This window comes from Dasypus novemcinctus, chromosome 4 (assembly GCF_030445035.2).
Source record: "Dasypus novemcinctus isolate mDasNov1 chromosome 4, mDasNov1.1.hap2, whole genome shotgun sequence".
Lineage (NCBI taxonomy): Eukaryota > Metazoa > Chordata > Mammalia > Cingulata > Dasypodidae > Dasypus > Dasypus novemcinctus.
Window position 1 is genome coordinate 130,875,717 of NC_080676.1, and position 144,179 is coordinate 131,019,895.

The 144,179-nt window shown below is 36.3% G+C and overlaps 2 protein-coding genes and 1 non-coding gene across 8 annotated transcripts; 2 read left to right on the forward strand and 1 right to left on the reverse strand.

Moving 5' to 3' along the window:
• The first annotated feature begins 13,236 nt into the window (after window positions 1–13,236).
• Window positions 13,237–115,134, forward strand: LOC101417154 (multidrug resistance-associated protein 1-like). 6 transcript variants are annotated; one of them, XM_012526817.2, is made up of 28 exons: window positions 13,237–13,519; window positions 18,284–18,345; window positions 24,814–24,961; window positions 25,606–25,748; window positions 48,775–48,952; window positions 57,619–57,873; window positions 60,695–60,760; window positions 63,004–63,141; window positions 64,566–64,712; window positions 66,133–66,217; window positions 66,311–66,377; window positions 66,711–66,837; window positions 69,537–69,713; window positions 73,099–73,266; window positions 75,111–75,273; window positions 80,792–80,867; window positions 89,018–89,078; window positions 89,636–89,855; window positions 98,916–99,070; window positions 101,075–101,230; window positions 104,177–104,376; window positions 105,148–105,274; window positions 106,710–106,811; window positions 109,007–109,150; window positions 110,789–110,947; window positions 112,320–112,486; window positions 113,487–113,681; window positions 114,042–115,134. In XM_012526817.2, the coding sequence occupies exons 1-28, from the start codon at window positions 13,448–13,450 to the stop codon at window positions 114,166–114,168; spliced, it is 3,885 nt and encodes a 1,294-aa protein (XP_012382271.2). In that variant the 5' UTR covers window positions 13,237–13,447; the 3' UTR covers window positions 114,169–115,134. The 6 variants fall into 6 exon arrangements, with proteins under 6 accessions (XP_012382271.2, XP_004462705.3, XP_012382272.2 ...); XM_012526818.3 differs by lacking the exon at window positions 63,004–63,141 and having other exon boundaries at window positions 13,275–13,519; XM_004462648.3 differs by lacking the exons at window positions 24,814–24,961; window positions 25,606–25,748 and having other exon boundaries at window positions 13,251–13,519.
• Window positions 69,260–69,388, forward strand: LOC111765174 (U8 small nucleolar RNA). The gene has a single exon (XR_002797578.1). It is a non-coding gene; the product is annotated as a U8 small nucleolar RNA (small nucleolar RNA).
• Window positions 115,135–130,818: 15,684 nt separating the features above from the next.
• On the reverse strand, window positions 130,819–144,116 carry HSPA13 (heat shock protein family A (Hsp70) member 13). The gene is made up of 5 exons (XM_004462646.4): window positions 144,002–144,116; window positions 142,099–142,439; window positions 138,480–138,693; window positions 136,286–136,453; window positions 130,819–133,902 (listed from the first exon to the last, which is right to left on the reverse strand). Exons 1-5 carry the CDS (start codon window positions 144,024–144,026, stop codon window positions 133,235–133,237), a joined length of 1,416 nt encoding a protein of 471 aa, XP_004462703.2. The 5' UTR covers window positions 144,027–144,116; the 3' UTR covers window positions 130,819–133,234.
• Between the last annotated feature and the right edge of the window lie 63 nt (window positions 144,117–144,179).

A 144,179-nucleotide genomic window follows, 5' to 3' on the forward strand; every position in this document is an offset into this window, starting at 1 on the left:
GTGTCCACTCCACATCTATATCAAGAGGGGGCTAAGATTCCACATGGATGCTGGATACAATCCTCCTGCTTTCAGTTGTAGGCACTCTTGGATCCATGGAGTAGTGGTTGTCCTTCTTCAACTCCATGTTAGCTAAGTGGGGTAAGTCCAACAAACCAGAGTGTATTCTTTTTGTTGCATCATCTTATTGTGTCAGCTCTCCATGTGTGCGGCACCATTCCTGGGCAGCCTTCACTTTCTTTCACACTGGGCGGCTCTCCTTACAGAGCACACCCCTATGCAGGGAACACCCCTATGTGGCACAGCACTCCTTGCGTGCATCAGCACTGTGCATGGGTCAGCTCCACACGGGTCAAGGAGGCCCGGGTTTGAACTGCAGACCTCCCATGTGGTAGACGGACGCCCTAAGCACTGGGCCAAGTGTGCCACCCTTTGGATTCTAATTTACCTACTCTAGGCAAGAACCCAGAGGGACCCCACGGCCTTCGAGGAGATCACTGCCCATTGGATTCTTCAACCCCTGGGGTTGGACATCCACTCTTCCAGTTCAGCAGCCACCAGAGTCCTGTTATCCGTGAGTACTGGGGAGTGGGAGGCCTCAAACTCTGAGCATCAAAGCTCCTGAAAGTAGCAGGTCATATGAGAAACCAGTGTTCCTGGAGCCTTCAGTGACCTTAGTGTGTATATAGTGGAACTGGTCTTGCTCATCTGAGATCATCAAAATGGGAAATAAACAAAAAAGAATATAAACTAAGAAGATTGTATTTTAAAGCACTGGAAACAATTTGATTATAAGCCATTAACTTAAAAAAACAAAATTTGGGGGTAAAACTACATGATCACAGTGCAGATTAGAATAATCAGAAATAGCCTTTAAAAAGATCTTTTGAATATAATGTTATTTTACAGGAAAAAAATTGTAAAAGAATAAAAATTCTTGAAGGAGCTCTTTTCAATCTGTGAAAAATTAAATAAGTGCTTATATATGTAAATAAATATTCTTGGAGTCCAAATTAGAGAAGCTATGCAGGATGGGAAAGTTATATAGAAATATGACTATAGAAACTATTCGGAGGGAAGTGGAAGTGGATTGGACTCCCATCCACTATTCGGAGTCCAGGGCTCAATTCCCAGGGCCTCCTGGCAAAGGCAAGGTGGCCCTTGTGGCAAATGGATGGAAGAGGAGTGCTGGCCCTTGCAGTGAGCTGGCCCAAGAGGAGTGCTGGCCCACACAAGAGTGCTGGCCCTTGTGGCAAGCTGGCCCAAGCAGAAAGCTGGCACAGCAAGATGACACAACAAAAAGAGACTCAGAGGAGAGACAATGACAGGTGCAGCAGACCAGGAAGCTGAGGTGATGTAAGAGATTGAGCACATCTCTCCAACTCCGGAAATTTCTAGGATCGGTTCCCAGTGCCGCCTAAAGAGCAGACAAACAGACACAGAAGAATGCACAGCAAATGGACACAGAGAGCAGACAATGAGAATAGAGGGAATAAATAAATAAATACATAGATAGATAGATAGATAAATAAACAAACAAATAATTTTTTTAAAAACTATTGGGAGAGAAAAAAATGTTTTTTCGAAGCTCCTTCACCTAGCTGACCCCCACCCCCTGTGCCCTCTCTTTGAGAGGGATATGTGGGAAGGGCTGGGTGTGATAAAATAGGGAAACATAAGTTGAAGTTAAAACTCTGTTTACTAAGCCAGGGAATTAAGAATCATAGTTTGTCCTGTAATTCCCCAATTTAAAACTTTTAACAGCCTTAAAATGAGAGTAACTAATAATCCAATTGTCAAATTTCAGTAAATAAAGAGAAAGTCCTTGAATGCTACAGAAAGATTATTCTAAAATATAATTAAAACAAATTAAACAATTATAATATATTCCAGTAGTGTGCTTTTAAGGTTATTTACAATTTTAGGATATTGTTAATAAAAGGGTGGGGGGATTGGCCTCCTGTGGAGGAATTTAAAAAAAGAACATTTCTTGAATTAACTTTAATTATTTCAATTTTATTTTGCTTAGATGTAATCTCTCTAGGTTTATAAGATGCCAATAAAGTAAATTAGTATTATATCCTTTAAGTATTTAAAATGATGAAACTGTAAGTTTGTGTTTTATGATTTTATGAAATTGAGACCTGTCCTAAGGTGAAATAATTAGTTTCCACAGAACTTACCTTAAGTAAGGTGAAACTTAAGCAGATAAAAGTAAATTTCATTGGCTTCTAACTGTAATTTAATAAGCTTACTAAAGTCTATGTGGTTATGGTTGGTTATAGCAAGTTTGTAAAAGCATTTTCTAAACTGAAGTATTAAAATAACTAATTTTAAAAAGCCATTTTTAAATAGAAACCTAAATTGATATTGATAACAAAAAGTAACTTCATAACAGAAACCTGTTAGAGGCCACCTCAATCTGCATGGTAAGGTAGTGTTAGAGGTAAGATAATCTTGATTCCATTGTTTATTAGTCAGCCAAACGGGACCTGATGCAAAGTACCAGAAATCTGTTGAGTTTTATAAAGGGTATTTATTTGGGGCAGAAGACTACAGTCACAAGGGCCTAAAGAGTCCAACTCAAGGTACTATAAGAGGTACTTTCTCACCCAGAGTCTGTTGCCACATTGGACACATAATGGCAGGCATGTCTGCAATGGTTCAGTCTTCCTCCTCCTCCCAAGGCTCCAAGGTCCCAGCTTCTTCCAATCTCAGCCACAGGCTGGGGCAATTCTTGTCTCTGTCACAAGGGCTCATTTCTTCTGGGCTAGGCTGCTCTCCTATCTCCACAAGGCCAGCTGTAAACTGTCAGGTGAATGGGTTGTCTCTCTTCCCAAGGCCTCTGCCATGTCTAATGGAGTCTTCTTTCTTGCCTCATGTATCTGTATCTCCATGTGTTTTCTTCCCAGATTCCAGGATTAAAAAACTCCAGCATCAAAAACTCCAACTAACTCCTCTGCCACGTAGTTTTCTCTGTGAATCCCCACCTACCAAAGCGGGGTGAGGGACACAAGGTCCTACTGATACGGCCCAATCAAAGCCTTAATCATTATTTAATCAAGTAAAAGTGAAACCTTTGAAGTTAATACAATCTAATACACCCAGAGGAACAGATCTGTTTACAAACATAATCCAAAATCTATTTTTGGAATTCATAAATAATATCAAACTGCTACATACTGGAAATCTTAAATTTTTATAAAATAATGGAGAAAGTAGCTTTTTTTCCCATCCTGATAAAAGTAAAATACCCATTAATTAACATAATCATGGTAAAGATGTAAAAGTAAAAAGTAAAGTACTGAAAGTAGTTGTTTATTTACTATGTTATAAACTGCATTGGAATATTTAGAAAGTGTATAAAAATTAAAAGGGATAGACTTCAGTATTGTCAAACTCTTTTGTGCAGTCAAACCATGCTAGTACCCTGCATACTGCCTCTCATTTTGAATTATTGACTAGAACTGTCACCATGACCTCTAAAACATTAAAAGTATCTACCACATCTCCTGGCTATGCTCCTGAAGTAAATGGAAATACATTTCTGTTTAGGACTCCTGAGGCAGCTGGTGATGACTTGATATCACCAGATTTACAATGGACAATGCCTCAAGACTGGCTTTTTCACAATCCTGAAGGGCATTATGTACCAGCCCTGTGAAACACTTGGAGCTTCTTCCCAGTGGTGCAGTCCAGTGGTGCTGCAGCATGCTAGCTGAGTGAAGGACATACCAAGAGGAGCAATAATTACCAAAGTAGAGTAGTACCTAAGTGAGTAGAACCTCAACAGACACTACTGGCATCATGGCCTGCTCCCAGGGAGAGATAACATGTATGGTATTGCAAATATATTTAAATATTTATATGCACATAGATATATTAACTGTAGCTCAAAGTAGAATGTGTGCATTGATTAGTGTTATATACTGTAGGTATACACCTGATGAATGTGATAATTTCTATTCTAGATCATATATGGGGGGATATTGAACATGTTAAAAGTCTTAGCAAGGGGAGTGGATGTGGTTCAACTGGTTGAGTACCTGCTTCCAATATGGGGTGTCCTGGGTTCAGTTCCTGATGCCTCCTAAGGATGAAAAAATAAACAACAAGCGAACAGGCAAACAGGCAGGAGAGCCAACTCAGCGGCACAGTGATTTGGCTCAGTGGTTGAACACCACTTCCTGCTTATATGGTCCCAGGTTCAATCCCCAGCCCCAGTACCAAAAAAAAAAAAAAAAAAAAGTCTTAGCAAACTTGATTCTACGTTTTCTCAGTAACTAATGAGCATGCCTATAAAATAAAAGAATGGCTCTCTTGAGTACTGCCTTTATTTTGCTTGTCATATGCTTGTCTTGTTGCTTGTATTGTCTTTGTGAGTTTATATCTAGGGCATCCTCCAAAATGATATAAAGATTTTCCTCACCACTAACTATCAGGAAGTAATTTCAAAAGATGAAACCTTCACTTGCTCTCATATTTGCTGCTACTTTTTTTAATATACTTTAAAATTTTTTTAAGATACTTACATTATATAAATGTTACATAAAAAATAGAGGGGATTCCCATTGGCCCTGCTCAATAGCCCTCCCACATTTTTCCAATTAACAATACCCTTCATTAATGTGGCACATTTGTTACAATTGATTGACACATTTTGGAGCATTGCCACTAAGTGTGGATTTTAGTTTACATTGTAGTTTACACTCTTCTGCACATTTTTTATGTTTTGAAAAGATATATAGTGACCTGTATCTGTCATTGCAATGTCATTCAGGACAATTCCCTGGTCCCAAAAATGTTGCCAAGTTACACTTATTTTTCCCTCTCCCTTCCTCAGAACACCCAGTGGCCACTGTCTCCACATCAATGATAAAAATTCTTCCATTGCTAGAATCACAATAAGTCTAGAGCAGAATAGCAGTAAGTCTACTCCATCATTCATTCCCCAATCCTGAGGATTCTGGGATGGTGATGTCCACTCTACCTCTAATAGAGAGGGGGCTTAGATCCCATGGGGCAGATGGATAGTGCAGGTGTTTCTGCTACTTTAAACTATCAAAATGAAATTTTCTTTCTTTTCAGAAACAAGGCTTACCTCTCCTGACCTCACCTCGGACAGGCTTATGATCACTAGTGTATGTCATCCCTTACATATCTTATAGACCTACATATCTTGTCCTCTGTGTTGCTAACCTTTTCTGACTCATACTGCTTTTAGATCCACTCTCAACCTTTCTCTTTATACTCTTAATAGGCCCTTGGGTTTTATAAAGCCCTAACCAGGTTTATCTATTCCAAGTTGGATGCTTTACAAAGCAAATTAATAGTTATGCAGGGATTTCATCCAGTTCCAACCCTTATGCTGGACCTGCCTTCAATAAAATAACCAGAGTTGCACACCCAGCAGGCAGGGACTACTGCCCCTAACTAGTAGGAAGCAGCTACAGAATAATGACCATCATTATATCAGCTCCTCCTTAAGAATAGTGTGTAAAGTCTCTGAGGGGACAGTTGAGACAGATTACTATAGGAAACAAAGTTAGACAGCTGATCAGAACAAAGCAGTGGCCATCATAGCTGAGACCCTGCCAAGAACATGGTCAAAAACCCAACCTAGAAACACCCTAAGCAAAGGCAGAAAACAAAGTCATAACCATTACAGCCAAAAAGCCCCACCAAACAGCTGGTCACAAGGTCCCACTTGAAACACCCAGGTTCAAAAGATGCCACAGATAACTCCAAAGAGAAAGGCCTCCCCATTGGTTCTCTGAAAGCTAACAGGTGCAACCTGAGTAGCCCATAGTATAAACCAATAGGAAGGCAGAAAGACAACCAATAGCTCAGATCCCTCCTCAACATGGGGAATGGGCAGCAGGAAAGAATGGTCTTTAAAAAAAAGCCTAACCCAGAGCCCCAGTCCACACTTCTCCCTTGAGCACACCCACACCCATGTCTTGTATATGTACTTTTGTTTCCCTTTCTCTTGTTTCTCAATAAACTCTTTACTTGCTTACCAACTCTATGACATGTCCTTAATTTCCTTTAAGCAACATAGCCAAGAACCTAGAAGCCACACTTGGGTTTGTAGAAAGTTCTGGAAGGAAGTGAGACAAATTTCTAATGCCTGAGTCCCAATTTCTCACAGATTCATTCCTTTTAAAGTTGATACTGAGCAAAAGTGGGTTCTTTTCTCCTGAGGCACCTTTAAAGCCAATTCCTCAGAAACCAAGGTTTCAAAGAGAGAAAGAGTTTTATGGGTTGCCCAAGCAGTGGAGTACATGTGGCCTCCTGGCCCCAAACTACCTCCCTGATCTGCAGAAATTCTATATTTTATAACACTGCAGTGCTAATGAATAATTGGAGTGGAGCTGGACAGAGGTTCCTTTATTAATAAACTTTAAAGTTCTGGACTGGAAGGATGCAGCAGGTAGAATAGGAAACTATGGCCAGTCACATGGATTTGGGATAGGGGTATGCAGAACAAAGGTCAATACAAGGTCTTTCTATGGGTATTAAACAGAGGTGGGTAATTCTAGATTAGCATCACAATAGTAAGCATACCCAAGAGTAAGCTCAGTCTACAAACAAGAGTAAAGTCAATCTAGAGTTACTATCACAAAGATAAGCATACACAAGGGTGAAGTTAAATGTAGAGTAATCATATACAGACGTGGGACCACTCTAACCAGCTAAGGTAATTTCAGATAGTAACCTTTTAGTAATATTAGTAGTAATATAAAGGCATCTATGTAATGATTTAGTAATCATAATTATTTGTTAATTCTTAACCTCAGTTACAAAGTTAAATCTATGATTTCATCTCTTTAAAGAGCCAACAAGAATATGGTCATAAAGATAGGAAGACAAATAAGTGATGTTTTAAACGTTCCTCAGGAATTTAATTCCATGCATTCTTGGCTCTCTAATTCTAATGAAGTTGTCTGGTTTGTCACAGTCTGACACATTTTTTGGCCAGACCCAAACTTTTACAGGTATTCTCATTATTCAGAATGCCTAAACTCACTCCTTTTGTTGCTTTAGTTCTAAATGAAACAAAGTGCTTCATCAGACCCATGGCACATGTTATGTGTCACCTGATTTGCATCAAATTAATGGGTTATGTTACTGGATTTTACCTAGGTTCTTTGATATGGTGTAGAAATGAATCTCAAGAACACACCGGATGAATTAGGCCAGTAATTTATTCAGGTAGGAGGGGAAGGGAAATAGGAGAAAATAACAGAGCAGGGGTCCCAGGTAGAGAGAAAGCGGGTGAAAAGGGATAAAGAGGGCTGATTTACAAGCTACAGTTCCCCATTATAGATTATAAATCCCCAGGTTTACTTATGTGGCCATGGGGCAGAGGAAAAATGGAGAGAGCAGCACACAGAGGGCAGGAAACAGGTCCAGAGGTAAGAGCAGAATGAGAGCATGCTCAGGCCTGTGCGTGGCTTTTGTTTTTGTTTGTTTGTTTATTTTAATTTATTGAAATATATAACTCATACATAAATATACATAAACAATAAGTATATAATTGTTGTAAACTTACAAAACAAACATATATAACATCAAACAAACATATATAACATCTCACCCTACCACCAATAACTTGCTTTGTTTTTATTTTTTATTTTTTATTCATTGTTTTAGCAATATTATTGAGATATATTCATATATCATACTATCCATCAAAAGTGTACATTCCATAGGTTTTGGTATAATCACAGAGTTGTGCATTCATCACTATGATCAATATTAGAGCATTTTCATTACACCAAGAAGAACTCCCCCACCCCATGCCCACCCCCACCCCACCGCAGTTACCCCCCAGTCCCTCTATCCATCCCCGCTAAACCACTTTTTTGTGTGTGCATTTTTTTCTTCTTTATTTTCTTTCAAATTTTACATTAAAAAAATATGAGGTCCCCATATACTCCCATCCCCCCAATCCACTCCTCTCACATCAACAACCTCTTCCATCATTGTGGTACATTCACTGCACCTGGTGAATACATTCTGGAGCACTGCTGCACCACATGGACAGTGGTCTACATTGTAGTCTACACTCTCCCCCAGTCCACCCAGTGGGCCATGGCAGGATACACAGTGTCCAGCATCCATCCCTGTAGCACCACTCAGGACAACTCCAAATCCTGAAAATGCGCCCACATCATATCTCTTCTTCCCTCTCCCTACCATCAGCAGCTACCGTGGCCACTTTCTCCATATCAATATTACAATTTCTTCCCTTACTAATCACAATAGTTCCCCAGCAGAACATTTTTAAACCTTTTTAACTTATAATTAAAGAGGATTGTCAAAATATTACTACTAAACAAAGTATTTTTCCCTAACCAATCCTATTATTATCTTTATATCATTTACATATGAACATACATAAACAATTAAGTGCATAGTAAAAGTTGTGAACTTACAAAGCAAACACGCATAACATCATACAGGGGTCCCATACATCAACCCTCCACCAACATCTTGCATTGTCATGAGACATTTGTTACAAACTATGAAAGAATATTGTCAAAATCTTACTACTAACCATAGTCCTTATTCTACATTTGGTGTGTTTTTCCCCAAACCCATCCTATTATTTTTTTTTAAATATATTTTTTAATGACAGAAGTTGTAAACTTATAAAACAATAATGCACATGTGCAGAATTTCCAAACAACACCCCCCCATCAACACACCACAATGTGGTGTGTCATTTGCTACAGATAAAATAATATCTGATTGCTACCATGTCCATAGTGTATATTTGGCTCACATTTTTCTTACTGCCTCAGTATCAACACAGTACATCTTTTGCATAGATGCAAGAATATAATATTATTACTACTAACCACAATCCATATGTCACTCCAGCTGTATTTTTCCCATGCTTCTCCACATTCCCAACACCATGCAGTACTGATATACATTTGTTCTAGCTAACAAAGGACACTCTTGCATCTGTACCATCAACCACAATTCTCATCTACCTCTTGGTTTACTGTGCTATCCAGTTCCTAGATTATTCTCTAGCATTCTGTCAATTGGCATTTATATAACTAGACTACCATTTTCAGTCATATCACCATTTATAAACTATCTGTTACTCACTGTGTGTTACCATCCACTCTATACATTTCCACACTTTTACAGTAAAGCTAATTAAAACTTCTACATATATTAAACATTCAGTCCTCTTATCTCCTTTAAGAACCCACAACCTACCACCAGGACTTGAAGATATTTTCTTACAATTTCTTCTAGAAGTTTTATGGTTCTTGCTTTTATTTTTAGTTGTTTTTTTTTTTTAATCCATTTTGAGTTAATTTTTGGATAAGGTATGAGATAGGGGTCCTCTTTCCTTCTTTTGGCTATGGCTATCCAATCTTTCAGCACCATTTGTTGAATGGATCGTTCTGCCCAAGCTATGTGAATTTGACAGACTAGTCAAAAATCACTTGACCCTCATGGGGGGAGGAGTGGGGTGAGGGAATTGGGAGGTATATGGGGACCTCATATTTTTTTTAATGTAATATTAAAAAAATGAATAAAGACAAAAAAAAATCACTTGACCATAGCTGTGAGGGTCTGTTTCTGAACTATAAATTTGGTTCCATTGGTCTATTGTATCTGTCTTTAGGCCAGTATCACGCTGTTTTTACCACTATAAGTAGGTATTAATGATTTAAAGTCTGTAGAAGAGGGTTCACTTTTCCTTTATATGATGTTTCTGGCTAGGCTATTCAGGATGCCTTACCCTTCCAAGTAAATTTAATGATCGTGTTTTCAATTTTTTCTTTATGCTGGTGGAATTTTTATCAGGACTGCAGTAAATCTGTATACCAATTTGAGTAGAAATGACATCTTGATGATATTTAGTCTTCCAATCCATGAGCATGGAATGTTCTTCCAATTATTTAGGACTTTTTAAATTTGTTTTAACACTGAGTTGCAGTTTTCTGAATACAAGTGCTTTACATCATTGGTTAATGATGTAAAGAAAATTCCTGACTATTTGAGTTTTATCAGTCATATTTTATTTTCACCACTCTTTTGACACTTTTAGTTTTATTGATATAATCTTCATTTCTAGACTCTCTTCCAGGCCCCTCTCTTCTGTCTTTTCAGGCTCTAGCACACCCTTTAGTATATCCTGAAAATCTCGTCTCTTGCTTAGAAATTCTCTCACTTTCTGTTTGTCTGTGAATATTCTAATCTCACCCTCATTTTTGAAAGACAGTCTTGCTGGATATAAGATTCTTGGCTGGAAGTTTTTCTCTTGTAGTATCTTAAATATATCATACCACTGTCTTCTTGCCTTCATGGTTTCTGGTGAGAAATCAGCACTTAATCTTATTGGATATCCTTTATATGTCATGCATTGCTTTTCTCTTGCTGCTCTCAGAATTCTCTCTTTGTCTTTGGCCTTTGACATTCTGATGAGTATGTTTTGGAGTTGGTCTATTTGGATTTTTTTGGATGGGAGTATGTTGTGCTTCTTGGACAGGGATATCTATGTCCTTCAAAAGGGTTGGGAAATTTTCTACTGTTATTTCTTCAGATATTCCTTCTGCCCCTTTTCCTTTCTCTTCTCCTTCTGGGACACCCATGACATGTATATTTGCATGCCTTTTGCTGTCATTTAGTTCCCTGAGACCTTGTTCAATTTTTTCCATTCTTTTCGTCATCTGTTCTTTTGTATATTCACTTTCAGAGACCATTTCTTCAAGTTCACCAATCTTTTCTTCTGCCTCCTCAAATCTGCTATTATATGATTCCAATTTTTTAAAAAAATTTCATTGATTGCACCTTTCATTCCCATAAGATCTGCTTTTTTCTATGTATGCTTTCAAATTCTTCTTTGTGCTCATCCAGTGTCTTCTTAATATCCTTAATCTCTTTAGCCATCTCATTGAATTTATTAAAGAGATTTATTTGAACATCTATAATTAGTTGTCTTAACTCCTTTATGTCATTTGGAGGCTTATCTTGTTCCTCTAACTGGGCTATAGCTTCCTGTTTCTTACTGTGGATTGTAATTTTTTGTTGATATCTTCACATCTGGCTTACTAGAGTATTTATTTTGAGTGCAGTTTTTCTTTTTAGTTCAGGTTTTCCTATCTTTTCTCCCTTGCTGGTTGTGCAGTAGGAGCCAAGAATGCAGTTGGTGCTGTAAGCTGTGGAGGCTCAAGTTGCCCTTATTGCACCAGGGACCAATGAAACTTCTTCCAACTTTCTCCTTTGCCAGGAGTAGGGACAGAGTCACAGTATGTGGAATAATCCAAGTGCAGGCCTAGAATGTAGTGGCCCAGAGAGACTGATGAAGCTTCACATTCATTTCTCTCCTGCCTGGGGCAAGGATGGAGCTGCAGGTGTGGGCAGCAATCTATGCAGTGAGGGTTCAAGATGACCACAGTTGCCCTGGTAGACTTCTGATTTTCAGTCTATGCCAGCCAAAGTTCCCTGCAGTTACCTGTATAGGCTGGTGCAGGTCTCCTCAGCCTCCTCTCCACGAGAGGCAGGGCTAAAGGCTAGGTTAGGGCTGCAGGCTGATCTGAGTGAAAGAAAGACACTGAGAGTTTCAGTGAGGCTTCCCTTCAGGCTGGGGGTGGAGTCTGAATGGCAGATACTGGCCTCTTGCTGACTTGGGCTGGTTCACACCTCAACTGTTCCCAGGGTTACCTCTTAGCCCAGTCTACCAATCAGTAACCAAAATCAGCAGCCAACTGTCTCCTCCTCCCCTGTTTCTGGGAAATGGAGCTTCCAATTCCAGCCACAGAATAGCTCCTGGGGTGGCTCGTGCCACAAGAGTAGGATAGTCACTGGCCTCTGCAGCTTGGCCGGTAATTTTCCAGAGAGGCTGGCACAGGTCCCTGCAGCTTCCTCCCTGTTGGAGGTGGCACTGGGGCCTAGGCTAGAACTGCAATATGATCTGAACGGAAATAAGCTGGTCCCCACCAGCACTAGGATTTTCAGTCTGCCCCACTTCCTCTCGTGCCAGGCGCGGAGTTAAGATGGCGTCTCCCAGCCTCTTTCTGACTTGGACAGACTCAAACTTTAGGTGTTCTCAGGATTATACTGTAGCCCATTGAATTTACTCATCAGTAGCTGAAATTGTTGCCCAACCGTCTCTTCCTTCCCCATTTTGGGGAAGTGGAGCTTTCAATTCCAGCCATGGAACAACTCCAGAGGCAGCTTGTGCCTCCAGTGGAGGATAGACACCAGCCTCCATGGTGTGGAGCGCTCTACTTATGTGTCTTCTCTGCAGATGGGCAGCCTCCTCCTTCCACTCCTTCAAGGACATGAGAGGATGCTATTCTGGTCTCCTGGAGCCCCCAACCAGGTGCTTCAGCTAGCTCCAGAGAGTTCTGGGTGTTTGCTAACTACCCTGTAGCAGGAGCTGACTCTAGAAGTTCCTTACTCTGCTGCCATCTTGCTGGTTGTCTGTGCCAGGCTTTTAAACTGTTAATTATTCCACCCCTTTGATAATGGCAGGGGAGGGGTTCCAACTATTTGCTGTTTTGATTGATTACCCCACCCATCAACCTCTTAGTAAGGACCCAATAACAAAGTCCCTAGGGAACATCTGGGGCTTTTCTTTGCATCCAGAAGTCTTTGTTCTGGACAGCAGCCTCCTGGGGGTGGGGGTCTTCCAGCAGCCATCTTGGGGGTTACTGATGTCCACACGGACTCTCTGCCAGGTTCCAGATCTATTAACTCCCTATCTTACTAGCCTACTTCAGTTGGATACACCTGTGCTTCATTACACAAGGCACATAATTTCTTAATTAAAAAAAAAGTCAAACCAGCATCCCTCAATTACATCCTCTTTACTATATGTCACGTTTAGTTCTTTGCTAATCAAACGAGAATAATTTGATTAATTTTTAATTTTAAAGCCATTTACAGTAAAATTTGCTTTGCAAAATTCTGAAATTTATGGTCCTTAATGCTTTTCTGAAAAGGACAGAAGTAACATTCTTTTTGCAAACGTTTGTCTCCCCAAGGCACAGCGAATTTTGTGCTTCAGGCATAGAGGAGTACAGGTTTTCTAACTGAACAGCCTGGAAATTTCGAAAGTAGATAACCACTGAGCTAAGGAGCAAACTCCTCACAAGTCGTGTCTCTGACTCCTGCCCTCTCCCGGTCCTGGGTCCTGCTTTCCCCTTCCCTTTCCTCCGCCTCCTCCCTCTTCCCCCTCGCTCCTCCCCTCTCCTCCTTGCCCCTCCTCTTCCCTCTCTCCTCCTTCCCCCTCCTACAGCCCGAGCCCTGGGTTGGGAGGGCTTGCTGCGAGCAGGACGGCGGCTGGACAACGGGGACTGAGCGCGCATCCTTCCGCCCCCCAGGCGCTGTTCTGACAGTCCCCTTCCGCGGGGCGTGAAGGCCGGCGCCTCTCTGCGCCTGTGGTCGCTGGGCTCAGGACCGACCGACCATGTTTTCCAGCCTGCGGAAGTGGAGCGGAAGGGACTCCTATGCGCGGGTCCCCGAGGCCCTTGAGGCGCAGGTAAAACTCTTTGGTCCCTGGCGGGAGAGGCGGGCAGATCTTCTACTCCTTTGAAGAAGGGGCAGCTCTGGGCCGCAGACCCTGAAGTGTGAGTGGCTGTCTTAGATACCTGTTGTGAGAGTCATCCCACACAGACGCACATTCAGATACACGCTCCCCACCTCTCCCCTTTTCCCCCTCTTTCCCTGTCCCATTCTTGAGAGCTGAGATCTGGACCCGCGATGGTTTGAAACCTGAGCTGTCACGATCACGGGTGGTGGCCAAAGGAGAGAAAGAGGCATATTTTTCTGAAGGGATAACCTCTTGTAAACAGGAAGCGTGCTTTTGAGAGGAGAGTGAATGACCTGGCGTCGCTAAAGGGGCAGAAATGCAGGTGGAATTCCACTACCTGTGGATGAGCTCATTAACATCGCGGGTGCGATTCTCTGTAAATAATACTCTGGGTATTAGTTGACTTGGCTATTGGGACACAGATCTGGGACTAATCCAGAAACTGCAGACACTTAACACGTGCTTCTTCCACAATAGGAGTCACATGCTAGGGGAAGTGTTCTTGTAATTATTAGGAATAATTTTCCTAACCACAGTTTGATTTGTTTCACTTGCCACTATACAGAACATGGACTTAGAAATAATCCTTAACACAAGTAGTTCTGTAATTTTAACAACAAAAAATCAGATTCAAGGGATCTTGTTCTCATCCTCACTTTTATTTAGTTAGTAACCCAAAGTGTTGAATATGATAGCTCTTCACCTGATCACATATAAAATGAAACTATAAATTTCTCTGAAAAGGCTATTTAAATATAGGAGCTGAATACCTTGAAAATGTGAAAGAACTCCATCCACAAGGACAATGTGCCTGTTTTACTTTACAATAGAGACTACAAATATAATGCAAGCAAACTGATTTAACATTATTTATTGAATTGAAGGTCAAATTAAAGTCAATTATAAGCTAAAATGTAGTCTTAGTGTATTTACACTGATAGCCCTGTAGAGAATGACCTTGATAGAGTCAGGGTCCAGAGATCCATTTAGAGAGGATTGAAAATATTCAGTTGAATTGCAGTCTCTATTTGTTACTTCTATGATGCCAATTAAAAATATATATATTAAGGGTTTCAAAGCATATTGAAAACCTTGAATGATTACATTTGATGGCTGAGACTTTCTATTTTTGATAGAATAGATTTCAAGTGAAAATTCCGAAACCATAAGCTAAGACATGACTTTCAGATTGAGTTTCAATGGCTAGTATAGTGACCTATGAAAGGATAGTTCTAAATATATTTTGTTAGTGGTGATAAGCATGCATTCATTCATTGATTCATTAAATGATTGATTACTTTGATTCACCCATACAGAACATGTGAGCTAGATCCTGGGCTAAAACTGGAGAAACAAAGATAAATCAAATATAGTTCCTGTCCTCCAGAGGCACTGAGTCTAGCAGGAGAGAAGAACCTGGTGGCAAATGATTAGATACCTGGGTAGGAGTGAGTATAACTTCGGTGAGTGCAGATCTGAAGGAGCCCTTAAGTCTCCTGAGGAGAGAGCATTGAGATTTTTCAGTAACACAGACCAGGTATCTAGCCTTGGGAGCTGGGATACCGAGAAAGGAATGAGCTGAATGGCACTGAAACAGGAGTTTACCAGTAGTAAGTGAGCAGAGGCGAAGTCTCTGTAAGTAGCAGAAAACAGCATATAACAGGTACAGTGTGGATTTATGACTGGAAGATGAGAACTAATTGCTCTGTAAGTAGCAGAAAACAGCATATAACAGGTACAGTGTGGATTTATGACTGGAAGATGAGAACTAATTGATTAGAATCCAGTCTCTTATACTTCTTTGTTGGAAGATCTTGGGCAAGTTTTTAAGTCCCTGGGCCTTAGTTTCCTCACCTGTAAAATGGGGATGATAAAAATGGTTCCACCACAAAGGTATGTTATATTTAGTAAGATAAATATACTTAGCACAGAATCTGGCATAGAGTAATTGATTGAGCAACATAAGCCTATTTTGATTTCTGGGTGTTTCCCTTCTCCATGGGCCAGTGTTTCTCCTTTCCCATAATTTCCTCCACTCTTCTCAGAACTCTTAGTACTCACCGAGGAAGTTCCTGAAGATAGGAGATGTGAGATATTGTTAAATGTAGCAATCAGTCACACAAACCCTAGCCCATGAGGCCACATCTTAGGTTTGACCCCAGGAGAGATGGAAAGCAGTGCACTTCACTAAGTCCTGGGCCTTGGCTTTATTGGTCTGGTGCCCTATGTACTTCAATTTATCTGCCATAATCTAAATATTAAAAGATCTCCATTCAAGGGAAAATTGCCCTTAAGTCTATAATGTGTAGCTTAGTTTATGGAATGCCTATTATATGCACAACTGTAGATGAGTATAATTGATGATGAGGCTTAGAAAACATAAGTCTGAGTTCTTTTTTGAGTGAGTTTAGGGAGACAGGAAATGAGGAATTTATTTGGGGTTAATTAGGTCTACAGCCTAGAAATGCTGTCAGAGTGACAACAGAATGAGTTAAAAGGATTGGGGAATGTTTAATAGAGAAGATGAGACTGAAGTAGAACAGTGAAAGATGCTTCCAGAATTGTCACATTCTACTTTTCTACACAGATGTTGCTATGTAGTAATATAAAAATAATAAGTTCAGTGAGACTCATGAATTCGGTGATTATCTATTTATTGAGAAGACCTTTATACATTCTTGATACTTAGTAAGGATTAATTAACTTTGGCAGATGTTTTTACCTGCCTTCTTTTCCTCCTGTGAGGTAAACTATAATTGGACTTTACTGTGATAGATTTAGTACAAGATGCCTGGCCTGCATCTAAGAAAGCTATTTACCTAAGGACTCAAAGAGTATCATATAAGATGCTTTCATCTGGAAAATGGATCTAGAGGGGATGTTAAATACTGAATTCTTAGTCTGCTAAAGTAACCGTACCTAGTTACCAATCACTCCAAAATTTAGGTGCTTTAAACAACAATCACTTTATTTAAATCATGATTCTCTGGATCACTTGGGTGGTCGTCCAATTTGGATCAGCTTGGCTGATTCCTGCCGGCCTCCACACACGGTGGGTGGGTTAATTGGTAGCTGGATAATCTAGGACCACCTCAGTAATAGATTAAGCTGTTGACTAGGGCAACAGGCTGTCAGGTGGTGAACCTCTGCTCCTCCACCTTTTGGCTTCTCATCTTCCAGCTGGCTAGTTCAGGCATGTTCACCTAGTATATGAGTTCCAAGCACAGCAGGACTGGAGCAGCATTTAGTACTGGAGCTCGCACAGTGTCGCTCCTGCTGCATTTTCATGATCAAAGAAAGACACAAGGCCAGTCCATATTCAAGGGGAGGAAAATAGATTCTTTGCCTCTTAATGGGAAGAGCTACAAAGACTCAGTGGCCATTTGAAGTCTACCACAGGAAAAGATGTGTGTTTTGGACTTAAGATCATTTCATTGGTGGCAAATTAAAATCTAGTACAGTATCAAATTGGCAACTCCCTCTGTACTTTGAATTGATGATATAAAATATGCCCTCCTGGTTAGAGAATCTGTAGAACATTTCCCCTGAAATTTGTGAACTTATTTTCCAGATAATGTATTTGGCAATAATAATGATGGTGGTAGTATAGCTAGCAGATATGAGTGCTTGTTTTCTGCCAATGGTGTAATAAATGTTTTGCATTCATGGTGGTTTTTTGTTCTCAACAATAATCCTATGAGGATAATACTCTTGCTAAATTATGTATACCTCATGTGACATAGAATATATTATTTGTTATAACCACAGAATAGTTTTAGGATTTTTATCGTGGTTTTTCCTCCACATTCAGAGCATTTTGCTGATAGGATAGAATTTTTTTTCACTTATTCCTTCTAGGTTCAGAATAAAAATTGTGTTAAACACTTTGAGTATGGAATCAGAACTGGGTTTGAGAGGATCATTGCAAAAAATTGTTAAATGTGGGACAATGTATAAGAATCAAATTTAACTTGGTTCTCAGTTTTACTTTTTAAAGTACAAAAGGATTGATGCTGACTCTAAAAATGTACAATGAGCACTTATTGAGACCTTCCATTTTTAAATTCAATGGAAAGGACTTTATGGAACTGTTACAACCCCCAGAAAACAAAATATAATTATGACAAATATATAATTGTGTATGGAATTATACACTTATATAAAAATGTATAATTAAATACTTACCCAGAAATAAATTATAAATTATATTAACTTCTCAATTTTTCAGGAAAAAGACTAAATGTCTTTAGCTTAGCAATTGAAAATGCTTTAATTTGTGTACATATATAAATTATAAGCTAAGTTGTATGTCATATATATTGTCATAATTTTATTAATTTAGTAACAAAATTATATTGTCATAATTTTGTTAATTTAGTAATTAACATTTTTAGCTAATAAGTTTAAGGAAATATACTATGATATATAGGCTTTTATAGAGTAATAGTAATTCTAAAAGTGATTTTCTTTCCCAATGTGATTTAATGCTATGTATATAGAGTCATAATGTTCAAAGACATTTTAAAATTCATCTGGTCCAACCACCACCCAGGGATTTCTCCCCTTGCCTGTATTTCTTAAGGAATATGATAGCAATATTACTATACCTGTAAAATTCTTTTATATTTACTTTTCTACCTACTGATAATAATATTTCAAATGTAAGTGAAAGGAGTTTACTTCATACATGAATTGTTATATTTTTCTTTTTAGAAATGCAGTCCAGAGAAAAGTGCTTCATTCTTCAGTAAGGTGACATATTCCTGGTTTAGCAGGTAGGAATTTTATTAATTTGTTTGTAGCATACCGTGTTGAGGTAGATTATAAGGCAAGCAACACCTAAATGTTATTCCTTTAGTCTAAGAATGACTATTTTACAAAATGACTTTGTGAAGATTTTTTTGTCATTATTTATTACAAAAAAATCACAGACAATAACATACTAAATGGTTTCATAGAGAGGAGAACACCAATATACTTATTATTCGGCAGTCTGTTTATTGGGTTTGTACTCCCATTAGCATTAGGTAGGGACAGGAAAATCAACTTTTTTTTCCAATATGTGTGCTGCCTATATATATATATATATATATATAATATAATTCTCTCAAACCCTATGAGATAGATATTATTATCCCCATTTACAGGTGAGAAAAGTGAGGCTCAGAGTGAGGAATGAATTTGTTCATTAATACCTTGTAAGGAACATACTGAGTTGGTGTTAGAAGCCAGTTCCTTTTGGAATCCATGATTCATGCTTTTTTTCCTATGTTATTCTACCTTTTACTAGGAATGCTCTCATATGTACTGATAAAAGCTACTATTTTTTTAAAAAAAGCATAAGTAGAATACTATTATCACAATTGATGATTTTGTAAGACTTATATTCTGGATTATCCTGCAGAATAAGTATTCATCCATAATGTATGATGAGGCTCACAGATTCATTAAGAAATATATAGTGTAAGCATTGGTTTTATCATAGGAATTAAATCATATTAAACAAGCAGAGTTGATTTTTTTTTTCTAATTTTATAAAGTCAGAAGCTTTCTTTAGATACGTATTTCTTTTTTCCCCCATAACAGGAAGTTTTTGATATATAAAACCAATTTATCTTTTTAGCTTTATACCTCTTATTCTATACTTTGTAGAAACTAAATTGCCCAATTTGATCCACAGATATCTTCTCAAGAGTAGATGAATCCTTAAAATGAAAAAAAAAAAAAAGGTTGATTTTGTATGAGATGCCCTGCACTGTGCTGACCATTAAAAATGCAGAGATAAATTACCTCATCCTTGCATGCCAGCAATTCATAATAGAACTAGAAGGTTAAAAAGCAGACCATCAATTACCAAAAAAGGCAAAAAGTGACATAAGCATGGTAGACATTTAATCAGGAATTTTCAGGAGTGTCATCTAACAAACTTTGTTCAATTAGGGAACATTTCACTAGGGATTCATGCTTTAACATAGCATTTAAAGATGTGTAGGAGTGACTCTGGGCATTCCAAGCAAAACAAACATCATTCCTGAAAAGAGTTAAGAGACAGTTGACCCCTGGCATGCTGAGGAGTATTGGGATTGCAGAAAATTTAGCCAGATAGAGTAATCATGAAGACTCCTTTAGGATATCCTCAAGGCAGGAGACGCCAGTGAAGAATTTTAAACAGATGAGGTTGTATTTCAGAAAGTCACCTTTACAGTCTTGTGGATGTGGTATGTAGAAGGGGAAATGGACGCAGGGAGAGTGTTAGGAGATTCTCCTCGCATTCTGGGAGAGATAATCACAGCCTGAATAATGGTAAGCATAAAGAAGATGACAAGGAAGTTGCAGAATCAAAAGCTATTTAGGGGAAGCGGTCTTGGCCCAGTGGATAGGGTGTCCATCTACTACATGGGAGGTCTGCGGTTCAAACCCCGGGCCTCCTTGACCCATGTGGAGCTGGCGCATGCACAGTGCTGATGCGCACAAAGAGTGCCCTGCCCCGCAGAGGTGTCCCCCGCGTAGGGGAGTCCCACATACAAGGAGTGTGCCCTGTAAGGAGAGCTGCCCAGCATGAAAAGAAGTGCAGCCTGCCCAAGAATGATGCTGAATACACGGAGAGCTGATGTAGCAAGATGATGCAACAAAAAGAGACACAGATTCCTGTGCCGCTGACAACAACAGAAGCAGACAACTGACAACAAGAGAACAGGCAACTGGGGTGGGGGGCGGGGGCGGGGATGGGGAGAGAAAAAATAAGTAAATCTTTAAAAAAAAAGAGCTATTTAGGAGATAAAGTTGGTTGGATGAGGAACTTGAGGGACTGAGAAAAGTCTAACTCAGTTTCTAGTTCAGATAATTGTAAGGATAAGTTTGGTGAAAGATTATGAGTTCATTTTGGGCTTGATGGAGTCTATTGAACATTAATAAGTGTGCATAGCTATCTCATCCAAGTGATGTGGAGAGAGGAGCAAAACAGTGGCTGTTGCTGGTGAAGCATCCACAGGAACAATATCTAACAGGTGTTTGGATATGTGAGTCTCAGGATTAGGATTAAATCTGTGTCTATGGAAATGGACTGGGGAGACAGTGAATATAGGTCAGTAATTAAAGTCGTAGTCTAAATGAAATGACCCAGAAATAGGGTGGACAAATGGAAGAACTTTGGGACAATCCAGTATTTAAAGGGCAAGAGGAGGAGAAATCAACAAGAGAAGCTAAGAAAAGGCATCCAGAATTTAAGTGGGAGACCAAGGAAATAGTGGGGTTGAAAGTTAAAGGAAAGAGGCACTTTCAAAAGGGAGAAAAATAAAATGGGCAATAGGGCTAAACACTGAACAGGGGTAAATTAAAACAAGAGCTGAATATAAAGTACTTCAATTTGACAATTAGAAAGAAATGGTGTAAATTGGACTATTTGCAGATAATTTTTTTGACTTTTTAAATTCCAATGTATATGTATGCATTCTTTTCAAAACCTGGATTCTATTTCATCCGTTAGTTGAAGAGTCATGCTAAATTAAAAAAAAATTTGTGTCAATTTTAAGCCACAGGATATCATGCAATATAAATAAAGTTAATTTTAAATAAATGCAATTTTAAAATTTTTATCTATAAAAACTATATATGCATATTATATATGCAGTATATGCAGTATTAAACATTGCAGGCACCATTTTATAACACCTAAAGTAAGAAGGTGAAATTGAATTATATAAGAGAATAAGCATAGAAAATTTTTAAATATGGGAATTTAATATTTTGAAGTCCATATCATAAAACAGTCAAACCAATAGACCATAATTGTTGAATATCATGTGCATTTTCTCTTTTAAGTTAACATCTCAGAAGTAGATAGAAAACATTTTCACAGCATGCTGTTAGTTGGAATTGTCCTTGGCATGGATATAATTTGATTTCTCCTCTGGTGATTAAACAATTGCAGTTGAAACACAACAATTGTTTGAGAAAATGTGTCTCCTTGAAGACAATAGTTAATTGTGCTCTCAAATGTGTTCTTCTAGTTATAAAATAAAGTAATAAATTATTTCCTAGGCCACATTCAATTGTCCATAATTATATGAATAATTCAACTAAAATGTCAAATGATACAAATAATTAGCTAAATATATGCTTATGAGCCTTAATTCCTAAGCAATAGCTATCTAGATCATTTTGATGATCAGTTACCAAGCCTTTATCAGCAATTATAATCTGTCATCAGTGTACAATAATTATAATCATAGAATAATCCCCTTGATAAGCATGGAAAAGTCTAGTTAAATTTTTTGTAGGTCACAGTTGAGTCATTGTTTTAAAACCAGGGATACACTATTTAATATGTCTTAACTTTTTCTCACCCATTAATAAAACTCTTATACTAACTGACTTTGTCCCATCCTTGGATTTTTGGATAGACCTACTTCATTACTTTTCCCATACTACAATCATCCCTTCCAGAAATGTTTAAAAAGGTGATTAATAATAACAAAGTTGATAATGCTAGTATATATCCATAGTTGTAAGTAATCAAATATTACTCATTTACAAAATTTATATTTGATCTCTACTATTTGTGTTGGTTTTTCCAAAGTCATCACCTTATCCTCCTAGACAACTGCCACTGTTTTGTTTCTCTTTCTACATCATTTGGATGAGATAGCTATGAACACTTATTAATATTAAATAGACTCAGAATAGAAATAGTATGTCTGCCTTTGGTCAAGTTAGCACTGGTTTATGTCACATTTACGAAAATATGACCAGTCTCTGGAGTCACTGGTATTTAATGACCTGGTAACATAGGAAATTAATATCTGCACTGCCGACCTTGTAGAGTTACGAGGACCAAAATAGTTTAATAATTTAATATAAGTAAATGCCTTTTGTAGAGAAATACCATCTAAATTATATAAGATGCATGTAGGAATCTTATTATTGCTCTAGGAATAAGGTCCACAAAATTATGGGACCTGTTACATGTTATATTTCACTCACTCGGAGGGTTAACTGTCAGTCCAAGTTGCTTCCCCAAAAGCTGCCTCAACATATGATTTAAAGAGAAATACCATTCCTCTTTTTCCAGATGCTCATTTGGGAAGGTAAGACTAGTCAGAGTGATGGGAGTTTTTACATGTCCCAGAAGAGAACAAAAGATAAGGAGGGAGCACACAGCTTGGAAAAGGGAAGTCGCAGTTGTTAAAACAACCCAGCCATGAGAATCACAATGAATTCAGCTTGTGTCACTTTTAGAAGCTGCATTATTTGGAGACTCGGCATGAAAGCCAAGGGTCACTTATCCCTGAGAACCAAAACTGCTGAGTTTTGCACAGTTCCAACTCAAAATGCTGAGGCAGTAAATGTTATTAAAAATGCTTTTGTGAAAATCAATGCAATCTTATGTTGAAAATGAATATTTATTTTATGGAATGGAATAGAAGAGTGTTATGACAGAAAAGTAGTTTACTGCTTAATATGTTTTTAAAAGTACATTGCAAGAAAATGTCAACATGTTTGAGCCAACAGGAACATGATTACTAAAAGTCCTTTCTCATTACACTTAAGTCTTTTTATTAAATATGAATTGTGTCATGGCATTATGTATTATAATAAAAGTAATGTTGAATCCTGTGGAGACTCTGGTTGCCATAGGGTTTAAATATCTTCCAGGCTTTATCAGTAGAGATTATTCAGGACCATTGACAACAAAACCAGTCCCAATTTGGAGTGGTATAATGCTTTTATATGGTCTCTTGGGCTGATGATGTTCTTTGTAATCGAAAGAGCTGAGACTACAGAGTCATAAGGCCTGTGTTTAAATATGGATTTAATTTTGTACTGAACAAGCCACGTATCCAAGTTCATAAACTGAATATATCTGAACTATATCACTGAGGATTGTTTTTGGCTTCAAGTAACAGAACAGCCAGATAATAATATCATGAACAAATAGATATTTATTTTCTTATATTATAGGTAAGAAGGCTGGAAACAGGCTGGTTAATGGCTTCAAAAATTTTTATAAAGAACCCAGTTTTGTTTTGTTTCTTGTCTTTTCATCTCCCCATTTTTATTATTTGGGTTCTTGCCATTGGTGATAAAGATGACTTCTTTATATCAGAGTACCGTGTCTTCAGTCTACTTAGAATGAAGGAAAAAGGGGAAGGAAGAGGCAGACAAAATTTTTTCTCCTCTGGAAGAGTTCTGCCCATTCATTTGTAAAATTTTCCCCAGCACCTTCATTTGTAAAATTCTCCCCAGCACATTTATATTTAGTTATTAGCCAGAACTAAGTTATATTATATTATTGTTATATATTATTATTATCCAAAGCAAAAGATTAGTAATAGTCTTTCATTATGACGATACGAATTATGACTGGCTCAGGACAGTCATAATTCATATCTCCGTAGCTTGGGTAACCTCAAGAGATTTTCAACTGAATAAATATTAGATTTTTGTCAGCTGGAAGATGGGGCAGAGAGATGGCTGTGGGGTAAGCACAATCCATTGCCTGCCACAACGACTTACCTGGTATAACTAGGATACCATGCATCTCAGTTTGTTTGGGACCGTTCCAGTTTATACCCATTGTTCTTGTGTAATTATTAAGAATGTGCTCTAAAACAGATTCTTTGAATCGAGGAGAGTGGAAGCTCTGAGAGGCTGGTAGAAATTTGCCATGCTTCTTAAGACATCAGGATGGAAATGTCACTATCACATTTGCTCATATTCTTTTGGTCAAAGTCAATTGAATGGCCAAGGTCAGAGTTTATGAGGCAGAGACAAGTTCTCCACATCCAGTAGGAGGTTCTATAAAGTCAAATGGCAAAGCATATATAAAAGGGAAAGCTGCAGATGCAGAGATAAACCCATTAGCCTCTCATATAAGCCTAAAAGCAAATATGGGTTCTTGAGTGATTAGATGAATACCTTAACGTGGACATTAGCTATTTAAATTTCAGTGAGGAAGGTAAGGAAGGTGGGTGGTACCTGCCCCAAATATAAGGTGAGTAAATGAAGTTAGTAGTTCACTGAATGATTGGATTTCTAAAGAGCCGTTCTAAGAACTAAAAATGATTTTTGCCTATTATCAAACTCCAGGGTAAAGTTGTATCATTTTTCAAATACAGAATATAATTGTGCCTAAAGCAGGAAAGTAAATTATAAATCAAGGAATAAAATAAATGCATGCAAACATTATTTGTTACCTGATTGTTGACTTTACTAAATTATTTATCTTACTCTTTCATTTTCAGAGTAATTATTTTAGGGTATAAGAAGCCTTTAGAAAGAGAGGATCTTTTTGAGCTAAATGAAAGTGATTCCTCCTACATCGTATGTCCCATTTTTGAAAAGCAATGGAGGAAGGAAGTTTTAAGGAATCAAATGAGGCAAAAAGTAAAGGTAATTCATTACTAAAACCTAAACAGTTAATTACTACCTAAAACTAGATAAAGGTTTTTCCAAATATGAGATATTATTATTAACAGGTGATAGAAAAATAATAGGGATATAGAAATTTCCTAAAATATGTGAAATAGCAAGTCATTTCCATAAATACAAGTGGTTGTTATTGCGGCTAAGTTCTGTTACTGAATTATCCAGCATCTTTTCCCTTAATATTCAGGAACAAATGTATTGACATTACATATATATAAGTATATATGGATATATGAATCTATATATATTCTTTAGACTTCCCAAAAAGAAAATATAATTTGAAAATAGAAACTGTCTATTCTTTATTTTTTATATTAAAGAAACAGTTTCAAAACTAACAGAAGTGATAAAATACAAATATATCTTATCTCTTGACCCATTTATGCCATGTGGTATCAATAACACCATGTTGCTGGGAGACACACTGTACCAATGACGAGTATCATAGTTTCAAGTTTAACTGATTTTATTCCTTTCTTGTTCCCGTATTGTCTTTAGCATACATTACTAATGTTATAGTTCATGTGTGTGTGTGTATATATATATGCTTTTCAGTTTTACTCTTCTAAGTCCAACTTTATCTGTTTTCATTTTCTTTTATTATGTAGGCTTCCTTTGGTAAAGAGACAAATAGCAGAAAACCATCTCTACTTTATGCCTTGTGGAACACCTTTAAATTTGTCCTTATTCAAGTTGCTTTATTCAAAGTGTTTGCTGATATTTTATCCTTTACTAGCCCATTCATAATGAAGTAAGTCAAAGTCTTATTTTCTTTCTTCCTGCAGGTAAATGATAAGCAAGTATATCACTATAAAACCTCTACTCTAAAAGAGTAGGTGAGATCCTTATTGCAAATTTCATCTAGGATATGGGTGTTCTATCATCAGATTCGCCTGCAATGCAAATGCAAATTATGATAAATACTATTATTATTTACTCAAGCTGACCATGACTGTTCTAAAATCTTTATACTATTATCTCTATATTAATTATGTGTGTGTATATATATATTAGGTATAATAATTACATTAATTTATCTGTATATTATCATATTTAATATTTACAACAATCCTAATAAACCCATTATTATAATGCAGAAACACAGAAAGGTTAAGTGATTTGCCCAATTCCATACAGTTAGAAAATGGTGAATTTATAATTCAAGTCCAGGCAATCTGCCTTGAATATATATTTAAAATATTAAATGATAGTTGCTCTTTTTCTTAGCTGTGGTGTTTTGGGAATTGAATTTTATCTACCAAGAAAAAAAAAAAAAAAATATATATATATATATATATACATATATATATGAAAGATTGGGAACATTTTTTTGATATCTATCTGCAAGAATTTATGGCCAGACAATGAAATTGAGCCCATGTACCATCTTTTTCACAGAGATATTACCTTTCCTTTGTTATATGAAGGAAACTTTTTTTTAAATTAATCTGTGACTGTGATTTCAGAATTAAATATGTTTCCAAGTTAGAATTTTCAAAAATGATTTAATTATTTAAAATAATTAATCCTAAGTTACCTGAACCCAAGATAAGATCCAGGAATGTATTCGTTTTTTAGTTCCTACTGCATTGTCAAATACTGTTCTAGGGGGATTATGGGAGGTAGGGCAGTAGAGGTAGAGTGGACATCACCATCCCAGGGTCCAGAGGATGGAGGAGTAAAGTAGAGATGAGAGTGAATTTACTGGTATTCTCCTATAGAACTATTGTGACTAGTAATGGAAGAAACTGTAGCATTGATCTGGAGAAAGTGGCCCTAGTAGTTGCTGAGAGAGGGAAGAAGAGATACGATGTGGGGGCACTTTCAGGACTTGGAGTTGTCCTAAATGATATTGCAGGGACTGATGCTGGACAATATATATCCAGCCATAACCCACAGAATGGACTGTGGAAGAGTGTAAACTACAATGTAAACTATTTTCTATGCTGTGCTGCAGTGCTCCAAAATGTATTCACCAAATGTAATGAATGTGCCACGATGATGAAAGAGGTTGTTGATGTGAGAGGAGTGGGGAGTGGGGGGTGGGGTATGTGGGAATCTCTTATATTTTTTAATGTAACATTTTTTGTGATCTATGCACCTTTAAAAAAAGACAATAAAAAATAATAATTTTTAAAAATCAAAGCAAAGTCCCTGCTCTGGTGGTACTTCACAGGGAGAGAGAAATAAATGTATAAATATAGACAATATCAAGAGGCAATCAGTGCTAAGGGAAAAAGTGAGTCAAGGTCAGAGAGATAGGGAATTCTAATGTGGGGGAAGAGGAGTTGCTATTTTTATAAGGTGATTAGGAAGAGCATTGGCTGTAAGGTGGCATTTGAGCTAAGTCCTGAGGGAAGCTAGAGAAGAAGGGGAACAAAGAAGAAGGGAAAAGGCCATGAGGCAGGAGTGTGCTTGCTATTTTCAGAGAACCTCAAGGAGGCAAGTGAGGCTGGAGGAGAGAGACAGAGGGTGAGTGTGATGGAGATCAGAAAGGTGCAGTGTGAAACAGATCTTGATGGGCCTTTTAAGATATGCTGAAGACATTGGCTTTTATTCTGTTTTAGAAGGGAAGCTTGGGAGAATTTTGACCAGAGAATGCTTTGATCCCTCTGACTGTTGTGTGGAGAATAAAGTAAAGAGAAGCAAGAGAGAAAGAAGGAACACCTGTTAGATGTCCATTGCATTAATCCAGGCAAAAGTCATCGATAGCTTCAACTAGGGTGTAGCAATGAAAGTGGTATGTGGTCAGATTCTGATCTATTTTTTAAAGTAGAATCTACAGGAAATACTGATGGACTGACCACAGTTGAGAGCAGAAGAGTTAAAGATGCCTTCAGAGATTTTTTTCTTCAGTAACAAGGCAAATGAGTTACCATTTCCTGAGATAGAGAAGGCTTAGGAAAGAATTGAGTAGGGAGTGGAATTTGCTTTTGGGCTTGCTAAATTTGAATGATCTATTAGTCATTATACAGGAAAGAGTTAAAATAGCAGGCCTGACTGCTATCCTGTGAAAAGCAGTCTTAAAAGGCTGGCCATTGGCTATCATCTGGGAACTTGGATTTTGGGAGTGTGCCATCATTACCTAACTAATAACAATGCTTTACTATGCCTAAGCAGTTTGTACAAACAATCTGATGTATGTAGCCCCAAGTAATAGCAATTCAGTGTCTCTCTGTTCTCCTAAAATTTGCAATCTCTGGAGTACCAGAAAATTGCCAAGTCCTTATGCTAAGGGATAGAAAATAGTCTCCCCAGTTTTGTGGCACATTTTGCCACACACTAGTTTGACCATGTCTGCAGAGCCGTAATTTCCATATTGCAGTGAAATGAGTTTGTTGACTTGTCTTTTTCCTAACTAGGTTATGAGCGCCTCCAGGTAAAGGGTCCTAGGTTATTCATTTTTGTTCCCTTAGCTTCTAGCACAAAGCCTGACACACCGAACTCAAATACATTTCCTCAGCGTAATACAGAATAAATGGGTTTATGCAAATTTTCACTTTGCCAAGAGAGTCTCTTTGCAGAGTAGCTGAATAACCTTAAAATTTCCACATTGTGCAACCCCATCTGCTCTATGACCCTCGAGACTTGGAAGAGCCAGAGGCATTGCTGACCATCCCTGGCCCCACGGCCAGCCATGTCCAATTTGTGTTGTGTGTATGGTACTAGTGATGCTGAGCAAAACTGGTTTCTTTTCTCCTGTGTCTTTAAAGCCAATTCCTGAGACCCCAGAGTTTCAAAGAGAAAAAGTTTATTTTGTGGTGCAAGCAAAGGAACATGGTAGGCCTCATGGTGGACCAAAATTACCTCCCCAATTTGTAGAAATTCTAGTATTTTATAACATCAGGATGCTATTTAGTAATTGGGGTGGAGTTTGCACAAGTTCTTTCATTAATACGCATTAAGGGGCTGAAACAGGATGGGAGTGGGTACCCATGGGGGTGAGACAGAGCAGGGAGGTAGTTACAAAGTTACAACTATTATCAGAGTTCAGGCATCCAGGAGATAGGATACCAAAAACAAGACGTCAGCTACAAGATCTTCCATGTGGATATCAAACAGAGGAAGGTGGAGTAGTCACCCATTCATAGAAATATTCATATGCAAGTTAAGCGCTATCTGGAGTAATCATTACAATGGTAGGTCCTTAGCTAGAAATGGCCACACACAAAGGGTGAAGTCAGTCTAGCCAGTTGCAGTAATTTCAGATATTAACGCTCTTGGTTAATTTAAAAAACATGGTCAATTTAAAAAGCATCTGAACAATATTCCTTAACTTTCGGTTACACTAGTGCACCATTGCGTGTCCCTAGAAAGCTGTTGCTGGAGGAGACCTGGATAAAGACAGGCAGCTAACACGCCACCCTCCCTGAGTTTCTGTAAATTTAAAATATTTGCAAATTCTAAGAGATGCCTTCCAGATGAACTAAGGCAGAGCAGCTCCTAGAGGGCAGGAGCTCCCTGGGTTGTCTTTCTCTTCTCCAGACATCATGAAGCACACCTGTGTAAGGGCAGAGTTTCCCACGGGGCTCCATTGGAGCTTTGAGAGCCAGGAGCCCAGCACAGTGTCAGAAGAGGCCGTGGGGGTCCTGCCCTCTTTCTTTGAGGTGGGGATATCTATGTGTGAGTGAGCTCAAAAGGTAGAAGACATGGTCACACACAGATTTGAGTAAACCCATAATCTACTTTTAGTCACTCAGTGTAATCGGTAGATCTCCAAGGAATCATTGTGCAGACCAAAAGAATATTAAGTTATTTTGAATAGGGTATGTAAATAAAATAGTCATTTAATAATTTTAAAAATTTCCACATTGTGGAATAATTGAGCCATCAGAATTTCATTAATTTGTATGATCATAATTTAAACATGGGGGAGCTAATTTTATAAGCTGATTTGTAGACATATTTTCCTTTGAGTAAATTACTAGAGAGGACCAGCTCTAAGGATAGGAACACCTTGTTATAGTGTTAATACTTATGTCAATTGTATAAAGATAACACTTCCATTAAATTTACTAGTGGAAGAGAATAAAGACTACCTGATATATTGCTGTTCCTAGTTGTGCTTACTCTTTTCTGTCTGTCCCCTTTATGGTTTCATTGTAATATCAGTGAAAAACAAAAATATAAGTGTTCATATCTGATAACATGGTCTTTAGCATGCCTTTGATACTGAGCAAAAGGGACTCTTTTCTCCCCATGTATGTTTAAAGCCAATTCTTGAGCCATCAGGGTATCAAAGAGAGAAAGAGTTTCATTGGCTGTGCAAGCAATGGAGCACAGTGGCCTTCTGGCCCAAAACTGCCTCCTGGATCTGCAGAAATTCTAGTATTTTATAACATCAGGATGCTTATGTGTAATTGAGATGGTGTTTGCACAGGTTTTTTCATTAATAAACATTAAGGGGCTGAACCAGGATGGGAGCAGATACTGACCAAGGGTGAGTTAAAAAATTAAAACCATTATCAAAGATCTAGGCCTCTGGAGAGAGGGATACCAAAAACAAAGGTCAGCTGCAAGGTTTTTCATATGGATGTCAAACAGAAGAAGGTGAAGTGGTCACCCTTTCAATAGAAATGTTCATATACAAAGCTATGATCTATCTGGAGTAATCATTACAATGGCAGGTCTTTAGTTTGAAATGGCCGCATACAAAGGGTGAAGTCAGTCTGGCCATTTTGAGTAATTTCAGATATTAACCCTTTTGGCTAATTTTTAAAGCCTCTGCATAATGTTTCAGTAATCAAAATTATTTGTTAATTCTTAACCTCAGGTTACACCTCCTCCCTCTCAGTTTTATAAAATTCCCTGTCTTGAGAATATTCTGGAGTTCTGATCTTTCTACCTATTTCATGCTGAATAGGGGCATTGACATTATGGGGTAGAGGCATGAAGCTGGTTGTCATTTTGCCCTCTGGATTTCACAGCTTTTCTGGCACAGGAATAATTCAGAGACTTTCTGAAAAATAAACTTACTATATAAGTTGAGAATTATAAGTTTATATAACTACCTGGCTCAAAACTGCTTAAGAGGAACCTCGAGAATGATCGCTTGACTCTATTCGAAAAATCTTAGCCATTAAAAGTTTATTCTGTTCTATTTCTTTTCCCCTTTTTGGTCTAATCTCACATTGTCAGGGAGGCCCATCCCTGGAAGTTGTCAAGTCCTGCCAGGAAAAACTCTGGAAGTAAGCTTCCTCATTTCCAGGGAAGAACATCTTAACTTAGAAATAACAATTAGAAATCAGAACTCGGGTATAAATATAACTTCTGCAAGAACTTACAATCTAGGCCTTAATTTCCTTGAGTATTTTGAATAAAGCTGTGTCTAGAGACCATTAACTACAGTCCACAGAACTCTTTTACCAAGATTATGTTAATTAAGAGGCAAAATATAGCTTAATCAAGAGAAAAAATAACATCTCTTACCTTGCTTTTCCTTTAAAGTCCCTTTTTGTTGATAATAGGTGACTACATTCTTTTCAAGAGAAGCATCAGAGGAAAACAGTGTAACTGATAAGAGATTTTGGTTATTAACATCACATTTTTTAAGAATAACTAAAAACAACCAATGATATAATCATGCAAATCAGCATTAGGATAGAATAGACAGAACGTTAAAAGTGTTTAAGAATTTTTATACAGCCCTAAATATTTAAGTAAATTGCACATTTAATTTCTCCATGTTTTCTTTTTTAAAAGGATACTGTTTATCACAAACTTAAGCAGTAGAAGAAAACAATTTTTCTAGTAAGTTTACAAAAACTTAAGATTCCCAAAGGAATCAAGATTATCTTCTTCCTATCAACAACTTAATATAATTACATGCTTACTGGAACATTAATATCCCTACCCTAAGAATATATGACTTTTAACAAAATGAAGGTGATTCTTTAAAACTTCGGGGTGGTAAATGTAATACAGATCTTTATAAGTATTAACTGTCTGAAATAGGCAGTTAATACTTGATTTGATAATATTTTATAAATATTATTTCCTTTACAGTAAACACAAATCTATACATTCACAATAGTTTTAGGAAATATTAATAGTAATAAATACTGTGATTATGCACAGTAATTTATGACAAATCAGGTTTTTTTTTAAGTTTAACACCTTGGTAAAAATTCTGATAAGAATGAAATATGACTAAAACCTAAGAGTCAAAATAACATCCAGTTTAAACTTTTCCATAGTTTACACAAGTATTGAGTTTCTAGTTTTAGAATATAATTTTCCATTGTGAATTAAATTGCAAATATAGGGAAGTGGATGTGGCTCTAGTGACTGAGTTCCTGCCTACCACATGGGAGGTCCCTGGTTCAGTTCCCAGTGCCTCCTAAAGAAGACAGTAAGCTGGCACAACTGGCAGGCGTGGCAAGCTGACATCGCAAGATCATGTAACGAGAGACACAAGAAGAAAAACGTAAGGAGAGACACAACAAAGCTGGGAGTAGAGGTTCCTGATGCCTCCTAAAGAGGATGAGCAAGACAGTGAGCTAATGCAATGGGCAGGCATGGCAAGCTGACCAACAAGATGGCACAACAAGAAACACAAGAAGAAAAACACAATGAGAGATAGAACATAGCAAGGAACGAAGGTGGCTTAAGCAATTAGGTGCCTCCCTCCCCTATCTGAAGGTCCCGGGGTTGGTTCCCAGTGCCTCCTAAAGAAATGAGGAAGATGAATGGACACAGCAAGTGCAAACAATGAGGGGTTGGAGAGAAATAAATAAATAAAAATAAATCTTTAAAAACAAACATATTGACACTGTTGATTTTCATAAATGTGTTTATTTTAGCACCTTAACTTTTTACAACGGTGAAAGAATTCTTTTTTTTAAAGAACGTACTGGGATTTGAACCCAGGACCTCATACATGGGAAGCAAGCCCTCAGTCACTGAGCTATATCTGCTCCCCAGTGAGACTTGTTTTTTTCATTTGTTTGTTTTTAGGAGGCACCAGGGATTGAACCTTGGACCTTGTACATGGGAAGGAGGCCCTAAACTACTTGTGCTATATTTGCTCCCCTAAATTCTTTGGTAATAGTTTGCAAGTAAAGATATCTTTAAGGATTTCATTAGAATACTAAAAGTTACCAGGTCTAAACATTTTATTTATTTATTTTTTTAGGAGTTATTGGGAATTGAACCTAGGGCCTTATACATGGGAAGCAAGCACTCAACCATTTGAGCTACATCTGCTCCCTGAACATTATATTTAAATAGGCCTCTATTTATCACAATGACAAAGAAATTAGTAAAATAGTTTGGGAAAGACTTCACTCCCAAATCAGGAGCGGCTCTTTATTTTTTTTAAAACATTGAGGATATGATGAGGCCATTCTGATAAGGCACAGATTCTTTGTTCTTTATATATATTGATTATTCCAAAAGGACTTTTATATTTTACCTCTCAAAACTGACAAACCATTTGAGAAAACTGGGTTACTTTAACAGAGAAAGTCAAATTTTAGTTTTGCATCAGTACACCATTCGGTAAACAAATCTCAGAATAGATTATAACATATTGAGGTGGCATCCCACAAGTTTTTCTGCTGTAAAGTTACTTATTGTTTATCAATATCATTTTATAGATTTTTACTTAATAATGGCTTCCCAGAATCAGCTACTTATAATGAAATCTCTTTTAAGAAAATGCTTTAACAGACTTCTTATAACCTAGAATTTCTTATAATCTTTTATAACTATTTATAACCTGTAGACTAGTAACCTTAAGAGAAGTTTCACTTTTAAATAAGCTTATTGAATTATAGTCCCTTAACCCTTCTACAACTTTCCACATCCATTCAAGTCTTGTCCTATATATTTCCACCATAATTTATGAAAATCAGCCATCTTATCTTAGGGCAGAACACACTGCCTTAAACAAGCTTTCACAAACCTTCTACTTTTCATATCCATGTGAGTCTTGCCCTATAGCCCTCATTCTGGTCTCTGAAAAATTAATCATTTCACTTTAGGCAAAACAATTTTTTTAAAAAGGTTTGTAATAATTTCATTAGTTAAAAACTTACAATTTTATCATCTTAAAGATTCAACAGACATATGTTAACTTATTAATATCCGTATAAACCCTGGGAGATTACACTCAAGTACAGTAAAATTAAAATAATGACATTTATGTAAGAAATGTTTTTTTTTTTCCTTTTCCACCAGAGGTGATTAAAACTGCTTTGTTTTGATAATACCTTAAAATTATAAGTAACTTTAAAAGGAGATTGACTACCAGGCTTTATAAAATATATTATACAATAATTGTTTTATTTGTTTTAAGTTACAATTTAGATAAACCTTTTCATAGCTTTCATGAATCTTTTTCTTATTGAAATTTGGCAATCATATTGTTAATCACTCTTATTCCAAGGTTGTTAAAAAAGTTTAAATTAGGGAATTACAGGACAAACTATGCAAACCAAGGTTTATTCTGTATCATTTCTTCTGTCCCTATCATTCTATTCTTTTATGTTTTTTTAATTTTTTAAAAGATACTTAGATTACATAAATGATACATAAAAAATGTAGGGGATTCCCGTATTTCCCACTCCCTACCGTTCCCACATTTTCCCACAGTAACAACATCCTTCATTAATGTGCTACATTTATTACAATTAATGAACACATTTTGGAGCCTTGCCACTAGGTGTGGATTATAGTTTAAACTCTCGTACAATTTTGTAAATTATGACAAGCTATAAAAGCCTTTGCCTGTATCTGTCATTACAACGTCATTCAGGACAATTCCACCGTCCTGAAAATGCCCCCATATTACCCCCTCTCCCTACCCTCAGAACTTCCTGTGCTGGCCACTGCCTCCACATCAATGATAAAAGTACTTTGATTGCTAGAATAACAAGTTTATAGTAGAATAACAGTAAGACTGTTGTAGAATTTGAGAGAAGTTCAATTATTTGAGTATAGAGAGGTCAGGACTCAGGAATGATTTTGAGAGGGAAAAATGGTTTATTGACAGCCAGACAGACTCGGGAGCTTTCTGTTTGAATCCTGAGCCCTGAACAAGATTTTCAAACGTCTTTTATACAGAGAGGAAAGGCCAAATGATCTCTTTGTTTCAGTTCTCAGTAGGCTTCAATTAGCATATATATCTTCCACATCTTAGGTAAGCTTTTAGCATGGACTCCAGGTATTCTAGATAAGCTTTTAGCATATTTACTTTCTACATTTCCCCTAAATACTTAAAGTTTATAGCCCTTGCATGGTTAAACTGTTTCCTGGGACTGGAGCCTGTTGCCATTGTCCCTAAGGACAGGACTGCAGCCTCTCACCGTTCCACACTCACAGCCTTTAGCTTAGGTTATCTCTGAAGAGACAGCCTTCCACCCATAGCCCACATCATTCCCCCCTTTTGCCAAAGTTTAACTTGCTAAGCTTTGGCATAATTATTGTTGGAGCTATGAGGTGGATGGCTGTTTGTTGTTTTGATTGATTATTTATCAGTTTTTAGTACAGCATCCAGGACTGTTTTTAAAAGTTTAGAACTTTTCATTCTGGACAGCAGAATCTTGGGCAGGGGCCTCCTGCAGTTATTCTGCCACTGGCACTCACGTGGATTTCCAGTTAGGTTCCAGATCCATCTATTACTTTTATTTTACTCTTAAAGAGTTTACACCTTTAATTTAAAAGGGGTGCTGAAGGGAGATGATCTCTTTTCTGTAACTGCTTCCTGCTGGCCATGGGCTGTAGTCATTGCCTAATAAGGTGTAAAACTCTTATTAATTTATTTTAACTGGAGGAAGATGGATCTGGCATTCTGTACAAAGTTGGATGAAGTTTTCATATGGTTAATAAGATGTTCACTCTGAAAGAAACAAACTTAATTAAAAATTTGGAATACCCGTTTTTAAAAGAGGACATTGGATTACAGAGGTAGACAAGGTTAGGTGCCTATAAAGATGGCACTCCTTCTTAAAAGCTGGTGGGAATAGCATATATATTCTTTTTTTTTTTTTTAAGTTATCTTTAGAGAAAAATTGCAACAGACACTTAGCTTTGTCTGAAGACACATTCCAAGCTGTTCAATGATTGGCACTCATTCACTTTGTCAGATGCTCCTGGTCAACTGGCACTCCTTGGGCAACTGGCTTCACTCAGGATTAGAACACTAAGTTGGAAATTCTCTTGGTTTTCACCTGTGGAGTGATTAGAACTACAGAATAAAGGTTTTTTTTTTTTATACCTTCGTTTTAATTGTACAATTTCTAGCAATTTTGACTTGTTCAATAGGTGACTCAACATCAGCAAGCAAGCCTCACCTTTGCTACACAGCAGAGTACAGTAGAATATAGAAGTTGACTGAGACTGGCTGAGACTGCCACCTTATTCTATAGACATGTTATTAACTGTTTAGAAAATGATTTTACCAGGAATTTAACATGTCTAATATACTTCTGCACTTGATCCAAAATAGAAAAGATAACATTACAATTATTAGGCATATATTTAGTACAGAATAAAAGTACAGCACTTAATATTAACTAATGTATTACTTAATGCATAAGGATTCAGAGTTGCAATTATTAGTTTTGAGTTTTAGGTTTGTAATACCTTACATGTTATCTCTCCATGAGAGCAGGCCATAATGCCAATTGTGTTTAAGTTTCACTTACAGTATCCTGGTATCATGGCTCCACTTAGCATGTTCTTCAACGCAGTGAGCAAGTTGCAGCATCCTTCATCTTAGAGAGATTTTCCAGTATTCCACTAGCCTGGTGCATAGTGCTCTCTGGCACTATGGAACAGTGCCAGTCTGGAGGCGATATCCATTGTACACTTGGCTGTACCGAGTTATTATTGGCTGCTGCAGGAGCTTGAAACTGCAATATAGTTTCCATCAGGAGCAGAACCAGAGACTGATATAGCACATATTTTAATTGAGGGGTCAGTGACCAGCCTAGCCAATAACTCACATGGAGAGGCTACCTGTAATGTATTCAAGGCCTGGTTTGAATGCACAAGAGTTTGACAATGTTAAAGTTTATTCCTTGTTTTTATATATATTTTAAACAACTTAACGCAACACATATATTAAATGACTGTTTACTTACACAATTTTACTATGAAGATAACAGTAGGTACTTTAGTAATAGAGAAAAAAATATTTTTCATTGTTAAAATGAAAACAGAAGACTTCCAATATAATCAAGATAACTTTTTATTACCATTTATTTAAATATGTACTTTGCGGTGGCCTTCAGACAGGTTTTATTATCATTAAGTTATTTCTGCTACCAATACCAATCTAAGTTTTAGTTAACAATGACTTCTCTAGAACTAGAACTATTTAAACATTTTCAGTTTGGCAGATGTTTTACAAACTACTTATAATTGACTATAACCACGTTGACTAGACACCTCATGTTTAAATAAACTTATTAAATTACAATTACTAAAGAAATTTACTCTTTATTTAAGAGAGCATATCTACAATCTTTTTCCTTTAGCCTAATTTCACCAATGTGAACTTACAATTTTCATTATTCTAAAGATTTCGTACATAATGTTAATTTAGTTTATAAATTAACTATGGGAGATTACACTCAAGTTAAATAAAATTGAAATCATAATAGTTTATGCAAGGAATGTTCTCTTTTTCCCTTACAGGAAGCTAAAAACTTCTTTTCTTTAAGTTATGAAAATTATTAATTAAAAAGCATACTGACTACCACGTTTTAAAACACATGCATACTGACTACCAGGTTTTAAAACACATTACACAATTACTTAATTTTTTAAAATCATAACCCAGGAAAGATTTCTCCATAGTTTTTATGGACTTTACTTACTGAAATTTGTTAATAGAGCCACTAATTACTTTTATTTTGTTGGAAAGAAATCTTCTGAAAGAAAATAAGGCTCACCAGATTGTGGAGAAGAATTTATTCTCAATCTTGCAAGAAGGTGCGCAGAGCCAGACATGGCTGGTGCCCCGAACAAAGAAAAATGACACAATTTATACCCCTAAGCCTAGCATGCAAGTTCTTCCTCTGTTTTTCCATAGATTGGATACTTCAGAAGTTACAGCTTATCTGAGATCTAACCTTCCCATGCAAAAGTTTGTGATTTAGCTGCTTCTTTTATCACATTCCAACCATTTTAGTTTTTACCTGCTCCCCTTTGTTAAATAAGGAATAGAATTTAGTGCTGAAATGGCATCGACTTAGTCCTTTTTGGGCATCCTTCCACTGCTCATAGGACTGGCCTAAACTGGTCTCCTCCACTGCTGTTCAACCCAGGAGTGGGAGACTGAGGCAGCAGGCCGCCAGGTTACACTAATTAACAATTTTTTCCTTACGTGAAAATTAACCTAATCTTTGTTTTTTTTTTTTTTTTTTTTTTATTTTCTGGCTGACAAAAGGTTTAAACTGGGAAATTACAGGGCAAACTGATTCTTAATTCCCTAGCCTAGTAGATAGGTTTAATCTGCCACACCTAGTCTTGCCTTTAAAGCTCTTGCAAAGAGGAGGCCCTTTCCCAATTGTTTCTATAATCAGATTTCTATGACTTTTTCATCCTGCTTAGTTTAATTTGGGCTTTAAGAATATTTACAAATATAACTGCATATTTAATTTTTAACAATTTGAATAGACCTTTAAGAATTTTCATTTGTTAATTTGATATTATTATCCTGATGTATGAAGACATACACTGAGCAAATGGGCAGACACAAAGAGTTAGACACAGAAACAAAACTCATTGATATTATTTATAATTTGCATTATTTTATATACTGTTTAGCTTAATTTGGGGTCCCGAAATATATTACTGATAACTGCATATTTAACGGCAACAATTTGAGCAAATAGGCAGACATGAATAGTTTGACACAACAACATGACTTTAGTTACTTTAAACTTCTAATTCTTACAAAACAAGTGTGACTGCAAAACATTTCAAAGACTCCTGAAACTTTCCTTAATTTGCACTATGACTATGCAGTTTACCACAAGAATTTTCCTTTTTACTTAATGGATTGTAATAACCAAAATGTTCTCAATGGCTTAGCACCATTTTGTTTTAGAACTTTATATTTTACTTTGAAATTAGCAGAATTTTGGATAAGCAACAAGATTAATTTTATATATATTTACTGAGGCTATTTGAAGCCTCAGGGAGACAGACTGCTTTCTCTCATGAATTGCCACTCTTAGGAACACTGACCGTCAAGGCAGGAGACTTTTCCCCCTTCACCCCCCTTTTTGATTTTGGAGATAATAAAACTCCAGTGGTCATTTAACCTTATTCCATCAGGCAGCAATTTATTTAGTTTACACTTGAATTCATGAGAGAAAGGGTTACTAATACCAGGAGAGGAGACAGTGATGTCCCAGCTCTTCTCAATTATGAAATAACCATAGGCAAAGGCAAAGGGTGAGGTTAGGCTTGAAGTAACCATAAACAAAGGAAAGGTTAGTTTAGAATTTACACTTAAATAATAGTTTCAGGCTAAATTCAGCCAGCTATAATTTCAGTTATTGTCTTTCCACTGTTTTATAATATAAATGCATTTATAAATGATTTTAACTCTTAGTTACAGTTTTTATTAATTTTTTTAAAAAACCTATTAATTTTATAACACCTTTAAATACCTTTCATTCGACATAACATATTAAATGAACTTAACCATTACTTTAATTTTTCCTTTAAAGTAAAAGAATAAATTTCTTGCAGTTAGTTTGAAATAAAAAGCTACTTTTCAGGATTTGATTTCTAGAACATAAATGTTCTTTTAAAAGAGGTAAGACTCTTCTTCAAACACTGAGGAAATGATGAGGTTAAAGCACAAGAAGCTATTGATAAAAGGTTTTCTTTGTATATTGATCTTACTCAATTTTAATCATAAAAATTTTCCTTCCACAAACCTTCTACACTTTCAGTATTCATTCAGGTTTTTTTTCCACACTCTACTCTTTCCAATAATCAATCATTTTATCTTAGGACAAAATCATCTTCTGTTTCCCTAACAATAAAAACACACTCCATATATCCCACATACTAAGTTACCAGGCAAACTTCTTACAACATATAATTGCCATTAATACTAAACAAGCTTGTTAAAATAATGAACTTTTCTTTACTTTAAATACTTAGTAGCATGTAATACTAGAAACAGTTTCTTTGGAAGCAAGTTGGCAGGGGAGGCTGGCTGCCAAATAAATTTGTTATAAAATTACTTTTTATTATTATTATCAATTCAGTTTTTGTTTAATAATGACTTTCTGAAATTTTCCATTTAAATACCTTAATTTAAACAATGGTTTGTAAAACCTTTATAATTATTTATACCTTTAAGACAAATTTTACCTTCACAGAACACATTCTCTTACTTAAAGTTACTACAATACCTTCTAAGAACCTGGGCAGAATGCAAACGTATTTTGGCTTTGACACCCTAAGGAGGGAACTTTACTGCATTTATTCTGATTCTGCTTTTCACCCCCTTCACTTCCCCCCCTTCCAGGCAGTCAGGTGCACAACAAACAGGAATGCGGCTTATGAATAGAAGGGTGGACTCATTGGAAAGGGGCAAGCCACTCCCCCCTTTCCAGCTTTCAGCCAAAATGGGCAGACAGAACCTACTCAAATTTGGCAACTCTCCCAGGAACACAGCCACCCTGACTGGGACATTCTCAACAAACTTGGGTGCTTGGCACGGACACAGATGGCCTCCAAGCCCCAGCAAAGGGCCAGACCAGAGACAAGACAGCAGAGCATGACAACCATCTAGACTCCGCAAACATCCAAACTCCTCAGCTTTTGCCCCAGAATCACTTTACCCCTTTGCCAATGGCAAGGGAGGGCTCCAGCTCAGCTGTAATTCTACTTTACATAAGGACACAACTCCAACACTAGCATTGAGCTGACACAGACAGAAGCACAAAGGTCACTAATCTGACCCACAAGTTTATATATTTATTTTCACCATGGCTGCCATCACAAACCTCAGAACACTTAACATTTGGTATAAAGTGAATTCATTCACAAATTAGCACCATAACAAAAGATTTCAGCTAGACTTTTTCCACTGTTTAAACTTTACACCCAGACCAAGCTCCACCAGAAAAGCCGATCCATTTTCCTGTAACCAAGTTTTGTTTTCCTTAATCTAGACCAATTTCCAGGACATTAGGACTTGAACCTATAAATAGCCCTTCCTATTAAAATCGAGACTCCACTCCTTTAGTGGATATAAGACCAGTACCAGATTCTAACATGCAGTTAGACAAACCCAAAACACCAGGGCTTTTCCCCGGTTTTTCTCCTTTTCCCAAACCTAGAGAGAACGGCTTCCCCCCAACCTTCTGGGGCTACTAGGGTTCTCTCGGGAGGTGATCAGCCTCCCCTTCCTAGCAGTTAAAGTTAGGGTCTTCCAGACTGTGCTCACCCGGGGAGTCTTACCTTCTTCCATGTTCGGAGTTCTTTTTCATTCCCAAAATCTTTCTCTTCAGACCTTACATTGCCACTCGATTTTTGTCGGGAAGATTCTGGTGGAGCCCACATCTTTTCTGGATTAAATTTAATCCAGGGGCGCCCAGATTTGGGGTTCACCCGAGTCCTCCCGGCTTCCTCGGGGATTTGGAAGGGGCAGCAAAATGCTACTGTCTCTGGCCTCCATTTGTTGTCCCATCTGGGTCGCCAAAAATGTTGTAGAATTTGAGAGAAGTTCAATTATTTGAGTATAGAGAGGCCAGGACTCAGGAATGATTTTGAGAAGGAAAAATGGTTTATTGACAGCCAGCCAGACTCGGGAGCTTTCTGTTTGAATCCCGAGCCCTGAACAAGATTTTCAAACGTCTTTTATACAGAGAGGAAAGGCCAAATGGTCTCTTTGTTTCAGTTCTCAGTAGGCTTCAATTAGCATATATATCTTCCACATCTTAGGTAAGCTTTTAGCATGGACTCCAGATATTCTAGATAAGCTTTTAGCATATTTACTTTCTGCATTTCCCCTAAATACTTAAAGTTTATAGCCCTTGCATGGTTAAACTGTTTCCTGGGACTGGAACCTGTTGCCACTGTCCCTAAGGGCAGGACTGCAGCCTCTCACCGTTCCACACTCACAGCCGTTAGCTTAGGTTATCTCTGGAGAGACAAAGAGCCTTCCACCCATAGCCCACATCAAGACTACTTAGTCCATCATTTATTCCCCAATCCTGAGATTCTGGGATGGTGATGCCCACTCCACCTCTAATTGAGAGGGGACTTAGAACCCATGGGGCAGATGGATGGGACTATTTTGCTTCCCAGTGTGTGGTTTCCCTACACATAGCTCTTCTGCCCTTTATATTTAACCTATAGTTAGTACTAGAGTTGATAGTTTTATGTCCAAGAGACTTAAATCTTTGGGCTTTCCTTGTGCCAGTATGGCCCCAAATGTCAGCGGATTTGCAATGCTTACTCTCCAGTTCATTGGACTCACCCAGGACAACTAACAAGGAGATGATGATGGACAACGACCATCTCAAGGAATAGAGAGAATCTGCAACTCCAGGCAAGATAGTCCCATCCAGCTGCCCATATCATTCTTAATTTCCAGTCCTAGCAGACAGTTCTGAGCTAAATTCACATCTCATTTTAGCACACCTAGCCGGCACCCCCCAATAGTTCTTGCTAGGAGAAGGCCCTGGGGGCGGGGTAGGTCAAGGAGCTTAGAGGGGAAAAAAAACTTTTTTCATTCTTCCAATAGTTTCCATATACAGTTTCTATATGACATTTTTCATCCTGGTTGGCTTTATAAACTACGCGTTCCTGGAGTACCCATTTACATATATTTATATAAGCATTTATTTAATTTTTAGCAATTTGAATACAGTCTCAGGAATTTCTCATTTGTTAATATGTTATTATCATCTGGAGGTATGAAAATATACACCGAACAAAAGACAGACACAAATAGACACAAACAGAAACGTACTCACTAGTTTAGCTTATAAATCTCTGGTATGGTTGTCTTTGGGTTTTCCATCATTCCATACCTTTGGGGGTTTGTTTTTTGTTTTACCACCTTTAAGATCTCTGGGATCATCGTTGCCTGTAATATGCAAGCTTGTTCTTGGGAACACTTAGATACATCAAAATTGGAGAAAAAAGTTATCTGGGTTGTATTAGTCTGCCAAAGGGGTGCTGATGCAAAGTACCAGAAATTGTTGGCTTTTTTTGGGGTAAAAGCTTGCAGTTACAAATCCCCAGAGAGTCCAATTCAAGGTTGCTTTTTCACCAAAGTCATTGCCATGCCTTGAAGCAAGATGGTCTCTGATCTCTGCCTGGTCTTTCTTTTCCCTCTGGGCTTCTAGTCCTCTCTCTCCTGGTTAGGGCTCGTCCCTTAGGGCTTCCTATCCCTTAGGCCTTCCTATATCAGTCTCTAGCACAGGGCTCATTTCTTTCTGGGCCTTCTTAAGCTGCTCTGTTCTCTTCAGCTGCAAACTATCAGGCAAATGGCTGATTTCCATGGGGCCCCAGAATCAAACATGACAGAGCTTTTTCTCTCTCTTCCCATGTGTCTTCTTAAGTGAGTGTCTCTTTATATCAGCCCAGCAAAGGGGGAGACTCAACTTGAGATCCGCCTTACATCAGCCCAGCAAGGGGGGAGACTCAACTTGAGTCATGCCTTACTGATATTGTCAAATCAAGCCCTAATCTTAGCAGGTAATTTATTCAAGGATCCTCAACTGAACCCAATATAATCAAAGGGTGTCACACCTGGAAGAATAGATTAGTTTACAAACATAATTTTTCTCTTTTGGTGATTCACAAAAATAATGTCAAACTGTCACATGGGTGTTATTTGATTAACAGGATTTTAGCAAGGAAGGTGTATTTAGGAAGCCATGCTTTCAATATTTGGTTTCAATTCAGTAGTAAGGCTCCCTCCTGGGTCCTTCATTCCAGGTGTTGGTTACAGCCCAGCTATCCTTTCTGATTTCTTAAGATTGTCTTCTATTCCTTGAGGGATGGGTGAAGGAGCTTTGTATTTTTTTCTAACCCTGCTCTAATTGACTTCATCCACTAAAGTTTTGAGTAGCAACTGCTTTTTCTCTATATGGACTTTAAGGAATGCTGAGGGACTTTTCCTCAGTTTCTGCACTACTTCACCAAAAATTCAATTACACCTTGGAACAATTAAGCTTTTTATCCTGGAGGCTTTACCTGGGGGGGGGGGAGGGGTAAAGTTTTTTCCAGTCCAGCTACTGATTTTAGAGAGCCGTCCTGGCAGAATTGAGATACAGATTCTTTTCTAAAGAGCCATTTTTCTCCTGACTCTAAGTTATATTGAGTTATATATACCTTTGCTACAGGAAAAACTATTTACTGCTTTTTTCATAGGATCATGGCTAAAATTTTCCCTGTCTCTCAAAATAAAGGGTTACATTTAGGAATGCTATTAAAATCAGAATTTATCATTTTAAAGAATTTCGGTATCCAATAACCAATTATGACTACTTGAGCAGCATAAATTTAAACACTATTTTAGCAGTTTAGACAGATATCAAATATTTTATTATACCTAAATAACTACACTACATATAAGGAATAGACATGTAGCACTTCCTATTTTCTGGACTACTTTTCAGGAGTATTGTAATGGAGGAGTCAAGCCCTGGAAGGCTGACCGAAAAGTTTGATATTCCAGAGAAACCACACTGGAGCCAAGCCTGGGTCATGCCTTTTTAGTCACATATAACTCAGTAGGGATGGCCAGAAGGAGTTCCATGTGCCCCTGGCAGTTCCAGGTTTATATAGAGATTATAGCAGAGGGGTATACGTGGGCAAGCAGGGAACAGTGCGATTTTGTAGCATAGGTAATGGGTACAATGAGAACTGGTATAGTTAATAATAAACTTGTATTTGTATGCACATATAGGTTAGACATCTTTTTTTTAAAAAAGAATTATTTATTTATTTATTTCTCTCCCCTTCTCCCCCCCCCACCCTGGTTGTCTGTTCTCTGTGTCTATTTGCTGCGTCTTCTTTGTCTGCTTCTGTTGTTGTCAGCGGCACAGGAATCTGTGTTTCTTTTTGTTGTGTCATCTTGTTGTGTCAGCTCTCCATGTGGGCGGCACCATTCCTGGGCAGGCTACACTTTCTTTCACGCTGGGCAGCTCTTCTTACGGGGCACACTCCTTGCGCGTGGGGCTCCCCTACACGGGGACACTCCTGTGTGGCACAGCACTCCTTGCGCGCATCAGCACTGCTCATGGGCGAGCTCCACACGGGTCAAGGAGGCCCGGGGTTTGAACCGCGGACCTCCCATGTGGTAGACGGATGCCCTAACCACTGGGCCAAGTCTGCCGCCTATGTTAGGCATCTTGTCACCTCTCTTACTTCCACCCGAGCAAGTGTGTGGGGTTGCTGGCTAGTTCAACCCCACCCTTCCAAGCTACTTACTCACATGACTAGTGGGAGAGGGAAGCAGGCATTCCGTGTCCCCACACGTACACTTCACAGACAGACTCAAGGTTCAGGAGTTTACTTAACTGACACACTTCAGGTGAAGGATTGAACCCCAGACAGAATGGTAATCCTCCCCGCACCCCTGCAAAAACACACACACACACACACACACACACACAAAAAAAAAAACCCAGGAAGGTGGAGAGGTAAGAGCAAGAGGAATTGTTCTGGAAGGAGTTTAAGGGGACTAACAACCGATTCACTTCTACCATGGTGCTCATCCACTCAAATGTCTGGGGCAGGACTTGAACTATTTCTTATTTTGAAGCTTTAAAATACCTTTAGGACCTGGAGTGTCAGCTTAGAAGGAAAAACCTGATTGTCAAGCTTTTAGACCAGGAACGTCTAGTGGCTGCAGAAAGCTGGATTTCCGTGATTACCTTTCTCGCTGGGGCCCCAGAAAGTCAGGCCATCAGACTCCTTCAGGTACCCCTTGTCCTTTGTTCTGCCAGTGGCCAAATTGATCCAGAGCAAAATCGGCTTCTTTTCTCCAGATGTGTCTTTAAAGCCAGTTCGTGAGGCACTGGGGTTTCACAGAAAGAAAGTTTTGTTGGATGTACAAGCAATGGAGCACAGTGGCCTTCTGGCCCAAAACTGCCTCCCAGAACTGCAAAAATTCTAGTATTTTGTAACATCAGGTTGCTAATGAATGATTGGGGTGGAGTTTGCACAGATTCTTTCATTAATAATGTTAAGGGGCTGAAACGGGATGGGAGCCGGTACCAACCAGGGGTGAGTCAAAAAATTAAAACCGTTATCAGAGATCTAGGCATCTGGAAGAGAGCGAGACACCAAAAACAAAGGTCAGCAACAAGGTTTTTCATATGGATGTCAAACAGAGGAAGGTGGAGTGGTCATCCTTTCAATGGAAATGTTCATATACAAAGGTAAAATCCATCTGGAGTACTCATTACAATGACAGGTCTTTAGTTGAAAATGACCACATACAAAGGGTGAAGTCATGCTATATAGCATGTTTCAGTAATTTCAAATACTAACCCTTTTGGCTAATTTAAAAAGCATCTATGTAATGTTTCAGTAATCATAATTATTTCTTAATTCTTAACTTTCGGTCCCACCTTAATCCATTATTTACAGCCATTCCTCATTTATATTTGTAGATACTCTGGTACCTGTTGCTAGTTATTTCATTGTTTAATTCTATGGGAAAGGAAAAAAATCTACTTGGGTAGATATATTTATAATAAGGAGAATGGTGCTTCTCTTTCAGGAAACTTAATTCTAACACCCGGAAGGCACTTAATAAGTTAATTTGTAAAAATAGTTTGGTGTCCAAATGGATGGCATCTGGTGGAGAGCAGTTACAAATACAGAACCATTGTTATCTCATTGTGTACTGTGTGATTATTTAATAGTGTCATTGAGAATATATAGTACTCCAAATAATTTTCAGTTACTGGATGTTTTAATTATAGTTTTAGAGACACTGGTTTGTATTTGGTTCTAAAGCCCAATTTTTAATTTATATTTTTATTTTTAAGATTTATTTTTATTTCTCTCCCCTTCCCCTTCTTCCCCCCCCCCCCCCCCCAGTTGTCTCTTCTCTGTGTCCATTTGCTGCGTGTTCTTTTTTGTCCGCTTCTCTTGTTGTCAGTGGCACGGGACTCTGTGTTTCTTTTTGTTGCATCATCTTGTTGTGTCGGCTCTCCGTGTGAGAAGCGCCATTCTTAGGCAGGCAGGCACTTTCTTTCGCGCTGGGCGGCTCTCCTTATGGGGCGCACTCCTTATGCGTGGGGCTCCCTTAGGCGGGGGACACCCCTGCATGGATGGGCGCTCCTTGCGCGCATCAGCACTGCACATGGGCCAACTCCACACGGGTTAAGGAGGCCCAGGGTTTGAACTGGGGACCTCCCATGTGGTAGACGGATGCCCTAACTATGGGGCCAAGTCCGCTTCCACATTTAAATTTTTGAAGCATTTGGTTTATAAACAATTTTGACAACACAAATTGCTTTTCATTGCTCACTCATTAGCTGTCTATGTTTACCAATAAAATAGATCAATGCTTAGAAATTTGTTTTTTATTTACCACTTTAAAAATGTAAGCTCACATAAAGAATGAGTTTTTAAATTCAGTACTGTTTGGGGAAAAATTAGGTATAATCTTACCTGATTACACATGCTTTCCTTCTGGCTCTAATAACCTGCAAGTCTATTCAAAATGATGATTTACTGTGATATGTACAAATGACAAAGCACTTTTCTGCATCTGCAGTATTCAGAATGAAAATGTAAATTTCTAAAACATCCACTATTATATCTCTTACTAACAAAACAGCAGAAACTACATATGTAAGTCAAGAACTAAACCTAAATAACTAATGGCATTAATTTATAGTACCTCAGCTAGAATATATGCTCAAATTGTTTTCATCACTATGCAGAATATATCTGTTATTTATTATTATTTCACACTGATGCAATTTAAAATGGGTTGAGTTCACTTAGAATGTTATTAATAATGGATATCAGGTACTCATTGGCCCTCCCATGTCTCCCTTGCCTGTTTGCTTGTTTTTGCTCAATGTCTGCTTGCTGTTTGTCTGTCTTCTTTAGGAGGCACTGGAAACTGAACCCAGGACCTCCTGTGTGGGAGGTAGGCACCCAACTGCCTGAACCACATCCACTCTCTTAGGCACTCAATTTTAATAAGTACTTACAGTTGAGTAACACTAGAAACCAAGATGGTTATACGAACCATCTCCCTTGCCTTCCTGCATCTTAGCACAGACCTTGATTATCATGACCTTGCTGTCACCAAATTTGGCAGGAAATAAGGAAAGGAGGAAGAAAAAGAAAGTGGATACGGATAAAAGTAACAATAAGAATTAAGATACAATTTAAGCCTCTTAAAAACTCTCTGATGGACATCCTAAGAGATTTCCTAATCACATTCTGGTTGTTATGTTTCCCTATATTTAACAAAATACATGACTTTAAAAAAGAAAAGCAAACTCATTTTAAATGTCTCTGTGTTTCAACTTTCCTCATGAAGTTAGATAAGAAGACAGTTAATTATTTGAAGAGATTATCATATGAAACTTGGAAAATAATCTCTCAACCACAAGCCTGTGAAAATAATTAGTTTTATTTAATTTATTATCTAACTTGAGTGAAAGAAAGAGGAGGATGACAATTGGGGGAGTAGAGAAAAAGAACAGGTAGGAATGTGTGTGTGTTTAATATTTTGACAACATTGAATCCTCATTACCTGTTTCTGCTGTTTAATATTTCTTTCCCATTCTCTATTTTTATGTGATCTTCAGACAAATGATAATTTTCTGTGAACAACGCACTGATTTTGGCTGGAGTGGTTATGGTTATGCAATGGCACTTTTTGTTGTAGTCTTTTTGCAAACCCTAATTCTTCAACAATATCAACGTTTTAACATGCTCACCTCTGCAAAAATTAAGACAGCTGTAATTGGACTGGTCTACAAAAAGGTAAAAAAAAAAAAAAAAAAAAAGACTCTCTACTGTCCAAATGAACTATTCTTTTGTATGCTTTAAAAATATATAAATAAAGGGTCTGGGAAAATGCGAGGATATGAAAAAATTTTTAGGGTGTCCTTTGGCTACACATTAGTTTTCCTTTAAAAGAATTTTAATTCATGAGTGTTGGTTCTCAGCTGGAATCATTTAATTTCTCAAGAGAACTCACTCTTTATAGTTTCTGCAACTTTTAGTGGGCCCTAATCTGTGAAATTATGTGTTGATATCTTTCTACTGTTAAGTCACTTAATTCTTCAGAAAATAAATAGAATTTAATGTTTCCATGAATGTCTATATTTATGTATCAATAAAATTTCTTGTTTTCACAGCCATTTTCACTTCACATATTATCTTTTTCTTCCTCCTCCAATCATTCTACTTCATTTTTTCCCCCTCTTGCAACAAAGTGTTCCTTCTCTATGCCTTCAGTGTCTGCTTCTCTTTCCTTCTAAGCCCTGTCCCCCAAAACCTGGCCACTTCTCACCTAAAGCTTAATTTGTCCTTTATTGAAAATATAATTTAAATTCCACCTCCTTACCATCCAGAATCAGATTGTAACCTTTGATTTACATCTTACTTATAAACAATTAAAGAGTTTTCTCCTTCCCATTGTTTTCAATCAGTTATTCAGTTAACAGATGTGCTGTGAACTCTTACTCTATGCTTCTTTGTAAACTGTAGGCTCTTCAAGGTTTGGAGTAGAACCTTAGTACCTGTTTTATCCTCATTATCTAAGTCAGTAACTTTCATACATTATACAGAAGTTTGATGATTGCGAGAATGAATGAACCCTTTCCTTAAAAAGAAGTTGGGAAGAAATAATTGTGTGGAATTGAATACATTTTATAAGAGGTTAGATGAGCAGGAAATCCACAAGGGTTGCATGCACTTAAGGAAGGTTTCACCTAGATAGAAATCCTGATAAGGTTTTTGAGAGAGCAGTAGAATTTGTATAAGTAAAAGTATTATAATTTGGTCTGAGCTGGTCATCATAGACCATTTGTCCACATTGAGTCAAAATGGGGGAATGGAGTGGTTTTAAGATCCTGAAATGACCCAGGACCAATTGATCCAGGAAAGGGTAATATCTTGCAAAGGAGTTGAGACCACAGACCAAATACTGGGTCATACAGGTTATATCAGTCCTAATTGTAGAGACAGTTGATTTGGAGGAATTCAATATGCAGGAAGGATTTCAGAAAGTCTAGGAAGCAATTTAACTCTAACCCTTCTTCCTGGTATATGATCCATATGGAACAGGATTTCAATCAATGTTTAGTGCCTAGATTTTGAATATGGGATCTGGGTGCATTTACAGGTATAAAGGCGTGGACTGCAGTAGAAAGTAGAGCAAGCTGTCAGAAATAAAAAGGTGAATCAAATGTTGGGGCCAGCCCATTTCATGGGCAAAGAGAACCTGGAGGTAACATAAAAGAACAGCAACTACAGGGGTGAAACCATATGGTCACTTGGCAATTGCTTAGCAACAAAGGGCACTCAAGAATCAAAAGGAGTAGAGCAATTCATTCAACTCAGTGGATCTTAAGGTAGGGATTATGGCTTAATTCCAAGCCCCATCAAGCAAGAAGCAGAAGGTATTATAACACGTGTGTTAGGATCAAATCACACACTGGAACAGGATCTGCAGGTAGGAAGTGATATAAGGCAGGCCTTTCCTCTGAACCTTTTATCCTGTATTTACTGTACAGAGAGTTTCTCTCCATGGAGCTAATTGGGGCTGTTCAGTTTCTCTTGTGCATTCTTTATAAATTGTAACATCAGATTTTTATCTTTAATACCTTCTAGATCCTGAGTGGTTCTTGTAGCAGGTACTAGGTTCATCTGAAATTGGGCCTATGTCATCAAGGACTTGTTATTAGAGTGGGGCAAAATTGGTCTAAGATTGATAGACTTTTTTCTTGAGGAGGGAAGGTCTCAGGAGTTACTTTTTCTGTATCTGTTTTAGACTGAATTGTGTTTTCCAAAATGATAGGTTCAAATCCTAACCCTCTGTCCTGTGCTTGTGATCCTATTTGGGAACAGGATCTTTAAAGATGTTATTAGTTAAAAGGAGGCCAAAATGGATTAGGGGGGTGTTTTAGTTTCCTAGGCTGCTCAAAGCAGATACCATGACATCGATTGACTTTAAATGATGGGAATTTATTAGCTTACAGTTTGAGGCCATGCCCAAATCAAGGCCTAGCTCTAGACTGGCTGCCGGTGACCCTGAACTCATCTGCCACATGGCAAGGCACATGGTGGCATCTGCTGGTCTCTCCCTTTTCTTCCAGGTTTCATTGCTTTCAGCTTCTTTCTTGTGTGGCTCACTCTCTCTTTCTCTCTCCCTCCCTGCCCCTTCCCCCATTCATTCCAGTTATAAAACCATTCCAGCATTTCAGTAATTGCAAAAGCATTTCCCTACTCCTTAGTACCAAATTCTGTATTAATCAGCCAAAGGTGTTCTGATACAAAATACCAGAAATTGGTTGGTTTTCATAAAGGGTATTTATTTGGGTTAGGAGCTTACAGATACCAGGCCATAAAGCATAAGTTACTTCCTTCAGCAAACTCTATTTTCACGTGTTGGAGCAAGATGACTGCCGATTTCTGTGAGGGTTCAGGCTTCCTCCCTTCCAGGGTCTTGCTTCTCTCTGGGTTTAGGGTTCCTCTGTTCCCATGGCTTGCTTCTTCCTGGGCTCAGATCCTGTCTTCCTGAGGCTTGTTTCTCTTTCCTCTATGTGCTTACTTCCTGGGGCTCTAGCTTAGGCTTCAACTTCAAACTCCATCAAAACTCCAACATGAAAAAACCCTCAACTCTGTCCTCAATGCCCTAGTGACATGGCCTAATCAAAGCCCTAATCATAACTTAATCACGTCCAGGTACAGACCAGATTACAAACATAATCCAATATCTATTTTTGGAATTCATAACCATACCAAACTGCTACAGTCTCTCAGGGCTTCCTGAGTCTGGCATAGGACTCGTTTCTTTCCAGGCTTGCTCAGCTGCTCAGGTGCTTGTAGGCAAACTATAAGGCAAATGGCTCATCTTTCCCTGGGGCTCCAGGATTAAAACTGACAAAAGTTCTCTCTCTCTTCTTCCTGTGTCTTCTTGAGTGAGTGCCCATTTATATCACCCACCAAGGGTCAGGGACTTAACCTGAGTTGTACCTTGCTGACATGGCCGAATCAAAGAACCTAAATTGATTTAATCAAGTACATTTAAAACCTTTGAATTTAATACAGTCAAAAAGTATCACATCCAGAGGAATAGACCAGTTTACAAACATAATCCTTCTCTTTTGGGAGGGTTCATAAATAATCTCAAGCTGCCACACACATGAATGAGTATAAGACCTATGCAGAAAATGTGAATAAATTAACTTGGCTAGAGATAATGTTTCATGTATAGGGTAATAGGGAGGGATAATTAGAAAGAAGAGATTTCTCCCCTCCCCGCTTTCTTCTTAAGAACAGTAATAGGTGTATTTTAAAAATGAACTTTTATTCTACAGAAAATTAGGACTGTTCAAGCCAAAACATCAATAATTAGGAGTAAAGGATTGAAAATGGACAGGGCGGGAACAAAAGGGACCTTTGAGCTACTGAAATAGTTCAGGAAATAAAGGCATGAAGGAGAGCCACAGCAAAAAGAGTCTTGAAAGGAACACATATACAAGAGGGAGGGTGTGAAATTGCAAAACAAATTAAGCCATCAGGTGATAAAATGAAATATTTGTGAATAGAACTCAGTGAGAATCAAGACATTTTCAGTCAGTATGAGGAATTTTTGAGCCATGGTACTATATCTGGTTCATAATTCAATAAAATGAGACCAATGAAGTGACAAAAAGATAAGTCACAGTTTTGTATGTGTGTATATGTGTATTCTTACAGAATTGCAAAGAATTATTTGGCAGAAAAAAATATTGGAAGAAAATCAGTTCTCCTAATGTTAAAAATGCCATTTAGAAAAATATCCAATTATGAGGTGCCTTTCATTTGTTCTTTAGTATTCTCAAAGTAGTTAATTTTTAAAGAATTCTTTCTTATAGTCATTGGAAAAATGTATACAATACATAAAATATGAAGGAGAAAATGACAACCATCCATAATTCTATAATCCAAAGATATTCATTGGTATATTTTCTTACAGTATTTATTTTTCCATGTGTGTATATATATTGGGTATGTACTGTTTTGTAATCTATAGTTTGCTTAATAATACATCATGAGCACTGTTTTGAGAAAATGCCTTGTAAACATTATTTCCTTGCAATACTTTTTTGTATTTAATCTCTTTTGTATTTTATTTTTACATAAAAATACAAAAACAAGTCCACATAAATGCATAGAAGAGATGGTTTAATGCGTGCTATATTTTTCCTACTCTTGTCAGTTTTTTTTTTACTTGTTTGCTTGCTCTCTTTTCCCCTTGCTTACCACCTTTACTCATAATAAATATGGTTTCCTTTTTTTGCCTTCTCAAGGGTTTCATATTTTTCTAAAATTTGTATCACATTGTAAATATTTGTTTATAAAGTTGATGAAAACTTTTCCAATGTTTTCAAAAAAGAGAAAATTTTAATTCTTCATTATAAAAGGAAAGCACATTCATTGAATAAAAAATTAGAATATATGCATAATATATTGAATACTGGATGTTTGTCAGGTAAATAAGAATAGACTACCCCAACTTTGAGGGAGCCTGCGGGTAAGTGGAGAAAATAGCTTTTGAACAAGGGATTGTTAAGTTTATAGACAATTACAAAGGTAAGTGCAGAGAGTGTGGTGTATATGGAAGAAGGAACAAAGGAAACCAACGGAGGGAAGGACCTTGAGTTAACCAACATTAACATTTGAGTGTAAGTCCTGTGAGCTTCTATTCAATGCATAAATACACACACATGCCTTTTTGTTTTTTGTGAACATGGTGTTATACATGCTACTTGTTTCCCCCCAATTTATCAGTTTACTACTTATCTGTACATCTTCCCAGCATGGCCTAGGTTACCTTACTTCATTCAAGTTGCTCTGCGCACATGACTCTTGCCAGAGAGGCCTATTTTGACATAAACTAGTTTTTCTTCTGTCATTTCCCTACCCTTCTTTATTTTTCTATATAGCCCTTAGTTTTGTTTATATCATGGATATGTCATGATGATGGGAGAGAGTGTTGCTGGGGGGGGGGAGTGGTGGGGGGTGGTGGTGAGGTTGAATGGGACCTCATATTTTTTGAATGTAATACTTTTACAAAATGAATTTAAAAATTAAAAAAAAAAAAAGAGAGACTGGAAGAGTTTAGAGCTTTATTATACTCATAGTTCCATGGAGAGAGGACAGCATACTACAGGGCCACATGGGGAAATAAGGTTGGTCAGCTGGCAGAGAGCACAAGTGTTACTGAGAAAGTGTCTTTTGGAGTTTCTGGGGGAAGGGTAGAAGGGTGTGGCAGGACCTTGCCAAGATCGGAATGGCTGGCTATATTTGAATTACCTAGGAGAACAGTTATAGGTGTTTATTTACATTTATTTAGCATCAATTTATAGACAATAAAAAATGTGATTAATACACACTTACATCGAGGTAAACAATAGGCTACGCTATATTGTCTGTTTGCTTGCTTTTTATAGTATCTGGCTCCCCCAGTAAATTCGGGAATTTTTTTTTTTTTCCTATTACTATGTCTCCAGTACCTAGAACAGTATCTGGTACATCCTAAGTGCTCAGTAGCTATTTGTTGAATTAATGACTAAATGGATCAGGTTTTCTCTGTTCATTCATGTACATTTTATTTTGATTCATTTCTCCATTGAAGAGAAGACCATGATAAGTTACTTTAAGGAAAAGTACACTTGTGGTATACTTATAGTACCATAATGGAATGATTCTTTGTTTCAATTGTAAATAAACAATGCATAGCTGCATATAGAATTCTTGGGTAACAAAGGTTTTCCTTTGTAACCATAGCAACATTGTCTTCTGATATTAGTTGTGACAGAGACAGTGGCTGCCAATTCCCACGTGCAACCTCACAATTTTATAATAACCTGTTCTGATTTTTCCATGTCTGAGTACTTATAGGATTTCTTTGTTATTGTTAGAATTCACAACTTTCAGCAAGTAAGAAAAGATGCTGTTTTCAAACTAATTTGACTGTACTTCCTTACTACATCTTGGTTTGAAATCTTTCTTTTGCCCAGAGAAATTATCTTCTATTCTTTTTCCTTTAATCATGTCTTATTTATAAAATAACAGTTATCATCTATCTATATGTGTACCTACCTATATATGCATGCATATATATTGTGCTTTTATTCCCTATTTTAGGATTATTTTGTGCATAACTTATATGTACATTTGTAGAAATAGATGTGGATATAATGTTTACATAAAATAATATGAGGAAATGGAAGCTCAACATTTGAGTAACTTCTGCATGGTCAGAAAGTTATTATTCTCTTCCAGAGTCTATTTTCTTTGTTATTCTAAATAGACAAAGATATTTATATGCATACTATGTATGCATGTATATATGTATATATCTTATATGTGTATGATTTCCAGTACCTTTTCTCCATGCCTTAAATCTTTTCTTTCACCATTTCATTTTTTACAGTTTTTATTTTCTGGGAACAGTTTTTTTCAATGTATCTACTGGTTTACAAATTCCCTTTCATCATAGTATGCATGTGGACTTTTGGTGCCTCCACTGAATTTATATACATATAGTTTATATCTGTTTATAATTATTAGTTGGAGGTGGATGCTATTAGAAATCAAAGGATCTCTCTAGTATTATAGGCTTAATGAAATGAGAATTACAATGTGTGGATTTCCATTCTTTTACTTGGCCACATTAAGTAGTTATAAACTTATTAGAGGGAGGTTAAAGAGCTGCTGCTGGAGAAGCTGGAAGTTTAACTACTGTACTGAATTTTTTTTTTTTTCATTACCAGCACAACCACAGAAATGTAGCAGAAATGTCTCCAGTTTACTGTGTAGAAATGTGAACTATGCTAGGGGGATACTGGCACCTTGGGAACTTTCCAAGGCTGTGTACTCCCTAGGTGAGCCCCATGGCCCTCCCTTTTATTAAGCCCCTCTGCTTTAAGCTAGGCAGGCAGTGTTAGAGGAGGTCCACCAGGGCCCTGCTGCTTATTTTCCAGATGGGCTTTTCCTTTGCCTGTGCTTTATTCTTTCACTGAGTCAATAGATTTTGAGTGCCTCTGTATCCCATTCATTCTTGTTAGCATAGTCCTCAATGCTGTCCCTCTTTAAGTCAATTTAGTGAAATTTTCTTAAAATTTTTGGCATATGGATGAATATTATACCTGGTTTTCAGCACAGATACTAATTTTCCCACTTTTTTTATAGTTATTTACACATTTCCCTGGAAACTTTACACGGGTAGAAGAGTAAATAACTGGACTTCTACCAACATCCTTCATAAGAGGTTACCTATTATGATACATGTGGGGATATTGGATTCATTATACAAATATTAAATAACATGTACAGGGAAGCGGACTTGGCACAGTGGTTAGGGCGTCCGTCTACCACGTGGGAAGTCCACAGTTCAAACCCCGGGCCTCCTTGACCCATGTGGAGCTGGCCCATGCGCAATGCTGATGCGCGCAAGGAGTGCCCTGCCACACAGGGGTGTCCCCTGTGTAGGAGAGCCCCACGTGCAAGGAGTGCGCCGCGTAAGGAGAGCTGCCCAGTGCGAAAGAAAGTGCAGCCTGCCCAGGAATGGTGCCGCACACACGGAGAGCTGACACAGCAAGATGACACAGCAGAAAGAAACACAGATTCCCGTGCCGCTGACAACAACAGAAGTAGACAAAGAACATGCAGCAAATGGACACAGAGCAGACAACAGGGGGGTTGGGGGAGAAGGGGAGAGAAATAAAAATTAAATCTTTAAAAAATAAATAAATAAATAGCATGTATAGGTATAAGGTGAGAATTGGGCCTTGGAAGCAAAGATGTATTTTCATCTGCTCCATGAAGCCTTTCCAGTAGTCTCTTTTAGTTCCATGGCCCTTATTAGCTGCTTTTCACTTGTAATGTGTGTGTGAGGCCTGTATGCACATGTGTGTATGTGTAGATTGGCTCAACTAGATTGTAATCTAGAAAATTGGGACTATGTCTTTTATAATTTTCTACTATTTCTAAAAGCATACTCTTATCCATTAGATCCAATCATTAGATACTCCAATCATTAGATACTCATTGATTCATTTATGTGCTTTTTATTGATAATTTAAATGTTTAGTATTATAGAAGGGCCAGCAAATGCAGGGGAGCCTCGTGGCATCTAGAATAGATCTCTTGGCAGTTAACAAGTTGCAGGGGGTTCTTGGTAAACATATTTGTTTGGGAATCCATATGTTACTCTCTACCAATACACATTTAATTCTAAAACTAGGTACTTGGACCAAGAATTATGTTTTTCACACCTAAAAATCATGTCCCTTGGTATTATAGGAATGAACCAAATACATAAATAACCTTGTATATTTTCCTAAATATACTAAAAGTTACCATTGTTTTAATATATAGATGCTTCATGATCTACAGAACGCTTTCAAACTTTTTGCTTCTCTTTTTTCCAGGCTCTAGTTTTATCTAGTGTTTCTCGAAAAAAATTTTCCACTGGGGAAATTATCAACTTGATGTCAGCAGATGCCCAGCAGCTCATGGACTTGACAGCAAACCTCAATCTCCTCTGGTCAGCACCTTTTCAAATCCTGATGGCCATATCACTGCTTTGGCAAGAGCTGGGTCCAGCAGTGTTAGCAGGGGTTGCAGTCCTTGTGCTTGTTATACCAGTAAATGCTTTAGTTGCTACAAGAGTAAAACATCTGAAGGTAAGAACCCGATTTGCATATGTCTAACAGAAAGTGAGTTTTCTAACTTGAGTTGACAATAACCTTCTAGCTAATTCTGTATATAGGGAAAACAATACACAAAAACGGAAACAAACCCAATTTGTTATTCAATCATTCATTCAACCGATATTGATTCGGCATCTGTACTGTGTCAGTCACTGTGCCAGGCACAGGAAGTACAAAATGAGGAGAACTGACAAGACACTACTTTCATAGGACTAGTGGGGGAGACAGACATCAAGTATGTAAAGAAATTTTTAAAAAAATTATGTTGCATATTTAACAATGCCAAGTGATAATATGAGTATGAAGAAAAACAAATTAGTGTAAGTGGGTAATGATGGAACCATTTTACCCACAGGGACAGGAAAGTCCTCTCCAAGGATGCAAGACATTTTTGGCTATTTGGGGACCCTTAACCTTCCAAATAGATTTGATAATTGGCTTTTCCATTTCTGCAAAAAAGGCTGTTGGGATTTTTATTGGGATTGCATTGAATCTGTAAATCAGTTTTGTATAGAATTGAAATCTTAATGATATTTAGTCTTCCAATCCATCAACATGGAATGTCCTCCTTTTTATTTGTATTCTTTGGTTTCTTTTAGCAATGTTTTGTAGTTTTCTGAATACAGGTCCTTTATGTCCTCGGTTAAGTTTATTCCTAAATATTTAATTGTTTTAGTTGCTATTATAAATGAAAATTTTTTTTCTGATTTCCTTCTCAGATTGCGCATCAGTTGTGTATAGAAACACATTGATTTTTGCATATTAATCTTGTATCTCACCACTTTGCTGAACTTGTCTATTAGTTCTAATAGTTTTGTTTTGAATTTTTCAGGATTTTCTAGACATAGGATCATGTCATCAGCAAATACTGAGTTTCACTTCCTTTCCTATTTAGGTGCCATTTATTTCTTTGTCTAGCCTAATTGCTCTAGCTGGAACCTCTAGCACAATATTGTGGACATTGTTGTCTTGTTACTGATCTCAGTGGGAAAGCTTTCAGTCTTTCATCATTGAGTACAATGCTAGCTGTAGGTTTTACATATATGCACTTTACCACATTGAGAAAGCTTCCTTCTGTTCCTATCTTTTGGATTGTTTTTATCAAGAAAGGGTACTATGTTTTGTCAAATGCCTTTTCTACGTCAATAGAAAGGATCATATGAATTTTCTTCTTCAATTTATCAATGTGACTTATTAGACTAATTGATTTTCTTCTGATAAACCACCCTGTATACCTGGGATAAAAACCACTTGATCATGAACACCAGTCTTTTAAGAATAGTTACCTGTAGAAGTGAAATTACATGGATGCAGGGGATATTTTTCATGTATTTTAATACTTTTTAAGTGATGACAATTTTTACTTTCTTTTATATTTTTCTGAATTTTTCAAATAGTCACCAAAACAATGACCAGTCTTTGGGGCTGAGAACTAGAATATAGCAGATAATTCTAAAACAGAAATATTAAACACACTAGAATTTAGGATTACAAGTTTGTTTATAATTATAATATCTTTACCATATTTTTTATTATTGTAGATATTAAATAGTGACATTTAAAATCGAATTATTAGGAATGAAAATAAATAGTTAGAATCTTAATCTGAAGTCCTAGTAACTTCAAAAAGACTGCAATATTGTATACAAATATATTAAAAAGAAAATGTAGGGAAGAGGATGTGGCTCAAGTGTCTGAGCTTCTGCCTACTACATAGGAGGTCCCAGGTTTTGTTTCTGGTGCCTCCTAGAGAAGGCGAGCTGGCGCGGTGGGCAGGCATGGCAAGCTGTTGCAAGAAGATGACACAATAAAAGAAGCACAAAGAGAAAGACAGTGAGTGACACAACAAACCAGGGAGCTGAGGTGGCTCAGGTGATTGAGTGCCTCTCTTCTACATGGGAGGTCCTGGGTTTGGTTCCATTCCCTCCTAAAGAGAAGATGAGCAGACATATAGAGCACACAGCAAATGGACACAGAACAGACAGTGACTGCAGACAACGAAGGAGGGATAAATAAATAAAATAAATCTTTAAAAAAATATATTTTTTAAAAAAAGAAAATGCACTTTTAAATCATGGAAATGTAACATCATGAGTATTGTAAATATTTTTTATAAGATGTACAAATGTTTATTAGTACATATAACATAAAAGTAGCCATGTTATTGGATGAAGTCTTTAATAAGCAATACCCAGACAATGATAAGTATAAAATATTATAGTAATTATTAAATATTTGAATGCATATAGTAATTATTAAATATTTGAATGCATATACAATAATTACTTTGTATGTATAAAAAGAAAAAGCCAGTATTTGAAAAATAAATTTTAATTACTCTAATCCCCAAAGTACTAATAGCACTCAGAATAATGTGCTAATGATATAGAATGCATTATTTTTATTTGTCATACTTCCATTGTAAAAAAAGAAAACCGTCAATAGTTGAAAGTATTGAAAATATATCCCATTTAAGTAGAAAATGGATGTATATTATTTTACTATTTAAATCACATTTAAATAAATATATTTTGTAAAAATTTTTGGAAGGATACATCATGCTTTTATTCTACTATTGATTACTTATAATTTTTTAAACACCTACATATAACTACTTTCTACCATTGTTAATGGAATAATATTGTATGAATGCTGTAAAAGGTTTTCTTTAACTAGATCTTACATTAAAATGAGGAAATAGACTGCACCTTTATAAAATAATAGCTGTGGCTATGTAAGTAAATGCATTAACAACTTTTGTCAAATGTGCTTTCAATTGTTTCCTGTAAAACAGAAAAGTCAAACGAAAACCAAAGACAAGGAGATAAAACTACTCAATGAAATCTTGCATGGAATTAAGGTAATTTAAGAGATATGCCATTTATTTAATTATGTAGAATGTGGCAATAAAGTTGTCAATAAATAAATTTTTTGCTGTTCTCAGTATGTCAAAGTACGTATATGTATTTATTTATATATGTACAATTTGGAGGAGGAGATTTTAGATTTATTGGAGGAATTCTTATTATTAAAATAGCATTTAGGGAAGCGGCTGTGGCTTAATCAAAGGAGCTCCCACTTACCATATGGAGGCCCTGGTTAGATCTCCCGGACCTGCTAGCTAAAAAAAAAGAAAAAAGGCATCTCAGACCTGTGGGGTGAGGAGAGGTGCAGTGCAAAGTGATGCACCAAAAAGATGATGACGCAACAAGATAGAGAGAGGGAAAAAAAGTATATATATATATATATATATATATATATATATTTAAAAAATAGCATTTAAATGCAAAACCAAATGCAGGCATTTTCTTTTTGTTTTTCACCCAACAACTTACCACAAATACCCCCAAATTCACAAAATGTTACTTAAGAGTTTAGGTAGAAGAGATGGCATTAAGCAGGTAAGAGTGGCAATAGCATTGTCATTAGTGTAAAGGCAAATTTATATGGAGAAGTGATCAGATGTCACTCAGGTTGTATACAAACACTTTTCTACAAAAGAGGTATGTCACAAATTATACCATAGGAAAGTTACCCCAGTCATGCCACTAATATGTTCTCTATGCTAAAACAAGGGAAATCTCCTGAATTTTATATGCATAATTTCAAATCCTGTTGCACATTTATTGTGCTTCACCAGATTTTTTTAAAGAGGCAACATTTTCAAAGCCCATATGGAATTTCCTTCTGGCATTGACACTTCCATAGGGAATTTCCTTTATCTGGTGTATCTGTCACTATGTGTACAGGATGGGCACGTTTGAATCAGTTAATGCTCTGCTGCACTATACTGCATAGGACTTTCACACATTTGTAAATTATCAAAGTGAAAGCAATTGTTAGATTAAAGATACTTTGAGGGGAGCTGGTGTAGTTCAATGGTTGAGCACCTACTTCCCATGCAAAAGGTCTGGGTTCGATCCCTAGTAGCTCCTATAAAAAAAACCACAAAAATCCAGCTTTGAAAAAGGGACAGATATCCACCTATTTATCTGAAATTATGACTAGTCTTAAGTAAAATACAGAGTGCACCTTTTCAATGTTCTGAAATGGAACTTATTATTTAATAGGCTGCATGGCCCAAAGTGATACTTGAATGCATCTTGAAGCTCTCATTGAGCTAGTTGATGGTCCTTGTATCCAAAACAATACAGCAGTGTGTGTTTATAAGTATTAAATGTTGGTATGCTCAAAGAGAACTTTGTGTTATCAGTAGGACTAGTACAGTGTAGAGAAGATAAGAGAACATTTCCTCAAGATATGAGCAAAGTCCAAAGAGCAGTCCCAGCAGAAATTAAGTTAGCATATTGGTAGAGATCAAAATGACAATCAGTTAGCATAGCTTAAAGGGGTTGGACACTCAGCATCCTTGGGGTCTGCTAACATGTGCCATAAAGCCTCTCTCTAATAATAATGATGGCTACAACCCTTTATTGAATATTTTCTCTGTCACATACTGCACTTACCTCTGTATATCTGTTTGCTTGTTTAATTCTATAAACCCCAAGGAAAAGATTTAGCTCCTGTTTTACAAATAAGGAAACAAAGGTTGAGTAGAGATGGAGTTGCAATTTAAATATAGTTTTATCTTACTCTAAAATGAGATAAATGTGGTAATCCTGCTTTTCAGCATTTCCCATCTCAGAAAATAGTTTAAAATCTCAAAACACCAGTCACCTTTCAGGGAATGGCTTGATGTATCAAGACAACAATCATGAAGAAATTAGGTTGAGGAGCTAAGTTATTAAGAAATGAAGAGTGGACAAGGAAGATTTGCACTGGCAAAAAAAAGCAGCTGGATTGAGCTAAACAGAAACTGATGTGAAGTTTGTGCCTAGAGCTGGCATGATTCCAGTCTGGTAAGAAGGATTATAAACTGGGGAGATGGCAATTCTTTCCCATCCCCCAACCTCCAATAAGACACAACTCTAAGGAAACACTTTTACTCAGTTGAAAACAGAAATAATTCACTTTTCTTTGTAAGCATAGCCTTTTCTTTTTACTTCAACAGTTATGTATATGTGTGTAGGGGTGGGTGTGTATTTCTATGTGCGAATATTTTCAATTTTTTTGCCAAATAGGCATTATCTGACTCCTTTACAGATTCTCAAACTTTATGCATGGGAACCCTCATATAAAAAGAAGATTATTGAAATTCGAGAACAGGATTTGAAAGTTCAAAAATCAGTGGGGTATCTTGGTGTATTTTCTATGCTAACATTAACTTGCATTCCATTCTTGGTGAGTGTTTTAATATTTCCTGTTCTGATTTCCAAATTTCATACACAGACTCATCTCCCAGTTACCTGGAGTTTAGGTACCCTAAATGAATTTGTGTATATCTAAATGAAAATTTTTAAGAAATGTAAGAAATGCAGTCATTAATTTGTATAGATTAGAAGATGAAAGTTTTAAAGAAGAATATATTATCTGTATTCTCCTTGACTTGTGTATGTGTGTGTGTGTACATATATAAGCTTTTACTTTATAAATTTCTCACAGATTGAACATATGCCTTCATCATTCTTAAAAAAATATAACCTCTATTTCAAAATTTCATTCCAGCTCTAAAATTTCTTGATTTTTATGATTACGCCCTTTTAAACAAGACCCAAAGACATATTATCTGGAGGAGGAAGGGAAGTAACATTTATTGAATGTTTCCATTGCATACCAGGCAAGTTATATACATTGCCTTATTTCATTTTCACACTAATTAGGCATGTCTTTCCATTTCTCAAGAGGTAGTGGAAGTTCATCGTAGTTTGGAAACATCTTCAAATCCATAAAGTTAGTATTTGAAAGCAAAGTGATATGGACCAAGTCTCAAGTCTGTTCTATTTCTATCCCACCATGTATGCAACACACACCCCATCCTATTTAAACTACAGCATAACTTGCCTTGCAGTACATAGCAATGTGGGAAAGCTAAAGGATAAGCAAACTGCATATAACTGTAGCATCAATTTTAATCAAAGTTACCATTCCAGGTGGTGGTAGGGGACAGAAGTACTGCATGTTCCTCTTTGATAAATTAAAATATGATTTTTATTTAAATAAATATACTGGTATTATGGAAGTGAAAGCATTATTTACAGTTGAAATACTTTGCTAGAAAAGTACAAGAAGTATTTGCTTAAGCCAATACAATATACATGATAACTAGTCAATATATTCCCATGCATAAATTAGTTTTTCTGCCTCTTCCATAGGAAATTTATAAGAGCACATATAGTTCTTATTGACCATGATTTATTTACCCTTTACTTAGATAATTTTATGAAGCCAGGAAAATTAATTATTACATAAAAGAATGTATGTACACAATAATGGAAATTAAGTTTATGTCAAAAGTTCTCCACTTTGAAAAAAGATTGATCTTCATTTTAAATGGGAAAAAGAACTCTGGTAGGAGGAGTACAACATATCTTTAAAATGGAGCTGTACTTTATGGTTTCCAAGGTATAATTTTCGAAGATATATTATTGTATGAAATCTATTAAGCCTATACTTTATCTTTTTCTTATGTTTTTCTGCAATAGTATTGATTTTCAATACCCCTCCAGAAAAAGAACATTAAAATTTTCTAACCTGACTTTTGAGACTACACCTCATAATATTGTTAGTAGTGAATATTTGAAGAAAATGACGTATCTATTTTCTAGGTCTCTGTTGCCACGTTTGGTGTCTATTTCCTACTGGATGACGGAAATATTTTAACAGCCACTAAAGTGTTCACATCTATAGCATTGTTTAATATTTTGAGGCTTCCTCTGTTTGATTTACCAGTGGTGATCTCAGCAGTGGTCCAGGTACATCCAGAGTACTCTTAATCAAAGAATCATTCCATACTGAAATTTATGGTTTTGATCATTTTAATTTTTTGTTCTTTTTTTTTTTTTTTGGTATGTCATTTTACCTTTTGTGGTTGCTTAATGGTACTTTTAAGATAGTCTTCCTGATAATAGGTAATTATAAAATGGAAGGAATTAAGTCTTCCTTACTTACACTTTTCTCCATCAAATGACATTTAATATTTCACCATATGATATTTTATTTAATGTTAGCTTCTTTTACTTAGCTTTTTCAAAGCTGATTTTAGACACTATGGCATCAAAAAATTCATTTTGTTTTCAATAGAAAATTTACAATTAGGTGCTTGGTATAAGACTGGTTCTGAATGTTTACCTAGGGCTCAGCAGTATTTCATCTATTAGGAATGAATGAGCTGGGAGAAAATGCATGGATAATATCAGTTGGCCACCAAACCATCAAACCATGTATGAGATAACAGATTTTGCCTGCCCTCAATTGTAATCTCCAATCCCTGGAGGCCATTTAAATATCACCATCAGCAGAAGACTGCTAAGAATCAGAGGGATTCCAAAGAAGCGAGTTCCTTGCTCCCTTTGCCTGAGATTTGCTCAGTTAAAAATGTTGTGGGTGGCAGTTTTGGTTTTCTAGTCGTTCTGCCCTCATATCCTTTTCATCATCTGGGATCGTAATGAAAATGAACCATTGCTTAGTGAAATGAGCTCTTTAATTGGAAAACTTTGCCTTTTAATTTTTTTTCAAGAAATAATATATTTGTAATTAGTAAATACCAACTCAGCCATTTTTGTCACATCATACTTTTTTCGCTTTATATATATTCACCAACAGAGGGCACAGAAGTACCATTGATGGGATGCTTCTAACTCTTGTTTTAACAGCACGCTTTTTGAAATAGAAAAGATCAGTTCTTAGCAGTTCTGTTTTGCTTTTGAAATAAGAATCTAGCCAAAGGTATGGCACTTAAAAGTGTTCTCCAAATCCTAGTTATATACTGCTGTCTTCACTAAATAAAGAGAACAATTGTCAAAAAAGAAAAAGAACCAGTCCTGCATACATTTGATGCATTTGGTAAACAAAAACTCAGTCCAATTCCATTATATCTATTAACAATAGAAATCTCCTAGCACAAAGTAAATAAAAATGTACTAAAGATTTTATGTAAGAGTTTTTAGGGAAAATATTATTTCATTTTTTCTAATTGTAGCTAAATATTTGTATCCTTTCTCCTAACTGTTGAATTTATTTATAAAAGTGAAATAATACAAATTATATTTGCTGAATGTTTATTGTAATATCTTTGCATCAAAAATTTTAACCATGCTATAAATCTCTATAAACAGTTTTTAGTTTCAGCCTACTTCAAACCAAAATAAATTCCATCTGTGTTTATTTTGATAGACAAGGATATCATTGGGTCGTTTGGAAGACTTTCTCAACACTGAGGAAATTCTTCCTCAAAATATTGAAACAAACTACATAGGAGGTCAGCATTCCTCTTTGCATCCTATATTTATTTCACCCCTGAGTTGAAAGCAATTGGTTCAATAGTGCATCATGTATTTGCTTTTCTTCCCAGATCATGCCATTGGATTTACAAATGCTTCCTTCTCCTGGGACAAAACAGGGATTCCAGTTCTAATAGAGTAAGTTATGATTTGTGAAAAAAATTATTATTTTTTCTTTTAGCATTCGATTCTTTAAGAGAAAGGTGAGTTGGTTGAAATTAACTGAAGATCTTTTTTTTTAACTTTAATTTAATTTTCATAGTTGTTTTACTATTATCTATTTATTTCTTCTATTAGTGGTACTTTGTTGTTTTTTTTGTTTGTTTGTTTGCATTTTGGAAGGTTGGGTGTTTGTAGATTAATGTAAATAGCACTGAACAAGACAGTCTGTGATAGTGACTCTAGGAATGGACATTAAAAGCAACTGTAACAAGACATTCCTATATCATCTCTCTTTTTCTTATCGTTTAGCTTGAACATAATGATTCCAGAAGGAGCTTTAGTGGCTGTTGTAGGGCAGGTTGGGTCTGGAAAATCATCATTGCTTTCTGCCCTTCTGGGGGAAATGGAGAAGCTTACAGGAGTAGTCCAAAGAAAGGTAATGTCAACAATATATTCTGTCCATACCTCCTAGTGTAATAAGCTGCATATAGCACACTATGAATGCCAATAAGAACTTATCAATTTGAATTGAAAATGCAAGTGTTTAATGGGCATTTCAAGTTTATAACAAACATTTAAATTTCTGTGAAAATTGATTAACTATAGATGGATTAGTAATAGCATTCTGTCCCCTAAATACTTCAGTAAATCATTTATGAATGCTTATGGTAACTGTTTGATGATAACCAAATTGAAACCAATTATACAGAAACAAATGTGATTTATAATGTAATTTGATTAGGTTTCTAATTATTATTCATTGCAAGATTCCCTGAGTAGTAATTAAGGTCATTCAATTTTTAAGAAGTCTTGTAGCTACTCAGGGGTAGGATCTTTAAACAAAACTTAAAATTAAAAAAAAAAAATCTAATCTATCTTTCTATGCTTACCTTTCAAATTCAGCCTTTGGATTATAGGGAAGGTCTATTCCCAACCTCTTGTTCTTGCAGGGTGGGGATGGGAAGGGACATTATTTTTATACATACAACAAGATTTTATACCAACAATAACAAGAATAGTCAGTTTAATAGATGAGGAATGTTTTAAAAATCCAACTCTAAGCCCCACTTCTTCCTGTGACCCACAGTCCCAACATTTTGCAGTGTGGGGAAGAAAGGGCATGAGGGAGCATCCTGTTTGTAAAGGTTGATAGGAAAGTGAAATCAACAAGTTCTTAGTCAGCAGTATCTCTCTTGAAATACTAGATTAGGTACTGATTTCTTCCATAGGCATAAGTCAGTCAGTTAACATGCTAGCCTAAACCTTTCTTCTCACCTCTGAAAAGACAGAGAAGCTCTAAAGATTTGAAACCAGTTTCTTCACCCTTCCTTGTTTTTTTCTTCTCTGGGAAATTCAGTTCTAACTCCAGTCCTTTAATGGTGAATTTTTTATTTTTCCTCTCTCATCATTATTCTTAGTTTAAGATCAAGTATGATTGCTAGCACTTTTTCTGATAAAGTTTTACTTTTTATGTTTAGTTTGACTCTCTTTATATCCCTATGTTCTTCATGATGACTGTAAACAAGGCACTTTTTACAATCAAGATAATTATAACTTTCGTAGACCAGTTCTTTGCAAACATCATGACCATCATATTAAGTTTATTTTCCTTTCATTCATTCACCTATTTTCACTAAGCTATTATTAATAGAGTCTATACCATATGCCTCATCTTAGTACCAGGGAAACATGAAGTAAAATATATATCTCCTCTTAACAGAATTCATAGTCTAGCAAGTGAGACACTAAGATCAGTTATGAGAAATAAAAATTAGAAATAAAAAATGATAAAGTATTAAAAAATATTCTGCTTATGAAAGGGAAAAAAGAATCAGAGAACAGATAGCCTTTTATTGTACTTGAAACATAATTAGGAGCTGATAGAGATAAAATCTAGTCCGTATTCATAAATAGGATTTAGTTTTGTTTTTCTTTTTAAAAAAGTATTCAAAATATTTACCAACTGTGGACTGATTTAATATGCTATTCTTATCAAAGACAATTCAAGGCTTCACAAGGTAATTCAAGAGCTATTAGTATTCTAGATCAGGTCAGATCAGAATTATAATGTTTTTGTTCAAAAGCCATTATATGTCTGACATGCTCAACAAAGAAGAATTAAAATTTAAACTTTGTCCTTTAAAGTCATTAGTAGAAATCAAAAGGCTAATGGTTATATCTGTATGTACATCAGAAAGTACTTTAAATGGTTGATACTGTTATAGAGTATGCAGTAGTTGGTGAAACGCACCAAAATCAGTGTTTGCATAGAGTCCATGGGATAGATTGAAAGGTAGGTCTCTATTTCAGATATTCTGTATATGTAGATTTCTTTTCAAGAAAAGTGAGCTTAGTTAGGATATTTTAAGCAGCAGATTGTTATATATTTAGAAATCTTTTCAAGCCATAAAGTCACCAAAAAATCAAAGTAGGAGCAGTGATTACATGTAAGACATGGAAATGTGCTGCCTACCTCCCTTTCTTAGTAAGAGCTTGCCACCCAGCTGTGGGGAATCCATCAGCTCCTTCAGGGTTGGCTTGAGCTGTAGAGAACTGCTTGGCCTCAGGGTCTTCCCTCAAAGGCCAGGCTAGTTCATCCTAACAGGGAAAACTCCTCCACATCCGTCTGAAGGGTTGGCCCAAGTTTTGTGCCATCCACCTTGCAGTGTGACTTTTCTGTGTATCTGAACCTCCTTTCCTTACCCAGGGTTTGATCCAAATAAACGATTTGCTTCCCAGGCATTGTTTCAACATCTGCTTCTAGAGAATCCCACTAGAAAGATAACTTTGGTAGAGGCTATGGTGAAAGTAATTAAGAAAGATAAATTAACTCACCTGAGGGGAATGTTAAATAAACAAAATAAGATATCATGATCTACACATTTACATTGAAAAGCTAATCTAATGTGATGACTGGTGTTCGCATTATATGTGATTAATATTCTGCGTAATCAGGACTTGCAACACCCTGATTGGAAAAAAATAATAATAATAACTAACCTATGTGTTTTAAATTTTTATGTTAAAGATAAAGGAAGCAAAAGAAATCATGGGCTAAATATGTTTCTTTAATGTGGTGATGTAACTTCTTCGTTTCCCTTCTTAATGGTATTTCTTTACGTCTTTCTTTTTTAGGGGTCTGTGGCTTATGTTTCCCAGCAGGCCTGGATTCAGAATTGCATTTTGCAAGAAAACATTCTCTTTGGCTCCATCATGCAGAAGCAGTTTTATGAGCAAGTATTGGAGGCCTGTGCTCTCCTTCCAGATTTGGAGCAGTTACCTAATGGAGATCAAACTGAGATTGGAGAAAGAGTGAGGAAAATATAATTTACCATATACAGAAATAAAATTCTATTCAGCTGTGCTAATAAAATATTTATAACCTTTTTGCTATAAACTCTTTGTACTTTATATATACAATACAAATATATAACTAACTATACAACTATAATTCTAGAAAAATCATTATATAATTGCTATAAAAGAGATGACAGTATTAAGGACAAATAATTGGCCAGCTGGAAGACAGATTAAAAATCAGTAGGAAATTTTGTTATTGGCATCCACGTGGGGTTATAAAGGGAATAAAAATCACCAGCGTGATCATCAACAATTTGTTTCAGTTGCTGGCACAATGCTTTTCACTTTCTAATGAGTGAATAATAGTTTTGTTTTTTTTCCTGTATCTCTTGTACAGCAAGGCAAGCATAGGACAGTAGCAACAAGACCATGGGTACCAGTCTCTAGTGGTTGGCACCCAAGACTGTGTTCGAGATGATTCTGTCATTAATATCCCTAATCTGTGTTTGTTTATTCATTCCTTTCATTCCTACTTATGGGCAATTTGTTTCCCAATCATCTAATTCTTTGCTTTACTTTTTCTTTTTTTTTTTGTCTTTTATTTATTTTTCTAATGTTACATTAAAAAAATATGAGGTCCCCATATACCCCCCCACCCCCCTCACCCCACTCCTCTGCCCTTAACAACAACTTCTTCCATCATCATGAGACATTCATTGCATTTGGTGAATACATCTCTGAGCACCGCTGCACCTCATGGTCAGTGGTCCACACCATATCCCATACTCTTCCACTGTCCACCCAGTGGGCCATGAGAGGACATACAATGTCTGGTAATTGTCCCTGCAGCACCCCCCAGGGCAACTCCAACCCCAAAAAATGCCCCCACATCACATCTCTTCCTCCCACTCCCTACCCCCAGCAGCCACCATGGCCACTTTCTCCACACCAACACCATATTTTCTTCTATTACGAATCACAATAGTTCATGAATAGAATATCAGTAAGTCCACTCTAATCCATACTCCATTCCTCCATCCACTCCACATCTATATCTAGAGGGGGTTTAGATTCCACATGGATGCTGGATGCAATTCTCCTGCTGTCAGTTGTAGGCACTCTTGACTCACTGGTGTGGTGGTTGACCTTTTTTGTTTTCATTTTTGTAATGAATAGTTACTATTCTGTCCAGTATTTTGGAGTTAAAAAAAAACAAAACAGATACCATGATCCGAAGTGTGATCCCAAGGGATTAGCCCCAGCCTGTGACTAAAATATCCATTAATTAAATATGAATGCAAAAGCAGCATCTGCCTACCATTTATGTTGTTATAAAGATGAGTAAATAATCCTTATCAATGCTTTGAATTCCTGAAAAGAGCATTAGCATAACATTGTGAGGCACTTTTACCCTGACCTCATATTGTCGGTTAGTAATGTTATAAAAAATGATAACTAAAATTTATAACAAAATTGTAGAAAGTGGAAATATTTAAGGTCTCAAATAAACCAAATTTGACCCCATAACCAGACTGACATTGGTTTCATTCTTTAGGTAAATTTTCTCAATAGTGTTAAACAGAATTACTTTCTTTCCAGCATCTGGTTTTTGTTTTTTGTTTTGTTTTGTTTTGTTTTTTCTTGCATCTTCACTGACTTTAGGTGAAATGGCATGATAATTAAAATCATGCAGAAATCTGACTTCTTTTAACTTGTTAATACATACTGAATATTATGCTGATAAAACCAAAATCTCAAATAATATAAACTCTCTGATAATATGTAACTATAAAGAATTTAAAAAGGAAAAAATCCCAGAAAGGGAAGTATAGATTGAATATAGGCATGAAATACTACTGCCATAATTTACAGATACTGATTAATCACCTAGTGTCAGGCACTACCCAGGTACTGGGAATACAAGGATAGTCCAGGAGCTTATAGGCTGGTGCAACAGACTGATATGGGTATCCCCAGTCCCAGCAGTGAGACCAGTAAACAAAGCACTGCACAATTAAAAGGAAGGAAATGATTGGCTTTACTCTGGGGCGTTGGGGAGAAGGTTGGTTGTAAGAGGACTTCTCAGAATGGACAGCATTTGGGTTGAAAAGGCAGGGATATGGGCTCCCAAGCAGAGTGAACAACCACTGCCTAGTTATAAAAGGAAAGGTAAGTTTGGTTGGCAGGGCCATAGTCACTTGAAGGGAGGATTGGGAGAGTGGCTGAAAGAGTGAGTCAATACCAGAATATAAGTGTCCTAGATTCTTAGTTAGGAATTTGTCATTGCTTTTAGGTGCTGGAAGAGAAGAGTTGTAGGAATCCTAGATTTTTAAGCAAGGCAATGACATAATAAGTGATATCAAAGCAGAGGATGAAATGAAGAGAGGAGTGATAAGATGATAACGACAATAGTTAACATTTTGATCGTGCCCATCTCACTGTTGTATTTTTCCTAAATGTTTTATACTCATTAAGTACTCCCAACAAATGCATGAGGGATTGCTGCCATATTATCCACTCTCTCCTCTTCCTCACCTCTAAGAACTAATTGCTCCTTCATTGGGGCACACATGTATGTATCACATTGCATTGCATATCTTTTTTCATACATGTCTCCCTTGCTAAACTATGACTTCTTCATGATTGAGGCCCTATTTCATTTATCTTTGAATTCTAAGTGCTAACATAGCAACCAGAATATAGTCATACTTAGGAGATGTTTGTTGAGAAGGAAGAGAATAACAAATGCAAAGCAATGGCATTTTGTAATTATTGGTCAATGCTAATTGGTCAATGGCTAAATTATTTGCTGTACTGAGAGTTTTTAACCCAGACCTGTAAATATTATAAAATGAATCCTGTAAACTGGGCCTGCCCACATAATTCTCCATATATAAAGGTACATGTCAACGCTAATTCTCACATGGAGTGATATATGTTCCTTATTCTTGCTTTTTAGAATTGTATTTTTGCCAACAAGACTTGTACTAATCTTTCGACAGGAAAAATTAGGACATGTTGATTACCGCTTTGGTAATTTAGCAATTATTCTCAATTTCCTATGTGTCAATTTAAAAATCACCCTGCCAGTGTATGGATTGCAACCAAAAGTTTTATTTAATGTTCTACAGATACAACTTTTCAGATTGGGGAATTGGACATCATTTTCTCTTTGTTAGCACCTACTTTTGAAGGTAAACCGGTAAGAGGGAGTAGATTTATTGGTTAATATTTACCTATGTTTGAAAATAGGGTAGGAATAGGCCATTGGTAATCCTAGATGAATTATGTCTGAATGTTAATCAGGGGTTATTACCTCTCCTTGCTTCATTAGAGCATTGGATGTAACTGCATATGCTTTGAGATTTACACATTTCCTTTCCTATTCTATTTTCAGGGTGTAAATATAAGTGGGGGCCAGAAGCTTCGAGTAAGTTTGGCCAGAGCTGTCTATAGTGGGGCTGACATCTACCTCTTGGATGATCCATTGTCTGCAGTTGATGTTCACGTTGGAAAGCAGCTGTTTGAAAAAGTGATAGGGTCCTCAGGCCTTTTGAAAAACAAGGTAGCTGTAGTGTTGATTATGCTTTTTATTTTATTTTTATTTTTTGTTTTTTGCAGGGGTGGGGAAGAGTGGGGATTATCTACATGGCACTGTGCTTAAAATTTCAATTACTTTGTGTTATTTCTTTAAGTAAAAGTAGTCAAAGTTTTCTCCTGAAAAAGGGGAGATTTATATTGCTCTTTTACAGACAAATTTTAATGACTACTTTTTAATGTTTTATTTGCAAGTTTACTTACTTTGGTCTTAATTTATGTGATTATCACCAATGCCAGTTTCAAAGAGGATTAATTGTCAAATGAGTTAGTTTTGGTTTAGTAAGTTTTTCTTATGAAGTGGTATTTTGATGCCTAAACTTATTAACATCGTGTCTCAGTTTGCCAGACCACTGTGACAGATGCCACACAGTGGGTTGGCTTCTGACAGATACCACACAGTAGGTTGGCTTCAGCAGCAAGACTTTCAATTTTGGAAACTAGAAGTCCAGCATCAAGGCATCAGTGAGGTCGTGCTTTCACTCTGAAGTCTGTAGCGTCGGGCACTGGCGGCCACAGTTCTTGGGGTTCCTTGCCTTCCATCTCTGCTTCCTGTCACATGGTGAAATCTTTTTCCTTATGTCTCCTCTTCCAGCTTCCACTGACATCCTGCTTTTTCCTATGTGACCTTAGATTATATCTGAATTTCTACTGCTTGTAAAGGACTCTAGTAATACGGATTAAAGCCTACCCTGAATCGTTTGGGCCACACCTTAATTCAAAATGATATCTTCCAAAGGTCCTATTTACAGTGGGTTCAAATTCTCATATGGAATACGGATTGAGATTCAGAACATGGCCTTTGAGGGGGTACATATTTCAATCTACCACACATGGCTCATTTTTAATAGCAATAGTAATAATTTGACTATTTGATGAAGGGACCAAGAAGCAGGGAATTATTTACCAAGTCCATGCCATGTTTGACACTGTATATTGAAATATAAAATTCTTATAGCAAGTCTCTGAGAAGGGTATTGTCATTATACTGTTTCACATATGAAGAACTCACGAGTCAAAGTGACCTGATAGAGGTTGCTTAAATTAACAACAGCAAAAATCTTATACAAAGTCAGTGTGATCACAAAAACACACTCTTTCCTCTATATGTTCATGGAACATCAGTCTGGAAGAAAAAATTAGGTAAATGTATAACAATTAGGACATACATGCATAAGTAAATACAAATGTCTTTACTTATCAAAATGAATCAAGCTGCTTATTTAAATATATGTGTATGTGTAAAATAATATGGAAAGATTTTTTTTTAAAGGGAATTACAGGCATATAGGAAAATCATGCGTAAAATACAGAGTTCCAGTATACCGCCTATTACCACACCTTATTATTAGTGTGGTACACTTGTTACAACTGATAAAAGAACATTTTTATAATTGTATTATTATCTACAGTCCATAATTTAGAGTAAGGTTCACTGTATTGTGCAGGCCTATGTATTTGAAAGATTAAGTAAAAACTCTAAATTATGACTTGAATTAAACACTTTTTTGAATCTGCGGTACATTAAAAAATTTTAAGCAAGAACACCTGATATCTTTCTTATGAAACAGATTCAGTTCTAACAAATGAAGAATACCTGAACCAAAGGATTAAAATCCAATTTGCAAACTCTTTAACAGCATGTCATCAGTCATTGTGAAATAGCTGTCTTAGGCTGGCACCTACCAAGATTTACGAAAAATTATGCCCTGAAGTAGTAAAGATGACAAAAGTGATTGTACCTTTTTAAAAAATTAGATAACTGATGCCATTTTTTGGTAACCTAAAGACAAAAACATTCTGTTTTTTCAGACTCGTGTTTTAGTGACACACAACCTCACACTTCTGCCACAGATGGATCTGATTGTTGTAATGGAAAATGGCAGAGTGGCACAAATGGGAACGTACCAGAAGCTGCAATCCACAACCAAAAATTTTACTGATTTGTTTCAAGCCTTCAGTGAACAAGGAAAAGGTAAGGACATAATGAAAAATAAACTTATGATACAGTATGCCTATCCATTTTGAAAACCCAGTTATTGCCTGATTTCTTACTATGTATTTTTCTTCTTTCATTCTGAAGACAAGGGCTGGGAACATCACTTTTATAGGGATTATTGGCTCACAGAAACAAATACATTGGGACACATAAGTCAAAAATCAACCTCAATTATGATTTCTAAGCAAAATTTTAAATGCCCCAGGGTCTGTTTGTTTATGAAATAAGAGATTAGATGATTTATAAGTTCTCTTCCATGCCTAGAATATAATGGGGTTAGGCATTCTACTTACTGTTAAATTAAGAACTGGGAACATAAATCCATGTCAAATAGATAATAAATAATTTAAACATATGAGGTATAATGTAGCATGTTGAGGGAGAGAAACAAAAGAAAAAGTATCTAGGGAAAGGCAAAGGGGAAAATACTTGTTAATATCTGAGTCAACAATTGGTCTTATTTACTAGTTTTTTTTACAATTGCCATAGTATTTTAAATTACATTTCATAGATATTTAAGTAAATGAAGTGGTTTGATCCTTACTTTGTGTTTAGAACACAGGAATGTTTGCAATGTGGCATTATCTTAATATTCCACAGAAATCTTTCCATACCCTGCTCTGAAAGTTGCTTGTGCCATCATCTCTTTTTACAGATATAGGTGGTTTCTCATGTAGACCATCATTTTGATCCAAATCCTATAACTTTCCAGACAGCTACTGTAAAATAATTGTCAAGCCAGTTAATTGTTTCATAATTTCAGGGTAAAAGGAGAAATACAAAATTATTTCTTAATATTTTCTATATGACTTGTACTTAATTCATGTAACATTTACCTAAGTATTTAAGGGTGACGAAAATATGAAGTTAGTAATAAGGTCAGTGAAATGTATTATTTAATGCATAAAGTCAAAACATAAAGTCATTGTGCTTATGTGTTTCTTGTTTGTACCTAACTTAAAATACATTATTTTTATATTTCTATCCTTGTTTTTACTCCTTTCTCCTACTGCAAATATTTTATGTAGAGCTATCCAAAAATTTTTGAACATCAGATTGCTATGGTTATTCTTGAAAAAGGAAGCACCTCTTCTTTTCTTAATGGTTTAATGGAAATCGTCTCTTGCCTACTCAATCAGACCAAGTAATAAATTATGCTTTGTGTATAGGAAAGAGATGTTTGTAAGTGCCCCCTAGGACTAGCCTGAGGATGCAGTCTTTCATTTCTCTATCCTATTTCTCTAGTGTGGAGCAAGTTGCTGCAATGATGTGTTGTGGGAATACAGGCTCAGGGCACAGCAGAAACTTTCAGAAAATGATCTTTCTGTTGTTTGCACAGAATAGAGTCCAGAAAAGAGAAATAATCTCATCATCACTAATATAGCATGGAGAGTCCAAAAGAGCAGGGGTGGAAGTTGCATCATTGCACATCTACCAGGATGGCTGGAACCTGCTCTGGGTCAGGATTGGTAGGTGCCAGCTCAGCACACCTGACTTTATACCAGAGACGAGAACCAAGTCTATACTGGTTGAGTGTGGTATTTGTCCACCTCAGGGCATAGGGGCTATTGAGAATTCCTGTGCTGGATAAGCATCTGGGGTTGCTTTTTCCAGGTTTAAGTCTGGCTGGGCCTTTTCATTAGACTTAACATCAACTCTCAGGTTGTGGAATGCCACACAATGGAAAAGGAGGTAGGAGAACACTTGGTGCTTAGGTAACCAGTGCTAGGCAAATAGCAGGTGCTCTGCAAATGTTTTTCAAAGCAGGTGACTCTGTCTCCTTTGATTCTGCTGGAAATGTGTCTCTTCAGGAGCTCATGAGATGATTTGAAATATTCTCTCCCAGTTTTTTTTTTTTTTAGGCAACATGAAAGAGAAGTTTATTGTTTTAGAAAATACAGCTCTAAAAGCAGACTATGTAAATTTTAAATTCAATATTGAATTTATCTTAAAATTTGAATGCTGTGTCTTCTGAAAGTTGTGAAATTTGCTATTGTTTAAATCCTGTTTTGGAAACAAACATTATGCTGTATTTGCATTTATACACCTTATTAAGTACTCACGTCCTCTACTGTAGCATGTTGAAAGCAATATTATTCTTGATCTTGAGTTGACATTAACAGATGTTGACATTTCACCTCAGAAATATGACATGAATAGATGTTGACACCTTACCTCAAAATATTACACAGAAAAATGTAAATTGAACCTTTTTTTTCCCCTAATTACCTCCATATTTGTATCCTTGCAGTTAAGAAAATTAAAGAAGGTATAAAGTAGAAATATTTTGAGTACTAGAAATAGACATTGTTTAAAAGCTTATATTCCTGGGATTTTGATTTTTTAGTGTTCATTAAAAAATATAAAGGCTTTTAAAAAGTGACCATAAAAACACTTTACTCAAGATAGAAACAAAGCAAATAGAAAAATATCTGTAAAAGATCACCTCTTTATAGTGTTACTTGGTTAGTAACCATAGAAGGCAAGACAACACTACATTTTGATGATGCCCCCCAAACAACAGCTTCAAACCTCATTACGTTCAATGTGATGTCCCTGCAGTCCTGATCTTAGACCTGGGCCAACATCACCTAGTCCTGTGCTCCATGCTTTAGAGTCCCCACTTTGGCCCTCTTCTGACTTGGCTCCCTGACCAAGAGTCTCTGGGATTGTGCTCACCATTATTCTCATAACCCCCCTTCTTGGCCATGCTTTGGTCCTCAGGATTCCAGAGTTCTTTACCCAAATGGTATAAGCCCACATTCAGAACCTGTGCTAGAGTTCTTCAAATCTGCCCTCCCAGGGGCTGAAGGCTCTGATTGGGCTGCACTACCCTTAGGTCTGAGGAGTGACTGAGGGCAGCTCTTTTTGGAGGGGTGGGCAGAACTTGAGCATATGGTTGGTATGTCCAGAGATGTGCAAGGCCTTTCATGGTACAGAATGGAGCCGGGGTATAAAAAAGAGGGATAAAGGACTGACTGGAGATTACCTCACCTCGTACTGCCGCATTCTCTGAGGAGTCCAGAAATGCTCACAGTTCATCCTGTATAGTCCTGTTAAATCTGTTTAAAAAATTCCTTTGAAATGTAAACAGTCCTTCCATTTAAAAAAGAAAATCTTGTTAAATTAGGTGACACTGCAATGGTAGTAGAAGTCAGTACAAGGGCATCCGTCTACCACATGGGAGGTCCGCGGTTCAAACCCCTGGCCTCCTTGACTCGTGTGGAGCTGGCCCATGCGCAGTGCTGACGCGCGCAAGGAGTGCCCTGCCACGCAGGGGTGTCCCCCACGTAGGGGAGCCCCACGCGCAAGGAGTGCGCCCTGTAAGGAGAGCCACCCAGCACAAAAAAAAGTGCAGCCTGCCAGCAGTGGTGCCGCACACACAGAGAGCTGACGCAGCAAGATGACGCAACAAAAAGAAACACAGATTCCCGTGCCGCTGACAACAGCAGGAAGTGGACAAAAAGAAGAACACGCAGCAAATGGACACAGAGGACAGACAACTGGGGCGGGGGGTTGGAGGGGAGGGGAGAGAAATAAATAAAATAAATCTTTAAAAAATAAAAATAGACTAAATTTCAGGAACCCTGGTTCCCGTGTTCACACTGAATAGCTGTTTGAATAACAATGTGAATAACTCTGTGAGTCTTCAAAGAAATGACTTAACTCCTCTGGTTCTTCCAATTTATGAAATAATAGGGTTTAAACTAGATCTGTTTTTCCCAGTGGCTGATAAGGCAGGGAAAAATGCATATTTTAAACACTACCCACCTCCCCAGGATTACTTTTGGCCAAACCACTGTTTTTTTTCCCCTATCATTCTCACTCACTACTGGGATTGATCACAGATAATTTAAAAAATAAACAGTTAAAAGTACAGTTTGCTCTATAATTTGGATTTGGACATATTGATCTCTCTAAAATTCCATCTAGCTTTGAAAAATCTATGAGCCTCACCTTATGGGAATGTTACATAAGAAAATCAATATGGTTGGGAAATGGGTTGTAAAAGAAAAATGTGAGAGCACTAAAGGTAAGTTTTACTTATTTCCAAGTTTAGTCTAGTCTGACTCTTGCGCACACTAATAATCCTGATGATATCTGTGTCAGTATGCTTAAGTGTTTTACATTTATTTCATGTTCCCCTAAACCTTCTAAGGTCCTGATTTTACAAAAGAGACTAGATATCTTGCTCAGGTTAAGACAGATTGTAAGTGGCAGAATTTTAATCCACTGCTGCCTCAATTGCACATCAGAGGCCATCCAAGCTCTTAAGCATTCTATCAAATATGTAGGAAAGTACTAGCTGAGTATGAAAGGTGAGTTGATAGCCAAGGCCATTCTGCAGTCCTTTCTCTTTTTCCCCAACAACACTGGGTTTCAGACATATCATTTATCCTCTCTTAGGTGTGTTTTTGTTTGTATTTTCCCCTTTGCAAAACATGGGGAAGTTTACCTATTATCTGTATCCCATCAGCTCATTTTGAGGTTCAAATGATACAATGCATATGAAAGCACCCTATAAATTGTAGATAAGTATATACATTTAAATATAATGATTAGAAGGTATCATTACCTTCTTCAAAAAAAGAATGCGCTTTTGATCAGAGACTCTAAAACATCTCCAAACTGCATTTTCATCCTTTGCGTCTTGGAATCCCCAGGTTTCATGGACATGGTTAAGGTAAATCACATTTACCCATTAAAGACTAGATGTTTACTTCTAGAAATAAAGTATTGAATTCATGGAAGGGATGTTAGAAATCTCCAAGTCACTTAGAGATGAGAAGTTCAAGGAGTTTTTAAGTACCATACAGTGAAAGAAGAAAGTCTGCCTAGCTCTGAGGTGTTTACTGTCAAATACATGAATATTAACCTTCAATCTCAGACACTTGTGGTTCTGGGTATGTGACTTGGTTTGCATGGCCTGCTTAACCCACTCTATGCCTCAGTTTTCTTATCCCTAAAATAAGAATAACCACTGTACTTTCCACATGGGAATAGTTTGAGGATTTAAAAGCATATGTAGAGAAATTAGAACAGGGTCTGCCCATGCAGGAAACTGTTTTTAGGTATTAGTATTAGTGGTATTAGAAAATATAGGATGGAGATTGGGAGGATTTATCACTGTGTTTTCTAACAAATCTTTCCAATAATCACATTCATCTATAAGGCTTGGTGAAACGTCACTATTTTAAATGCTACAGTTAGGTTACTCTTGACCAAATAAGTAGCCCTGTGAGCGGAAAGGCCAGAACCATTTTACACTCCTTGCTAATGTTCAAAAGAGAATTTCTCTGCAGGCTTTTTATTATGGAATATTAGTTTTACCAGTTTTAAGTGAAGGGGATACAGTGGGCAAAGGGGAAGTATTTCCAGAATACCTGTGATTTGAGCATGCACAAATATCTCCAATTTATATAAACCTTAATGATATTTCTCTCTAGTTTGTGATTTATGTGTATATAAATGCTTTCACCCTTTTCCTCTCCAGCTCATAATTTAAAGAGAGTCAGTGTCATGAACTCCAGAACTATACTGAGAGACAAATTCCTGGAGCAAAATGATAGGTAAGTATTAGGATAATACTGGGCCCACTCAGTTTATGGACTAAATAATTGTATTTTTTAGGATTTAAAATGCATAACATAAAACAGAATAATCCATTAAAATGAATATGAAATATGCTTAGTGATTTCCAATTTTAAACTGTACGTTAGATCAATGTGTCTAAATTTTAAGTGAGATGGATATGACTGTTTTGGAAACATATGCTCACTAGGTTATCAAGGAATTTCTAGCCAAATTCTGATAGTAGGAAAATTTTTAAAATATATTTTTATTTATTTTTAAAAGATACGTAGATTACGTAAAATGTTACATAAAAAATATATATATATAGGGGATTCCCATATGCCCCACTCCCCATACCTCCCACTTTTCCCACATTAACAACTTCTTTCATTAATGTGGTATATTCATTGCAATTAATGAACAAATTTGGAGCATTGCCACACAGCATGGATTATAGTTTATATTGTAATTTGCACTCTCTCCCACTCCATTCTGTAGGTTATGGCAGGATATATAATGTCCTTTATCTATCTTTGCAATGTCATTCAGGACCATTCCAAGTCCTGAAAAAGGCCCCCATATTACACCTATTTTTCCCTCTCCCTGCCTTCAGCAACTCCAGTGGCCAATGTCTCCAACATCAATGATATAATTTCTTCCATTGCTAGAATCTCAGTAAGTCTGTAGAAGAATATCAGTAAGTCCACTCTAGTCCATATTTTATTCCCCAATCCTGAGGATTCTGGGATGGTGATAACCACTTTACCTTTAATTGAGAAGGGGCTTCAATCCCATATGGCTGATGGATGGGACTGCCTTACTTGCAGTTGTAGATTCTCTTGGTTCCTTGGTGTGATGGTTGTCCATCCTCACTTCCTTTTTAGTTGTCTTGGGTGAGACCAATGTACTGGAGGATAGGTGTTGCAACTCTGCTGAGGCCCAGGGCACAGCTGGCACATGGACAGCCCAGAGATTCAAGTCTCTTAGACATAAACCTATCAACTCCAGCACCAACTATAGATTCAATAAAAGGGACAGAAGAGGCATGTGTAGAGAAGTCGCATCTGAATCCAACTCTGTCATACTCAGGAGCACAAACTCCAAAGTAGGGCCACTGGCAAGGCACCAAACTCCAGAGCCATCTGCCATGACCATAGTTCCTGTGTGTCTCTGTAGCCCTCAGGAGCCCCACTATTTGGGGTAGTATCTATGATGGCTGGCTATGAGTTTCTGCTGAGATGGACATAAGTGTTACCACTCTGATGAGCTCCTAACTCATTTTGAAGTCTCTTAGCCATAAAACTCATTTTTCTTTACCATTTCCCCCTTTTATTCAAGGTCTTTTCCCAGTTGCATCACTAGCCAGTGCTTGGTAGTAATCCCTTGGTGCCAGGGAGGCTCATCCCTGGGAGCCTTGTCCCATGCTGGGGGGAAGGTAATGCATTTATATACTGAGTTTGGCTTAGAGAGTGGCCACATTTGTGCAACATGGAGGCTTTCAGGAGGTAACTCTTAGTCACCCTACAACACTAGGCTAAGTTGCATTTTCTAGAGTGAAACATTCATAAGCATAGTCATCAGTATCAAGAGCCCATCAATGAACTGTCCTTCTTCACTGGTCATTGCCCCATACTTGGGGGATTGTTGTTGTTCTATTAGAGAATGACAGAGCTCCCTGTGATGGGAATTCAGTATTCTTTTGGTTGTTGTATGAGTCTCTACAAGGGGCAATACCCCTTAAACATTTGAACATATTTATATACCTTTAATGTATACCCAGGTGAACTTCCTCTCATGTATCTCCCACCACTGACACCCCACACCAATAGTCCTCCCTTGCCATAGTTGTAACCCTTCTGTGATCCAAAACTTCTTAAAAAATGAAGCCATGTGTATTGCCAAATTCAATTAATAGGAAAATGAGATAATAATGATAGGTTTAAACATAAGAAATGAAATACATAGTAATTTAGAAAAACTAATACTAAAATAAAGTTTAAAAATTTAGAAAAACTAATACTAAAATAAAGTTTAAAAATTAAAAAATGAAAAATATTTTTAAAAAATTTTTTGATTCTTTGCCTTTCATCACTGTAATAATTGTTTTCCTGTATATGTACAGTGATAATTTCTTCCATTTCTTCCTTAGTGTCTTACTTTTTTTCCATTACATCTTCAAAGAAGTTTTAGGTCACAGTAAAGTCACATACAGAATATAGGGTACTCCCATATACTCAACATCCTCCCCCTTTTCTCCCTTCCCTTTTAATGACCTTTTTACATGTGGATGGTACAATTGTTACAGCTGATGTATAAATATTGAAACATAGCTACTAACCATGGTCAGTAGTTTACATTATAGTTTACATTTTAGACCATACACTTTTATAAATTTTTGGTGAAATTTATTCTGATTTGTGTATGTGTGTGTGTGTGTGTGTCAAAAATATGCCCATCTCATTCCATTCATTTATTATTCTTGCCACTCTACTCATGTGAATGTACAAAGAGACTTCAGTCATAGATATGAAGAGTCCACAGTGGACTAAGACCATAATCAGTCCAGGATATGTGATATAGAAATTTGGACTTTGTGTAGGAGCTGAAGAACTTGCTCAAGAAAACAAAAGGAAAGAAGAAAGGAAGGAATGGAGGGGAGTAAGGGAAGAGAGAAGGAGGGAAGAAACAGTGGGACCAGGGATGGACAGAGGGAGAGGAGAAAAAGAGAAATAAAATTGGATTTTGTTGCTATATGCTTCATGTTTTGTTTTTGTTTTTGTAGGTGCCAAAATGATCACCACTTGAAGCAAATTAACCTATTCAGTTATTTTTCCTAATAATGTCCCCAGCAGTTGCTCAAACATGAGGCAGAAAGAAAGAGGGAAATAATAGGAATGAGGAGCTTAAAAAGTAAGAGGCTAGAGATATAGGGAACTGCCAATGATCAAATTGCTACAATGAAGATTTGGGATGGAGCATAGGGAAACAAACCTTCAGAATCCTAAAGCTCAGAATTTTGTAGTTTTGACTTTGGGTAAAAGAATGGGCCTTGAATTTATTTTTTTGAAAGGATTGAATGTTGTGAAGGATGTATGGATGGCAGGGATGTTGTACACTGGGAGCTTTGTTTTTTGTAGATACCAGAGCTCTACAAAATAAGTATCTTATCTACTCAATAAGTCAACTAAATCATTCCTCGTTGATCATGAACACCTTTGATTGCCTCTCTTCTCTGTCTATACATGGTGTTGTCATCCAGTTTCATGGCTTCAAATACCATCTCTACAGTAATGACTCACAAGTTTATATCCTCAGTTCAGAACTCGCCCCTGAACTCCAGATATAGATAGCCAGGCAAACCCTCTTGACACCTTCTCTTTCATGTCTAAATGAAACCGTAAACTTAAATTTATAAAACAGAACTCCTGAGTTTTCCCCACTGCACACAAACCTGCTACACCTGTAATCTTCCCCATGTCAGCTAAGGATACTCTCTCCCTCCGGTTGCAAAAATATCTTGGAGTTATCCTTGACCTTTATCTTTTTTCATATTCAAGCTACCATCAAATTCCATTGACTCTGTCTTCAGAATATATCCAAAAATCCAGAATTCCACCACTACTCATCCCCTTCACAGCTTCCACTTTTGTCAAAATCACTATTATTTCTCTCCTGGTTTATTGTAATTGGCCTTTACAGATCTTCCTGCTGTCATACTTGCCCCTGCAGTATGTTCAAAACACAGCATCCAGAGTGATTCTTTTACAAATATAAGTCATGTCATTCTTCTGCTCAAAACCTCCAAAGGACTCACATCTCAGAGTAAATCCCAAGTCCTTACAATGACCTGCAAAGCCGTACAGGACTGGGTCCTGTTTACTTTTCTATTCTTTTCTTAAGTTCTCCCAATCATTGCTTCAGCAACACGAACCCTTGCTGTCCCTGAAACAGCCGGTATTATCCTACCTTAGGCCTTTGCACTTTCAGTTCCCTCTGCTTAGTACATACTTCTGCAAGATATCCGCATTGCTTGCTTCGTGAAAATATCACCTCATCAGTGGAGACTTGCATAGCTACCCTATTTCATATTGCAACACCTCCTACTCCCTTCCTGATTAATTTTCCTCCATAATAATTATTAATTTCTAGCATCCTGGAAAAGTTATTGATTTATTTTGTCTTTCTCCTATACTAGGTTATAAATATTATTATAAGGGTAGGGATTTTTTTTTCTTTGCTCACTGTTCTTTCACCATCAAACAGAGCACTGTCCAGCACATAAGTTGGTGTTCAATAAATATTTGTGAAATGGATGAATAAATAACTGGAAAGGAAATGAATTCTCAAAGGTGTTCTAACTCACCATTTATTTTTTTTGTCCATGTTGCTTAATGACTTCTGTTTAAATGAGTATCAGTTTTTTTAGGGCTCTAAGGAAAGCATATCCCGAAGCACTGAAACAGACTTTGAGAGTCAGGTACTGTAGCATCTATACATCTCTATATTATAGAGAGAGGTTTTACTTATATAATCTCATCTTGAACTCAATAAGTATCTTGTTTAGCACATTACAATGTACAAACCAAGAAGTATTTTCATAAGCTTAATCATACCCTTCCCCCTACTATAAATCAATTCCCTAATTTATAACATCATTGTTCGTTATAATATCTACATTGAACACATTGAAGTTTCTGTGACCCATTTTTTGGATACCACTCCCTCTTTTCTTCCTTGAAAAAAGAGCCTTAATCCCTATAAAATTTTATTAAGAGAAATGGCTTCTAAATATTTTTCAAGTTGTAGAGGCTCAAACTGTAATAATCATTCTTAAATTTACTTCTTCAATGAAGAATGCATTGGGAAGGTCATCTCAAAATTTTAACATATCATTTTCTTGTCAACACAACCTAAGTTCAAGCTTACTTTTTAACTACTGTGATAAAAACCAATTGACTCTAATGTCACTGGAGGTCCACAACTCCCCGCTCAGACTGATTTTTAAAAAATTTAGCCATAATAATTAAATCATTTTGCCTAGTGTTTGCTTGCAAAAATCTGTTTTTTTTCCCAAAGATACATGCATGTTTGGCTAGCCAAGTTTATTGTTTTCTATGCTATTTCCCATTCTTCCTTTCATCACTTATCTGCTTTAGTATTTGGTAAGATAGTATTGCATGATGGAAATTTTCCTGATTTTTCAAACTAATTTCTTCTTTATATATTTACCCAATTATTTCCAACTAATGCAGAGTAAGATGGACTAGGGATTCAAAGATAGAGGAAGGTAGGAACTTTTCAACAGAACCTCTCTGCAATGGGTTGTGCTGACAGAATGTAATGAGTCCTCTTCATTGAAGAGTTCCTGGGAAAACTGGCTAATGGCACATCAGGAATCAGGTGGAAAGAGTGTTGGATAAAGCTGAGAATCCCTGCTTTTGAAATTTAATAACTAGTTACTTTAATGACATTAGTCTAGTTTTCTAGTAAGTAAGGACTAAAATATTTTAAAGTATTTACACCTTTTACTTTCCGTTTTTGGTCTAAATTTATATGATGTGTATTAATTATTCTATTTCCTTATATATCTACTACTTATTTCCCTTTATAAGATAGAATGGAAATGCTATTTTAGTAGCTAGACTGCCCTCTTTTGGCATCCTTTTAATCCTCACATCGTGTATGCATTATACACTATGCCCAAATATTTTGTAACTGGGTGTTCAGTTCAGGGATAATGGTTTCAATATGTTAGTATTTCTTTTTTCTTTCTTTCTTTCTTTCTTTTTTTTTTTTTTTGAGATACCAGGGAGTGAACCCAAGACCTTGTACAAAAGAAGCAGGCACTCAACTAATGAGCTGCATTCACTCCCCAATGAGAATTTTTTTTTATTGTTTGTTTGTTTTTAGAAGGTACTAGGGATAAAACCCAGGACCTTGTATGTGGGAAGCAGACTTGAGCTACATCTGCTTGCCTCAATATGTTAGTTTTCTTTCTTTTACTCAAAAATATGCAGGTAGATATTGTCATAATTTTCCTGAGGGTTTCTTAAAGACAGAGCAAAACTCACTTTTAAAACTGCTCTCAAAACAAACATAAAAACTTGCTGTTTTAAGGTATTTAAATAAATACCTTATTCCTATTATTCACACCAAAGTGCCTAGAACCAAATAAAGTAATTTTATAGAAAAATAATAGATAATATTTTAGTTAGGAAAAGCAATACCTTTCTGTATAGTGCCCAATAAATTATTGGTCATTTTTAGGTATGTCTAATTTAAAGCTGTAATTCCCTTTTAATAGTTAGATTTCATAGCATTTTATGTCTGGCTACATTAAGAATTAATTTTTTTGGCTTAATACCAATGCTAAATTTGCTTATCCAAACAGTAGCAATGCCAAGTGCTTGAAGGATGATGACAGTAATTAACCCACATCACACACTAGGAGCTATTCCAAAGAAAGTGTCTGTTAAAGAGTGTATCTTTCCCTGATGGTGATGTTGATCCTACAAAGGTCATGTACTGTGATCTCCCACAGAATGTTCCTTGAATCTAGTGCCAGAGACTGGAAAGAAAGAACTACTGAGCTGATCAAATAAGGCATTTCTTATTCTGATAAATAAAATGGGAAACATGGAAAAATGGAAGATTTTCGTAGTCTACTGAGGAGAGGCAAGGAGTAGGATGGTAATAGAAGAGCAACATAGAGTTGAAAGTGAGATTGTTTTTGTGGTGGTGGTAGTGTTGATTTTAAGAAAAGAGAATGTGTTGAAATCTATGGTCTGTTGTGAAGGAGTCAGTGAAAAGGAAGAGATGGAGATTTTCCCAAGAAAGAGCACGGTATTCCCCAGACTTGCCTTAAGAATCCTTTGGAGCATTTTTTAAAGAGGAACTAAATTTTAATAAGAATCACCATAAGGTAGAAACACTGTAAGTAATAAATATATTTGGAGACAGTGGGACAGAGTAGGATTCAGGTCATAGGGTTATCATTAAATCTGAGGAGGGAACTACCTATGATTGTTATAGGAGAGAAATGGGAAAGTAGAGTTGCAGATATGTAGTTTTGGTGATTGACTTGTTTTTCTGCTTCCATTTTCCCCATGAAGTAGATGTGGGCCCACTTTCTGAGGGGCATGCAAGAATTGTTAAGTAGAAGAAGGATAATATTAAAAAATGGTGCAACCAACTGGCAAGGCTGTATGATTTTTTGAAGCAGGACTTGCACAGGTAGGAGTAGGTATGACACCTGATTTCTAACGGAGGTATGATAGGAGGGAGGAAGTTTCAAAATATTTACTGCAAGTGTGTTTAAAATGATAATCATGGAATTTAGGCTGAATGGTGAAAGAAATAAAGAGGGCACAAGTTTACCTGGGTCTGAGGGCTTTTCTGGGATGTGTAACTTTCAGTCCTAAAACCAGGAATATCCTGCGTGAACAAGAATGGTTGATTACCATAGAAGGCAAAGATGATAGAAAGTTTGATTTGAGAACTGGGAGTCTAGATGAAATAACCAAATGCCGTAGGAGTGGCTGAATGTAGGACTTTGAAATAGAAGAAGCTATTGCTAGAGTTAGGTTTTTAGAGATGGGTTAGTTGTAAGTAATAAGATTCATGGTCCAGGGTCATGTAAGTCAATAGCCAAAGTAGAAGGTAGATGAAGGAACCTGGAATTTTGAAGGTTATGAAACTGGCAAGAGATGGAGTGCAATACATTTGTCCATATAAGCTATGATATCACCCAGCATGGCGGCAGGACGATATGGGAAGACTGAGCCGATGCTAAACTCTTCTGATCTAAGTGGCCTATAGATGAGAAGGAACAGAATATGCTACCGCCAGATGGCATTAGATTAAGGATTTAGGGACTTGGCTGGGTTAAAGGGCTAATTATCCAAAATAAGCAGTGAAAAATCATTTACCTTAAAATAACCCTAAAATAGGTGGGATATGGGAGCATAAATAATCTCCCTTTGCGAAAGACTAAAGGAGCAAGGTTTTATCCGTGCAGAGCCAGATTGTTATTAAAGTAAGAATGTACTGGAACAGTACATGCACCAAAGTAGTTTAGATATATAACATTTTTAAAAATATTTAAGTGATCCCAAACCTAAAAGAGAACATTTTCTTGCTTTATCAGGCCCTCTTTGGATCAAGGAAAACAGTTCTCAATGAAAAAAGAAAAGATCCCTGTTGGTGGGGTAAGTACTAGTGTTATTTCTTGTTAACCACCTAAATATAAAAGAGTACACTGCATTATTAATAAACACTATATGTTTTGTTATTGAATTTGAGGATAATTGATATATGATAGTTTGAAGTAATTAAATTAAATGGGATTTTTGGATATTATAGTGGTGTTTGGTTAGGATATTGTAATGGTATTTAGTTACCTGCTACTTAGTAGCATTTTTTCTTATTGTCTAATGATGGTAACAAACATTAATTGAGTACTTTAAGTGCTCGGGACTTTGCTGAGAATATTCATGTAATTATAAAGTGGCTACTGTTATTACTCCAACTTACATCTGAGTAACTTGAGGGTTAGAGGAGTTAGTAACTTTACCAAGATCACGAAGCTTAGGAAAGGTCAGAGTAAGACTTGAACTTGATTTATATGACTTTAAAGTACAGCTTTGATGTCTTAAATCATGCTATTTATTTGATGGTAATTCAGAAACTATCCATAATTAAAACTTACTCAAAACACTTTGTAGTATTTTTCCGTAATGCCATTTTATACCAATCTTGTCCATAGGTGAAGTTCTCCATCATCCTGAAGTACCTCAAAGCCTTTGGCTGGCTCTGGGTGTGGCTGGGGTTGGCCACTTTCCTTGGGCAGAATTTTGTGGGCATTGGACAGAATCTATTGCTAAGTGACTGGGCAAAAGAAGCAAAGCACATGCATGAGTTCACAGAATGGAAGGAATTAAGAGGCAATAAATTTAATATCTATGGATTATTGGGATTAATGCAAGGTAAGAACAAAAGTCCAAGTATTTTACATATCTCTTTTTCATCCAGTTGATGCAAGATCAATCATATGACATCCCATTGTTTTGAACAAAATTTACACCCTAGTTTTAAAATATTTGGGGATATTTAAATGTGCAGGTTTTCAATTGACCATATTTGAGAGAGTAAGCCAAATCTTGAAATGCCAGCAACATGGCCCACAGCGAATAATTTACATATTTGTCTTGTTTAACCTTGACAATAATTCTTTAGAAAAGTGGTAGTATCTCCATTTTACAGGAGAGGAAACTGAGTTAAGTCACATGGGATTTACAAGTCTTGACCTCATAGCCATTCGCTATATATGCAAGGGTTTAAGTGATGCAGAAATCAATAAGTGAGTCTTTAAAGGAGTTTAAAGCCTGTTGATACCTAGGTCAGGTACACAATCAAACTACAAGGTAAACAATAAATACTATAAAGGAAGTAAAATCAAGCCCTGTAAGGATTCAGAGCAAGAGAAGACCACGTTTGATTGAGAGAGTAAGGTGATTTCCATGGAGTAGCTGGCATTTGAAGTGATACTAGTGGGATGGATAGAATATTGTCAGACTGAGATCATAGAGAAGGAGAGATGTTAGAGACATAATAGTGTGAACAAATACAGGAGTGGGGAAGGTGAGGGATTTGGACAGGAGTGAGATTATCAGTTTGAGTGGTCCTCAGCAGGAGGGGAACTTGAAGTAGAAAGGTAGTTTGAAGAAATGTTGGAGAGGAAATTGGAAAATATTGGGAATTTGAGAAAAATGTGATATAGTTGGAGTTATGTTTTAGACCAAGAGTAATTTGGCAACAGTGAATAAAAGGTGATTTTAAAATGGAAGTAACTGAAATCAGAGAGAAGTTGGGGTTAATAGGGAAGGAATAATCAAGCATCTAGGTTGAAGTCTAAGTAAGAGGTAATCTAGTACAGAAAGTGCTCTTATCTGATCCATCTTCATGTCACACAAAGAATTTAGTTCAATGTTAACTAATGGATTAAGCACAGAACAGTGCTGATTAAATAAATGAACAGTGAATGTATCAATGAACAAATGACTGGATAACTGAAACAGATAAGATAGAATTGTAATGAAGACATATAAGAATTAGTGACTTGAGGATGAGTAGAGAGAGGGCAACATTAATGGTTTTTAGGTTCAGGTTGGGTGATTTATATGCATCTCTATTATCTATTGCATGTACGTATGAAGGGTTAAATCTAGTGAGCTAATGTTACAGCTTTAGGGTAGATTCAATATCCTTTAAATATCCTTTTAAAATTTTAAGTGAACAAATATCAGTTCCTATACTAGACAAGGCATGCAAATTCACAATAACATTTGTGTAAAATCTTATTTTTAATTATCTGTGAGTACAAGAAATATTTTGTAACTAAGATAGCAGGTTATGTACAAATGAATCATGAAGACTTTTCCTGTTTGGCTTTTTGTTTTTAGTGCTCTGCAATCACTAGACTATGAATCTATTCTAAATTTCCCTTCTTCATTTTTCTTTTACATTTAAAATTTTTTAACTTTTTAAAACAAGGTTTCTAATACAATTGTAAATTATATTTTCATAGGTAAGGTGAGCCTGAGTAATCAAAACCTATCATTTCTGATTTTTTAGTATACCAAAATTATATCTTATGGAACTGATCCAATCAAGATCAGGTTGTATTCACTGATATCACCGTGGCACAGGTGTTTTTTTTGTTTGTTTGTTTGAACTTTTAGCATAAACAGCACATTCCCAGGTTATACTAGAGAACTGATATGAATAATATAAAAAGCTAGCATTCAGTCAAAACTGGGGTGAGTACTGAAGCAGAAAATATGCACATCTGTTATATCTATTATTTATAACAATTTTAGAGATCTTAACCTTATTTTTTTTTAAATAAGCATTTTTTCCTTGGCCCCAGCCATTTGCTTTAGATTATCTGTAGGACGGTATGCATGTCCCCAATCTATTATTTTTACCTCACTTTTAGAATCTTCCTTTCTTTCCAGTCTAATGTGTAGAGTATAGGCACCTTATTTTCAAAGTACAGTGTTTAAAGAGTAAGCTGCTGCTTCAAGTTTAATAGGACTGAGTGGGTCATTTACTTTCCTTACTTCACAAAATTCCACTGAATCTACAGGGAATACATATAAAAGGAAAGGCTTCAGAGGATTTAAGTGTGATAAATTTCTGTATAAGCAAATATACTTAAAATAAAATAGATTATCAAGGATTGAGGACCCTATAGCCAGGAACAAATACTGGAGAAGCTATACCAGAAGGGCTTAGAGATGTTCTCATTTGAGCCCTAGAGTGACCCTAAACTCAGAGTCACAAGTACAGAGTAGGGTTGAGTTATAAGGAACTAATTCCAGTAATTCATTAGAGGGTTATTCTGCAGGCCTGTGAGCCCCTCTTAAACGTTCCCTCTGCTTTCCTGCCCACCCCCTCTGCCCAGTGTGAACAGCAACTGGCCTGGTAGTAGTACAATGAAAACTAGAAAGCTGATCCCAAAAGAGGAAATGAGGGTTTTTAGTGTGTGTGGCATATATGAAAGAAAGCCTTTTTGTTGGGCTTTTTTTCCTTAAAAATTTATTTTTTATTTATTTCTCTCCCCTTCCCACCCCCCCCCCCCACCGCCAGTTGTCTGCTCTCTGTCCATTTGCTGTGTGTTCTTCTGTGACTGCTTCTATCCTTATCAGCAGCAGGGGAATCTGTGTTTCTTTTTGTTGCTTTATCTTGTTGTGTCAGCTCTCCATGTGTGTGGCACCATTCTTGGGCAGGCTGCACTTTCTTTCACGCTGGGTGGTTCTCCTTAACGGGGCGCACTCCTTGCGCGTGGGGCTTCCCTATGCGGGGGACACCCCTGCTTTTGTAGAAGATCCTTGCTACATGTCTGGATCCCAGTGTGGAGACTTTAAGTGTCCTCCTACCCACACACTTAAGCAGATCTTGAAGCATGCCCTTCCATTTACAGGAGAGAAATGTTGGAGAAATAAATAAATAAAATGACAGAAGAATGCTAAACCAGATAACTGTATTAACCAACCATGTCTTTCCCTTAAATGTTTAAACTAATAATAATCCTGGTCATGCATTTTAATCAGACCAACAGTACAAACCCAGAGCCAATAAATAATAGAGCAATTGATCCGAGAAGTAAAACAATCATACTTGGAGTAGAAGAGAAACTTAGTACATAGTATCTTCTGTGATTTAAAAATATTGCTAATAAATTAAGTGCAGAATGCACTGAAATAAATGCAGTCAGAGAATGAGACTATTCATGAAAAATTTAAAGAATTTAAAAATATTTTACAAGTATGAGAAGATAAGCTAGAAGAAATTATTTCAAATATACATCAAAAACAGAAATGGAAAATGGTAATATGAAAGAAAATTAAAGGAACAGTCCAGGAAGTTCAACATTCATGTAAAAAGAATTTCGGTAAATGGAGGGGGAAATTATCGAATACATAATGTTTGAAAAATATTTTCTGTAACTGAAGAATTCCAGGTTAGACTGTAAACACAGAAGGTAAAAGTAAGAAGAGAAACATTCAAAAGTATAATACAATTAATGGAAATATTTTTAAGCAGAGAAAGTTTGTCATGGGTAATTTATGTTGGAGTGGGAAGGAAGATAGTGTGAAAGAAATAAAATATCTGATGAGATTAAGTGTATTGACTTAAGTGTTTGGGAATAAATCAGTGCTAGTTACACAGAAAACTACACCTATGAAAAAACAATGTTACAAGTACTACTAATCAGGAAGCCGATGTGGCTCAAGCAGTTGGGCACCTGCCTACCACATGGGAGATCCTGGGTTCAGTTCCTGGTACCTCCTAAAAAAGACAAAACAGTGAGCCAATGTGATTGGCTGGCACGGTGAGCTGATGCAACGAGCTAATGCAGTGAGATGACACACCGAGGAGATGCAATGAGATGATGCAATGAGGAAACACAATGAGAGACACAACAAACAAGGAGCAGATGTGGCTCAAGTGATTGGGTGCCTCCCTCCCACATGGGAGGGCCTGGGTTCGGTTCCAGGTGCCTCCTAAAAAAAGATGAGCAGACACAGAGCATACAATGAACAGATATGGAGAGCAAACAGTGAGCACAGTGGGAGGGGGAATAAATCTTTTTAAAAAAAGTAAGTAGTATTAATTTAGTGAACTTGGTGAATTTATATGTGTATGGTAGAAATGTAAACCTGAATATTTATTTGAGGAAAAAAGGTAACCTATTTTTTGGAAGAAAGAAATATGGAAAAAAATAGAAATTACTAAAACTGAGAAATGAGGTAACAGCAATATGAGATAGTCTTTAAAAAAAAAATAAAAGGACTAGCTAAAAAAAGTTAAGATGCTCAGGGTCAACTGTTTGTTGTTATAAACAATATATTGGCAACACATTTTTATTAGCGATTTTGCATATTAGAGTGCGTTAGATCAATTTGTGTATCAGTTAAGACTCGAGCTATCTGGTGTAAAAGATGGAAATTTTTTTTTCTGTTTAAAATCAAGTGTATTGATATATATTCATAAAGTATGCAATCCATCCAAAGTGTGCAATCAGTGGTATTTGGTATAATCACATAGTTGTGCATGCTTCACTTCAATCATTATTAGAGCATTTTTATTGCTTCAGTAATAATAATAATAAAACAGTCAAACAAAAACTCTACCCCTTAATAATCACCTCTCAATCTCTCTATCCTTCCTCTGCCATACGAAACCGTTATTCTGTACCCATCTCTCTAATTTATTTGTATTTATATTTTGCATAGATGAAGTCAAACAATATGTCATACCTTTTGCCTAGTTTCTTTCACTTAGTATATTGCCTTTTATTTTTTTACCCTTAATGAAAGATTAGTATATTACTATACCCTACTGTTTATAGTTTGCTTTGGTTGTATTTTTGCCTGACATTAACATCTTGTAACATTATCGTACATTTGTTCAGTTTCAAAGAAAAACAGTTTATATATGCAGTATTACCCAAACTCATTTTTCACATGAGATTTTACTATGTTATACATTCCCATGTTACATTGTTTAGCTTTCCTTCCAGTAATATACATGACCTTAGACTTTCCCTTTCAACTGTCATACCCATATATTAGCACTGCTAGTTACAAACACTATGATGTGCTTTCATCTTATCTATTCATTTCCAAAGATTTATGAACAACCTTTTACTAATTCTGCACAGATTAAACCTCAGCTTTCCATTCTGTAGCCTCATTCTATTTTCTGGTGGCCTATATTCTAATTGAACTTATGTAATATACTTAGTTCATAATAACACAATCATACAGTAATTGTCCGTTTGTGTCTGGTTTGCTTCACTCAATGTAATGCCCTCCAGTTTCATCCATGTTGTCATATGCTTCACAGCTTTATTTCTTCTTATAGCTGTATAATATTTCATCATATGTATACACCACAATTTGTTTATCCATTCATTGGTTGATGGACACCTAGGCAGTTTCCATTGTTTGACAATTGTGAATAATGCTATGAATATCAGTGTGCAGATGGCTAGTCAGTTCTTCTGGATATATACCTACTCATGGTATTGCTGGGTCACATGGTATATTGGTCAGCCAAAGGGGTGCTGATGCAAAATACCAGAAATCTGTTGGCTTTTATAAAGGGTATTTATTTTGTGTAGAAGCTTATAATTACCAGGTCGTAGAGCATAAGTTACTTCCCTCATCAAAGTGTTGCTACGTGTTTGAGCAAGATTGTTGCCAATATCTGCAAGAGTTCAGTCTTCCTCTTCTTCTGAAGGCTCTACGGTCCCAGCTTCTTCCAGTATCAGCTCTAGGCTGGCATAAGTCTCATTGCTCTCCCAGGGCTCATTTCTTTCTGGGTTCATCTACTCAGGACTCTGGTCTCTGCAGCTGGAAACTGTCAGGTGAATGGCTTCTCTTCCCGGCACCTTTGCCATGTCTAATGGAGCCTTCTCTATTTCTTCAAGTATCTGCTTCTCCTGCATGCTTACTTCCCAGACTCCAGGATCAAAACTCCAACTCTTCTCTGCCATTAGGTTTCTCTGTGAGTCCCTGTGCACCAAGGAAGCAGGGACTTAACATCCTTCTGAAGTGGCCCAATCAAAGCCCTAATCATAATTTAAGCATGCCCAGGTACAGACCAGTTTACTAACACAATCCAATATCTATTTTTGGAATTGATAAACAATGGCAAACTCCCACACTGGCAAATCCTTCTTTTAGGAACTGCAAAACAGCCCTCCACAGTGGCTATACCATTGCACATTCCCACCAAGAGAGAATAAGCATTCCTATCTCTCCACATCCTCTCCAACACTTGTAATTCTCCATCTTTTTAATAGTGGCCATTCTAATAGGTGTGAAATGATATCTCATTGTAGCTTTGATTTGCAGTTCCCTAATTGCTAGTGATGCTGAACTTTTTTTTTTCATCTGTTTTTTCACCACTTGTATTTCTTTTTTGTACAAATGTCTATTCAAGTCTTTTGCCCATTTTTTAATCAGGTCATTTGTTTTTCCACTGTTGAGTTGTAGCATCTCTTTTTATATCCTAGATATTAAACACTTATCAGATTTGTGATTTCCAGATATTTTCTCCCATTGAGTCACAACAGCATATGTGCCATGGGACTTAAGAAGAAAAGGGAAAAGGGGCAGATAGAGTATTTGATAAATAATGGCTGAAAATTTCCCAATTCTCATGAAAAAAAAATGAAATTTACTTGTCCAAGAACCACAGCATACCCCAATCAAAATAAATCCATATAGACCTACTCCCAGATACATCCTACTCAGATTATCAAATGCAAAAGATAAAGAAAAAATTCTGAAAGTAGCAAGGGAGAAGCAAACCATCACATACGATGGATGCCCAGTAAGGCTTTGTATACATTAGATTTCTCATCAGAAACCATGGAGGTGAGAAGTCAACCAAGAACTCTTTATCCAGCAAAATTGTCCTTCAAATATGAAGGTGAGTTTAAAATATTCACAAATAAATAGAAACTAAGAGGATTAATAAAAAAGAAGCCAGCTTTGCTGTAAGTACTAAAGGGGCCCTACAGCCTAAAAAGGAAAAGGCAGAAGACAGAGGCTTGGAGGAGCGTGTAGAAGAGAAGACTATCAGAAAGGATAATGAAAACAGTAAAAAGACAGGCAAAAATAAGACATGACATATGAAAGCCAAAGAATAAGATGGTGAAAGTAAATAATGCATTTACAGTAATAGCATTGAGTGTGAACAGATTAAACTCCCCAGTCAGAAGATATAGGCAGACAGATTGGATACAGAAACATGAGCCATCCATATGCTGTCAGAAGAGACTTAGACTCACTTTTAGATCCTGAAAATGAAAGTTGGAAAAAAGATATTCCATTTTTTTTTACAGTAACCAAAAAAGACCAGGGGTAGCTATACTAATATCAGATAAAACAGACTTTAAATGTAAATATGTTATCAGAGATGCAGAATGCCATTTTATATTAATAAACAGGACAATCCACCAGGAAGAAGTAACAGTCACAATTATCTATTACCTAACCAGGATACCCCAAAATCCATAAGGCAAACTGACAAAATTAAGGGACATCTCAACATAATAATTGGAGACTTCAACACACCTCTCATATCACTACATAGAACAACTAGACAGAAAATCAACAAAGAAGCTGAGAAATTGAACAATATGATAAATGAGCTAGACCTAACAGACTTAATACAGATCATTGCATCCCAAATCAGTGTGTTATACATTTTTCTTAAGTGTACATGGATCATTCTTGGGTTAGACCACATGCTGGGTCTCAAAAAATATAAAAAGATTGAAATTAAAACATGGAAATTTATTGACTCCCCAAATGGATACATCCAAGCATAGGTCTTTAAACACAAATTGATCCAGGGGCTTAAATAGATGCCCAGTACTCTCTTAATTTAATAGTTCTATTCTTTTTCCTTGATGGCTTCATTCTCAGGCATCACATGGTGGTGGAAATACAATAGTTCTTTCAAATAAGTTTCATAGAAGTCCATGGAATTACTTTGCTTGAAACAATTTGGTCATACATCCTTCCTTGACCCAATCATTGTAACAAAGTATTTCTTCTTCCATCCCTACAAGTTACCAAATTTCTGAATTCTTTTTTCCTTTATTCCTTCTTACTGGCTGGATAATTCTTTTCTGAACTTGTCTTTCTTGTCAGACTTTGTCCAATGCAGCTAACGGCAGCCAGAACGTGCTTAATAACAACTGTTTTCCAACCTCTTCCACTAAAGCTACAAATGTATTTAATATATTATCTGCATTCTTAGTTATTGCAAGAGCAATCCCCCACCCCTATGAAATCTCAGTAGCTGAAAACAAAAATAGTTTTTTTCTCACTCATACCATGGTCCAGTCTGAGTCAGCAAAAAGACTGCTCATCCTAGGGACCCAAGTGGAAGGAGCAGTCCAACCACCATTTTACTGTTGGTAGGGATTGTGCAAAGGGAATGGGAGCTATAGCAGATCTGACACCAGCAATTAAATGCTCTAACTTGATGGTGGCATGTGACATTTCTCTCAGAACTCATTGTCTAGAAATATTCATTTGATCCCACCAACCACAAGGGATCCAGACTGTGCAAGGCTGCGATGTGCCTAGAAGTCAGGAGAACTGGAACTACTTGGCTAAGCTCTAGTGTCCCATGGAATAGCATAATAAAATGAATAGATTGCTGTTACTAAAATTCTGTGAACCAGACTTAACTCTTCTGTGCATTTCTGCAGAATCTATGACCAAGAATGGGAAGAGCCCTGCTCTGGTAGCATGGCAACCCATCCAGAAGTGTCTGTATTTATTTCCAGTGCACCATACACATTTATACTTAGTTTGGTGCCACAACTACACATTCTAAGTATAATATTTGGACTTTTAATTAAAACATAAATGGTATTATAAGCAACATTTTGAGAGTTAAAACACAAAGTTCCCTTAAGATTTATCTTGATTCTAATATCAGTTTGTGTTTAGGTCTCTTTGTCTGCTGTGGAGCCTACGTGCTCACCAGAGGATCCCTGGCTGCTTCCCGGACTTTGTACACTCAGCTGTTGAATAATGTGCTGCACCTCCCACTGCAGTTTTTTGAAACCAATCCCATAGGCCAGATAGTCAACCGGTTCACCAAGGTAAGTAAAATCACACCTTATAAAATACTATACCCAGGAATAATGATACCTGGTTAGTACTTTATAATGCCTTAGAAATCTCATTTATAAAAAATGATATCCTTAAAATATGAGATAGTATTTAATATAGATGTTGTTGTAAATTCATTTCTAATTCTTGGAACATTTATAATTGATGTGTGATAGAATCACATTTTAAAAATATAATCAAAATAACCCTTCAACATTCTTAAAAAAATCTAAGAAGTGCATGTGCTTTGGTATGTACAACTCCATAATAATAATCATCATAATAATAAACACATAATAATCAGTTAAGCTAAAAAAAGAAAGAAAATGAAAAACTTTATGGAAATACCTGGACCTTGAAAACATTCTGCCTTTAAGAAAACCATCAAATTGTTTATAATATGTGAGGGATGGGTGAAAATGTCCATAGTATCTTTGCTTACCTGTAGGATTTTATTGATTTTTTATCACTATTAAGCATTTATAATTGTTTTCCCCATGTCTTTTACCACAGATCATTTGCGATTGCATTGTCCCATAGAAATATAATGCAAGACACATATGTAATTTTAAAATTTTCTATTAGCCACAATAAAAAAGTAGAAAAAGTTCACATTAATTCTATTGTACTTTGCCTAATACATTTTATCTAAACATAATCATTTCAAACTGTATTCAGTATGAAAATTATTAATAAAATATTTTACATTCTTTTTTTTCATACAATGTCATTGAAATCTGGTTTATATTTTATACTTCTATCACATCTCACTTTGTAGTAGCCCCATTTAAAATGCTCAGTAGATACATTTTGCTAGTGGTTTCTGAATTAGTGCAGGTCTCTAACTTTAAAATATATAAATATATTTACACATATATGCAAAAATTCACTTGTGTATTTGTGTGTGTATGTGTGTAAAGTGAAGAGAAAAACCTGAAATTAGAAATGAAAGTAGCAAACATAATAAATGCTTGATAGATTTTTAGAACTTGCTTAATCATACCAATATGTATGCTCTTCTTTAAGAATTTAGAGAAGAGCTTGGTCACCAGCATCTATCTCTCCCAGTGGCCATTACCTACTATGACCCTACTGAATAGCTATCAATTTCATACAGTAAAATTTCTCATTATTGGGTCTTTAGCAGATGAGAGTATGGGGTGTTAAGTTCTAATGACAGTAAGGAAGTTGCATATGAATATGATGTTCTTTCACTATTTTGTATTTGACGTAACCATGGAAATCTCAAAGCAAAATTAGGAATTAATTAAGTCCTATCTCTACTCTTTATATTACTCTTGCCTGAACTAAGTAGTTCCTTCCTTTCAAAATTAAAATGTCTTCCTGCTCCCTGGGATCACTAATGTCATACAATGTACCACAAATGTAGACTTGATTATGTTATTTACAGCAAGGTATGAATTAAGGCATGGCTTTTCCTTGTCCTTTTCTCCTTTACATTATCCACCCCCATCTTTCAATTTCTAATTTTGTAAGAAAACATTATTTTGTTTTTCTGCCACTTCTGATCCAGTTACCCAAGAAGGCCACTGGTTATGTTTTCAGTGGATAACCCATTTTACAGGAATATTTTATAATTTATGAGTAGTGAATAGTGGTAGCCTAATGCCCCTCAAAACCCAACAACTGGCTTTGCATTCTGGGGATATTTTAAGCAGGATCTGACCTTAGTTTAAAACTTAAGTGTCCTGCAGTTGTGACTGGGTAATATAATTTCTTGATCATAGGCATCTCCTTGCTCTAATAGCCTAGTGACTGGTACAATTGGCCAAGGAACAAAAATATATGCAAGTGAGGTGGAATGGGCAAAAAACATATAGTTAAAACCAATTTAATCATCAGATTATTCTATCTGGGTAAGCCTTTTTCCCACTGAATAATATATTTTTCCTTCCTGTCATTCTAAATGATAAAGAGTGAAAAATGATAAAGAGTGATAAAGAGTGAAAAATAGACTGTATCACATTTTTCAGGACATGTTTATAATTGATATGCGTTTCCATTACTACTTACGGACCTGGGTGAACTGTACATTGGATGTTATTGGAACAGTTTTGGTCATTGTGGGAGCTTTACCACTCTTCATTCTGGCAATAATACCCTTGTTTTTTCTCTATTTAACTATACAGGTAAGTGCTTGGGTTTTTTTTTTCTGTATTAACTTATAAGTCCACAGTCAAATATAGTTTCAGACTCACTTAAACCTCCTGTTAGTCCAGATTCTGTAAGAAGCAGACTCTAAGAAAGAACTAGATGTGCTAGAAATTTATTGTGGGAAATTCCTGTTAAGGATAAAGAGGACAAAGCAGGACAATGTGGATGGACAGAGCCCTCAGACAGCAGTGCAGCTCTGACCCCTGTGAGGAAGAGGAGGAAGGAAAGAGGATTGGGTAGAAAGAGTCTTAGATTCAAAATCAGTTCCACAAAATGTTCTGCCAAACAAATGGGAGGTCCTCAACCAAAGTCACCCGGTAGGGGTTCCCATGTGTCCCTGGAATGGTCTTGCTTTAGCACTCCCTGCCATGCTCTGTCATTGGCTGGGAGCAGCCCTTGGGAAAAGTGACCTCCATGCTAATATGGTAGTAGATCCAGAGAGGCAGCAGTTGGGGCTGGCCGTCATTTATGCTTCCTGCAGCAGGAGAACTTAGATCACATTTTTATGAACACCCCATCTCCTATAGATTGTTTATATTTTAGCTGAAAATTAATTTCCTGAGTATCCAAGAAAGTAACAGACAGTGCCTTTTTATCCTTTTAATTATCTCAGATATCTGCAAACTACTGACAGAAAAACTAGAAATGTCTTTCATGATTCTTAGGTAATAGCTTTACAGTGCAATTAAAATTTGCCAACCAATTTGAACTCCAAAATTATGTCACTGTGAGGCTACCATGTAAAATGAAATTTCTTAGCCTGCACTTTAACTAGCAAAGTTTTCTGAGGCTCTTTTCCCAAAACTAAGCAGTTCTTCTCAAACTCTAAGTTTTAAAATTCCTATTGTAATTGAGGCTGCTCAAGTTGTAATTATTTGCTCATTTCTGCACCTTTGTCATCACTCTGCCTCCTACTTCATATGTTTTCTCTATTTCTGCCTGCTTGGATCTTATTCACCCTTCATGGATTGGCCCAGATTCCATTCTCTGTGTGAAGAATTCCCTATCAAACTAGTGCACAGATCTGACTCACCCATGTATTTTGGACTTATTATTCTCCTAGTATTTTAGCTATTTTTTTTCAGAGACCACTAATCTCAATAAGATTATGTTCTTTGGTGGCAGACACTATGTCTTTTATTTAAAAGGTCTAGAAGTTGAGGAATACTATCAAAGATCAGTTGTATCTGCTTTGAAAATACATCCAAAAAATTTCTCATATCTTAAAAGAACTACTATTATCATATATAATAGACCAGTGGTTGATTAACTAGATTGAGGTGTCCAGGACTGGAAAACACATCTAAAAACTGTGTCTTATTAGGGAGAGCTGAAAAGGGTGAGTCCTAAATTTGGATTAAGGAGCTTTAGATTCTTGCCACCTTGTTTGGCACATCACTTTCCCTTTCCAGGCTTCATTTCTATCCTTTGTCAAATGCAAGCTTTTATTTAGACCAGTGCTATTCAAAGTGTGCTCCGTGGACACATAGTCCATACCTGAAATCTACTGAATCAGAACCTCTCAGGGTGGAAGTCAGAAATCTGTGTTTTAACAAACCCTCCAGGTAACTTTTGCTAAAGTCCAAGAGACATTGATCTAGAGGTTCTTAAATTAGATTCTCTGGACAGTTCCATGAATGGACTCCATGGCTTCTAAAATTTACTGAAATGTTATGAAAAATTCCAAGTGCATATATGTATGCATGTGTATATTTATCTAAGGGAAAGTGTCCTAGCCTTAACAACTCAGAGGGGTCTATGTCTTCCAAAACATAATCAATTATCTAGACAATCTCCAAGTTGCCTTGCAACCCTAATATATCAGGATCTTTTATTTTGTCCAGAGCACTTAGCATAGAGGAGAGCTTGTAAAATAGATGCTGACAGACAATGTGTGTCTTGAGATATGTTTTTGTTTAGTTTGCTCAGTGATTTTTACAAAAATAAAGACATTTTAAAGTAAGGGATTTTACATAAAATTCCAGATTTGAAGATTGTCCTGAAAAAAAAGTAGGATCGGACAATCCCTGATTTTCATTTCCAGTTTGTAGCAACTGTATAGGGCTGGTTAGTTAATTCAAAGCCTGATCCTTAGAGTTCACTACAGTCTCCACCATTCCCTATTGTACTTAACTGGAGGTCAAGGATAAGTTGTCACTAGTAAGGCTGCACTGGTATTTTTCTTAGAGAAAAGAAATTTTTTTCTGTAATTACATTTAGGTATGAAAATTTGTGTATTGGTCTGTTTCCATCATTTAAGTCAACTGCCAGGTCATGTTTCTAACATATGGCATAGAGCTTTCTTCATAGGTACTCATAATGGTTATTTGATAGTGCTATCAAAGTGCCGTTCTGCCTAGTTATGATCTAACCATGCTGTCCAGATTTGGGGCCTTTTGCTGTTAAAACAGTATGCTCATTTCCTAGGGTTGCTGTAACAAAGCTTCACAAACTTGGTGGCATGAGTCAGCAGAAATTCATTCACTCAAAGTTCTAGAGGTCAGAAGTCCAAAATCAAGGTGTCAGTAGGTTTGGTTCCTTCTGGAGGCTCTCAGAGAGAATCCGTTCCATGCCTTTCTCCTCATTTCTGGTAGCTGTGGGAAATTATTGGCATTCCTTGGCTTGTAGACATACCATTCGAGTCTTTACCTCTGTCTGCATAACCTTCCCTTCTGTGTCTATGTCTTCTTTTCTGTCTCTTATAAGGATACTTGTCATTGAATTCAGTGCCCACCCTAATCCAGGATGATCTCATCCAGAGATTTAAAATTTTGTCTATAAAGATTCTATTTCAAATAAGATCAAACTAGAAGGTTAGGACTTGGACATGTCTTTTGGGGGCTACTGTTCAACCCATTATGCAAAGGTCTTGCAGTTTTTTCAAATAATTGTATCATTGCCTCTTTTTGCCTTTTGATTAGAGATACTACATGGCTAGCTCTCGTCGGATTCGGCGGTTAGCAGGAGCATCCCGCTCTCCTGTCATTTCCCACTTTGGTGAGACTTTATCGGGGGTATCCACTATCAGAGCATTTGGACATGAGCAAAGGTTCATCCAGCAAAACAAAGAAGTGGTGAATGAAAACTTGGTCTGTTTCTACAATAATGTAATTTCAAACAGGTAATGCAGATGGTCAGGTTGGTGCATCTGGCTCAGGATGAGTCTCTTAGATATCTTTGTTCACTGATTTCTAAACAGAAAGAGTGTACTGAAATGACCTTTCATCAAACAACAAAAGAAATGTGAAGTTAATTATCTTCAAGTCCTTAATATATGCAAGTTAAATTGTATCTGTTCATATTCATATAAAAATAAATACTACTTCACATGAAAAAAAGGTCCTAAGTTTGTTGAAGGTTATATAGGATGCTATTAGAATTACTAATATTATTATACTTTTACAGATATGACTTTCTACGTGTATTTTTATATTTGCATAATATATTTTAATTGCCAACAATATTTTATGTTTTGAATTTGAAGTACTGATTTCACAAAAAGGAGAAAAATGAACTGTTAAATAGAATTGTAGTAGAGCACATTTTAGTTTTTAGAGACCAATTTCATTGTTTTTAGAAGTGTACATAATTAAGGAGATAATTGATTTTCCAACAGGGCTTTTAAACTACAGTGCATCATTTAACTGGTGTTCTTTGTTTTGCTTTTTAATTATAATTAAGTTTTAAGTCTGAAAAATTAAAATGTGTTTTTATGCAGAAGAATTCTTTAAGCCAGCCTCATTAAAGACAATCTTATGTTTGGTTGAGCTCCAAGTAAGGGGCAGAAAGAAAAAACCCAACAGTTGACAATGTTTACTTGGCAGTTCCCCAAGGAAAGTTTATGAAAACTTTTGCATCTCATTTACTTAGGAATATATTCCATTTATTACAGGTGGCTGTCTGTTAGACTTGAATTTCTTGGCAACTTAATGGTATTCTTTGCTGCACTGCTTGCTGTACTGGCTGGTGATTCCATAGATTCAGCAATAGTTGGCTTGTCCATATCCTATTCCCTAAATGTAAGTAATAATGATTTTGTGGTACATGAATGTTTATAATCCAATTAAATAAACTCTCTTCTCCTTTGGCTATCTGAATTATAGATTGCATTAACTAAGCAAGGAGAGACAAATCTAGATTACCCTGGAGGCTCATTTCTTCCCTTCCTTTAAGTAGCAGGAAGCTGGCTCAGCAGTTCAAAGTTACCTCAGAGAAATAATAGGCCAATATCCAAGGTTGAGCTCTGAACAACCAGGACACTCCTGTTATTACAAAGTTACCTAGAAGTTACCCACTCCTCTATTCTTATGGTATATAGAGTGTTACAAGAGCAGCATACCTGTGCACTGTAGCATGTCCAGCCTTGCCCAGCCTAGGCACAGAGATAATGGGAGCTCTGGGGAGAGTATCTGTTGCCCTGCTTCTCTGTAAGTTTTCCCTCAAATAGCGCTATTTTATATTTACTCTGCAAGGCACTAGTGGTATGAGAGAGTGCATGCCCCCTTGTACAATAGGGAATTCTTTAAACTGCTTAATCCAGTTCTGCAAGACCTAACAAGATACATCAAGGTGATTCTGATATATACTCTCAGTCCCTTATTCAAAACCTTTGAGGCCAACTGCATTTCATTATCCTGAATTTAGGGTTCTAGAGAGAGAATATGGTACCTATTTACATATAACACCCTCAACAGGGCCTGGGGAAGCATCCCATAATCAAACGTAACTATTTTTGTAGTAAAATGTGAACATGTACTCTAAGTGGGTTAAATAAACATTTTAAATAGCTCCATGTCACTTTAAGTCAGGTTGGCCCCCAAATGGATTAGCACCAAGCTTACCAAAAAAATCTTTGAATTGATGACACTATTTTGCTTTCAGAATTTGGTTTGGAGTTACAAACTGGAGTACCTACATTTAGAGGTAGGGCGAGAAGAAAGTAAATTTTTTTCTTTTTTTAAAGGGGCAGGAGTAGTCAGGAGGTTAGGAGAATTTTCCTTCTGATGTAAGGTAGTAGAGAATGACAAAGGTAACACTGTGAACCATTTTTTTTCCCACTTAGGATGCACATTTCTTGGCATATCTCATCAATCTTAGGTATTCACCATTCCCTACAATAAATGTAAATGTTTTTCAATATATGTTTGAATTTGTTCATTCTATATTCTGCCAAATAATTCCATTATTTGTGATATTAATGAGCTTAATATAAATACATGAATGTGTATAAATATGCTTATTTCTAAGGTGATCAAATAATCAAGAGATAAATTGTATTAAAAACTCTGAAGGGAGCAGGTGTAGATCACTGGTTGAGTGCCTGCTTACCATGTATGAGATCCTGGGTTCAATCCCTGGTACCTCCTAAAAAAACTCTGAAAAAAATAAAGTTTATTCACATTATGTTAAAGATTAAAGAACATGCATTAAGTTCTGTTGTTGTTTTTCCTTCAGATTACTCAGTCTCTGAATTTTTGGGTAAGGAAAGCATGTGAAATTGAAACTAATGCAGTTTCCATTGAAAGAGTTTGTGAATATGAAAATATGGATAAAGAGGTAAGCAATCCTAAGTAACTAATGAGTGGATGCAATATCAAAATATCTGAATGCACTTGAATTGACATTTAAAAAATAATTTTCAAATAAAACTGCATTTCTAAATTCATGTTGTAACATTCAGCATTTCAATGAAATTAAAACACAACTAGTTGTAAAATGGACCATTATTTTATATATCACTAAGAGAAAAAATCACTGGCAATTAAATTAGGATAATCTATAAGTGGTAAAATAGATCCCTATTTCAGTGATGTTATAAAATGAAATGCAATAATCTGTTTTCAATTTAAAAGGTACTGTGATATGCCTTCTACCAATGTAGGGTAAAAATATACAACCTATGATTATAACGTCGGGGAGATTTGATATCAGGAAAGAGTCTCATTATCGTTATGTCATAATTATTTAGAGTCTGTACAATTTTTGGTTTAACTGCAACTTCACTGCTTATACCTCCTCTTCCATTTACTACTCATCATTAGCATCAGTCTGTTTTGTTTCCTTTAATTTACTGTGATTTGTGAGGGAGAAGAATTAGGCCATTGATGGAGTATAATATTAGAGTTATCTGTATATTTTCTGCATCTGTCTATGAATTAAAAGGAAAGATAGTAAAAGTGACCTGACTTACACTTTGTGTGTCTTCTTCAATCACCTAAGAAGGTTCTAAATCCTCATATATCTAAGATATAGTTGTCCCTTCTCCAATTAAAAAGCTAACATTTCCACTTGTATTCTTAGTATCATCTCTTCATGTCTTCTTTAAAATCTTGCTTCATGTATCACCTCTCTAATCCCTACATAGTAGGATACACACACATATACACATTGCTCTTCTCAGTCTGTAAATAAACTATTTCCTATATCCTCAGAGTACTACCTGGACTTCAAATCCTCTTCTAATTTTCCAAGTTCTTGCCTACTACTTTTCATACGAATTTCATGAAAGATTAGTCTACCTTCACAATCTCTAGTTCCCAATATTCAATTTGCTCAGTTCAGGCTATTGTCATCTGATGACTAATATAAAATATAAATATTTTCTAAATGTATGTGTAATTAATATATATTGATTTCATATTAGAAAAAGACAATTATGTTTCGTATTTATGTATATATTTACATAATAAAGTAAAACTGTAATTCGATGCAAGTTGGGTGTATATACTGTTCCAAAATGTCTTGATGTGAAAGAGATAAATTTGTCCAGTTAATCCTATTCACTCTACCACCCCATTTCTCTGCTCCCAGTTTACTGCAGAATTTCTTGGAAGAGTTACCTGTACTTGCCTCTAATCCTTCTTCTTTCATTCTTTTATGGGCTCTCTGCAAACAGGTTTTCCATCCTACCACTCCACTGAAATGGCCCTTGTCAAGATTTCCAATGGTGTGTCCTCAATTTTCACTTTAGCTGATTTATCATTTGTCACTGGTGATCACTCCCTGTCCCATGCAGACACCATCCCTCACTGCCCAGGCACCACACTCTCCTGAGTTTTGAGTTTTCTTCTACATGCTGTTGTTATTCAAATATGCCAAGCAGGGCCCTGTCTCTGGTCTTCAGCTCATGTACTTAGGTCCCTTGGCCTAGAATGTTCTTCCACCTATATCCACATGGCTTGCTCCCTCTCCATGTCTAGTCAAGCCTTTCTTAAACAACCTGACTACCCTTCCTATTCCTTGTCTTCCAAAGCTTTATCACCATCTAACATTCTACATATGCTATGTCGTTCTTTTTGTCTTCCCTCACCATGGGGTATGCTTCATAAGAACAGATATTTTTATCTGATTTGATCACTGCTAAATCTCCAGCAAATGAAATAATGACTGACATAGTAAATAGCCAGTATTTGGAGAGTAAATGAATGAATGAATGAATAAACTGTCCTCGTATCAGCTAAAATTTCAGTTTACTTTCAGCACTTTTACAGGGTTTTATAAGGTTCTTAATAACTGGATAGGAGATTGGACATCTTTCACCTCTACAGAAATATGTCTAAGATTTTCTTGTAACTAGATGAGAAGTTTTATGTTGGTAATGTTTAAAACCATTTTCAGAAAATTATAATATCTACAAATGTTTTTTATCAATTATCTTCACTTTTGTTTACAAGCATGAAAATTAGAGGTTTTTTGGGGGAAGGGGCTTTTTTTTATAATTATAGAATAAAGAATATTTCTTTTGTTTTAAGGCACCCTGGATAATGTCTAGAAGGCCTCCGTCACATTGGCCTAATAAAGGGATAGTGGAATTTATTGATTATCAGGCTCGATATCGAGATGATCTTGGTTTAGCATTACAAGACATCACTTTCCGGACTCATGGGGAAGAGAAGGTACCATATGTTTTTGAAATATTTTTTACGTTCCCTTTTATCTGAGTACATTCATTTGTAAAGCTAAAGTCTAAAACAATTCTGAATAGAAAACAGTCTTTTGTGTCAAATTTTATATAAAATGAATGTGATTGGTGTGTGCAGAATAATTTTTTCCTCTATAAAAGAAAAAAAGTTTTTTCAAGTGACTCAAAGCTATTGTGAAACATTTTAGTAAACTTTACTTTTTATTTCTTCTATAAAGTGAATTGCAACAGTAAGATAATGGTTATCTTAAATATAGCAAATCCATAGATAGAATATTTGTGTAGTCAATAATATCAGTTTTTTTCAAGACTATTTAATGAGATGGGAGAAATGCTTGAAATGTAACTTAATATTAAAAACTACATACAAAACTGTCGATAAATATAATATAAATTTTGTGTTTTTAAAAGCAGATAGGGAGTGGGGGTGGGGTATATAAAAACCTCGTATATTTTAATGTAACATTTTTTGTGATCTATGTGTCTTTTTAAAAAAAGACAATTAAATCAAAATTTTAAAAATTTTAAAAAGGTATACATATTAGCAAAAATAATAGAATATTATAAAACATAAATAGTGATTATCTCGAGGTGATGGGAGTTCTTTATACTTTCCTACTTTCCCAAAATGTTTTATAAAGACATATTTCTCTAATCAGAAAAATATTTTTGAAATAACTAAAAGCAAAAAAATCCAAATAGCAATGTCCTGCTTTTCCCTTTTCAGAGAGAGACCTGTCTTTTATAACCTCACATACCCATTTTTCTAATGCTCTAAACCAGATCCACTGCTGTGATCTCAAGAACAGAGAGCTTTTTGGAACAAATGAAATTATTGTGGAATTTTGATTACCCCAATTCGTTCAACAGTCTCCTGGTTTGTCTGCTTTATTTTGTCAGATTTAAGATTTAAGATTTTTTGTCAGGACAAACCAACCATCTTAATGTTCTTCATATTAGTGCCAAGACATGACTCAGCAGCCGGAAGAGATGGTTTTACTTCTTATGGCCAGAGGAACATGCTCAGTTGCTGGGATATTGATGACAAGCTGATTATTTTGGCTAGATGACCAAGCGCCTAAAACAGAAGCATTGTCCATGGCCACTTTCAGTAGTTTTAATGCAATAGTTGTTTTGATATGTCAGAGAAATTTATAGGCATTCCTTTGGGTTTTTTGGCTATCTGGCAAAGGGGTCTGGCCCTTTGTCTGTTTGTTTTAGGGGAGGGATGGTACAGACAGCCACTTTGTGGAAGTCCTAGTAATGCCACCTTATTGTCAGTGCCTTCTTTACCCACACTCTTTGTGGTTTGTCCAGGGTAGTTCAGTGCCAACCTACTCTTTCTGGGTCTGCTGGAGTTCTCTTAGGTAGTAACACAATTACTCAAAACTAGAAGAAAAATACATATATGCCAAAGATTTTCCTGTGAGTAAGGAGTGTCGGTATAGCAGACTGATCCTTCGGAGTCATATTACATCTTCCATGCTGGTCAAAGTTGTTCTATTTGGCAAAATTAAATCCAACTGACCCAATATCTAAGATATTTGTTGTCAGTGCATAGGTCCTATTCTCTTACATTCTCTTGCAAACTATTTGTAATCATTCATTACAGATTGGAATTGTGGGAAGGACTGGAGCAGGTAAATCAACACTATCAAATTGCTTATTTAGAATTGTAGAGAGATCAGGAGGCAAAATTATTATCGATGGAATTGATATATCAACTATTGGACTGCATGACCTTCGTGGCAAACTTAATATTATTCCACAGGTAAATCCATTTTTGTTTATAGTCTTATTTTTAGCTCAGCCCAGAGAAACTTCTTTCTCTCTCTCTCTCTTTTTACAATTTGTTCCTTTCAAGAACATAAATCATTTTTGGAAGCCAGGTAATTTTAAATGTGTTATGAAAAATCCACCTGGTAATTGAATCCTATTAAAGGCCTTTACTCTAAAGCACTCTTCCTAATGGCATTTATCCATTTGAAAAACAGGTACATCTCTTTGAAACTTTCCATCATAAGAGTAAATACAAATACAATTCAAATGAAAAGATTAGACTGAAAATGCTTTGCTATTTTTTTTAAAGAAAAAATAAAAATTAAAGAGGCCTTTGATTAATCAATAGTTTGAGTATAGGATTTTGATGACTCTTCTATATTTAAAGTTTAGAAACATAAATTTTAAAAAGGACAATAATTCATTTAAGTTTTTTCCTCAAGTCCTTTCATTTGTCCATCTGTAGAATCTAAGGAAACTGAACATTAACAAATATACGCATTGGCTCACGAACATGTCTGTATTTTTTAAAATGGCTTATTCAGTTGAATTTTAGAGAAAAATTATTTTCTAATCATTTATGTGATATCTGTATGTTACCTTCTAAAAGTATCTCAAAGTACTAAAATATTTTTGCCATATTGTTTAGATATATACTTGTATTAGTGAAATTATTCTGAAGCAAATTTGAGTAAACTCTAGAATTCTGGCAGGGTTAAAATACAGTAGCAACAAGAGACATAGTCATTCCTCTCTTATAAATAAATACAGATGAAGTAAAATAAAGGAGACATTAGTAATTTCTCTTTTATAAATACAGATGTACTAAAATACAGTTTTACTAGACATCTTGGTGGAGTGGAAAGAGCATGGAGGTAACCCTCTTTGAATTCTGTTCAACCACTTATCTTCATTGTGGCTATGGATGAGAGCCCTTTGAAACTTCCAGTTCACTGTCTATAAAATGGTGGTATTAATATTTATCTTTCTGGGTTGGTGTGCTGATTGATTATACATACATACATACATATATATCTATATATATTATGCTGTGTTGTATTATAGCATGTAGAAATATATTTATATTATTATATCCCTGACTAAGTAGAAGTTATCATTATTATTAATGTGGTTGTTGATATTGTTAATAGGGGAGGAGAAAGAGAATCAGGATGCTTTTAGCAATTTAATTTTAGTTAATTCTGATTCTATACTATTTTTTTTAAATAAAAAATGAATGTGGTGTTATAGTAGGTTGGATCATTTTGCTTTTTCTTTACTTGTTTACTTAGTCCAGTTTTTAAAAGGAATATATGCATACCTCCTGTGAATGTAACGTTACAGGTGCCTACCTTATTCTTTAGGACCCTGTTTTATTCTCTGGAACCCTTCAAATGAACCTGGATCCTCTGGAAAAGTATTCTGATGGTGAGCTGTGGGAGGTGTTAGAATTGTGTCACCTAAAAGAGTTTGTGCAGTCGCTTCCCAGGAAGCTGCTGCATGAGATTTCAGAAGGTGGTGAAAACCTCAGGTAAGCTACTAAGAGCAGAGCTTGCTCCAGTTAATCATTGCATGCTCTTTAGAAGCTTGAAATGGCCTCAAAGGGAAATTGTTCCTGAGCCACCAAGGAGCTTGTTTGATCTGATCAAAATACACCATTGCTTATTTCCTCTAGAGAAGAGGGTCAAGGAATAAAATGGTAGCTGCAGCCTTGGAAACTAATGGTGAAAGGGAAAAAAAATATTAAAAAAAAAAGCTACCTACTACATCACTATCTAATTATTAAATTTAATCTTACTATAAAGATTAATAGCCATCTTCCTAAATTTACTTATAGCAAATTTTGTTGTAAGGGGCTACTTTTTCTTCATCACTGTTTGATATTGGTATCTTGTGCTAGTCCCCTTCATGAGATCACAGACATAATAAAGGGACCCAGACCTCCTTAAGACCTGCACAGCATGACACTAACCTCTTTGATCACTCACACCCTTCTTCTCTTGCTTAGGCCACCTGGCCCCCTTGCTGTTTCACAAGAATGCCTGGCCAGTTCCTTTTGGCCTTTGCGATTTTCCATATGCTAGTCCCTTTGTTTGGAACATTCTTCCCTTAGAAATCTGCATGGCTCACTCTCCATTCTCTTCAGATTTTGACTCAATAGGCAATTTCTCCCTGTTTAAATTCTTCTTAGGGCTTATTGTAAACATTTGATATATAAAATATATCATTGTATACTTATATATTCTTGTACTACACTCTTACTGTCTTTTTACTATGCATTTCACTCAATTATCTTGCTTATTTATTCTGTCACACCCATTAGAATATAAGCTTTCCACGGACATGTTCATTGCTGTATTCCTAGAACCTGGATGAGTGCCTGGCACATAGCAGTCAATTGATAAATATTTGTTGAGAAAGAAAGAATGTGTGGCTAGAAATAGAATGAATAACAGTCTAATCAGAATTTTAGAACAGAAAGGATGTGGCCATAAAGGTAAGCTGTTGAAATTATTTTACTCTTTTGACAGTGTTGGACAACGGCAGCTTGTCTGTCTTGCTCGTGCTTTGCTTCGAAAAACAAAAATTCTCATTTTGGATGAGGCAACAGCTTCCATCGATTTTGAGACTGATAACTTGGTGCAGACCACAATCAGGAAGGAGTTTTCTGATTGCACCATTCTGACGATTGCTCACAGACTGAATTCTATTATTGATTCAGACAGGTTTGTTTAAATTCTCCTTCAGAAATAAAACAATTTCTCCATAGATAGACATGGGGCATACAAAACATGTTTAATTACTTTCCATTAATAAACAATCTTATCTGTGCTGAGAGATACAATTTTTTTTTCCTAATGGTATGGAGGATAGTTTCCAAAGTAATTAGAAAAAAAGTTAGTGTTAAAGGAATTACATTAGAAAGCTTGATTTCTTTCCTGAGCTAAATAAATAGTACCTATATTTTATACTGAAATAACTATAACTCACACAGTGATCTAAACCTTACATTTGCAATGCCAAAAAAGATGAGGTGGAAAATTGATTATAGCATATTATCTGACTGGTTTCTCTTCATGTTGCAGAGTACTTGTTCTAGACTCTGGAAGGATTGTTGAATTTGAAGCACCACAGCATTTAATGCGTGAGAAAGGACTTTTCTTCGAAATGATAACAGAAGCTGGAATAACACGATTCAGGGACAAAAAATAAATAATTTCAGCTATGTATTGATTATACAGAATAAGAGACAGTGTGTTAGCATTTTAAAAATAATGAGCAGGAGAAACATGCACAGGCAGGCCCCTGGCTACAAGTTGGCACAAATGCCTGTGGGCACCATAAGAGCACCCTACCTTTTCTTCCATTCATGCCATCTGGAATGCCCACTTTCTCCACATTGCCCAAAGTAGTAAATGCCTCTTAACCTTTAAGTCTCTATGACTTTGTGCAGTAATAACCTACTCTACAAAGCTTCCCCTGCCCCTGGTCTGATTTTTTGCTCTTTTCTTTGTTCTCACTAGATTCATGTATATACCTTGATTATGGCAGGAGCCATACTCTACTTCTTTTGCTTGCTTGTCTCACCACCCTATCCACCCTCCCCCCCGGCAACACACATACTAGATAAAGCTACTTGAAGGCAAATGCCCAGTTTTCGTCAAGTCTTTGCATATTTGGTTCCCAGCAAAGGGCATGCCACAAAGTTGATACACAACAAACATTTGTGGAATGAATAATTGTTTTATGAATGAGAGTAATATGATATAGGTGCTTATATAAAATATGTGTTAGCTATGTTAGAGTTTATGGAGTCAGGGAAATAACACTGACTCATTCAGCTGCTTTTGGGAAAGTATAATTATATACTAAATGAATTTTATGATCTGCTTTATTTAAAAATGTCATAATATTTTTACTATTTATTTTTGAATGAAGCACTAATATTTTCTATAAAACATATTTGACTGGATCAACTTTAATGTGTTATGTACCAGACTATATATGTTCAGCTTAATATTGTTGATTGTAATACTAATTATATTTTAGGAACTTTCTAATTAAGTAATTTTATGTACTGGAATGATATTTCCCTAAATTCCCCTTCGGATTTGAAGTATTCAGACTTCAATGGTATTTTCCTTTCAAGGTGGTTGTAATAAAATATTTTAATGAGTCTTTTTTGTTTAATCTTCTGTTTTACCTATTTATTTTATCCTCCTTTTTTCCTTTCTATTTACTCATACAAACTTGGTTCATTCCTTGGGGATATTTATGAAAAGTGATCTTAAGCTATAAAACCCTATATTATCTAAAGACTTGTCCCATTAGAATGTAAGCTACTTGAAGTGTTGACCTTCCTTTACAACAGGGTTTCTTCACAAGGGGTCTGTGAACTTGAATTGAAATTCAAAAAAATATTATTCTTGTGAAGATGTATTGTTGTGGGTGTGATATATTTATTAAATAATACACAGTATAGAGTGGACTTAATAAGGGGTCCATGGTTTTTACCTGAATGGCAAAGGGGTCCATGGAACAAATAAGGTTAAGAACCCCTGAAGTGCCTACCACTATGCTTTGTACACAGTAAACACTAAATAAATATTTGCTGAGTTCTGTTACGAGATCTAGATGTTTCATTAGTATCAGTTAAGAGGTATGTAGCCTGCTTACTGTTACAATTTTAGCAAATTAACTTCAACAATTACCATAATTTAAAAATTTAATGGTATATCAGCAGTAGAATGGATAAATTATGGTATATTCATACAGTGGAAACTTATATAGCTAAGAGAATGAATGTACAACAGCTACACACAACAACATGGATAACTCACAAGTATAATGTTGAGTGAAAGAAGCCAGACACTAAAGAATATTATTATATGATTCCATGATTCCAAATATATTTAAAAAATAAAATAAGGAAAAACTAATCTATACAATTAGAAGTTGAGATACTGTCCCTTGGTGGGGAGGAGTAATGATTAAAAGCCACACAACCTGGGCCTCTGGGATAATGGTTATGTTCTGTTTCTTGATATAGGTATTGATTCAGTTAATGAAAACTCATCATTTTATGTATGTGTACACACATACATAAAACACTTAAAGAGTACAAATAAACCAGTGATAAAATAAACATAAAAAATGACTAATGGCCAAAATTACTTAAAGATAATTTTACTGTGCTTTGAGTAATTCATATTTCATTCTGTTTTTAATTATTCAATTAAGTTTGTTCACTCAATGAAGCACAATAGAGGTATTCAAAATGACTAGATTATAGAGAGGTAGTACATTTGAATTAAGAAACAATGTTTATTCAATGATTGTCTCGTTTGTGTAAAAAATTAACTTCAAAATTGATTAGTAAACTAAATAATGATTAGAAGTTTCATATACAAAAATATTTGCCTTAGCTGATGGAAGTAAAATCCAAAATAGCATTAAGTTGACTTCTTTCAGGTTAATGAGAATATATATTACTGAAAGGCCACCATGTGTCAGGTGATGTGCAAGTCATTGGAATCATTTGTCACTTTCAATCCTCAGTAAAGGATACAAGAAGAGTATTATTATCAACCCTATTTTACTGAAAATGATACTAAGATTCCAAGAGGATCTTAACCAATAAAAGTCCAGTCCATGTGACTATAAAATCGATGATACTCTTTTTCAGTTTGCTACCAAGATATTTCATTTCTAGCAGAGCCTCTTAAAAAAGAGTCTGTAATTCAGGAATGGGAGAGGTTGTCACACTAACAGCTTTGTGACATAATAAATGGAACTGAAGTCAAGGCATGGACAGGGTGAGCTTCTTCAAAAATAGAATTGGTTTGAACCATATGAAGTAGCCAATTTTCTAGGTCAAAAAATGGTTGAATAATAGAAATTTTATATATTTCTGAACACAGCTTTGATATCAAACTCAATGGTAAGATTTACTGTTGTATTTTAATATGTGTGCAAATACTATTCTACCTGACCTAGAGGGTTTTCTTTTAGAACAAATAATCAAGAAAACTACAATAAGAAAGTATTATAGTAGTGTTTTAATTTCCTTGTCTGCTCAAGCAAATACCATGCAATGGGGCAGCTTAAACAATGGGAATTTATTAACTCATGGTTTAGAGGCTAGAAAAACGTCCAAATCAAGGCATCATCAAGGGGATGATGTAAAAAAAAAGTAAAAAAAAAAAAAAGAAAGTGTGTCTGCATGGCAAGCCAGTGCCTATATGGTGAACCAAGTGCCTATGCAGCAAGCTGAGGGTCTGTGTGGTGAGCCAGGTGCCTGCATGGGAAGCCAGTGTCCCCGCAAGTGAGTCATGGAGCAAGAGGAAGACAACAAAAAGAGAACGAAGGTGAGCGTCAAGGTGAAGTACCACAAAAACCAGGAACTGACATGGCACGGGTGACAGGGAACCTCTCTCCACATCAGAGGTCCCCAGGATTGAATCCTGGTGAATCCTAGAGGAGAAAAAAGTGAGAAGAGAAGGAAAAAAGAAATAGATACAGAAGATCACACAGAGAATGGACACGGACAGCAAAAACAACAGGGCAGGGAAGGGACAGGGGAGGGGAGGGGGAAATGAATAAAACCTTTAAAAAAAAAAGGAAGATTAACATCACAGTAAAGTCACATACAGAACACAGGGGACTCCTGTATACCCAACACCCTCCCTGTTTTTCTCCCTTCCCATAACAATAGCCTTATATTTGGATGGTACATTTGTTACAACTGATGTATAAATATTGAAATATAGCCACTGACCATGATCAATGGTTAACATTATGGTCTACACTCTAGACCATATATTTTATAAATTTTTGATGAAATTCAACATGGCCTGTACCTTCATTGCAAGATCACGCAGAACATTTCCATTGCCCTCAAAATATCCCCTCTTCCATCTACTCTATTTCTCCTCCTCCCCTTGGAGCCCAAGGCAACGACCAGGTTTCAGTCCTCAGAGGACTAGATTCATAATTACTTGCAACAATAATAAGGGCTTGACACACTGGTCTGTCCTCCCATATTAGGAACCACTCATGCTCTTGAGAGATACCCATCCCTCTGTTTGAGAACATATGGGACTTCCCAGAATGAAAGCCAAACTCCTTCCTGCTCATTTTGTGAGCTAATACAAAACACGATGACAAAATTATCACTTGCACATTCTCTAGAAGAATGCCCCAGGTGCACCCTGTCTCAAATGCCCCCCCATCCAACACCCTAAACCAGTATCCTTTCCTGTCATATTGCCAAAAGAGCTTTCCCAAAATTGTAGTTTCAGCCACATATCCGCCAATCCCCAGTATTCACCTGCTCCCTCCCCCAACCCTACCCCAGTTCCATGGACTGTCCTACCGACCCTCCCACCCTAACCCTTGTCAAACTTGCATCACCCAATCCAACAGTATCACTACACCCCTGTTATATCCCTTCACTGCATAACTACTCACTTCCACCTTATCATAGATTTTGCCCTTATGGGTGTTAGCTCACAACCTTCTTCTCCATTTCTAATTCCTATAAAACTGTATTCCAGACTCTAGCTCTCTGAGTCTGCTTGATTTACTTAATTCATATCAGTGAGGTCATATAATATTTGACCCTCAATGCCTGGCTTGCTTCACTCAACATAAGGTCCTCAAGATTCATCTCTGTTGGGAAACGGACTTTGGCCCAGTGGTTAGGGCATCCGTCTACCACATGGGAGGCCCGCGGTTCAAGCCCCGGGCCCCCTTGACCCGTGTGGAGCTGGCCCATGCGCAGTGCTGATGCGCACAAGGAGTGCTGTGCCACACAGGGGTGTCCCCCGCGTAGGGGAGCCCCACGCGCAAGGAGTGCACCCATAAGGAGAGCCGCCCAGCGCGAAGGAGGGAGCAGCCTGCCTAGGAATGGTGCCGCCCACACTTCCTGTGCTGCTGACGACAACAGAAGCGGACAAAGAAACAAGACGCAGCAAAAAGACACAGAAAACAGACAACCAGAGGAGGGGAGGGGAATTAAATAAATAAAAATAAATCTTTAAAAAAAAAAAATTCATCTCTGTTATCCCACGTGTTAGTACTATATTCCTTCTTACAGCTGAGTAATATTCCATTGTATGTATATACCACATTTTCTTTATCCATTCATCTGTTGATGGGCATTTGGGTTGATTCCAACTTTTATCAACAGCGAATAATGTTGTAATGAACATTAGTGATGTATTCATTCCTTGTTCATGTCCTTGTTTTTAATTCTTCTGGATATATACCCAGCAGTGGTATTGTTGGATCACATGGCAGATCTATAGTTAGTTTTTTGAGGAACTTCCAAATTGTCTTCCACAATGGCTGGACCATTCTACATTCCCACTGGCAGTGGATGAGAGTTCCCATTCCGTCTCATCCTCTCCAATACTTTCAGTCAACCGGTTTTTCTTTTAATCACTGCCAGTCTAATGGGTGTAAGATGATATATGATTGTAGTTTTGATTTGCATTTCCCTAATAGCCAGTGGTGTTGAGCATATTTTCATGGGCTTTTTAGCCATTTGTATTTCTTCTTTGGAGAAGTGTCTGTTCAAATCCCTTGCCCATTGTTTAAGTGGGTTTTTTCTCTTTTTATTTTTGAGATATAGGATTTCTTTATATACACTGGGTATTAGGCTCCTAATAGATACATAGTTACCAAATATTTTCTCCCATTGAGTAGGCTATCTCTTCACTTTCTTGACAGACTCCTTTGATATGCAAAAGTTTTTAATTTTGAGGAGGTTCCATTTAACTTTTTTCTTTTGCTGCTCATGCTTTAGATGTGAAGCTCATGAAATTATCTCCTAGTAAAAGGACCTGTAGATGCTTTCCTACATTATTTTCCAAGATCTTTATGTTCTTGGCTCTTAAATTTAGATCTTTGATCCATCTTGAGTTGATTTTTGTATGAGTTGTGAAATGGTGTTCTCTCTCATTCTTTTGCATAAGGATATCCAGTTCTCCAAGCACCATTTGTTGAAGAGGCCATTCTCTGCCAGTTGAGTGGGCTTGGTGGCCTTGTCGAATATCAGATGACTGTATATGCAAGGATCTATATCAGAACTCTCAATTTTGTTCCATAGATTGTTATGTCTATGCTGTGCCAATATTGTGCAGTTTTGACCACTGTAGCTTTGTAATATATTTTAAAGTCAGGTAGTGTGATTCCTCCTATTTCACTTCTCTTTTTCAATATGTCTTTGCCTATTCAGGGCCTCTTGCCCTTCCAATAAATTTCATAGTATTTACAATTTGGTATTTTAAAAATGCTGTGCTGATTTTTATTGGGATTGCATTAAATTTGTAGTTCAGTTGGGTAGGAGAGACATGTTAATGATGTTTAGTTTTCCCAACCATGACATATTCTTCCATTTATTTAAGTCTCCTTTGATTTACTTTAACAGTGATGTGTACTTTTCTGTGTATAAGTAGTTTACATCTTTAGTTAAATTTATTCCTAGGTATTAGATTCTTTTAGCTGCTATTGTAAACAGGATTTTTTTTCTTGATTTCCTCCTCAGATTGCTTCTTATTGGTGTACAGAAATGCTACACCAATAGCATTCTGTGCACTGATCTTATAACCTTAACTTTACTGAATGCATTTATAAGCTCTAGAAACTTTGTTGTAGATTTCTCAGGACTTTCTATGTATACAATGTTGTCTGCAAATAGTGAAATTTTGACTTCTTCCTTTACAATTTGGATGCCTTTTATATCTTTTTTCTTGCCTAAGTGCTTGTGCAAGTACTTCTAACACAATGTTATATAGGAGCAGTGATAGTGGGCATCCTTGTCTTGTTTTCAATCTTAGAGGGAAAGCTTTTAGGATTTCACCATTGTATATGATGCTATCTGTGGTTTTTCATATATACCCTTTATCATGCTGAGGAAATTTCCTTCTATTCCTATTTTTTGCAGTGTTTTTATCAAGAAAGGGTGCTATATTTTGTTGAATGCCTTTTCTGCATCTATAGAGATAATCATGTGATTTTTTTCTTTCAATTTGTTTATGTGGACTACATTGATTGATTTTCTTATGTTGAACCATCTTTGCATACCAGGGATGAAAACCCACTTGTTCACAGCGCATAATTCATTTGATGTGTTATTTAACTGTGATTAGCAAGTTATTTTGTTGAGAATTTTAGCATCTAAGTTCATTAGGGAGATTGAACTGTAATTTTCCTTTTTTTGTGGTGTCTTTGTTTGGCTTTGGTATTAGGGTAATGTTGGCATCATAGAATGTGATAAGCATTGTTCCTTCTACTTCTAATTTTTGCAAGAGTTTAAGTGGGATTGGTGTTATTTATTTCCAGAATGTTTGGTATAATTCATCCATGAAGACATCTGGTCCTGGGCTCTCCTCAGTTAAGATGTTTTTGATGATTAATTCAATCTCATTACTTGTGATTGATTTGTTGAGTTCGTCAGTTTCTTCTTTGATCAATGTAGGTTCTTTGTGTATTTCTAGGAATTTGTCGATTTCTTCTAAATTATCCTTCTTGTTTGGCATATAAGTTTTCAAAGTATCCTCTTATGTTACTCTTTATTTCTGTGAGGTCAGTGGTGATATCCCCTTCCTCGCTTCTTATTTTGTGTATTTGCATTTTCTCTCTTTTTTTCTTTGTTAGTCGAGCTAAGGGTTTGTCAGTGTTATTGATCTTCTCAAAGAACAAGCTTTTCATTTTGTTTATTTTTTCTAGTGCTTTTTTATTTTCAGTTTCATTTAGCCCTGCTCCAATCTTCGTTATTTCCTTCTTTCTACTTCCTTTGTGGTTAGTTTGTTGTTGTTTTTCTAAGTCCCCTAGGTTTGCAGTTAGGTCTTTGATTTTAGCTTTTCTTCTTTGTTGTAATTTCTCAACCCACTGTTTGTCTAAGAGTGTGTTGTTTAACTTCCGTGTCTTTATGCCTAATCTGGTTCTCTGGCCCTTACTGATTTCTAGCTTTATTCCATTCTGGTCAGAGAAATTACTCCATACAACTTCAATCTTTCTGAATTCATTGAGAGTTGTTCTGTGGCCTAACATGTGGTCTGTCTTGGATAATGATTCATGTGCACTTGAAAAGAAAGTACATCCTGCTGTATTTGGGTATACTGTTCTGTATATGTCTATTAGGTCCAGATCCTCTAATGTATTATTCAAAGTCTTTGTTTCTTTATTGGTTCTCTGTTGATATGTTCTGTCTAATGGTAATAATGGTGTATTAAAGTCCCCCACTATAATTGTAGAGTCATCTATTTCTCCACTTAGTTTTTCCAGTGTTTACCTAATGTGTTTTAATAGAGGCTAAATGTTTATGACTTCTTTCTTCTTAAAAATTTGCCCCTTTTACCAATATACAGTGTCTACCTTTGTCTCTTAAAATTTTTGCATTTAAAGACTATTTTGTCCAATATTAGTATAGCTACTCTTACCCTTCTTTGATTGTTGTTTCCTTGTAAAATTGTTTTCCAGCCATTCACTTTCATCCTCCTTGAATCCCTGGGTCTAAGGTGGGTTTTTTGTAGACACCATATAGATGAGTCATATTTCCTTATCCATTCTGCCAATCTGTCTCTTCAGTAATGAGTTTAATTCATTAACCTTCAGTGTTATTACTGTCAAGGAATTACTTACATTAGCCGTATTTTCTTTGGGTTTATGTATGTCACATGTTGTTTTTGTTTCTCTTATTTTTTATGTTTTGTTTTTCTTACATTCTCCTCCAACTCTCCCTCTCTTGTTTTTTTCCTTTCAACATGCCACACTTCCTTTAGTATTTCTTGAAGGGCAGGTTTCCTAATGGCATATTCTCCTAAATTCTGTTTATCTGTGAATATTTTGAATTCTCCATCATTTTTGAATGCTAGCTTTGCTGGATAGAGAATTCTTGGCTGGAAGTTTCTTCTTTTAGCAGCTTAACTATGTCATACCACTGCCTACTTGCCTCCATGGTTTTAGATGAGAGATCAGTAGTTAATCTTATTGAGCTTCCCTTGTAAGTAATGGTTTTCTTTTCTCTTGCTGCTTTGAGCATTGGACAATTTGAAAAGTATATGTCTTGGAGTAGGCCTGTTGGAATATTTACTTTTTGGGGTGCCCTGCACTTCCTGAACATATACATCCAACTACCTCAATAGGGTTGAGAAGTTTTCAGCTATTATTTCTTCCAACACTCCTTCTATCCATTTTCCCTTCTCTTCTCCCTCTGGGATACCTATAATGCATATGTTTGAGTGTGTTGTATTGTCACTCAGATCCCTAAGTCCCTGCTGGATTTTTTTCTATCTTTTTATCTATCCGTTCTAATATCTGTTTGATTTCAGATGTACTCTTTCTCACAAAGCTAATTCTTTCCTCTGCCTGTCATATCTGCTGTTATATGCTTCCAGTATATTTTTGATTTCTTGGATTGTGCCTTTCATCACTATCTTATCCATTATCTTTTTACGTGTGTTTGCAATTTCTTCAGTATGTTTTCCCAGTGTCTTCTTAATATTGTTAATTTCTCCCTTTACTTCATTAAGTTGGTTCATGTATTTGTTTGGAGAGCTCTGATTAGTTGTTACATTTTCTGCATCTCCTGGTTTTCAGTTTGTTCATTGGACTGGGCCATGTCTTCCTGTTTCTTAGTATGGTTTATACTTTTTTGTTGGTGTTCAGGCATCTCTTTATCTTAATGGGTTTATTCAGTTGATTAGTTTCTCTCTCTACTCTAGGCTTTTATTCAGTTGCTGTTTTTGTGTGTGTGGGGGGGTTCTTTTTGATACTTTGTTCTTCTTATTCTATTTCTTTGCTGTTGTCTATGTTCCCTTGAAAGAAAAAGATTTAAGACCAGAGAAAGGGAAAGAGGTAAGAAGAGCAAAAGGATAATAGTAATAAAAATAATAGTAAAAGGTAAAAGAGAAACCATATAAGACCTAGGAAAATGAATAATTAACTCATGTAAGAAGTGCAGAGGAATAAGAATAAAAAAGTGGGTACAAACAAGGAAATGAAAAACCGAATAGAGAAAAATATTTAGAATGAATTAAAAGGCCAGGATGATAAGAAGTAAGGGAAAAAGAAAAGACAATAAAAAAGTAAAAGAAAGAAAACAGACAATAGAGGAGATAGAAATAAAAACAAGAAAAATTGAAGACAGAACAAAGAGAGGGAAAATGTAAGAACAAAATTAGAAAGCAGAAGATAGGAAGATGAAGGACAGAAAAGAAATTGCATAGGTAGACAAAATTGGTGTACAAAAAAAGGGGGAAACAAAGTAGGGGGAAACACAGCAAACAAGAAAGAAGACAGCAGTACCTAACTAAAGAAAAAGAAAAAAACAGGGGGAGGGGGTAGAAAGAGGGGGGTAAAAAAAGAACAACAACAAAAAAACCAAACACTCAAGCAAGCAATCAAACAAAAACTTAGACTTCCTCCTTCAGCCGTGAGGAGCTTCTCAGGCTGCAGGTGTTCATCAATCAATTACCCTGCAGGCCTGTGCACTGCAGGTTTTGAATCAGGTTTCACAAGTAAACTAAGTTACATTTTTAAAAAGGAACCTTTTTAAAGAAAAATAGGAGACCAAAGGGAAGCTCATACAAAAATACTGTCTATGTGTTCCCTGTCCTAGAGTATCAGCTGGGTGTTTGATAACCTGGCAGATCACTGCTCTGTGAGCCGGGAATGGAGGCAGGGACCTCGTATATTCAAAGTGGAGACTCCACCGAGCTAAATTTTCTGGTTGGGTCAGTTAGTTAGAAAGCTATCCAGTCACTTTCCCTAGGGCAGGTTTGACTCCTTGCACTTGGGGAGATACTGCTGATTAAGAGCCTGTCTGTCCCTGTCCCTTTTCTATTCTTATTGCTTTCTCACCCAGGGCAGAAGGTGGGATAGCCTGTGTGATCAGATCTCCCCTAACCTCTCCTGGTCAGGTTGAGTTCCCTTCTGAAATTCAAATGGGACCCTGGTATCTGAACTCACTGCAGAGAAATTACTTGCAACCTACTTCCAGACCACCCCCTCCTCCCAAGTGACCCTAAATAGGCCTTTGGAAGGTTACTAAGTGCTTCCTACTGCCTGCTTCTGTTATGGGAGTTGGAATTTTGATATTTTTCAGCCCGGGACCAGTCAATTGCCTGACTCCACCCTCTCCCAGCCCAAGTTCCTCTCTGCCAAGTCGGTTGTGTAAAGCAGGCTGCTTGAAGAGATTAGCCTCTCACTTTTCCTGGGGCCGCTTTTGCAGGTGGTATGCTCCCTAAAGTTCAAAGAGGGTCCAGGTAACCCAACCCACAGAAAGTAAGCCCCTCTCCACCCTTTGCCAGAACCCTCTTACTCCTGGAGAACGCTCTGTCCCACTGGTGGCTGGTGGGAGTCAGGAGGTTCCCAGTGGCTTTTTGCCTTGAGGATGGGGTTTAGCCGCCTGCCCTTTCCAGCCACTGGGGCGAGAAACTCACGATTTTCCCTTAGGCTTTTTTTCTTTTTACCCCATTCCTTCCAGATAGATGCCCTGAAGACTTCTGCTCTGTGAGTTCCCGAAACAGCTCACTCAAGCAGGATCTTTTTTGCCCCTCCTCAGCCATTTTTTGAGAGGGAGAGGTGGAGAGTGCCCACTTAAACTGACACCATATTGCCTCTTCCCTCAGGGCACACTTCTAAGTAAATAAAAAGGGCAAAACTAAGTCAAAGTTTATGAAAGTTTATTCTATGCACAATAACATTGGGACAACTGGAGGTTAAATTAAGATGTGCTCCTTAATGGTCCATGATACTGTCTCTGTGAGATTAAACAGATAGGGCAGCTTTCCTTCTGGTTCTATTTCTCTTTCTGGTTCCCTCTTTTCTAGCTGCCAATTTCCAGACAAATGGACCATCAGTAGACTACAAGATGTTAGGACTTCTGATGGACTGTAAGCCACACTTTTCTAAATGTCTTATGAAAAGGAAGACAGTCTTAGTATTTCGTGTAACTGCTATGCCACTAGGCTAATGAGTCCAAGGTAATGACTGTGAGTTCTATAAAAGCCAACTGTTTTCTCGTGTTGACAGTTTTTAACTAGGTAACCAGGCTTGCTCACCTGTCAGTAACTAAAGGATCGGTCCTAGCACATATTAGATATTACAGCAGCCCAAAGATGGTAATCCTTCATTTATCTCATGAAAGCAGCAGAGTCAAATAAAAATGAATATACATAAGAGTAAAATGTAAAAATTAATAGTAAATTGAGAAATATTTATGATTACAAATTTGCAACAAAATGTTTAGGAGAAAAATGACACATTGTTATGGGATGATCTAATTAAGGACAGTCATGTGCACCAAGGAGGAAAGACACAGGAGATACTTGAAATAATTTCTATATTCAGAAGCCCTAGAGACACAATCACAGCATACCTGGCAGGACTACAAGGGGATTATGGCAGGAGTGTGAGGCTCAACTAGGTGGTTTGGAGAGCCAAAGAAAAGCCTGTGGACCTGGAGGCTATGCCTTTTATAGCATTTCGGGATGGATAGTTGGAAAGTTATATGATTGGTCAGTTATGTGATTGCGCAGGTGCTCTGCAACACTGGAAAGGACTCCAGGCTAGTGGGGATGGGGTTCTTGGAGTGTATTATCTGACAGGGACAGCCTGGGGATTCATTGTGGGGAAAGAATATTAGTAGCCCGTAGGTATTGAGAAAGAGACCTGGGATGGGTGCGGCACCATTGACCAGTGTGGATTCTTAGTTTATTTCTCAGTATAGTGTTTGTGTGCCAAGGGAAGTAATATAGGGTCAATTTTGAACTTGCGTTTCTAAACGTCAGAGCATTCTTACTGCATTTGTGTTATTGTTTTATTGCCATTTTCAACTGTAGCATACCTAGTAGAGAATGCAATGTGGTTATCAGAAGGAAAACAAAAATGAATGAATTGGGATGACATACTGTGGAGTACAGAGGGAATGTGTTAACAGGACTTTGGCCATCACTAATTCCCTGTGAACATCTGACTTTGTGTTGTGTGCATTTGTATAATGGTTCCCATGTATTACAGTGCAGCCTAGTGCTTTACCTATGTTGATATATGTCTTTGATTTTATAGGGTTACCAGATAAGAATTAATGCTGGCCATGACATGTAGTTTTGAAAACTTTTCTTTCATTTATTTTTGGCTGGTCTTTTAGTTGATAGAGGCAAACCTGTTCCTTTTGATTCCATCTTGGGTGGAAGCAGAAGTTGAGCAAGTGACATTTAACCAAATGTTTAAACATAATAACCACAAATTTTTCAAAAAAATGAAAGAAAATAAAGGTGTGTAAACAACATAAGGACTTGTTTTTTTCAGGTAAAAGGAAATCTCAGGATGAAGAGTGCCAACAACTTTGTTGGGATGACTCTAAGACACCACTGAGCTTAGTCTATCATTCGCTTAACTATCTGTGTCTGCCATTGAGCATTTGCAAACCCATTGCTTTATCTCCAGCACCATGTCTTCATTCCAAGCAGGAAAGGAATGGCAAGGAGCAAATCATTTGTATAAACCAAATGTGTAACTTAAAAAAATAAAAAGCCCTTTATTTACAACTCATTGGTGAGAATTATGTCACATAGTTCTCTCTAGGCACAAAGAAAGCTGGAAATGAGTTTTTATAGTAGGAAATATTGCTTCTCCAAATAAAACGATTTTGGAAGTGAGAATGAGTGGGAGAATATATATTGAGATAGCATTTAGATTTAATTTTAGTGGGGTTTGCCACAATTACTCAAAGTATTTTTAAACCATGTGAAAATCATCTTAGTTTAGCAACTTGGGAGACATAAAGAGGGTTGTGAGTACAACCAATAACTGAGCCACGTTTCCAATTTCTTATACCATTTGGACCATCTTTTAAGGTCAACAGATGAACTCTAATACAAGAAATGTGTATATGGGTATGTTTATCATATATATAAACTTCCACACTTTTTGTTCCATCTTCCCATTAATTCTTACCTACTTTTAAAATTTTATAAAGTTACAAGTGTTAGATCATGAAATATTTTAGGAGGTAATTTAGATAGGTCAAATAATAGTTAATTCAGTAAGTTGTAAAACAAATGGGATTTGCTCCTGCTTTAACATTCAAACAACTTAATGTGAAGCAAATTATTTACTCTTTCTAAAACTGAGGAAATGTCTTTTAAGGCAAATTATTTTCTTTCATATTTCATCAGAACTCAGTAACTTGCAGAAACTTCAGACCCATTGGGTTGGGCTCATGAGGATATTAGAGAAAATACCTATTTTGTTGTGGCATGTTCTTATTGAAATTCCTTGCTCATTTCCATCATGCCCCTTCATCATAACAAATATTTGTTTAGCACTTTCTACATGCCAGGTACTCACAATAAATCAATGAAGTAGGTACTATTATTTCAATTTTGTACTTAAGAAATCTTTAAATTCTAAACCTGCTTATCAGAAATAGAAAGGAATAAGTAGCATTATCTAAACTTTTAATTTTAAACAAGAGCTCTTTCATGGATGCTATTCAGCAGCTTTGTAACTGAACAAAAAAGATACTATGGGTTGTACTATGTAATAGGTAAGGCAGTGTAGCATTGGGATTAAGAGCATGGAATGTGCTTGAATCTTGACTCTGCCACTTGTTAGCTATATAACCTGGGACAGTTATATAACATTTCTGTGCCTTAATTTCCCTGTCTGAAATTGTGGATAATATTGAGGATTCTGGCTGCTGGTCATAATCCTGTTGTGATTTTTCGGGACTGAACACAGGCAATCACAAAAACTTTACCTGACAGGCCTCATGGGGGGAATGCTGCATTCCCCACATCAGACACTGCACTGAATTGCAGTCTCTGAAATGAATTGCAGCAATAAAACAGGCCCTCCTGGGTCACCATGCTCTTACACATACTTACATTCTTAGCACAGTGCCTCCACTAGGCAGCCTCCCTATCTAGGGGAAAGAGGGCTTGAAAAGATCTTTGTCCACTCTAACTCACTGTTCATGTATACTCTTACTTACTCCACTCTCTTCCCCTGACCCCTGGGTCCATAAAACAAAGGGAGACTTTTTGTTTGGATTCTCTCTGCAGAGATAATCCCCATGTCTATGTTGTGCCATCTGATCCTTTTCTGCACCATTTTTGGTAAAAAAGTGGGGGAGCTAGCACTTTCTCCTATTTAGTCTCTTGCTTATATTATGGTACAATTAAAAGCATGACTGTTCCTTTCATTTGGGTTTGTTGTCTTAATCGACTATTCATACACCTAGCAGTTCGGCTCTCAATTTTTTAAAAAAGATTTATTTATTCATCCCTCCTGCCCCTACTGTCTGCTGTGTCCATTCATTATGCGTTCTTTTTGTCTGCTTGTCTGCTCTTTAGGCGGCACTGGGAACAGATCCTGGGATCTTCCAGAGTGGGAGAGAGATGCTCAATCTCTTGTACCACCTCAGATCCCTAGTCTGCTGCATCTCTTATTGTCTCTCTGTGTCTCTTTTGTTGTGACATCTTGCTATGCCAGCTCTTCGCTTGGACCAGTTTGCCATGGGGGCCAGCACTGTGCATGGGCCAGCTCGCCACGCAGACCAGCTTGCCTTCACCAGGAGGCCCCAGGGATTGAACCCTGGACCTCCCATATGGTAGACAGGAGCCCATTTGCTTTCAGCCACATCCGTTTCCCTCTCTCTACTCTTGACAAATAAAACCTATGGATAAATTTGGTAGAACTAAGTGAATTGGTTATTATTTGTAAAATATTTAGAGGAGTGTCTGGTACATAGAATTTAATTAGCAACAAATTAACCCAAAATTTAGTGTCTTAAAAATGACCGTAATCTGGAAGTCTTAGCTGGATGGTTCTGGTTTGTCTCATGAGGTTGCATTTAAGCTGTCTACTGTGGCTGCATCATCTCTAGCCTTTGACTAGGGATGGAGGGCCCATTTTCAGGAAGGCTCACTCACACGGTGCTATCGGCTAGGATGCTTATTTGCCTGGAGGCCCCCTATCTTCCAGGGCCTCTCTTCTCCGCTTGTATGAATCAGCACAATTGCCTGGTCTTCTTTACCTGGCAGCTGAGCTCCAGTAGAGAATGAACCAGCAAGCAAAAGAGCATGCACCAAGACAGAACCTGCAGTCTCTTTATACCTAATTTCAGAAATTATATCCAATACTTTTGCTGTATTCCATTCATTAGCAGTGATTATAATTCACTGAATCTTGACCAAATTCATGGAGAGATTATACAGTGACATGAATACCTAGAGGTAAGGATCATTGGTGGTCATATTGGAGGCTGCTTACCACAACTAGGGCACTGGGCATTTGTTAAATAAAAATAATAATAAATATATGGGAGGCCATTCCTTATATATTTGAGTTCATCAGCAGTGGTAGTTAAATTAACCTCGAGGAAATCACAGGAACTAGTATGGCAGAAGGTCAAGTCTATCTTTATTTAAGGGCTCATTTTAAAATGCTACATTAATCATATTAAATAATTTTTTAAATTGAAGTGTTTATGCCCAAAGTATAATACTTTATTAGAAAATTATAAAGTATTACCCATCAACCAAAAGTTTCTAGTAGTCTATTATGCAGGATTATTTATGAACTATCTTGATTGGTTTAGTTCTTGGCTCCATTAAATTCAGAAGCCATGAATTAGTATTCAGAATCCTGGAGATGCTTTTCTAAATTGAGGATATAAGTAGAAAAAGCAATCCCAGATACAGTCACGATATAGGATAAAATCTAAGTTTTTACTAGGCAGTAGCTACTGAGGTCAAGTACAGCAGATCAGCTTTACATCCTCTTTCTTATAAAGTTTATATTCCTCAAAAATGTACTACAGCCTAGTCCTGAGTGGAAAACACACAATTTAGAAAACAAACTGCAAATGGTATTTATTTACACTAAATCATGAAATACCTGTACACACACAAATTTAAGAGGCACAATCTGTTATGCACAATACCAGTAATATTTAGTACATGTTATACACAGTAGTATATGTTAAGTTAGTCGTTGAAGACAGAAAACAGTACCAAAACATCCTGATACAAAATAAATTACTCATCCACAAATTCTACTTATATAAGACACATATTTAAAAAGTTATGTATTACAAAACACATTAGTTAGATGTACAACCAAAGTATATTGTTTATGAAAAAATGTCCTCAGACTGTTATACATAAATGATCCCATTCAGGATGCACGTCTTTCAAATAAATAAACTACACCGATTTCAAGATTGTTGATAGATATCCCCCTAAAATATGAAGACAGACATTCCCTCATTTTTAAAGGTGTTACCCTACTAGAGAATATGCTGAACTATTGCCCAAAATTCCAACACTGCCATTCTATTTCTGATACATAAAAATTGTTTAAATTTTAGTGTATGGGATTACCTGTACTGTTTTTCAATTTTTTTCATAAAAAAAAGTTACTAGATTAACAGAGACTGTCTTGAACTAGCCAAATATTTGAGAAACTCAAGCATTTCTGTTTAACCTTAAAATGTTTAGGTTAAAGCTGATACTGTATGTAGAGATTCTGAGATAAATTGAACACTTTTCTTTTAAAGATCCCTACAAAAAGACCTTCCGCAATTTTAAATTCTATTATAAACTTTATATAAAGTCCAAGAGAACACTTGAATATTTTCAAAGCAGTGAAGGACTCATCTTTGGCATTTCTCCCATTAGTTTAAATAAAAAGTATCAACAAACATCACATTTTTCTATCTACCTACCCCAGACATTTCCTATACACAAAGTATTTGAAATTTGTTTCAACAGCAATTTCATTGCTAAGAAACTTTTTTTTTCACATCTGCAAAAAATACTAAGAACATTCAGAAAAGCTGAAATGTTTTGATGTTATTGAAAGGAATTTACTTAGTTCCTTTTCAGTAATTGGAAATTCAACATCCTTTAAACTTCAACAATGAATAAAGCAGAAATTACATTAAAAAAAGATACTGACCAGGGTATAATTTTTGAATACTAATAAGAAGCATACTTCTATTAAGGACAAATATATGTATCTTCAAATATCATGGGCATCACAGAAATAGAATTATTATATGTATAATTTTCTTGGTCCATGTTGCTTTTCTAAAAGGAAACTAAAAAAGTATCAAAAAAATGCTACAAATGTTTACATTTCAGCTAATTTCCACATTGCTGCCAGTACTGCCAAGTTTTAGCTAACCTCACACTAACCTTAAGGCTTAAAATAGTCCACATGAATATTATAAAATAGGAAAAAATAACAGGGTTTTGTTGTTTTTGTTTTTTTATAACGAGCACATTTCTCCATTCAAAAAATACAAAAGGGGAAAAATCTCAGTAAAACAAATATCATTTGATAGCACATATGCAAGCTAAATTCTCCATGGCTTACTGAAAATAAAGAAACAAAAAAAGCAAAAACAAGAAAAATAATTGTCAACAATAGTATCAGATAACAAAAATACAGACCCTAATACACTTTTAAAATGCAATTAATAATTCCCTACTGTTTTCTAATCAGGCAGAACCATGGAGTTAGACACAACAGATAAAGGAACTAGAAAATAAATTTGTTATTTTTAATATCTGATATGGAAATATGTGAATAAACCTGTAGCTATTTAGAAAGAAAATAAATTGCTCGGTATAATAAATATATCCAAAATTTGGAGAATGTGACTAGGACACATAATGGAACATAGAATCCTGAAAGTAATTTGTCATATAATAGGGCAGTTATTGAATACTATATATGCAGCATATGTTAATAATACTGCTATTTTCCAGCTACAACAAATACCTGGGTTGATCCAGTCTGATATAAACACTCTTTCCTGTATAGTTCAAATTAATAGTTATATTTGATAACCAAGTATATCACCAGCACCTGCTAATACAATTTAGCAAGAACTGGGAATCCTATAATTGGCACAATCTAATTTTTACAGAATACAATTTTAAGTGCTTATGGTTATTTACATCCAGAATCTACAATATATAGCCGCCCATGTTCCCAATGGAGAGTTTTACTTCAATTCTATCATTTTAAAAGTACCTGATAGAATGGGATCTGCCCAAAACCAAATAAAGATCAATCTAATCACATCCAATCCCAAAGCAAAATGCTATGTAAACTTTTTGTGTATCTAAATGTGGCCTTCTAGGTAAATTTTTAAGATATTTTATATAGAGATTTTCTTTTTTGGAGGAACTGGTCTACTAAAGGTGGAGAGATCATCAAATAAGAGCACAAATAATAATTACTTCTCCTTAATTCAGTTGAAATTTGTTTTTTGTAAATGCTTATTGGGAATTTCTAAAGCACTGACTTGGAGAGGCCAAGAACCTCCATCAATTCCTGCTTGGATAGCCACCCCAGTCACCACTGCTAGGTCAGGGTCTACAGATGTGTTGGGGTCCTTTCCAAAATACTCTTGAATGACTTGGCGGATTCGAGGAATACGAGTAGAGCCCCCAACTAAAACCACCTCATCAATCTCAGTCTTTTCCAGGTGGCCTTCTTTTAATACTTGCTGAATGGGTACAAGTATTTTCTGGAAGAGGTCTTCGTTAAGGGTGTCAAAGAGATTCCGTGATATTTCTGTTTCAAATAAAACTTGATTTTCTCCACTTTTCTTTTCAGAAGGGCCAGCTTCAATCACACCATTCACATGGTAGCTATCTCCTAAAGAAAGTTTGTCCTTTGGCAGTTCAATGTCACTACTCTGAGGTTCCTTCCTGTTCTTTTCCTCCACTGTTAGTAATACTGACAACTGAGCAGACTGCTGAAGAGTCAGATTTAATTTGACCATTTCCACAGCTTGCCTTAATCTATGGATTTCCTCTTTCCTAGAGGGGAGGAAGCCATATGTTTGATAGATCTGTTTATATAAGTACTGGAGCAATCTCTGATTGAAGTCTTGTCCTCCAAGTTTATTGTTCCCTAAATTAAAAATTAAAAAGTCATTATAGTTACACATATTTTTGTATGCATGTGTACGTGTATGTAAAAAACAACAACAACATTCTTGGAAAAACAAACCCCTTGTTTAATGCATTATTAAGATTTACTCATACAAATCCAGAGAACAATTAGGTTAAATTTTTTAAAATTATGTAAAAGGAAGTACCTCAATGCTATCAAATAATTTTTCAAAAAATAGATCTTGAGAGCACAGACAGATTTTTAAGTAGCAACTCAAAAACATTAAATTAAAATGGAAACCTTTTTTCTATAAAATGACCAGTAGGCATTTTAACATTTTTTTGTTATTTTCTAGGTAGAGCTGTAATAAACAAATTCCTCTCATAAACTAAATTTTAACAGAAAAGCCACAGTAGATGGGAAAAAGAAGAAAGGATATCAAGTGACATCTATAAGAGGTCTACAACACATTTAAGGATTCTAGGGCTTTGTATCTTTACCTGCATTCCACCTCTCAGTTGCTACTTATAAAAATGCCAATCACGAAAACAGGTTAGACTCAAGCCTAGCCCTGAATTAGTGTGCCAAGAAAAGCAAAACTACACTCCATTCTTAATATTAAGTAAAGTTTAAAATTATACCCTTACTTCAAATATAATACATTTAAATAACCAACAAAACATAATTATGGATAATATTCACAAAATGGAAAGTGTTTTTTTAGGATATCTAGAATACACTTGCTCTGTGAGTCTCCTCAATAATTATGTTGACTTAGACTGAACTACTAAAAGAGTACTGTATAAAGGTGCACATGTATACAATACTGCTAGTTTTAAACACAGTAAAGGAAGATATAACAAATAGTCAAATAGCGTATTAACATCTTACAGAACTTGCACTGATCAGTGCCTTCTATGCAATGTTTCTTTTCTGTAACGGTATTAACTACCAAGAGATTAAAATTAATGGTACGGATCTGAACTGTTTGAAGCCAGTGGCCCAACATTTAGTTGAGAAGCAATACAGCACAGTGTAAAGATACTGTGCTTAGATGCAAATATTCCACAACTGAAAAACATTAAGGCCATAGTACACTGTTAATTACCTTGAAATGTACATATATTGCAGTGTTAATTTCACTGTACAAGGATAGGGAGAAATCCTTAAAATTACTTATTGTAGTTTATCATATAATAAATAACTATATAGCATTGTACATATATAGATAGGATGTTTTTACTTATGAGTAAATTTATTTTTGCCAAATTATTCTTTTAGTTTTGTTGGATCTGCAATTTCTAGGAATGAAAACTTTCTTTCACAAGTTTTTGTCCCCCAAACTTAAGAAAAGGTCTCAAAAACCTCCTCCCACTGAAAGACTCACCTCAGATATTTTGTTTGGCAACTGGTCAGAGAAGCACAATTAATGGAATTCTAGAATTTTTGACTGCACCTTTTCACTTTGCCAGTTGTTTGAAAAAAGCAAGTATCTTTAAGTATTTAAACAAGCTGATGCAGATTTTTAGCAGAGGCTATAATCCTAGATGTGACTAAATAAAACAGAACAAATCGATACCCTCCCCTCCAAAACAAGAAAAACCAGTGATTTACTCTGACTGTAAGCAACATATAAAATTAAAATCACAAATCTCACAATAAGTTAAGGAAAAATTCTACCTTCAGGGCCTATCATACTATGAAACTCTGACAACTGATAAGGGGAAAATGTATATGAAAAATTATAACAAATTGTTTACCCACTAAGGACAGAGGTAGTATAATTGATACTATTCTTTTTCTTGCATGATTAAGAGCTAAAATGATTTTGAAGAATAAGGTAATGTCAATGCCCAGCAGTGACCCTGGTTCTAAAGAGTCCAGTTAAGAATAACAAAATTGCAGGGGTTTTAACTTGCAGCCCAATATTTCAAACAGGCTTAATTCCTTAAATAAAATAAAACAATACAATGAAAAAAAACCTATTAAAAAGATTTAGGATGCAAAGTCCTATCATTTCCTAGAGTATTAATAGCTTTTCAAAAGCTATCCACTTTGTAAGACCAGTAATCAAATGAGATACACTGATCACCTTTCACTTTATAATTTTTCTTTTCTTTTGTTCCCTACATAATACCCAAGAAAAGTTGTATTTGCTGAATCAGCTGTAACTGGCAGGGTATTTATTTATAGGATTCCTGGTTATTTTCTGAGACTTAACTTTGGTATAATTATACATAAAAAATGTTATAAAATTGCATATAGAGTGTATAGAGATAATTACCAAAATGAAATCACAGATGTCTGAACAACAACAACAACAACAAACACTTTATGCACTAAATATGTTAAGAAAAATATATTGCCTGAACCTCTTTAATTTTCCCCACATTTTTCTTACCTGACATCGCTCGGGTTAGAAACATCCCTCCTTGTTTATTAAGTAATGACACATCTAGAGTTCCTCCGCCCAAATCTATCACCAAGACATAAAAGACATCTGCCTTGTGGAGACCATAGGCCATAGCTGCTGCTGTTGGTTCATTGATTACCCTCAAAATCTTCAGTCCTGCAAGATTAGTTGGAGAGAAGAACTACTCATGAGAGGACACTATTAAGAAATTCCTTTTCACTCAATCTCATGGTATATTAGTGTGTTCTGTGGCATGAACTCGACTCAGTAATAATGAGAATAGTCAGAAATGCAATAGAATAATACTAAACGGTATCATTAAAATTATTCTAACAGAAGACTACATTATAAAGAAATAAAAGCAAGCTTCATTGAAATGTTACTCTTATTAATAATATTTAATTTTTAACACTCAGCCATTTCTAATTTTCATATTCTACTTGGAAATGTAAGAGCAGTAAAACATTAATCACTCTGTACTATAATTAATAGCTGTGGAAATGAGATAAACTTGTGCTCTTTAACTTTCTTTAAATAATGACTTTTGGATAAAAAGAAGAAACGAATAAACAGAAAAAGAATATATTATAAAAAGAAAAATCCAGATGAGATTCTCCATTAGCTACAAGGACACTCTTAAAAAGTTCTTAGAATGTAAGACACCCAAATGCAAATCTGAAATATACAACAAATCTGATTTTGTAGGTGATATTAAACAGTAAATGTGTAGGCTAACCATCAGTTTTTGTTTTTTTGGTTTTTGTTCAGTTGTTTGTTTTCCCCAAACACATCTGATATCATTTATTCAAGAACAGCAACTAAAAGAAAAAGGTAGATTCATAAAGAACCACAATTTTTTGCACCCATTTGATCTAAATTAATATTCAAATATATAGTAGGTGATGTTTCTTTACAGAATAGAATTCCAAGGTTCCTCAACATATCAAATCCCATTAAAATTAAGCAGAGTCTGACAAACATTCCACTCTAGTAGCAAATGACTACATTCACTGGAAAATCAAAACTAATACTATCATCAATAATGTACCCCTGAAGATTTTTTTGAAAAGCAGGGGACATCAAAATATCCTGTTATAAATTGTAAGTCTAATGCTGTTTTCCATAGCTATGGTTCCCCACTGTTTCTTGATTGGCTTCTTGAGCAAAATTCCTGCTTTACAGAATGAGTGGTCTGAAACATAATGTGGCATTATGTATCAGGAGCCATAAAATCTATTCAATTCAAATTCTCAGGAATACTGCTCCCCTTTGCTTTCTGACTTCACACCTCACTCAGTAGCCACCTACTACCCTTTTATGTACCTACATACTGCCATTTTATAGTGGTCACACTGGCTGTTCCCTCTCCCTACTACAACACACTTCCTCCATGTACCTGTGTGACTGCCTCATTTCCTCCAAATTTGTTTAAATGCCACTTTCTCAAGGAGGTCGACCTGACTACCCTATTTAAAACCTGCCAGACCTCCACCCACTGACCACCATCAGCCATTCTGCTCCCTTACCCTGTTTTTTTTCTCAAAGCTTGTTACTTTCTGACGTACAATGTAACAGTGCTTCATAAACCAGGGATGATTTTGGCAATGTCTGAAGACATTTTTGATTGTTACCACTTGGAGGAGGCCCCACTTAGCATCTAGTGGGTAGAGGCAAGGGATGCTGCTAAACATCCTAAAAAGAACTGAAGAATCCCCCTTAACAAATAATTATCTGGCCCGAAATGTTAATAATGCCGAAAGTGAGAAATGCTGGAAAATAGTTACTTCTAAGCTAATTTTATGTTTTCTACCAGTAGAATGTAAGCTCCATGTCATGTTTACTGAGGCACTCAAAAATATTTGTTGGATGATGATAAAGAAATTCACCCTACTTCAGATTTCTTAAAACATTACACTTATCTTAACACTAAAGAAAATTTAGAAAACTAAATACTCCCTCTAAGGCTATGTCCATAACAATTATTGGTTGTTGTTGTCATTTTCCATTGTGCTAAAGAGCTTTCATAAATATCATTTGTAACTCTCTATAAAAAGCCATCTAATTTACTTACTGTATACTTTATTTATGAACTTATAATTAGAAGGCTTACAAAGTGATATGCCAAAAAAAATTTTCTAACAAAATTTTGAGAAAAATGCAACAAGGACAAGAGTGATATTACCTGCAAGGTTAGCAGCTTCAATTGTTGAGTTTCTCTGTTTTAGATCAAATTCTGCTGGTACAGAAATGACAGCATTGGCAACCGGCATTCCAAGATATTCCTCTGCCATTTTCTTTAGCTTTAACAGTAGTCGAGAACCAACATACTCTGGGGAAACGGTGATGGTCTCATTACTTGTCACAGAAAACTCAACCAACCCATTTTTGTTTAAAACCTGTGAAAAGAATTTGCCAAAAAATAAAGAAAAAAGGTAAAGTTGTGTGTGAATACATATCTAAACACATAAACACACATACATGCATATTGGACATATTCAATAAAAATTTACTTTTACCTTTAAAAGTCACAGAATTCCTTTGTAATCCATTCAGGATATTTACTTAGAACAATTTATCAGATCTTATACTTTAAAAATCTTTAAAATGAATCCCCATTACAATTTTCAGTAAGAGCAGAATAAAATATATCACCAAGCATATAACTGGAGCACAGAATTTTCAATGAATCTTTGTTGAATGAATTAACGAGTGGATGATGAAATATAAGGAATAACATTGCTAAGTTAATATTAGTATTTTTTCCCTTATTTGCTTGTTTTTAAAAGCCATAGATATCGGAAAGAATGTTCTGGTACATAGTAAGAATAATTTTAGTACTTTATGATGTTCTTATCCAAGCATCAACTATTACTTACTTCTCATTTCCATGAAAATATATAGTATACTCATTACTCCTACTACTATGGGTACACATTTAAAGAACTGGATTAGTTCTAAAAAAAATTAAACTAGTGTCACTAATGGAGTATATTAATACTGACAGTAGAGTTTTGTCCTAAAAAATGAATATAAATTTTTCCCAGTCATACTACACCTCTTATTTAGGTTTCAGTCAAGAAAACCTGACCAGGCAAAATATATTTCACCTGTCTGGGGAAGAGAAAAACAAGGTATAGATACTAAAATAAGGCTGAAAGACACCTGCACATGAGGGCCCACATGAAACAGAAACAATAAAAAATCAGGTCTTAAAAAAAAAAAAAAAGCCACTTAAAATAACTCTAGGAATATTAAGTAACTGAAAATACATTTACAAGCTATTTAGAAAATAACAAAAATATTATAAATCAAAGCTTATGTGGGATAGCCAAAGCGTACTTAGAGGAAATTTATAGCTTTAAATGATTTTATCATTACATAAGAAAGATTATAAATCAATAAAAGATACTCCCAAAAAGAATATATAAAAAACAAAGATATCAACCCAGGAAATGCAAGAAGCAATTTCTTCCCTTTAAAAATACCTAAAAATTTGAGAATTTTTATGATTGGGCTATTGAATAAGCAGCATGGATACAGTTACCTATTTTAAAATTGATTCATTTAGAAACACACTTAAGATCTTACCAAATTAAAAAAAAAACAAACAAAACAACACAACAACAGCAACAAACTCAACATAGAATAAAAATTTAAATATTTAAAAGAAACCCAAAGGAAAACCCAGTAAAACCCAAACAATACATAAATAACAGCATTAGGAGAAAGGGAAATGGGAAAGGTCATCCTACGCATGATAGAAGTGTTTGAAACCATTATAAACAAATTATTATGAGATGGTTTTAACACATAAAAACTTTGACAGATCAAAAAGCAAAATTCTTTATCATCAGAAAAATAAAAAGAGCAAAGGAAAATACTGGAAAGACATAACGAAGGTATTTTATAGTCACGGAAGATAAACATCCTAAAAGAAAATGGGACAAAAAGGAGAAGAAATGGATCACCAAAAAAAAAAAATAGAATACAAATAAACAAATAAAAAAAAAAGACCTAAGTAGAAATCGAAAGAATGAAAATTAATGCAATATATTGTTTTTCTTTTATCTGATTGGCAAAGATTAATTTGGCATATATTGGCATAATTTGGCAAATATAAATCGGAGACCTTAAAAACATGCATATTTAAATGGAATAATCATTTACTGCAGTCATTAAAAATGACTGTGACTCTAGTGGTTGTCCATGAAATACTGGTGACTTTCTAGTACGTCATGAAACAGCATGCCTAGCATGATATCTATTTTTTAAAAATTTTTAAGGAGGCTTTAGATTACATAAATGTTACATGAAAATTATAGGGGGTTCTTATATACCTCCCACATTTGCCCTTATTAACATCCCTCATTAGTGTGGTACATTTGTTAAAATTAATGAACCCATATTGAAGTAATGCTACTAACCATGTACTATAGTTTATACTCTTTCCTGCACAATTTTGCAGGTTATGAAAAAATGTCAGTGGCCTGTATCTGCCATCGCAAGGTCATGTAGGACAATTCCAATGTCCCAAAAATGTCCCCATATTACACCTATTCATCCCTCAGAACCTCTGGTGGCTACTGCCTTTCTATCAATGATAAAAGTTCTTCCAGTGCTAGAATAATAATTCTATAGTAGAATAATAATAAGTCTACTTTAGTCTATTGTTCATTCCCTAATCTTGAGGAACTGGGACTGGTGATGCCCACTCTGCTTCTAATTGAGAGGGAGCTGAGATCCTATGGGGCAGGTGGATGAAGCTATCTTGCTTGCAGCTGCAGACACTCTCTATTCCTTGGGATGGACATTGTCCATCATCATCTCCTTGTTAGTTATTCTGGGTGAGTCCAATGACTGGAGAGCAGGTGTTAGGTCTAAACAAAAGGTGCAGAAGAGCCAGGTATAGGGAAACTATAAATGAATCTAACTTTGTTACACTGGGGAGCATAAATCCTAAAGTAAGGCCCACTGGCAGGGTGCCAAATTCCTGAGTTATCTGCCCTACTTATAATGCTTGGGTGTCTCTAGAGCCCTCAGGAACCCCACTGTTTGAGGCATTGTTTATTGTGGCAATCAATGAGATGCTGCTGAGATGTGCTGAAGTGTAACCTCTGGAAAGACCTCCTGACTCACTTTGAAGTCTCTTAGCCATAAAAACTCATTTATATTTAATATTCCACCACTTTGGTCAATGTCTTTTTCTACATACATTGCTAGTTGACGCTTGGTAATAATCCCTTGGTGCCCAGGAGACTCATCCCAGAGAGTCATGTCCCATGTCGAAGGGGAAGGTAGGGTGTTTATACGCTGAGTTTGGCTTAGAAAGAGGTCATATTTGAGCAACAAGGAGGCTTTCAGGAGGTATCTCTTAGGTAACATATAATACGATGCTTAGTTTCAATTTCACAAGAAAAGGTTCATAAGTACAATCATCAAGATCAAGGGTGTGGCAATATGTATACATGTACCGAATACCTATATATACATATAAACTTATATACATATGTATATATGTGTGTGTACTACATGAGGTTTCATCGGCCTTCCTGCTACCATAAAAATGCTAAGCAGACATGCTAAAGACAGGAGAGTATGAACACAGAAAGGCCCTCAGTCTCTGATAGCAGTGCTTGTGGAGCCAATGAATTAAATCACCCTGGAGCTGCTGTGGAATATCTTTTTATATGAGATAATATAACTTCCATATAAATTCAGTCTAGATAAAATGTAAGCCAAAGCATTAGCCTGAAACAGTATGATGAACTAAAATTGAAATAGATTTTAGATTAATTACTTACCTTAAATGGGTACCTGCCAATTTCAGCCTCCAGCTCTTCTGGGGTAAATATTTTGCCTATGAATCTTTTGGCATCATATATTGTGTTCTGAGGATTTGAATCTGCCAGCTCTAAGCTTTCATATCCAACATATACATCGTTGTCAGTAAAGGACACCATGCTAGGTATGCTGATATGCCCATTTTCATCTGGAATGACCTTAACTTTTCCTGTGCCAGGAAAAAACACCCCAACAGAACAGTAGGTGGTCCCAAGGTCAATACCAATCACTTTAGGAGTAGGCAGTGGCAGATACTGTTGTGCTAAATAGCCAGCCAAGAGGAGAGTCAAAACAGCTGATCCTGAAATATAGGCAAATTAGAAAATATTTCAAACTTGTACAAAAGGCTAAATTAGTATAGTGAAGTCCCTTCAATATCATTCTGCTGAAAAGAGTAAAATATGAACTCTCAAAATATTTTTTACAGGACTAATGACAGCACTTCTCTCATATATGATACAATTAATATGAAATAACAACAAAACTCTGGCTGTTGTAGTTTACTTATAGGTGAATAAAGGAGTCAAATGAAAATATCTCAATAATTAACTGTGTTGATTCTGACAGGAAAAGCCATTCACATGGAGCAAAACCTAGATATAATCAAATTTTTTATTTAGTCAGTAACTAGATTCTACAGTTTTATAAATGCTATAAATAGCTTTAGGTTTTCATTATTAAAAAATAACTGTTATTAAAATTTCCACAGGAAAAACTTTGTTATTGTAAGGCTAAAGTTCTTTTTCCCCTTATTACTTCTTCTCTTTAAAAAGGATAAAATGGGTAATTAGATAAAATGAATTTGAAAAGTTGATTAGTAATTTAACTGTCACTTCCTAACAGAACACAGTTAAATTTTTCATCTATTTAAGTATGAATTAGGGATATATTTCTTGTAGAGGTAATATTTAGGGGAGGAAAAACATAAAAATAGGTAACCCTTATGGCAACATGACCGCAAGTCACTTGAAGGCAGCTTTTGTTCCTACGTTTCTGTATTACCCCCAAACCCTAACAGGACGGTTCTTGGCAAAGAGCATAGGTTCAACAAATATTAGCTGAAGGAAAAAAACCGAACATGAATAAATGCCATGCAAACGGTAAACATAAATGTAGAAACATGTCCCATTAAACTTACAATGATTTGGTTTCAGGAGGATGTCACCCACCTGCGCCCACCCAAGTCACAAACGCCCCCAAATGAAAATGTATTCGAGTCTGTATTACTAATTGTTGGCTCATCCTCTTCAACACACAAGCCAAAGAAATGATCAAGTACCAACCCCACTTTTCTCTACCTCCTACGGGCAAAATTTCGGAAGCATTTCATCACCACGGTTGTGGAGAGTAATACGCAAACCAGTCTGACAGGAAAATCATCCGGCTATACATCAAAGGGGCCTGCGTCCCTCCAAACTCAGCCTTCCACGAGTCTCGGGATGCTACTGCTGCCCCTCCCCCGTCCTCTACAAAGGGGTCCTCGAGCTGCACGTTCTTGCAGCCTCCCAAAGGCCCCCTATTCAGCCAACAATTTAAAACAGAGGTTATCTTGGAAAGAACGCTTCCTGAGGCCCGATGTCTCCAAAGGGGTCACCAGCTAATCACTGGTGACCTTACCAGGGCTTGGTCCCGACCGGTCCCTCCTAGGGGGACCCCACCCCCAACTTTCCCCCACCCTGCCCGAACTCCCCACCCCTCCTTCGCCTTCCACAACAGCCAAAAACCGCCTCTAAGGCACTTTCCCAGAGCCCCTTCTGCTGCACCAGCCGGATCCAGTATGCGTGGCAACCACCCTCGTCTACCCCAGCCGCCTCAGACCACTCCGGCGCCCGCGACAGCTACAGGGCCCTCAGAGTCACTAACCTAAGATCGTCATCTCTCCGGCCATCACAGTCCCACCGAAAAGGCTAGAGATGACTCTACCAGACGTGAGGCTCCGCCCCCAAACCGCTTAGCAGCTCCATCGCCCCCTGGGAAATGTAGTTCGTTGGCTCTGAAGCAACCCGAGAAGCTACAGTTCGGAGTAGAGCAAAGGACTTCA

Coding starts and splice junctions, on each gene's coding strand:
- HSPA13 (XM_004462646.4), bottom strand. CDS start 144,026: ATGGCCGGAGAGATGACGATCTTAG. Junction 138,694..142,098: donor TTGGCAGGTACCCATTTAAG/GTAAGTAATTAA, acceptor TTCTTTTCACAG/GTTTTAAACAAAAATGGGTT. Junction 133,903..136,285: donor TCTAACCCGAGCGATGTCAG/GTAAGAAAAATG, acceptor TTTTTAATTTAG/GGAACAATAAACTTGGAGGA.
- LOC101417154 (XM_012526817.2), top strand. CDS start 13,448: ATGTTTTCCAGCCTGCGGAAGTGGAGCGGAAGGGACTCCTATGCGCGG. Junction 80,868..89,017: donor TTCCTGGAGCAAAATGATAG/GTAAGTATTAGG, acceptor TTGCTTTATCAG/GCCCTCTTTGGATCAAGGAA. Junction 89,079..89,635: donor AAAAGATCCCTGTTGGTGGG/GTAAGTACTAGT, acceptor TCTTGTCCATAG/GTGAAGTTCTCCATCATCCT.